This window comes from Lepidochelys olivacea (genome assembly GCF_965140295.1).
Source record: "Lepidochelys olivacea isolate rLepOli2 genome assembly, chromosome: 27".
Lineage (NCBI taxonomy): Eukaryota > Metazoa > Chordata > Testudines > Cheloniidae > Lepidochelys > Lepidochelys olivacea.
The window spans coordinates 16,353,023-16,482,137 of NC_140437.1; the positions used below are offsets into that span (position 1 = coordinate 16,353,023).

The 129,115-nt window shown below is 59.4% G+C and overlaps 4 protein-coding genes across 11 annotated transcripts; 3 read left to right on the forward strand and 1 right to left on the reverse strand.

The window, feature by feature from the left end:
- Nucleotides 1-1,787: 1,787 nt before the first annotated feature.
- Nucleotides 1,788-40,579, forward strand: THRA (thyroid hormone receptor alpha; the record flags this gene model as incomplete). Of its 3 annotated transcripts, XM_084615655.1 has the most annotated exons (10): nucleotides 1,788-1,939; nucleotides 21,872-21,948; nucleotides 29,418-29,676; nucleotides 34,570-34,631; nucleotides 35,906-36,006; nucleotides 36,515-36,662; nucleotides 37,334-37,539; nucleotides 39,000-39,146; nucleotides 39,380-39,638; nucleotides 40,328-40,579. In XM_084615655.1, the coding sequence occupies 8 exons, from the start codon at nucleotides 29,624-29,626 to the stop codon at nucleotides 40,576-40,578; spliced, it is 1,227 nt and encodes a 408-aa protein (XP_084471781.1). In that variant the 3' UTR covers nucleotide 40,579. The 3 variants fall into 3 exon arrangements, with proteins under 3 accessions (XP_084471781.1, XP_084471782.1, XP_084471780.1); XM_084615656.1 differs by lacking the exon at nucleotides 21,872-21,948 and having other exon boundaries at nucleotides 1,792-1,939; XM_084615654.1 differs by lacking the exons at nucleotides 1,788-1,939; nucleotides 21,872-21,948; nucleotides 29,418-29,676 and having other exon boundaries at nucleotides 34,463-34,631.
- Nucleotides 40,580-48,654: 8,075 nt separating this feature from the next.
- On the reverse strand, nucleotides 48,655-60,299 carry NR1D1 (nuclear receptor subfamily 1 group D member 1). Its single transcript, XM_084615653.1, has 8 exons — nucleotides 60,008-60,299; nucleotides 53,554-53,886; nucleotides 53,065-53,153; nucleotides 51,904-52,048; nucleotides 50,725-51,332; nucleotides 50,160-50,345; nucleotides 49,455-49,665; nucleotides 48,655-49,201 (listed from the first exon to the last, which is right to left on the reverse strand). Exons 1-8 carry the CDS (start codon nucleotides 60,036-60,038, stop codon nucleotides 49,002-49,004), a joined length of 1,803 nt encoding a protein of 600 aa, XP_084471779.1. The 5' UTR covers nucleotides 60,039-60,299; the 3' UTR covers nucleotides 48,655-49,001.
- Nucleotides 60,300-80,583: 20,284 nt separating this feature from the next.
- On the forward strand, nucleotides 80,584-93,893 carry MSL1 (MSL complex subunit 1). Its single transcript, XM_084615613.1, has 8 exons — nucleotides 80,584-81,657; nucleotides 85,287-85,510; nucleotides 87,258-87,640; nucleotides 90,511-90,575; nucleotides 91,102-91,169; nucleotides 92,400-92,524; nucleotides 92,672-92,744; nucleotides 93,670-93,893. The coding sequence occupies exons 1-8, from the start codon at nucleotides 80,974-80,976 to the stop codon at nucleotides 93,758-93,760; spliced, it is 1,713 nt and encodes a 570-aa protein (XP_084471739.1). The 5' UTR covers nucleotides 80,584-80,973; the 3' UTR covers nucleotides 93,761-93,893.
- Nucleotides 93,894-97,918: 4,025 nt separating this feature from the next.
- Nucleotides 97,919-119,114, forward strand: CASC3 (CASC3 exon junction complex subunit). 6 transcript variants are annotated; one of them, XR_014709767.1, is made up of 14 exons: nucleotides 97,919-98,157; nucleotides 103,196-103,223; nucleotides 103,602-103,639; nucleotides 105,749-105,907; nucleotides 106,003-106,154; nucleotides 106,694-106,870; nucleotides 107,327-108,024; nucleotides 111,859-111,923; nucleotides 112,191-112,305; nucleotides 113,088-113,186; nucleotides 114,471-114,685; nucleotides 116,170-116,538; nucleotides 117,295-117,428; nucleotides 118,228-119,114. XR_014709767.1 is itself a non-coding variant. In XM_084615675.1 (14 exons), exons 1-13 carry the CDS (start codon nucleotides 97,933-97,935, stop codon nucleotides 116,495-116,497), a joined length of 2,133 nt encoding a protein of 710 aa, XP_084471801.1. In that variant the 5' UTR covers nucleotides 97,919-97,932; the 3' UTR covers nucleotides 116,498-116,538; nucleotides 117,295-119,114. The 6 variants fall into 6 exon arrangements, 2 of the variants coding, with proteins under 2 accessions (XP_084471801.1, XP_084471802.1); XR_014709768.1 differs by having other exon boundaries at nucleotides 118,474-119,114; XM_084615675.1 differs by having other exon boundaries at nucleotides 116,170-116,295; nucleotides 116,462-116,538; nucleotides 117,295-119,114.
- Nucleotides 119,115-129,115: the final 10,001 nt, after the last annotated feature.

Here is a 129,115-nt window from a genome sequence, read left to right on the forward strand (position 1 = left end):
GGAATGCAGGGCATGGAGGGGGGGGTTGGGGGTGCAGGCAATGGGGTGGGGGCGCAGGGAAAGGGGGGCAGGGGAATGGTGGGCAGAGGGGGGTGCAGCGGCTGGCCCGGGGAGGAGGGGCCAGGGGGCACAGGCAATGGGGGGCAGGGGAATGGGGGGCACGGAGGGGGGGCGCAGGGGCTGGCCCGGGGAGGAGGGGCCAGGGGGGCGCAGGCAAAGGGGGGCAGAGGAATGGGGGGCACGGAGGGGGGGCACAGGCACTGGGCCCGAGGAGGAGGGGATGGGGTGCAGGCAATGGGGTGGGGGCACAGGGAATGGGGGGCAGGGGAATGGGGGGCATGGAGGGGGGGCGCAGGGGCTGGCCTGGGGAGGAGGGGCCGGGGGGCGTAGGTAAAGGGGGGCAGAGGAATGGGGGGCACGGAGGAGGGGTGCAGGGGCTGGGCCCGGGGAGGAGGGGATGGGGTGCAGGCAATGGGGTGGGGTCACAGGGAATGGGGGGCAGAGTAATGGGGGGCACGGAGGGGGGGGCGCAGGGGCTGGGCCCGGGGAGGAGGGGATGGGGTAAAGGCAATGGGGTGGGGGCACAGGGAATGGGGGGCAGGGGAATGCAGGGCACGGAGTGGGGGCGCAGGGGCGGGGCCGGGGGCGCAGGCAATGGGGGGCAGGGGAATGCGGGGCACGGAGGGGGGGCGCAGGCGATGGGGGGCAGGGGAACGCGGGGGCGGGGCGGGGCGAGGAGGGGATGGGGTGCAGGCAATGGGGTGGGGGCACAGGGAATGGGGGGCAGGGGAACGCGGGGCACGGAGGGGGGCGCAGGGGCGGGGCCGGGGGGCGCAGGCAAAGGGGGGCAGGGGAATGGGGGGCACAGAGGGGGGGCACAGGGGCTGGCCCGGGGAGGAGGGGCTGGGGGGGTACAGGCAATGGGGGGCAGGGGAATGGGGGGCACAGAGGGGGGCGCAGGGGCTGGCCTGGGGAGGAGGGGCCGGGGGGCACAGGCAATAGGGGGCAGGGGAACACGGGGCACGGAGGGGGGGCGCAGGGGCTGGGCCCGGGGAGGAGGGGATGGGGTGCAGGCAATGGGGTGGGGGCACGGGGAATGGGGGGCAGGGGAACGCGGGGCATGGAGGGGGGCGCAGGGGCGGGGCACGGAGGGGGGCGCAGGCAATGGGGTGGGGGCACAGGGAATGGGGGGCAGGGGAACGTGGGGCACGGGGGGGGCGCAGGCGACGGGGGGCAGGGAATGCGGGGCACGGAGGGGGGGGCGCAGGGGCTGGGCCCGGGGAGCAGGGGATGGGGTGCAGGCAATGGGGTGGGGGCCCGGGGAATGGGGGGCACGGAGGGGGGGCGCAGGGGCGGGGCCCGGGGAGGAGGGGATGGGGTGCAGGCAATGGGGTGGGGGCCCCGGGAATGGGGGGCACGGAGGGGGGGCGCAGGGGCGGGGCCCGGGGAGGAGGGGATGGGGTGCAGGCAATGGGGTGGGGGCCCGGGGAATGGGGGGCACGGAGGGGGGGCGCAGGGGCGGGGCCCGGGGAGGAGGGGATGGGGTGCAGGCAATGGGGTGGGGGCCCGGGGAATGGGGGGCAGGGAACGCGGGGGCGGGGCGGGGCCGGGCCGGGGGGGCCCGGGGCCGGGCGCAGCGAGCCGGGCGGCCGGCAGGGAGCGGCCTTTCGCCGGCGAAGGGGGCTGGGGCCGCGGCAGGAGCCGGCGGGGCGGGGCGGAGCCTGGCCGCGCCGCGCTCCGCAGCCCGCTCCCGGGGACACGCAGCCAGAGCCGCGCTCCCAGCCCCGGATTTACAGACCCGGCCCCGCGCGCGCAGCCACCGGCCCGGGGCCGCCGGGGCCCCCGCAGCCGGGCCGAGCCGAGCCGAGCCGAGCCGCCGCTTCCTGCCGGGAGAGCGGGGCGGAGAGCCGGGGGGCAGGCGAGGAGCAGCCCCGCCGAGGTAAGGCACCGGGGTGCGCTGCGGGGCAGGATCTAGGGGCCGTGCGTGGGGGGCCCGTGCATTGGGGGGGGCCCGCGTGCATTGCATTGCATTGCATTGCACGGGGGTGTCTGTGCATGGGGGCGGGGGTCCGTGCACTGGAGGGATTAAACTGCAGAGTCACAGGGCTGAGCCCCCCCACCCCCCTCCTGCCTTTCCCAGCTGGACAGCGGGGCTCCTCTCCCCTGCTCCGGGGGGGGGGCTACCCGCCCAGCGTGCCCCTTCTGCCTCCCCCCCAGGTGCTGCCCGGTTTCCTGGGTTCTCTGTTGCCCCCCTTCCCTGCTGCCCCGGGCCCTGTCAGTGCCATGGCCCGGGCTGGGGAGGGGGCAATTATCCCCCCCTCCCCCCCCCCGCACACACATGCTTGGGTTTTGTATTTTGCACCGTGTTGTGTTTCCTACTAATTCACCGCCCCCCCCAACCCCCCCAACCCCACCCTACCCCAAAGCCCGGATCCCAGGTTCCTTCCTGACACCCAGCTTTAATCCGCTCTCCCCCCCCCCCCCGCCCACTCCCCAGGCTGGCATTAACCTATATTTTCCTCTCCAGCTAATGGAGAGCCCTGGCCTAGCTGGAGGGGCAAGACAGACAGACACACGCACTGCCAGACAGCGCCAGCCCTTTAAAAGCTCGGTTTGTTTACTGTGGGCATAGCTTGCCCCGCACCGTGCCAGTCTGGGCCTGGCACTCGGGACCCCGGGCCCTGGGGCTGGGTCCCCCAGCCACACAGAGATGCAGCAGGCAAAGTGCCTCTAATCTCCCCTGGAATGATGGCAACGCTGACTCTGCTGACCAGCTGGGCCCAGGAAGGAGTTGTTTGCAGGACAGGAGCTATTGGGGTGGGGGTTAATCCAGTTTGGGGGGGACGGACACCCTCTCTCTCTCTGTGTTTCTGACTTTGAATATCCCCAGCTTTCTACTGCCCGGCAACGGTATTTTTGCTTTTAAAGGGGGTGGGGTGGGGTGCCAGGACCTGTGTGCGAGCGAGCGACTGTTGCAGGGGGGAGGATGTTGGGGGGCTGCTGGAGCAAAGGGGGGGTGAGTTGGGGAGGGGGAGGCAGAGCGGGGAGGAAAATATGGGTAAATATTTTCTTAAAAACCAGGGCCATTTGGCATGTGGCTGGCTGATCACAAGTCAGGGGGGTCCTAGGGGGGCTGCGTGGGTTTCCGTTATGCTGGCACGGCCCTTTTCCGGCAGAGCCAGACGGATTGAACAACTCCTCTTCGGTGGCAGGGAGGGGTAGGAGCGAGCAGTGTTCCCCTTCCCCCCCCCGCCACCCCCCACTTGTGGCCGGGGATCCGTGGGGGAGTGGGGCATACCGCTGGACCCGTGCAGTGGGGTTCCGCTCCCCAGCCCAGGGAGGCTCCAGACGGGCGGCACGGGCGTAGCAGCGACAGTCAGTCGCGGTGTCAGCGGCCAAGTCTGCGGAAAGGAGAGTGACAGCCGTGGCCAGCACGCTCCGGAGGTGGGGGTGAGGTGGGGGCCCAATCCAGCGTGGGGCTGAGTGCTGTGGGGACACACGCAAGGTCAGGCCCTCTGTAGCGTGCCCCCAGCCAGCCCCTGGCCCTGGCCTGCTGGATTGAACATCACCCCGTCGCCCCCCAGAAAACAGGGACCCCGTCAGACTTCAGCCAAGGTCTGCCTGCGCCCAAGCTGGCCTGGCTTCACGCGTTCCGCTCCCGGGGAGCCTGCGGAGGGCGCTCTGCTCAGCCTGGCCCCACCCCCTCTCCAAACTTGGCGAGCGGCGTCAGGAATGCATTTAATTTTTTGCAGCGATTTTGTGGTTGCGGGAGCTGGTTTGGGCTTGGGGGGGGCAGGTGACCTGTGACCCCGGGATGTCCCTTAGGAGTGTGAATGGGCCCGCTCTGGAGAGTGGAAGGAGAACGTACTGGGCAGGGCCGGGTATGGCACCCCGTCTGTCCTCCCTCAAGTCTGGGGTGACTTGCTCAGGATCTCCAGCAGACCGTGCCAGGTGACCCTGGAAGGGGCTAGCAGGGGCAGCGTGGGAGGTCAGGCCGGGGGTCAGAGTCACCTGTGAGCCCACCGAGGGCCAGGTCTGATGCTCTTATCTGGAGTGGCTAGGCAAAGCACCCTGTATGCAGCTGTCTCCGCCTTGCAGTCCCTCCCCCACCATCCCCGGGTCCCTCCTCAGCTTTCTCTGCCTTCCCCTTGTCATTGTCCATTGCCACATACACAATTAATGGCTCTGCTAAAGCTATCAGGAAACCCAGCTGACTGTCCTGTCAGCTGGAGGCCACCTCTGGCGAAGGGGTGGGGGCTTTGTGGAGACTGGGGGGGTCTGGCTTGTTCTGCGGTTATTGGTAGAAGATGACGGGTAGCTGCAGTTGGAGAAGTCATCATAGTAGTTTATAACCTGTTAGTGCCAAAAGACCCCAACAGCGAGCAGGGCCCCGTCGTGCCGGGCGCCGGCCAGACGCAGTAACCGAGATCGGGGCCCCGTTGTGCCGGGCGCTGCCCAGACACACAGTGACCTAGGTCAGGGCCCCGTCGTGCCGGGCACTGCCCAGACACAGTAACCGAGATCGGGGCCCCGTCATGCCGGGCGCTGCCCAGACACACAGTGACCGAGGTCGGGGCCCCGTCATGCCGGGCACTGCCCAGACACACAGTAACCGAGGTCGGGGCCCCGTCGTGCCGGGCGCTGCCCAGACACACAGTGACCGAGGTCGGGGCCCCGTCGTGCCGGGCGCTGCCCAGACACACAGTGACCGAGGTCGGGGCCCCGTCGTGCCGGGCGCTGCCCAGACACACAGTGACCGAGGTCGGGGCCCCGTCGTGCCGGGCGCTGCCCAGACACACAGTGACCGAGGTCGGGGCCCCGTCGTGCCGGGCGCTGCCCAGACACACAGTGACCGAGGTCGGGGCCCCGTCGTGCCGGGCGCTGCCCAGACACACAGTGACCGAGGTCGGGGCCCCGTCGTGCCGGGCACTGCCCAGACACAGTAACCGAGATCGGGGCCCCGTCATGCCGGGCACTGCCCAGACACTCGGTGACCGAGGTCGGGGCCCCGTCGTGCCGGGCGCTGCCCAGACGCAGTAACCGAGATCGGGGCCCCGTCATGCCGGGCGCTGCCCAGACACACAGTGACCGAGGTCGGGGCCCCGTCGTGCCGGGCGCTGCCCAGACACTCGGTGACCGAGGTCGGGGCCCCGTCGTGCCGGGCGCCGGCCAGACGCAGTAACCGAGATCGGGGCCCCGTCATGCCGGGCGCTGCCCAGACACACAGTGACCGAGGTTGGGGCCCCGTCGTGCCGGGCACCGCCCAGACACACAGTGACCGAGATCGGGGCCCCAGACACACAGTGACCGAGGTCGGGGCCCCATTGTGCCGGGCGCCGGCCAGACACACAGTAACCGAGATCGGGGCCCCGTCGTGCCGGGCGCCGCCCAGACACACAGTAACCGAGATCGGGGCCCCAGACACACAGTGACCGAGGTCGGGGCCCCGTCATGCCGGGCGCTGCCCAGACACACAGTGACCGAGGTCGGGGCCCCGTCGTGCCGGGCGCTGCCCAGACACACAGTGACCGAGGTCGGGGCCCCGTCGTGCCGGGCGCTGCCCAGACACTCGGTGACCGAGGTCGGGGCCCCGTCGTGCCGGACGCCGGCCAGACGCAGTAACCGAGATCGGGGCCCCGTCATGCCGGGCGCTGCCCAGACACACAGTGACCGAGGTTGGGGCCCCGTCGTGCCGGGCACCGCCCAGACACACAGTGACCGAGATCGGGGCCCCAGACACACAGTGACCGAGGTCGGGGCCCCATTGTGCCGGGCGCCGGCCAGACACACAGTAACCGAGATCGGGGCCCCGTCGTGCCGGGCACCGCCCAGACACACAGTAACCGAGATCGGGGCCCCAGACACACAGTGACCGAGATCGGGGCCCCGTCGTGCCGGGCGCCGCCCAGACACACAGTGACCGAGATCGGGGCCCCGTCGTGCCGGGCGCCGCCCAGACACACAGTGACCGAGGTCGGGGCCCCGTCGTGCCGGGCACCGCCCAGACACACAGTAACCGAGATCGGGGCCCCGTCGTGCCGGGCACCGCCCAGACACACAGTGACCGAGATCGGGGCCCCAGACGCTCGGTGGCCGAGGTCGGGGCCCCGTCGTGCCGGGCGCCGCCCAGACGCTCGGTGGCCGAGGTCGGGGCCCCGTCGTGCCGGGCGCCGCCCAGACGCTCGGTGGCCGAGGTCGGGGCCCCGTCGTGCCGGGCGCCGCCCAGACGCTCGGTGGCCGAGGTCGGGGCCCCGTCGTGCCGGGCGCTGCCCAGACAGGCCTATCCCCGCAGAATTCATGGGGTGGGAGAAAGCCGGGGTTTTCCCCACTGTACGGGTGGGGAACAGAGGCACCGAGAAATCAAGCTGCCCCCCTGGGGTAGGCGCCCTGGTGCGCATGTGCAAGCTGGGGTTTGCATGAGCACGTTGATGTTACCTAGGAGGGGTGCACATGCAGCTGAGCTCTCTGCTTCCTGGCGGGCACCGTCTCTGCTTGGCTTGTGGCCACACTGCATCAAACGTTCCTGACCCCCGTCCTGCTCCAGGGCCCTGCCACCCTGTCTGCTCCCTGGGCCGAGCGGAGCCGCCAAGGGAGCCCTCGGCCTGTGGGGCTTGTGAGCAGGGGCCTCGCAACAGTGATGGCTGTGGGGCAAACCCTGTGCCGGCTTTTCCGGCTCGCCCGGCATGACCTTTGGCTGCGCCCACTTTGGCTGCGCCAGCCCTCAGAGCTGCCCTCTCCATGGCCTGCGCTCGCTTCCTCCCCCCTCTCCCGCCCCATGGCCTCGGATTGCCCGCACAGGGGCGAGGCAGATGGTAGGAACTGGATGCGAATGGGGAGATCTGAGCTCTCTAAAACAGTTCCCGGGATATTGCACGTGGGTTGAGGGTGGGTCCCTGCCTGGGCGTGATGCATGGGAGGGGTGGGGGGCGGCTGTTGTGTGCCCCTGCCTGAGCACAGGCCCCCCCCGCAGCCTGTCCCAAGGCATCCTGGGCTAGGGGAGAGCTGGGGGAGGGAGGGGGCTTCAGGGATTTCATTTCCTTCCCTGCTGTGGAATTGAGGGCAGGCACACGCCTGTGCCAGCACCTTGTGGAACCAGTTTGCAGGACACCCCCCCCCGCACCTCCCCTCTCCCCAGCTCCTTGAGGTTTTTTAATTTTTCTCCTGGGCCCCAGGGTGTTTCTCAGGGTGAGGAACTCGCTGAGAGCTGGAGGTTTCTTTAATGGTCCCCCCCCCCGCCCCATTCTTGGCAAAAGTCCCTGCAGTAGACAAACGATGTGCATGCGTGCCGCGGCGGACATGGATTCGTGCACACGTGGATCCATGTATATGTCTGCATCCCACCGTGGACTCGGACACAAATCCACGCCCCCCCTGCGTGTGCAAGGGTGAATCCGTGCCCCTGTGCGCACCGGTGCATTCTGGCTCAGGAGCGTGTGCACGGACACAGACCTGCATGTGCATCCCCGCGTGTGGAGTAGGAGCGCACAGGGGTTCGTGGAGAGAGGCATGTGTGTTCCTCCCTGCACACACGCATGGATGAGCAGGCATGTGCGTGCCCATGGTGTGCCCACCGCAGTGGAGCAGGCAAGGAAGAGCTAAGATAGGCAGGGCCGGGTTTGATTTCCCCGGCTCCACACACGCAGCCCCAACCTCTCTGCCCAGTACCCGGGAAGCGGCAGAGGAGGGGGCCTCGCTGGGGGGGATGAAGAATGTAGGAGCACCCCCCCACACCTGGGAACCCCCTCTGGCACCTTGGGTTGGGGGGGGTCAGGGGACAGCCTCAGCTTAGGGCTCACGCTCTGGCGGGAGAGCTGGGGACATCAGCTGCTCTCCCCTCTCCGCTCTGGGCCCCGGGGACTGCACCTCTGAGTGCTCCCGTGCAAGGGGAGGGAGGGCCCTTCCACCCCCATGTCTGCACTAGACACAGGCAGCTGGGAGGAGCGCTTGGAATGTGGGTCGCCACCCTCCTGGGAAGCGCTGACAGTGTGATCCAACAGCAGCCCCAGCGGCCTGGGAGGCAGAGCCGGGACAGGCCCTTGGCCCCGACGCTGGGAAGTTCCTTGGCCTGGCTGGGCTCTGGCTGCAAGGACGCCTGGAATTCAGAACTGGGGACCTGGTGGGGAAGCGGGGCCAGCCCAGCTCTCCCATGGCTTTGTGCCCTCCCCTCCCCCCAGCTGGGCCGTGGGCTGGGGTCTCCAGGAGGCTGGTGGAGCAAGGGTGGAAGGGGAGGGAGCCCTGGCTAGTGGCTGGAGCAGCGAAGGAGTCGTCTGGACCCCTGGGTTCAGGAGTGTCGTGGTTGGGGTGGGGGTTGAGGGGTCAGGACTCCTGGGTTCTATTCCCCGCTCTGGGGAGCGTTTCCTAGCCCAGCGGGGGCCAGGAGCCAGCCTCGGTTGAGACTCTGCCCTGCTCCGTGCCCTGGTGTCTCCACGCGGGGCGGGTGCTGGCCGGCCAGCCCCTCCTGGGGGGCGTCGGGAGCCTGGGTAGCAGCTGTTCCCGGCACTCTGGAAGGAAGGGCAGAGCCTTGTGATGAAGACAGCGCCTTGCACCGGGGCGGACCAGGGCCAAGAACCTGTTGACTCAGCCGCCCTCCCCCTTCGCAAGGCTGTGGCCACAGAGCAGCGTGCAACTGGCACATCGGCAGACGCCTCCTGGCTCCGCCTGCGCCGTGCGACTTCCTGCCAGGGCCCTGCAGCCGGCTGGGTGGGCGAGGTTGCCAGAGCGCAGCCCAGCCCCTGTAGGGGAACTGGCTTCAGGCTGGCTGGCCGGGGTGCAGAGCTGCGTTAGCCGGTGTGCTCGGCTCCCCGGGGTGGGGCGGGGAGCGTTTGAGCGGTGGAACAAACCTCAGCTGAAGCGTAGGCCGGGGGGGGGGAACGGCTCTGGGGCGGCTCCCGGCTCGGCGCAGTGGGGGATCGACCTCCTGGAACCGGGCTCAGCTCGGCACTGCTGACTCAGGCTCACGGGCTGCAGGGCTGGCGACCCCGTTCGGGCTGGAGCCCGGGCTCCGAGACCCAGCCCGGGGGCGCTCTCCGGCCCAAACGTCCACGCTGCTCTTTTCAGCCCCGGAGCACGCACCCGAACTGGCTGCCCCAGCCTCGCTGCCGCAGGGGAGACACCAGCGCTGCTGCTCCCCAGCCCACCCGACCCGGGGACTGAGCCGCAGCGTCTGTCTGCCCCGGCTGCAGTGCAGACACATCCTTCAGGGCATCCTACGGGGGCTGCCCGGACACCACTTGGATGGGCCCAGGGACCAGGCCAGTGACAACAGCCTTCATCCAGGCACCTCGGCGTGCTCTGCGGGTGCAGGACAGGGTCACCAGCCCTGTTTTATAGATGGGGAAACCAAGGCACGGAGAGGTCAGACGCCACAGTGATGGGCGCTATGCGAAGACATAGGATAGCAATTGCTGTGACCTGCCCAAGGTCCCTCAGCAAGGTGGTGGTAGAACTGGGATGGAACCCAGGCGTCCTGACTCCCACCCCAGTCCACCTGCTCTAACCACTCGCCCCCCTGCTCTGACAACGCTAGATATGGGACCCAGGAGTCCTGAGTGCTGGTACCCTGACCTAACCACTGAACTCCTACTTCCCACTTGCTCATCGAGCCAGAATAGGACCCAGGCATCCTGCTGCCCGGTCTCATGCATGGGACGAGACATTTACTGCTGCTGGCGGCTGAGAGTCATTTTCAAGTCTCCCCACCCCGTGACATGGGGCATGGAAGCAGATGCTGGTGATCTGGCCCATGGGCACTTTGCTGCACCCGGGTCCTTGCGCAGCTGGTGAATGGGGGCAGGGCGCAGGCATTAGGGTCGCATATCTGGGAATCTGCAGGAGCCCAGAGGCACCAGCTGGGCAGCGTCTGGGCAAACCCTGCTCCCGGCCCTGGTGGGGGGGCCCTGTGGAGTGGAGTGGGGTGGGGGCTGTTCAGTCTCCCCGGCTCCGTCAGCCCTTCATGCTCCCAGGGCAGAGGACTGACTGTGATGGGGGCAGGGAGAGCTGAGCCCCAGGATGCTCGTTACACGTTGGCTGCTGGGGCTGGGGGAGGCTGGTAGCTCGTGTGACGGGAGTGGCGGGCTCAGAGCAGAGAGCGCTGGTGTGGCGACGCAGCCGCTAGGCCCCGAGCCAGGGCACTGGGCTGAGTGAGCGGTGACCCCCGTGTGCCGCGAGCCCCCTGCCCGCCCCGCCGGCTGGGGGAGGGTTGTGCCCGAGGCGGGTGATGGGCCAGTGGGAGCCGGGGATTCCCCGGGTGAACCACAGTCGGAAGCAGCTGGCAGGAACTCCCAATTTGGGGCCGCGAGGCTGCCTTCCTGCTCAGAAGAGCCCCCCGGCAGCTCCTGTTCTGGGACCCCGTCTGCTGGCATGCCTCCCCCCAGGGCTCTCCCCTGCAACCCCAGCAGCGGCCAGGATGGCATTTGGTTTAACCTTCCGGTGCCGGCCCCTCCTCTCCAGCTGCAGGGGGGAGGGGGACTCCTTGGGCTCCAAGAGCCAGGAGGGCCAGGGCTTGCCCATGGGGCTGGGGGGTGACACCGGCTGCTGTGCCCTGTGTTGGGTGGGGCAGGAGTTTGCGGGCGGGGGATTCCCTGGAGAATCCCAGATGCTGATTGGTTCCCCCAGGGTTCCGACTCGTGCGTCCCCAGCCAATCAAGTGTCTTGGAATCCAGTGAGATCTTGACCGCGCCGGGCTCCCTGGGGAGCTGTCTGCTCGCAAGCCGCATGGGTTTCTTTGCCAAAAGTCTGGCTAGTCTCTGGAGCAGAAGCAATTCTGCCCGTCCCCTAACCCGTCCAGGCCCTGGGGTCGGCACCTCCTGCCTGCCCTCCTCGCCAGGTGTCAGGGAACATTGGCGACTGGCCCAGCTTTGCCTCCCGCCCCCCAGTGCCCCATCAGTTGTGTCCCCGGAGGGCGCTGACCCCTCCTTTCTCTGCCGCGGTCCCTCTCCTGGCCCATATGCTGGGTCACAGGGTGGCCATGTCGCTGGGGCGTTAGCTGGACTCGCTCCCTGGGCGCTGACGTAGGCTACCACATGGTTTTGGCCCCAGCTCTCTCCAGCCCAGGATGCAGGTTTCCGTCTCCTGGGGACGGCCCCGGGCGTTGAGCCCTGCGCCCTGCCCCCAGGGGGAGCTTGGCCATCCGGCCAGGGGATGGTGGTTTCACAGCGATGGTGCAAGAGGGGGCTCCACATCTCTCTCTGGCTGTAGTTGTGAAACAGGAGGGGTTTTCGCACTTTCCCCCAGTCGTGGGTCAGACCATCCTTGGGGGCGTTCAGCATCCTGTGGTGTTTCTCGTAAAGCTGGTGTTTGCTCTGGCCCCCTTGGTCAGAGCTTCCCCTCCTCTCAGTAAAGGCCTCCCGCGCTTCCCCTCTGAGGTTTGTGAAACTTTGCAGCAACCATGGGAGGTGGGGAAACTGAGGCGCAGAGTGCGGATGGTGACACAGCAAGCCGGGGCGGAGCTGGGACTAGCGCCCAGGAGTCCTGTCTCCCAGTTCCCCTCCTCTGACCACTGGACCCCACTCCCCTCTCAAAGCTGCGAATAGAACCCAGAAGTCCTGTGCTTTTAGCCAGAGGCGTCATCCCAGCGAGTCCTGTATGCGGTTTGCTGTCTCTCATCCCAGAAATGGCCGCATCTTGGCGGCACGCTGCTCAGCCTGGGGATCCTTTGGAAAACAAAAGGCGACATGCAAAGCATAAAATGCTAAATCTTCTAATGATCAGTGATTGGATTTAAAACCCCCAACACCTTCTTATGCTGGCTCTGCCAAGCTGCTCAGCGCAGTTCCCTTTGACGCCACACGCCCAACAATGAGCTGTTTATAACTCTTGAAATCAAAGTCCCAGGACAGAAAAAAAAAAGTTTTCTAGAAAAGTTAATTTTCCTGTTTTTCAGGGTGTGGGAGATTGGCTTGTCAGGCAGAATCTCACAAGCTGTAAGGAAGTGGGAGATCTCTGTGCTGTGGGGGGGAAGAGGTGCGCACGTGTGTGTGTGATTTTAATACTGTGTATTTATGTCACCCAGTACATAAACAGGCCCAAATGTTGCATTCATTTGCTACCATGGGCCCTGTTGGCACGTTTTTAGAGTCATCTTTTGCTTTTAATTTTTTTTTGAAGCTGCACAAACACTTTTACACCTGATACTGATTCTCAAGAGGTCGATCTCCCCCAGCACAACCCTCCCCGGCCCTCCAGCCTGGAGCTGACCCCTGCCCTCCCAATGTAGGTCAGCCCTGGCGGGGCGGCAGCAGGGAGGTGTAGGCTGGCGGTCTGTGGGTTCTTTACACGGGAGCGTGCTGGCAGCCGGTTGATTTCACAATTGTTTGTTCTGTTGCCAGGTAGATCCCGGCCTGTCTTTGTGCGGGGAGGGAGTTTGTAGCACTGAGATCGTCACCTCCCATGGAGCAGAGGCCGAGGCCGCGTGCTCTGGCTTAAACTCCTCACCCCGGCGCAGTCAGAGCCTCAGCACCATTGGCACCCCGGCCCCCGTGTGGGGGCGGCTGCGGGCGTCTTCTCCCTGCCATGGGGGTAGGCTGGGTCCCAGGTCTCTCTTATGTCATCCGCATGGCATCCTCCTTCCAAACCTGAGCCACTCCAAACAGCCCAGCTGCTGCCACCGAATGCTTGGGATTCCAGCTGCATTTAGTCATGTTCCGGCTGTCCCCAGCCACCCATCGGTGTGCACACCTCCAGGGACATGCCTACCCTGGCAGAGGCCATGCACACACGCCGGCGTGCACGCCCAGCCAGGGACGGGGCATGCACACACGCATGCTGGTATGCACACTTATGGGATACGCACACCCAGCCAGAGACGGTGTGTGCACGCCCAGCTGGAGAGAGAGCCCACGAGATCCCTGGTGTGCACAGTTAAATTCAGGTGTGCACCCCTGGATGGGTAGATGGCACTTGGACACAGACCTGCTCACAGACACTCCCACACATGTAGCCTCACACACGTGTGCAAATGGCCATGCATTCTGATGCACATGCCGGTGCGTGTACCTATCTGTGCCTTTTAATCCACTCACACATGTACACGAATGCATCTGCACCCACACAAACACTCATTCACACCCCTCCATGTACACACGCTCAGTGACACGCCCATGCCCGCCCTCCCCGATTCTGCCGCTTGCCCGGCCCCTCCCCACCAACTGTTGATGATGTTGGTTAATCAGCTTGCAAAGGTCCCACGAGCTGCGAGCACCTGCCAGGCCTTGGCACGGGCATCCCCCCGCTTAAATCCGCCCTAAGCAGGGATGAACTCTCACGTAGCCCCCGACACTGTTCTGTGCCCCTTGGAGGGCCTGACCCACCGGCGGGGCTCCAAGCCAGGCCTGGGAACGTTGGCCTGGCTGTACCCAATTGGTGCCACGCACTTCAACCTCATTCTCAGATATCCTGCTCCACGGTGCTGGTAGCGAGATGCCAGCCAATGGGAATCCCCCCGAGACTAGCCCCCCACCCACAGGCCAAGTTAGTGCCTCTAAGCTGGGTGCCTCGGGACACCAGCAGAGGGAGTCTCCTTGTCCCCTCGCCCAGGCATCAGGCCCCTAGCACTGCCCTAGGGAGGTGCAGGGATCAAATCCCCCCCCCCCCCCCAGACCCGCTTGGTCCCACCTGACCCAGCGCCCTGCACCACCTCAAATGCCCCATTTCCTGTCTCTGTCCCGCCCCACCGCGTAGCACCCCTTTCCCCGTCACCCTGAGGTCCGTTTGCCCCGGCTGCTCCAGGCCTTGCGTCCTGCCTCCCAGCGGGGCTGGCTGAGCCTGTGTGCAGCCCGCGCTGGGAGCTGTCTGCACGCCTGGCACCTGGCCACATCTGTGGCAGGACAGCTGTGCCAGCCCGTTCCCTGTGCCAGGCTCCCAGGCATGTGTGGGCGGCTCTGCTGGTGCCCCTCAGTCCTGCTTCACAGCCCTCCGAGTTTCTTGCAGGCAGAAACATCCACCCACTCAGTGTCTAGGGCAACATCCCCCTCGGTAACTAGCTCCTGCCCCCAGCCCCTGGGTCCCCCTCCCTGGCTGAGGTTTGGGGTTTTCTCTTGCTGGGTCCTGCAATGCTCTGTGGCTGTGCGACATCCCCAAATCCACTTCCCCGCTGCAGCCACCGGCCTAGCCGGGGTCCCGCTCGGCCCTGGACTTTGCCCACCAGTTGTTTTTCAGCCCCATAAAACCCGCCTCGTTTTGCCCAGCTCAGCAGTAAAATCCCTGCTGGGCTGGGCCAGGGCAGGGAGCTGGGAGGAGGCTCTGGGTTAAGTGATTGGGGACTAGCTGGATGTCAGTGCTATGGGGCCCTCGTGGGAAATGAGTTTGTCGGGTTTCAGCCCCTTCCTCGCGGGGCAGGTGTGGGCAGCAGAAATCCTGCCCCACAGTGGGCACTAGCTGGCAGAGACACCCAGCACTGACTGGGCCACAAAACTGGAGCTCCGCTTGGCGGGGGGCGTGTCGGTCACTGGCATAAGCCTCCCCCCGGTCCCTGCAGAGCCGGTTTCCCGTCGGTGGCAGGAATCCGCACGGGCCCACTTGGCTGCTGGGTGTGAACGTGCCGTTGCACAGATGTGGGGCGGGTGCAGATGCAGGTTCCTGCCCAAGCACAGGAAAGGGGGCCCCTGTGGGGCAGGGAGTGCGGCTCGGAAGCTGTTACAGTCGTTTCCCCGGGCTGCCAGTGGCGCGTGCCCTGTGGGCGCCGGTGGAAAACTAACGACCAGGCCCCGGCGCTGCTCACTGGCCCCGGCGGGTTTGTAGGGTGCTGGTTGGGCTGGTGACAGGTGCTGGAGGTCTGCTGCCGCTGCAGAGCGCTCCCTTCCCCCTCTGGGCAGGCGCCCGCTGGGGGGCACTTCAGCTAATGAAATGTTTTCGGATACGTGCCCGGGAAACCAGGGAGGGCGGCCGGGACAGGCACCTCTGGGGCTGGCTCTTGCCCCGGTCCCCCCCACCCTGGGGTATGTGCGGCGGGGAAAGGGGGGTGTCCCCAACAGCTCTGGGTGCAAGAGAAACATTGCTGCTTTGGTTTTGTGATTTTCCCCCCATTTTCCCCAGCTCTGCCAGGGCCCCTCAATCCCGACCCGCAGCCTCCTGTCAGCCCAGCCCTGGGCTCCCACCCCAGGTCTGCCAGGTCCCCTCAATCCCAACCCGCAGCCTCCTGTCAGCACAGCCCTGGGCTCGCCCCCCAGCTCTGCCAGGGCCCCTCAATCCCGACCCGCAGCCTCCTGTCAGCCCAGCCCTGGGCTCCCCCCCCCCCAGCTCTGCCAGGGCCCCTCAATCCCGACCCGCAGCCTCCTGTCAGCCCAGCCCTGGGCTCCCCCCCAGCTCTGCCAGGGCCCCTCAGTCCTGACCCGCAGCCCCTGACTGAGCCGACTGCCATGCCGTGGCGTTTGCAGGGTGGGCACGGGAGGGTGGGGGGGTCACTGGGCTGAGACTCGGCCAGTTTATTTCATTTATGCTCTAGGCTGAGGTTCAAGTCCCGCTCTCCACAGGTGACCGGTTGGGGGGCCCCCCTTCCCCTGGGCAAGGCAGGAGCGGGCTTGGTGCCCACCGGCTGGCTGGGTCCGTCCAGGCCTGGCCGGGTGTCTGGCTGAGTCACCCTGCGGCGGGAGCCTGGTGCGGAGGGACCGGTTGTCCTTCAGGCAGTGGCAAAGCCATCGCCGTGGGGCAGCCCCTGGTGTCTGTGGGCGATTGCCCCCTCGGCTGGCCACGCCAGGCGTGACGCCCTCTCTGCTTCCCGCCAGAGCCCCCCCTCCCCGGGTCCAAGGCTGCCCTGGGCTGTCCAAGCGCCTGGGGAGCCCTCGTCTGGGCTGGGGGGCTCTCGGTTCGGCCCCAGATTCCTCACACGCGTGTGGCAATGCCCGTGGCCCTGCGGGTGCAGGGCTGGCAGAGGCTCCCGGGCAGAGCTGGGGCTCCCCTTGGGGTACCAGCCAGGGGAATGGGCATCTGAGGCAGTCCCCTCCCCCCGAGTGTATTAGTGGCCTGTCTGGTCCCCTGAGCCCGGGTGCTGGGGAGGGAGTGTCGCCGGGGGGGGAATGGGGGGAGGGAGAGTTGGGGGCTGTGTCAGGATCCTTGGATGGGGGAGGTGCATTTGGGACCCTGTGTTAGGAGGTGGGTATATGGGGGGGGTGTAGGCTGGGGGGCAGGGCGCCCAGCGTGCTGGGAGACGGGCCGGGGGGACAAGCAGCACCCGGGCAGGGCGCCGGCCGTGGGGGTGAACCCCGACTGGCAGAGAACTGCGTGGGGAGGGGATTGACCTGCTGGGGCAGAAGCAGCTTGGGTGGATGAGGGGGGCAGGGGCAGGGCGGGAGGAGCCCCAAGCTGAGCTGCACTAATGGGGCAGCCCACCCGAGCTCCTCCCCCGGCTGCTGGGCTGCAGCGGGTTCTTCCGAGGCCGTTAATTAGCCGTCATTGTTAGCGCAGCTTATCCGGGCTCAGCGCCGGCTTTCGCCCTAAGCCACCTCATTGAGAGCATGACGGAGCCTTTCACACCTGTGCCCCTGCCCAGGTCATGGCCCGAGGGTGGGGCCCGGCCGGCTGCATGGCTCCGCATGGCTGGGTGCCAGTCCATGGCCCTTTGTCGGTGGCACGCCCAGGTGGGGAAACTGAGGCAGAGGAAGGGCAGGTATGCCCAGGGTCATACGGAGAGTCAGCTGGGACTGAGAGCGGGCAAGGGGGCTTGTTCTTTGGGCTGGACTTTCCATGCTCCCTGTTAGCATCACTGGATCTCACCGAATCCACGTGGTGCGACACCCCTCCGCCCCAGCACCAGGGGGGCTGTGGGCAGCGTGGGGAGGGTGGTGTGAGGAGAGGTGGGGTGCAGGAATGGGGGAGGAACTGTGTGTCTGGCCATGAGGGGGGCAGAGCTGGGTGTCTGGATGGTGCAGGGTAGGGGGAGGAAGAGCTGGGTGTCGAGCTGGATGTCTGGCCGGTGTGGGAGTGGGGCGGGAGCTGGGTGCCTGGGGGCAGGAGCTGGGTGTCTGGCCGGTGCTCGGGGGGGTGGGAGCTGGATGTCTGGGGGTGGGAGCTGGGTGTCTGGCTGGTGTGGGGGGAGGCGTGGTGAGAAATGCTGCTGAGTTTTCTCCCCCACGTTCGTTCTGTTCACGCCCTCGGTGCTGGGTTCTGCCCACCGAGCCCTGGCTGGAGCTGGGGTCTCCTGGCTTCCGGCCCCGGCTCTGACCCAGCCTTGGCAGCCGTCTTTGAAATGTCAGAAGTGGCCCCTGCTTATGGGCCCCTGGAGGCATGCAGGGCTCTCACCGAGTGTTGGGGGGCTGGGCCCAGGCGCTGAGCAGCGACTCCAGAGGCTGCGGCTGGTGCTGTGAATGGCTGCAAATCTCAGGCCGTTCCCAGACCTGACTTGGGCCCGTGCGGCGAGGCCGGGCTGCCTCCCGTGGGAGCGTGTCAGGGACATGGCTAGAACGCGCCTTAGACAGGAGAGACCCGCCTGGGCTGGAGAGATCATGTCAGCACACACTAAGCTTTCTAGCGCTGGCGGAACATTCCTGCTCTGTGCCTCGGTTTCCCCGCCTGCATGTTGGGGGCAGGGGCAGCCCAGGGGGCTGTAAGAGTTACAGTCCCCACCTGTAAAGCCGTGATCCCAGCTGAGGAGGGCTGGTCCCATTCGGGTTTGGATGTGGGGGTTTCTCTGCATACCCCTGGGGATCCCAGACCCTGCGTTGTTCCTACCGGCCCCCGGGTCGTTCCAGTACCTGAGCCGTGGGAATTGCAGCGCTGCCAAAATGCAGCCACCTCTGGGGAGCAGCAGTGGCCTGCACAGTGTGGGGCAGGGAATGCTCCCCAGGTAGGACCCCAGAGAGAGACAGGGGCTGGCGCCAGTGGTCTGAGCACAGGCCTGGGAGCCAGGACTCCGGGGTTCCATTGGCAGCCCTGCAGCTGACTCGCAGAGGGTGGGGTGATGGGCTGGGGATTGGGGTGTTGCAACTTGGGGCGATACGGAGCCGGTGGCTGCCAGCCCTGCCCCATCCCCTCCTGCGGGGCACAGGAGCTCGGGGTGGGGGGGTCCCTGTGCGGCTGGGGGTCTCAGCGAGGGGGTAGCGGGAGACTCGCAGCACGAGGGCTGGAGCCGGCCCGTGAAGGCCGCAGATCCTGTGTCCTTGGCTTCCTGCCAGTGCCTATACTTGGAAGTGTTTGCGCGGCTGATCCCCGATGGAACGAACCCTTCGGCGCAGCCCCTCGCCCGGGCTGTATTTACGCTGTAGCGTGTGGGCGCTGCCCGGGGGGGGCACAGCCAAGAGCCGGCCTGGAGCAGGGAGCGGCCCCGGCTGGCTGCCCCGAGAGGGTGGATCCAGCCTGCGGCCTGGGTGGGAGGGAGCTACAGGGGGTGCTGTCCAGGACCCTGTGTGCCCCCCCCCCGCCTGGGGGGGACTGTGTGCCCCAAATACCGGACGCCCAGAGCACACCTTCGCTGGCACAGAGGGGCAGCCCTTGACCCCAAGGATTCATGGAAGGGCAGAGCCAGGGGGAGAACCCCTGAGCCCTGGCTCCCGGCCCCCCCCCCCACGCTACATGGTTGTGGTGTGCAGAGCTGCCAAGCGCCGCGTCTGTGTAAACACGGGGACAGGGAGAGCGAATTGGCACCGTCTGCCTTGCACGTGTGCGTCCCTGCTCACGGGCACCCGCCCTCGGAGCCTCTTCCACGCTGGCCCTGCCCACGCTCCTGCTGTCTGCCCCTCACGCCCATCACGTGCCAGGAGCCGGGCAGCTCCCTGCCCGCGGGCTCAGCGGGCACCCAGCCCCACGCGTTGGATGAGGCCCTGGGCGAGTCCGGGTTGGTGCTGGCGACAGGGAGAGGAGTGAGGAGCGGGCCCAGGCTGTGCCCCCCCCGACAACAGGAGAGCTGAGACGTGGGCGTGGGGAGTGCATGGGGGGAGGCAGAGCAGGTAGGGGGAGGGATCGGCCCGGGCCAGGCTGGGGAAGGGTTAACAGGGGCCCTCTGGCACGGGCTGTTCTGCTCAGTGTCTGTCTGGGCTGGGACGTGCCAGTGACTGACTCAGCCTGATTGAGCAATGCTGGGAGCTGCGGGCTGCTGGGGGGGGGGGCGGGGGCGCCGGCCCCAGGGGCTCCTCCTGGGCAGTGCGGAGAACGCCCAAATAACCCCCAGTTGGAGGTGTTGCACTGGGGGCCCTGAGTGCCATGCCAGCGGAGACCCTGCTGAGAGAGAGGTGGCGGGGAGCAGAAGGGAGCCCTGCGGGGATTCCCCAGGATCAGGGGCGATTTGGCAGGGTTGCAAGGCGGGTGGTGGAAGAGAAAATCTAGCACAATGGTTACGGCAGACGGGATGTGGTTTGGGGAAGGCCCCAGGCCCTGGGAAGCAGGGAAAACCTATGCCCTTGCAGAACCCAGGAGTCCTGGCTCCCAGACAGCCCTGCCGATGCCCCGCAGCCCCGACCTGCCCTGTTCCTGCCCGCCTGGGAGCTGGTCTGGGTGATTCACCCAGCGGCCCACACCCCTTTCCCCTGGGCCAGAGCAGCGTCTCCTGCTCTCCAGGGAGCGGGTAGCTCAGCAGGCTCCCGCGATGCTGCTGGCAGGGGACCCCAGGGGCACCAGGGGCTGGCGGCTTTGGATGCGGGGGCAGGGCTGAGGGCTCAGATTGGGATTGACGTGTTGGCATCTCCCGTGCCCACGGAGGGGGGTCCACGTGGCAGCCCAGGGTATTGGATGGGGAGGGCATTTCTAGCTGGGCATGGACACCCCCCCATACCTGCTTGCGCCCCGAGTTTTGCTGCTGGGTCTCATGGCGGGGTCTGAACCCGCGCGGGCACCGGCCGAGGCATGAGCCAGGCTTTGCTTTACCCAGGAGTCAGACTTAGGGTTAAAATACCGACCTGGGCATCAGGACGCCTGGGTTCTCTTCGTCACCCTCTGTGTGACCCCTGTCCCATAAGGGCGTTTGCCATTGCCCACCTGTGGCTTGGCTCTGCCCTGAAGGTGCCCAGCGACCCCTCTGGGGCAGGGGTGACAGCAGGGGCAGGGGAGCGATGGAGCCTGGGAAGGGCAGGCGGGGGGGTGGGGGTGACAGGATCTCTACACCCCCAATGCAGCCCCTGCCCCCGGGCTCCGTGCCACTTCAGAGAGCTCGGCTTCCCCTGCTGCCGCCATGCAGCCTGCTCTGGGGTGGGGCGCCCGTCGCCATGCCAACGCCAAGGGGGTAGCCCGGGAGGTGGGATGGCAGGGTGGGGTTGAGGGAGGCAGCTGGGAATCTCCCGAGCTGGAAATGGGCCCGGACACCAGGGTTCACGCCCTGCCTCTCGGGGGACGGCCCACGAGATCTGTCAGTGGGGACTGCTGTGGGGATCCCAGCCGAGAGAGCCCCGTGCAGCGGGGTGAGCTCTGAGCCAGAGGGGAGAGCACCCCCCTGGTCCCCTCCCTGCAGCTCTGTACCCCCTGCCCCACCTCCCCTCTCCCAGCAGCCTGGCGCCCCCTGCCGAGCCCCTGCCCCCCTCCCTGCAGCCCGTCACCCCCTGCCCTCCTCCCTGTGGCCTAGGACCCCCTAGTACAGTATCACACTGGGGCTAGCTCTGATTTGGGGGGGCGAGTGCCTCTCCCGGCAGCATGGGGGAGCTCTCTGCCTTTGTCTCGCCAGGTCCATCCCCCGCTGATGCTCCACCTTGGGCTGGTGCTTCCAGAGGAGGGGGGATGCTAAAGCTCAGAAATGGGGCCCAGCTCCCTGCCCCCCGGGCTGGCTCTCCCCAGTGCCCGGCCGGGTGGTGGTTGCCATGTTATAAATCTGCACACGGACTCTCTCCCTTGGCCAAGACAAACTTGACCTACTTTCCCGGCTGTCCTTGCATCGAGGCTGCAGCTTTCAGCAGAGGCCGCTGGTGAGCTGGGCACCATGGCCGGCCTGGCCCCCTGCCCAGAGCCGGGCACCCCCCAGATAGGTTTGTCTGCAGCGGGGCATGCTGGGGCCCCCCTTGGACCGGGTGCCGTGCCAGGGCAGGGCGGGAGATGCCTGAAGCATGCGAGGGCTTTTCCACACCTTGCGCTGGTGGGGGGCGGGCAGGCGCCAGCTTGCAGGCAGGGGGGCAAGGAGCAGGTGCCCGTCAGGGGGGGCTCCCGGCACATGATGGGCACATTGCCCAAAGCTACCGTCACAGCTGGCAGGGCGGGAGGAAGAGCAAAGGAGGCGAGAGAGGCCAAGCCCCACGGGCACCGGTTGCCATTGCACTCACTGATGGCATCCTGTTGCCTGGCAGCCACCTCTTCCTCGTCTCCCCCTGCCCCCCAGCAATGCCCCAGAGCCCAGCGGGGCTCTGCAGGGCGGTTAGCTGGCCATTGGACTCCCAGCTCTTCCCCTGTCGGGGGGAGCTAAGAGATGAGCCCATCGGAGCTCTGGGGAGGACAGCTGGCTCTGCCCAGCAGTAGGCGACGGGTTAAGAGGCTGGTTTTGAGCTGGAGCCTGCAGAGCTGGGGCCCGGGGGTGAAGAGGGAGCCTCAGCAGAGTGTGGGGGTTGGAGCCCAGGTGTTCTGTGCCCAGCGTGGGGGGGCATGGAGCTGAGCATACCAGCTTTAGGCCCCTGCCTCCCCATCCCACCCACAGCGGCTCCTCACCCCCACAGTGGGCGCAGGGCACCTGGGTTCTAGTCCCAGCCCTGCCACCGGCTGGCTGTGCCAGCTGCTTCCCTGCTCTGTGCCTCAGTTTCCCCCTCTGTACCATGGGGATACCCAGCATGCCCAGGGGGTGGGATTGATTAACTGGGCACTGCCTGGCTTTAGCCGGATGGGGACAAGGATGTGAGTCAGCCCTGTCCCTTGGGCGGGTGCTCGGGGGGGCCAGACTGGCCCCTGAACCTCACCACGGCGCCCGGCTCGTGGGAATGGCTCCCCTCACAGCCCTGCTCTGTCGCCTGACCTTGCTGTTGCACCTTCCTTGCAGGAGGGATCCAAGTGGAGGAAGAGGAGGGGCGTGAAGCAGCCTCGCCCTGCCCCCCCACCCTGGTGTCACCTACAACTGTGAGTCACTTTCTGTTACCTTCCCCCAGTTGCCATGTGCGGTTGGCGTCTGCCCCTGGTGGGGCGCCGGGGTGGGGGAGGGAAGGGGGGTGCTGGGCTGGGGAGGGGGGGTGTGCGTCAGGTCTCCCTCTAGTGGCTGGTTTGCATCTAGGATAAATACCTGCTGCTGCCGGCCGCCCACTCATGGAGTCGCCCCTCACGCCCCAGCCCTTTGGGGACGGGGTTCTGTCCCGGGCCGTGCAATGGCTGCACCAGTAACCCCGCGGCTGGTGGTGGCCCTGGGACCGGTGCTTGGCTTTAAAGGGCAACGCGGTGCTGGTGGGAATGTGTTCTGGGGCCTTCTGCCCCCAGGGCCGTGGGGACCTGGTTGCTGCGCAGGGGCCCACGTGTGTGATGAGCGTGGTGGGGGTCTCAGCCCTGTTCCCCTCAGGGAATCCCTCTCCGTGCCTGGCCCCATGCTGGCGTCTGGAACCCAATAGGGTATGGATTATGACCCCACCCCCTATGGGGCAGGATGTGGGGGGTGGGCGGCATGCCCCGTCCCTGCTCTGGGACACGCACGCCCCAGGGCGAGATGCCGACTCGCCTCCGGGAGCCAGATGGCTAGAGGGCAGGGGTGGGGCAGTGGGCCTGGTGCCCCGAGGCGGGCGCTGTGGAAACACTGTGGGCCCGGCTCTCCCTGGGAGCGGAATGTTCCCCGGCGCGCCCCGGCTGCTGGGTGTGGGGCTCCTCCCCCCTCTGAGCACCGGGGGCAATGGAGCCGGGGGGGGGGTCTGAGCTCCCCTTGGGATTGGGGCCTGCCGAGGGCCCACGGGGCTCACGGATGGGGGAGGGGGGGTCCCTCTTGGGCAGGCGGCACTGAGCTCCTAGTGGCGGGGTGGCAAGTGACCGCTCCTGCAGGGAGTAGGGCCCACGGCCCCCATCGCCAGCCCCTCCGTCACCGGCCCGGCTCCCCGGCGGAGGGCAGCGTGTGCCGCACAGGGTGGGGGCTGGCTGGTCTGTCATGCCAGGCTGCGGGGGACTCTCTGTATCACCCCACGGAGCCACGGGCCAGCCCCAGCCCCCCGCGCCAGGTGCCAGGCCCTGCTTACAGAGAGCCTGGGCCCGCCCCGTCCCCAGCAGAAGCCCCTGCACCCGGGTCAGCACCTGGCATTTCACAACCGCTCGGCTGGGTTGCGTCATCTCCCGCACAGCGACAGACACCCCCAGCGCCAGGCCAGGCCCGCTCAGGGCTCGTTTGCTGGGACCTCGGCTCCGGGCTGGGACTGGGGCAGAGCAGCCAGGGAGCGCCGGGGTCTGCAGAGAGCAGCCCCTGCTGCAGGGGCCTGGCACCCCTCAGGGGTCCCACCTTTGGGACGGGGCGATGCTGAGCCAGGCCTGGCCGGTGCTGGGTCCATGGCAGGGCTCTCCCATCCCACCCTGCTAGCCCCCTCCCTGGATGGGACCTGCCCCCTGCTCCAGGGGTTCCAGCCAGGGTCTGTCTGGTGCCGCGCCTGGGAGCGTCTGGGCTGAGGCCCATCAAGCTCGTCTCGCTCAGGCCCCAGCCGGCCTTGAACCCTTGGCCCGAGGGCGGGGATGCTTTGTGCGCGAGGTCACTGGTTCTCCCTGCTGCGTTTCCCCTGGGCTGCATGGAGGGGCCCTTCCCGGCGCCCCAGGCCACGTTTTCAGCTGCTGCAGGCTGGGGGTGGGGGCTTTCCCCAGGGGCCGTGGCAGAGACAGGAGGTCGGGGCGGGGGAGCAGACGTGTCTGACCTGGGATGGGGAGACGGGCCCACGGGCTGAGGCAGCACAGGGGATGGGGCCTGAGGTGGAGGGACTGGGGGCGGGTGTCACCAGGCTGGAGGGGCTGTGGGGGGTGGTTAACCAGGTGGGATGGGCTGGGGCGTGCTGTTGAGGGGCTTCCCATCTCTCCCTGCTCTGCCCCACCCGGTTCCCTATGCTCCGCGGGCTTTTCCTTTCTTTAATTTCTCCTCGGATGATCTGGGTTTCCCCGTTCGTTTCCCGGCTCTGTCTGATCCCACGTGGGGCGGCTCTGCAGGGCCCTTCCGGCTGTGGAGCTGGGCTCTGTGCCCGGGCCAGGCAGGGCATGTGCTGGGGGGGGTGGGGGGCAGCGCCGGGCTGGGAACAGCCTGTGTCCTGTGGTCAGGAGCTGGAAACCCTCCGGCCCAGCCACAGGTGCGGGGATTAGTCGCCCCGGGAGATGCAGCAACAAAGCTGGGCTCTGTGTCAGCTGCTCTGCCAGCCTCCCCTCCTGGGGGGCAGATCAGGGTGGCGGGGATGGCCCACCCCCTCTGCACCCTCCCTCCGGCCCCCCGCTGGCCATAGCAATGGCCTTGAAGCTGCCCCTGAGCCTTCCTGTCCCCTTGCCCATCAGGCCCAGGGCTGCCAGTCCTTTGTGAGTGGTTGTATTGTGCCCAGCCCCTTGGTTGCTGGTGTGAGGATCTGCAGCTCTGACGGCGGGAAGGTTTCCTCTTCACCTCCTGTCCTGCTGCTGTGTGGTGTTGCTAAGTGACGGTTATCTGGCTGCTGTGCTCCACCCCAGAGGTGGCTGCATTTCAGGCCTGGCTGCACGATCCCTGGGCAGCCTGGCTGTGTGCTTGTTGCCTGGCTGCTTTGTCCACCCCAGAGGTAGTCGCATTTGGGCTGAGGGGGGAGCAGTGCCCATGCGGTGGGGAAGTTCTTTGACATGAGAGCGCTCCTGTAGATGGGTGGAGAGCTTAACGATGACCTGCAGTTGGTGCTGGGGGGCAGGGCTCTGCCCTGTGGCCACCCACTTTTCGCCGGGGTTGGGAGGGAAGCTGGGTCAGGCCCCAGACTTTTGCGTGGTGTGGGGACACTGTTCCTTTCTTCTGAGTCATCTTGTGATGCCTGGGAGCGCCAAGGCCTTTGCAAGTCAGAGTCCCATGGGGTGGGGCGGTGGGCGGGGGCAAGAGTGCTCAGTCTGGACCCCGGGAGCCCTGGTGCCCCCCAGCTCAGTGCTGGTACCTTCCAGGGGTGCAGCCCCCACCCCCACAGCTGCTCGGCAGCGACTTCCCCTACAAGGAAGTGAGAGAAGGGAGAAAGGAGAAGTGTGACAAGCACCTCTCACCCCATTCCAAACCCTGCTGTGTCGGACCCGGACTCCTGGGTCCGAGCGAAAGCTGACTCCGTGTGCCCCAGCTGGGCCAGCCCCTGCCTTCTCCCTGGGCGCTGAGCTTGGCAAAGCGGCGGGCTCTGGCCCTGGTGTGTGAGTCCTGCTTTCCCGGACATGGCACGGGTGGAGTTGAGAAGGGAGGCTTCTTAGATGGGCACCCTGGGCACTGGGCTCGCCAGGGCCATGCTGTGCTCTGTACAGAGCGTGCGTTGGCAGCGTGGTCACATGGTTGGAGCTTGCAGTTGGGACTCCGGGTCCTAGCCTCGCTCTGGGAGGGGCCTGGTGTGTTAAAGCAGGTGAGGCTGGAAGTCCGGACTCCTGAGTTTTATTTCTGGCTGTCCCACTGCACTGACTCACCGTGTGAGCTGGGGCACGTCAATGCTGCTCAGTGCCTCAGTTTCCCTATCTGTGCAGTGGGCCGTGAGGCAGGCCAAGGTTGCCAGAAAAGGCCGGGTTTGTTCGTCCCTTCCCAGTGCCCGGCCAGGTCCCAGCCTCCTCCACATATGGCTTATTGGCTGCTGCAGGCTGATGGCAGGGCAGAAGCAGGTGGTGTCCTTGAACTGCCAGTCCCTCCCTACTCTGGCTGGAGCCACGGGGCCACGCTGCCGCTGCTCTCAGCCCTGTCCAGGCTGGGGGAGTCCCAGGGGGCTGGGGGAGTGTCCCGCCGTGCAGTGCCGCAAGAGCAGGGCCAAGCCCTGGCACACGACAGGCTGGTCTCCGGGCAGCCAGGGCAGGGTGGCTTGTGGAGCTGATCCCCTGCCCGTCCCTGCTCTCCTGGCAGGGGTCGGGGGCTTAATGTCATCACACCCACTGCAGTGATCCCTCCGGGGCTCGGCACACCCATGTGCGCTGGCTGTGGGCGGGCACGGGGGTGTGCTGCCAGGCCCACACTCCGCTCTGGGCTCTTGGGCGGCATGGGCTGGCAGGGTGCCGTGGGGCCCCTATTGCTGCAATGACCAGATGCGGTTCTCTCAGCTGGGGGGCAGAGGAGGGGGCTGGCTGAAAGCAGGCATGCCCATTCACACACCTGCTTGTATACTCATGTGTGCACAGACATTGACACACAATCGCTTGTCTGTGCACTCCCCCCCCCCCCAAAAAAATCCACTCCTGTGTTCATTGCCCTTCGCTTGCTGTCATGTCAGTGTCCCAGAGTACAGATGAGGAAACTGAGGCACAGCGAGGGGAAGGGTCTGCCCTGAGGTCACGCACCAGGCCAGTGACAGAGCTGGGATAGCACCCAGGAGTCCTGGCTCCCAGCCCCCCGCCCCCGCTCTAACCACTAGACCTAACTCCCCTCCCAGAGCTGGGAGAGAACCTAGGTGTTGTGGCTCCCAGCCCCCCCCCCCGCTCTAACCACTAGACCTAACTCCCCTCCCAGAGCTGGGAGAGAACCCAGGTGTCCTGGCTCCCAGGTCTGTGCTTTAAGTTGCTTGCTCACTTGCAGCACTGGGGCACTTGCCAGGAGTTTGAGAGCAGGAAGTTTCTGGCTCTGGGGCCCAGCGGGTCCCCGTCCCCAGCCCCCCTTGCTTCTTTCTCTGGCTGGGAAAGCCGCCCCCAGCCCCTCCCCGGCAGTGCCTGGCGTGAGAGCCCTACAGCTGTGGAGATTCACCGCTCTGCTCTGTGCTGGGGCCGAGAGCATGACCGGCCTTGGCTGGCACCCAGGGAATCCCTGTGAGGGTGAGGCCATGTCCTTGGCTCATCCCACCCGCTGGTGCCCTGGGGAGTGCCTGCTGTAGGGATCCGCCTGCCTGCCAGGAGAGGTGCTGGGCCACAGGTGGGCATGGCACTGCCCCGGGCCGGTGCCCTCCCCACTTCCAGGGATAGCCCCCGAGTCTCTGGGAGGGGAGATTCATTTGCATATCCCCCATAAGCCCTTGCAGCACAGTAAGGTGTGGGGAGAGGTTGCTGCCTTGTGCGGGATTTCCCCCTCCTGTCAAAGCTGCGCCTACCATAGCCCTGAGAGGCCGCACAGGCTAGTGGCTAGAGCGGGGGCCTAACAGGACTCCTGGGTTCTGCTCCCGGTTCTGGGAGGCGAGTGCAGGCTCGGGGTTTAGAAAGGTGGGGTGGGCAGAGAGGGGGGTTAGGAGCCAGGATGCCTGGGTTCTAGTACTGCCTCTGCCAGTCCCTGCCCCTCTGTGCCTCAGTTTCCCCCCATTACCTGGGGCTCTGGGTGCTGTGGGAAGAGAGTGGTGCTCTCACCCCCCTTCTTGTCTGTGCCCGTCCTGCTGGCTCCAGTCCGCAGGCCCAGGCCAGGGCAAGTGGGGGGACTCTCTTGTGATTTGCTCACAGGCTCCTCTCTTCCTGCTGAAGGAAGATGAGGCCCTGGGTGTCCCCTGGACACGCACACACACCCCTCAGGAAGCGCAGCCCCTACGTCGTGGTCAGTTCTAGCCTCTCTGCTACGACTGGGCAGCGGGGTGCTGGGCTGGGTCATCAGAGAGGGCAGGACAGGGAACAGGCCAAGGCAGGGCCAGGTGGATGAGCGAGGGGTTGAACAGCCCCGGGGCTGGGAATGGCTCTGGGGCCGTCCGACCCGGATCGGACCCTGTGGCCTGGAGTCTCCGCGTCCCAGCCCTGGAGCTGTCCAGTGTCTCCCCGTCTGCCCCGCGACTGCCTGGTGGGGGAGCCCAAAGGCCGGGCATCTTCAGCCCCACCTCTCCAAATCACTCACGCCCAGGCCTCCCTCGCTTCCCGAAGGCTCCTGCCCCGGGGCCTCCCGCCATGGGTGTAACAGACAAGCTCCAGGGGGAGGGACACCCCCCAGAGGAGGGGGTGAGCCGGAGCTATTCTGGGGGGCCCTGCAGTGCCCGGTGCTTTTGGGGATGGGGGCAGATCAGGGCCGTGTCACACAGGCCAGGAGGCAAAGGTGCTGGAGCTTGTGACTGGTGCATGACCCCCGGACATGTGTGTGACCTGCAGCACTCGGGACAGGCGTGCGCCCCCCCCGGCTCTCGGGACACGTTTCTCCCCTCTCCCCCCCCGGCTCTCGGGACACGTTTCTCCCCTCTCCCCCCCGGCTCTCGGGACACGTGTGCTGGCTCTCGCATGAGGCTGCCCCCTTGCACATGCTTCTCTGCCCAGAGCTGCATTCTGCCAGGCCCAGGTCTGCCCCCTCGTGCGCAGCCTGTTGCACGCTGGCATGCCAGTCCGGACGCTCCACGCATGCTAGTGCAAACTCTTGTGCACACTCCCCACCTGCAAACTCCTGCGCTCAATGGATGTGCCAAGCCACAGCTGTAGGTTATTGCACCCGGCACGTCTCTCCTCCCACCCCTGCGATTCTGTGCCAGCCCCGATGCCTGGCAGGCCCCGTCACTTGCCATCTCAAGTCCCCTCCGCCGAGGCCCTCATGTGGCGGCAGCGGGGCCGTGTGCCCCGGGGCGGCCGCGCCTCTGCTGGGTCCGCCGGGAAGCCGGGAGCGCCAGTCTCTTGTCCTCAGCCGACCCCGGAGGGCGATTGTTCCCACACGTGCCCAGCCGTCACGCACCGGGCGAGACCCCGCTGGGGTCAGCCGAGGACACAGCTTGCCTCCCCCCACCTCCCAGCACTTCCTGCCTCAGGGGGAGGGGGGCCCTGCGGGGACCCCGCTTCTCCGCTGCCCTTTGATGCGTCTGCTTAGCTTGGCCCTGTGCCAGGCTGTCTGCAGAAATCCTTACGTTGGGATGGGGGGAAGGGAGGGCTGGGGGAGGGAGCCGTGGGGGGTTGGGGGGTTGCACCGACTGTGCCCTGTGCCAGGCTGCGGGAGGGCATCCAGCTGCTTGTTAACCTCTGGGTAACCTCAGCTGCTGTCAGCAAGGGGAAAGGCAAGGGGGCGGGCTCCCGGCCAGGGTGGGGGGGAGCCTAGGGCTGGTGAGCCCCTGGGGGGATTTCAGCAGCCCCCTTCCCCGTGTCTGACTTTCCGTCTCGCCTGTACCCCTCCTTTATCTGCCATCAGAGCAGTGTGATAGCCGGGGGCGGGGGTGTTGCCTGGGGGACAGGGATTTGCAGTGGGGCTGATGGGATCCCAGTCACCCCCCCATGGCTCCCGTCCTTTCCAGAGCGGAACCAGGCCCCTTCCCGTCCCCACCCCATGGGGCGCAAGTGCCCCTGAGCCCTCTCGCTGGCCATGGCTGGGGGGGTGGGCATGGAGCCTGTGCTCCCCACTAGAGGGGGCCCTTTCAGGGCAAAGCTGAGCCCCACAATGGGAGGCGGGGAGTGGGGGGGGGCGGTAAGAGCCCTAGCACAGCTTAGTAGCGGGGGTCCTTCCGCCACTTCTGGGCGGGGAGTTAGTCCCTGCCCTCTGCCAAGATTGGGCCCCGTAGCTGCCACTTCAAGCCCGTGTTTGTTTTTTGTAGGGTGTCTCCCACTGGGATCGGCGCCCCTCCCCCCCCGACCCCCGGGGGATGGTCTCCGCCAGTGGGCGCTGAGCCGGGCGCCATGGGGAGCGCGCCATAGACACCCCCCGGCGCCCCGCGTCTGCCGTGGCGGCCGCGGTGCAGAGCACCTGGGGGCGGAGCCCACCTTGGTCTCTCCTGAGCGCTCCTGGATGGAATTGCGGTGAATGGAACAGAAGCCCAGCACCCTGGACTGCCTGTCGGAGCCAGAGGAAACCCGGTAAGAGCTGGGGGGAGCCCCCTGTCGCACCCCCTTCCTGCAACCCCGCTAAGCCCCCTGCACCCCTTCCCAACCCCCCGCCATCCCCTGTCACTCCCCTCTCCATCCAAAGCAGCTGTGACCTGCCCTGGCCTAGGGCAACCTCCCCTAGTGGTCCGGCTTCTAAGGGGATAAGAGCCTACCTCTGGTGCTAGCTGATGGAGTTCTCCCTTCAGCTTGAGCGGCAGAGGCTCGGTGCTGCCGATCTGATGGTCCCAGGTTCTGGCGGCCCAAGGTGGGCGGCTGAGCTGGACTCATCCTGATTCCCACCCCCGACTTTTCATCCCTGTAGATTGGCACTGCCCTCTTCGTTGGGGGATGGGTGGATGAGTTCAACCCTCGGGGGGAGGGGCTGGCATGGCTCAGCATAGAGAAGGGGCTGGCCAGGCCAGGCCGGCTACAGCCTCCTGCCCATGCTGGTCCCTTTGTGGCTCGGGGCTTGCGGGCCCTGGATATCTCTGAATTCAGGGCCGTGTTTGCTCCCACGTGGGGCTCTCTGGGTGAGCCAGCAGCCCCCTCCCCTCCACGCAGAGCCGGGGCAGCAGCGGAGGGAGGGGTATGAGAGACAGGGTCCGCACGAGCGCGTACGCTAGTGCAAATGGGCGTGCCCGCGCGTGATGCAAAGAGCCAGCGTCAGCCGGCCCCGTTTCCTGCGCTGCCCACCCAGGCTGGGCGGGTGAGAGAATGGGTCCATGCTCCAGACTGGCACCGGCTCGGCCCAGCTGGGTTCAGGGCAGCAGCAGGTGTCTCCTTGCCAGCGGCCAGACAGGCGGCCCACACCCCTGCCCTGCATTTGCGCAGCCTCTCGCTCCGGTTTCCTGTCCCCCATGGCCTGGGGTGCAGGTGGCCCTGCCCAGCGCTGGATCAGATGGCTGATGACTTCTGCCTCCTTGAATGCCCCCCCTTGCCCCCAGTCTCTGCTGTCACTCCCTGTCCTAACTGGCCGTGCAGCGTTGCTGCATGTCCCTTGCTGTGATCCACCCCAGAGCCTGCTGCATTTGGGTGGGGGGGAGTGGGGACAATCCCTAGTTGTCAAGTTCTTTGGGGTGGAAACTAGATGGAAACCCACCCGCCTGAAGGCCACGAGTAGGAACCCTCCCCAGGCCCACGGGGTCAGCGGGCAGACGGTGCTGGCTGAGGCGGGGGGGCGGGTTGTGGGACACGCTCTCTGCACATTCTGCAGAGCCGAGCAGGGGCCGGGATTCCTCTCTGTCTCTGGGCTGTGCTTGGGGGGCAGGGGGACCCAAGCAGCTTGTGCCTCCAGGGCTGCAAACAGCCTTTCTGCCAGCCCGGACTCCTCCTGGGTGCAGGACTTGAGCCTTGCAGCGCTCTGCCTCGGGGCTGGCGCAGGACTCCTGGAGCAGAGCCGGGACTGCAGGCTCTTCCCTAAAGACGGAGTCCCCGGAGAACAAACATGCACGCGTGTGTGTGCAAACAGGCACAGACGTGCGAGGCTCGAGGTGTGTGCACAACCACTTGTGCAGATCTCTGTGCACGCATATGCTCTCCCGCACTCTCAGGGTCCCTCACATCCCGGCCTTGGGTCACCAGCCCCTTAACCCTCGCACTGCTGTGGGGGAGCTCTCTGCTCTGAGGGGTGCAGACCGTGACTACCCCCATCCAGCACTCCCTGGAGGCAGGTGCCCTCCTACAGAGGGGGAAACTGAGGCACGGAGGAGGGAGGCAACGTATCCAAGGTCTCCCCGCATATCCCCATCTTTGGCCAAGAGTGGAGCCCAGGGATGTGTGGGCCAGAGATGTGCACCTGTGATTGGCACACCTGGCCACCGGATGGCAGTGTCACTCCACAGGAACCCAGCCCTGGGGCATTTACCTGCCTGAGAATGACTCGGTGGGGCGGAGCCTGCCGCTCCTGCTAGCTGCCCTCTAAGTGCTGGGCCACCCCTGCTGGCGGGGGGCCTTGGGATGGGAGGAGAAGCGTTGGAGGCCCTGGCCCGCTGCGGGGGGCTTCTCAGGGTGGGGGAAGTGGGGGCCGGGCTGACACATGCTCCCTAGCACTGCCCAGCCCTGCAGAGCCACGTGGGGCTGGGGCCGGGGTTCCGCCCCAGCCTCCTCTGGAGGGGTTGGCATGAGCCGCTGGATCAGGTTGCCTGTGATTTACTGCTGCTGTCGGGAGGGATAAAGGGTCCCCGGCCAAGGGAGGCAGGGCAGTGGAGGGACACAACTGACTAGTGGTTTGTGCTGGCTCCCCACAGCTCTCCTGTCTTCTGTCCCCAGCTCTGGGAGGGGAGTGGGGTCTAGTGGTTAGAGCAGGGGGAGAGCCAGGACTCCGGGGTTCTCTGCCCAACTCCAGCCCCACCTTGCCGACGGAGCGGCTTGCCCTCATTTGCCCTGGGAGCAGTCTCCGGGTCAGGCAGGGCACGAGGAAGCCCGTTACCCTGAAGGCTCCTGTCCCCTGATGACCCAGCAGCCCTGATGAGGGCCCCACGCCCTGGCGGTGCCCAGCTGGTAAACAAGCTGTGTGAGCACAGGCAGGGCTGGGGCAGATTCCCCAGGGGAGCACGTGGCTCCCCCCGGCCAGGAGCTGGGCCAAGGCAGGGTCACCCTCTGAGCCCCTGGGCGGCTCCGGGCCTCGGAGCAGGAGAATCCCCCGTTTTGTGGTGCCGCCCCACAGGGTCGGGCCTGGGCTCTGTGCTGCCTGCCTGCCCCCCTTCCGCCGCGCTGCCCTCCCGGCAGGATCGTCCTCCCCTCGCTACAGAGCCGAGACTGGGGGGGCGTCGGCCCCTGGCAGGTGCCAGGGAGTGCGGCGCTCCCAGGAGCAGCCCCAGGGGGGTGGCGGGGCTCCCCGGTCCTCCACGCACAGCCCTGCCGGTGCCCCTCAATCCCGGCCCGCAGCCCCTTGGCCGCGCCAGCCCCATGCCCCTGGCTCGGTGCCAGACCCACACCCAGGAAACCCGGGGCTGATCTTTTCCAGCCGCTCGCACCAATGGAATCGCGCCATGCAAATGACTTGCCGGCCCCTGGCTGCCGATTGGCCGACCTGCCTCTGCCAGCTGGACCAAAAGGACATTTTGTCTTTGAATGTCACTGAGAGTGAAAAACCAGCCGTGGGCCCTGGGGGCCAGCGACCCTCCCCTTCCTGCCCTGCTCCCCCCTCCTGGCCCGTGCCCCCCAGCCTGCCCTGCCCTGTGCCCTCCTGGCCCGTGCCCTCCTGGCCCGTGCCCCGTGGCCTGCCCTGCCATGTGCCCTCCTGCCCCCTGGCCTGCCTGCCCCCCCGCCTGCCTTGTGCCATCCTGCCCTTCCCCCCCGCCTGCCCTGTGCCCTCATGGCCCCTGGCCTGCCCTGCCCCATGCCCTCCTGCCCTGTGCCCTCGGCCTACCCTGTCCCCCCACCTGCCCTGTGCCCTCCTGCCCCATGCCCTCCTGCCCTGTCCCCCCTGGCCTGCCCTGCACCTGCCTGGTTCCCTACGCCCTGTCTCCTTGGCTGCCCTGTGCCCTCCTGCCCCGTGCCCCCCTGGCCTGCCCTGCCCTGTGCCCCCCGGCGTGCCCTGCACTTGCCCAGTCCCCTACACCCTGTCTCCCCGGCTGGCCTGCACCCTTCTGCCCCGTGCCCACCTGCCCTGACCCCCCCACCTGTCCTGCGCCATGCCTGCCAGGCCTTGAAGCAGGGGACCCCTGCCCTGTGCTAATCCAATGGCCCCTCTTGGACCCAGGGAGCTGGAAGAGCCCCAGCAGGCAGGTCCGAGAGGGCAGTGGTTGGTGGAGTCCCTGGCTGCAGCCAGGAGGCGCTGGCCGTTGCCCATTTGTGGTGGTAAATTCCCCCGCCCCTTCCTGGGCTCTGCCCCCCCACACCCATCCAGCTGGGGGCTGTTTCGCTCGTGGCATGTCACGGCACCACCTTGTGGTTTGCTTGGCCAGTTTCCCGTCGCTCTGCTTGGGGTTTCCTGGGGCGTCGCTGCAGCAAACCCCTCCGAGCTCGGCCGTCCTGGGGACGGAAGGGCATGCGAGGCCCCTCTGCAGCCGGCATGCCGCCTCCCCCCCCCCCCAGCGGGCGGATCTGCCCCCCCCGAACTGGGCAAGTTGGGTGCCACTACTGGGGACTAGCTTCCGCGCCCCCTGCCCCCCTCGCCCCCCGATCTCAGTGCCCTGGGGCCTCTGAATCCAACGCTTGGATTCCTGTTTATTGAGACTCTGAGGGCGTGGAAAGTGTGAGACTGCGGGGGGGGGGCGGGATCAGGTTAGAGGCCGGGGCGGGGTGGTGATAGGGTTAGATGGCGGGGTGGTGGGGGGCGGAATGGGGTCCGGGTCAGAGAGAGGAACAGGGTGGGAGTTATAGGGTTGAGGGGGATGGGGTTGGAGTTAGAGGGACTGGGGGCGGGGATAGGGTCTGGTCAGAGGGATGGGACAGGGTGGGAGTTACAGAGCTGGGGGGGATGGGATTGGGGTTAGAGGGACGGGGAGGAATGGGGTCTGGGTCAGAGGGAGGGACGGGGTCGGAGTTACAGGGCTGGGGGGGCATGGGGTTAGGGTTAGAGGGACGGGGGGGGTGGCGTCAGGTTTATAGGGCCAGTGGAGGTCACTCAGTGGGTGGGAGGAGGAGGCCTGGGGCCGGGAAGCTGTGGGGGGGGGCTCAGAGCCTCCCCCTGGCCCTCCCAAGCCCCCTTATCTCCCCTGCTCTCCCAGATAGCAGCCTGTCACCGCCCCTGGCTGGCCCCTTGGCACCTGCAGCCTGAACTGGGGCTGGCCTGTGGGTCTCTGCCCTAGGCCTCGGTTTTCCCAACTGTGCAATGGGGACAGGAGGGGCGACCCGCCTGTCGGGGGGGCTCCCGAGGGGGGGAGGCGCGGGGGGCGTCGCTGCGGCCAGTAACCAGGCCTTGTTCTCGCTCTGCTGCAGGTGGCTGGATGGGAAACGCAAAAGAAAGAGCAGCCAATGTTCGGTGAAGAGCAGCATGTCAGGTACCATGTGTCCCCCCACCCCTGGGCCAGGCCTGTCCCATCCCCCTGCCCCCAGGACAGGCGGCGGGCACCCCAGGGCGTTGTCTTGTGCCCCAGCTTATGGGTCAAGCATGTGGCTGTTTTCTCCTTGGCCTCGTCACTGGGCCCTGCCCCAGGCTGGGGGGCGCCCCAGCCCTGGGCGGGTTAGTGCCCCCTTCACAGGGCACTTGGTGTCCAGGCCAGGAGGGCGCAGGGTCCTGCCCTGTTCGGTGCGCCCCCCACAAAGGAGATCCGTTCCTACAGTGCCCTGGGGAGGGTCTCAGGGTCAGGCCAGGGCGTGGGGGGGGGCCCAGCTCCGAGTCCCAGGGAGGTTGGGCTGGGGCAGGTCAGGGTATCAGCTCCAGCAGGCCGGACAGTGGGGCCCTGCCGGCGGGAGATAAACCCACTGGCTCAGCAAACAACACGACCTCCGTGACGGGGGTGGGGGCCTGTCCCAGGGACAAGGCTGGCAGGGCTTCCTGGCTGGGATGGGAGCAGGGCCGGATGCTTTTAGAGGCGTGGAGGGGGCAGCACAACAGGGGTGTGGAACATGGAGGGGCTGGTGTGGGAGGGGACGGTGTGGGGGGGCATGGGCAGCTTAGGGGGGCTCTGTGCCCATCTGCGTCTGTGTTTCCTGAGTCAAGTTCCTGGGTTGCAGCGTCTGGCATTTTCCGTGCAAGCCCTTGGCTCCTCCCGGCACTGCCAGCCGCACCCGGCGCCACCTGAGCTGCCCCCTCCGCCCGCCCGTGTCCCCGCCTGCCAGAACAAGGCGCCATGGGGGCGTCTCTCTCTGTGTCCCGAGCCCTGGGTCCATGGGCAGCCCCTGCCCGCTTGCTGAGCGCAATGTGCTTTGGCTGTCAGCGCCTCAGCGGCCCGCTGGACACATCTGCGTTGCCTCCGCTCTGTGCCCTGCTCGTCTGCTGCTTGGCACCTGCCCCTGGCCCCGGTTCTCTGTGACACCCTGCCCCACCCGGGTCCTTCCTTGCCCGTGTGCTGCCCAGCCCTGGGCTCTGCGCCCGGGGCCTACAGCATGGAGCAGGACAGTCGCACCTGGTGTCTGGCTGGGTGAACGTGTCCCCCCCCGGGGCTCCAGCCTGCTGGCACAGGGCCTGGGTCCTTGCCACCCCTGGGGCTGTCCCAGGCTGCGGGATTCTTCTGCCACCGCACCCTCTCCCTGCAGGCCGTGGGGCTCCCTCCCTCCCTCCCCACAGCGCTGGCTCCGCAGGGCTGTAACCTCTGGGCTCCCTCCTCCCCAGGGTACATCCCTAGTTACCTGGACAAAGATGAACAATGCGTCGTGTGCGGTGACAAGGCGACTGGCTACCACTACCGCTGCATCACCTGCGAGGGCTGCAAGGTGAGACATGTCCCGGCCACCCCCACACCTGCGGGGCAGCGGGCTCCCCCACCGGCAAGGGAGGCGCCTGGGTGTCTCACGAGCTCAGCAGCATTAGGCTTGGTCTGCATGTGGAGGGGAGACCTCTGGGTGGGTTTCAGTAGGGGGCACCTTCCTATCATTGAGCTCAGTTTCCCAGGCTGCGGGAGGCTCACTGGGGCGCTCTCCCCTCTGGGGCAGGGGAGCTGTGGTAACGTTGGAGGAGGGGGACCCAGGATCCTCCATCGCTTCTGCCTGCTCTAACCTGTCACGTAACTGGGCTGCACCTCAGCGGGGGCTGCACCCCTGTGCCAGGAGAGCCACCCCCACGACACCAGCCTTGCGCCTGTTTAGGACCCTGTGGGGCTGCATGGGGGCTTGTTCCTCTGGGGGCCTCCCCCTGCACCCGCCTTTCCAGGGGCGGGGGTGGATAGGTTCGGGGCTGGCCCAGCCCGGGGGGTCTCACCAGGGCCTGTCCTGCTCCCCGCAGGGCTTTTTCCGACGGACCATCCAGAAGAACCTGCACCCGACCTACTCCTGCAAGTACGATGGCAGCTGCGTCATCGACAAGATCACCCGCAACCAATGCCAGCTCTGCCGCTTCAAGAAGTGCATCGCCGTGGGCATGGCCATGGACTGTAAGGGGGGAGGGGCAGCCCGCGGCTGGCGAGGGAGGGGGGGCAAGGCCAAGGGCGTGGGGGGAGGCAGCGCATGGCCAGGCTCACTCGCCCGGTATTGGAGCAGCTACTGCAGTCCCTGCTACAGGCCTGTCTGGGGGGGGCCGTTTCCCCAGGTCGGGTGCCTGCCAGGGTGGGGGGACCCTGGCCCCGCCTCCATTGCTAGCCCCCGCCTCTTCCAGCCACAAGCCAGCGGGCCGTAGCGGGTACCGTGGCCAGGGGCAGCTGCGAGGGCAGCAAGGGGTTAACTCCGGAGGGGTGGGGTTGCAAGTGTGAGACAGTGACATGTATTTCCCCCCCCCCCCGGTGTGGGGTGTGAGGGGGGGGTGGGGAGGGCGGTGACCACCCTCCATACCCGTGGAGGCAGGTGGGGCAGAGCCCCCAGAAAGGGGCTGCCCCTGTGGGTAGCCCCAGGCCCCTCACTTCGCACTGGTGTCACGTGGAACGTGGCATCGGGATTCCCCGCCCAGGACGCGGGGTGCCCCTTCTGCCCATTGAAAGGCTCCCCCAGTCCTGTGCTGCGGCTCCCTGGCCAATCGCCACGGCCGCTGCCTGGAGCTGAGCTGGGGTTGGATCGGTCAGGCCCCGCCCCCGGCGCTCACGCCCCGCCCCCTCTGCATGCTGCCCCCTAGTGGTGCTGGACGACTCCAAGCGGGTGGCCAAGCGGAAGCTGATCGAGGAGAACCGGGAGCGGCGGCGCAAGGAGGAGATGATCAAGACCCTGCAGCACCGCCCGGAGCCCAGCGCCGAGGAGTGGGAGCTGATCCACGTGGTGACGGAGGCGCATCGCAGCACCAACGCCCAGGGCAGCCACTGGAAACAGAAGCGGAAATTCCTGGTGAGCGCCCGGACCCGGACCCCTCGCCTACGCCCGCCTGTATGCCCGCTCACCCTGGGGGCAAGCCACCACGGGCGAGCCCTGCCCGGGTGCCCCCTCGCAGGCGTGCAAGCCGCAGTCAGGTGCGCGCACGTTCACATGCCCTGGCCTGCTGGGCAATGCCCGCTCGAGCACACGGCCCTCCCCGGTGCCCAGAGCTGCCGCACCACTGCAAGGAGCCGGCAGTTTGCAGGGGACACTTTGATCCCGCCCCTGTGCTCTGGCCTTGGCTGGTGTCTGTGCAGCCCATGTGGGGGACCCGTCCTGCTCCCCTTCCGGTGTGGGAGTGAGGTCCCTTTCCCGTTGGGCTCAGAGCCTAGAGACCATGGTGATGGGCCCATTAGAAATCTGGCAGCACGACACTGTCCTCTCCAAGTGGGCGCTGGATCACAGAACACTAACCTGAGCCCGTCCTCTCCCACTGGCTCTGCGAGGCCGCCTGTGACGCACCCATCCTCCGTCATGGGGGCAGGGCCACCCTCCGGCTCTGTGCCCCGCTCAGCCATTGCTGAGCCCAGGGAGCTCATATGGGCCAGTCGGGATAGAAGGGGAGTCTCAGGATGCAGCCATTGGGAACTGGGCTGAGACTCAGCAAATTCATTTCAGACGTGGGTCACCAAAGCGCTGCCAGATGGGGGCGCCCTCCCAACTCTGCTGACCTAGGCCGGGTCTAGTGGGTTGGGGCCGGGGGCTGGGAGCTAGGACTCCTGGGTTCTCTCCCCAGCCCTGTTGCTGGCTCAACACCCTGGAGAATGAGCCCGGTTCCATTCAGGCTCTGGTGCTGGCTGCGGGGCAATGCCCAGGGGTCTGGCTGGAGCTCAGACGGGGTGGGCAGAGGCTAACCCCAAAACCTGCAGCGCAGGAGAATGATGGGTCCTCCCGGGAGCGAGTGGGAGGAAACCCAGCCCCCCTCCAAAGGGCTCATCCATGCCCTGATCCTGCCTCACCCCCTGGCCCCTGCAGCTGCCAAGGGGTTAATGCCACCTCATGTGGGTGAGTGAAGGGCACAGTTCTGAGTGGGGAGGCCGGGTGTCCCACGGCCCCCCTCCTGTGCCAGCCAGGGTTCGGCTGCTGAGGGGGCTCCCTCTCCTGGCCACAGCCCCTTGGGGCCATGGGAGAGACAAGGCGCGGGGGAGAGGGTGCCAGGACTCCTGGGTTCTCTTCCTGACTCTGTGCCCTGGGCGAATGGCTCCCTCTCTTACCCTGTCCCCCCCCCACCTCTCCCCTAACCTGGCCACAAGGGGCCAAGATGGAGGCTGCTCCCCCCGAGCCTGCCTGGGGCCCAAGAGGACAAGCCCTGAGCCCCTCTCCCAGGGTTGGGGGCAGTGGGGGCTCATGCAGGGAGGAGGCTGGGGAGAAGGGTCCAGGCAGCGCAATGGGCGGGCTGGCTCCCTGACGGGCTGTCCCGGCCTTCCCCACAGCCCGAGGACATCGGCCAGTCGCCCATGGCCTCCATGCCTGATGGGGACAAGGTTGACCTGGAGGCGTTCAGCGAGTTTACAAAAATCATTACCCCAGCCATCACCCGCGTGGTGGACTTTGCCAAAAAACTGCCCATGTTTTCAGAGGTAGGCGGGGGCAGGGGGAGGGTGGTCGGCGGGAGAGGGGAGATGGGTTGGGTGGGGGGCAGAGACTTGAGGAGGGCAGAGAGGGGGTTAAAAGCAGGGGGAGACGGGGAGGGGCAGGGCCTGGGGGAGGAGTCCAAGGGGGGCAGTGGGCGGAGCATGGGGCAGCCGAGGGTCTCTCCCGACCCTGCCCACCCCCCATGTGTCTGACTCCCCCACTCCCCGCCCCGCGGCAGCTGCCTTGCGAGGACCAGATCATCCTGCTGAAGGGCTGCTGCATGGAGATCATGTCGCTGCGGGCGGCCGTGCGCTACGACCCCGAGAGCGAGACGTTGACGCTGAGCGGCGAGATGGCCGTCAAGCGGGAGCAGCTGAAGAACGGCGGGCTGGGCGTGGTGTCCGACGCCATCTTCGACCTGGGCAAGTCGCTCTCCGCCTTCAACCTGGACGACACGGAGGTGGCCCTGCTCCAGGCCGTGCTGCTCATGTCCTCAGGTAAGGGCCAGCGGGGGGCGGCCGCCCCCTCACCCACTGGGCCCTGCTGCTGGGGAGGGATATTCCCATCATGCACCAGGCCACATGGCCGATGCTGCCCATGGGGCTAGGGGGCGGTTCCTTCCTCCCCTTGTGAGCTCAGCTGAGATCTCCATGGCCTGCCCCCGCCCCCCCATCAGCTTCCCTTGCTGGGGTCCCCACGCTGCGGGGATGCACCAGCTCAGCGTCTGTAGGGAGGGTGAAGCTCCCGCTGCTGGTGCCCGCTAAGAGCGCCAGGGGAGAGGCCCAGGGCACAGGAGACAAAGTCCCCGGTGCAGCCAGCGAGCCCAGAGCCGGAGCCGTTGCTCAGGTATCAGAGAGAGCTGGAGACAGAGAGTTTATGGTGGGGCCAGGTGCCTGGCTAGGTGGGGGTAGGGTGGGGTAGATAGCGGGTAGTTGTGGAGATGAACGGATAAAGGAGCATCTATGGGGTGGAGATACAGCGGTAATGATGGGACTGAACAGCCAGATGGGGAGGCGGCTGGGGGGCAGAGGGGAAGAGGTGGGGAGGGAGGGGTGGATAGAGGGGGGCGCGGTGTGGGGGTTGGATGGAGAGGGGCGGATAGCCAGCGGTAGGCACAGAGGGCAGCCGTGGGGCTCGACCCTCGGGCGGAGGCTGCGTGGCCCCCTGACGCCCGTCCCGCCCGCAGACCGCACCGGGCTGTTGCGGGTGGAGAAGATCGAGAAGTGCCAGGAGACCTACCTGCTGGCGTTCGAACACTACATCAACTATCGCAAACACAACATTCCCCACTTCTGGCCCAAGCTGCTGATGAAGGTGACCGACCTGCGCATGATCGGGGCCTGCCACGCCAGCCGCTTCCTGCACATGAAGGTGGAGTGCCCCACCGAGCTGTTCCCACCCCTCTTCCTCGAGGTCTTTGAGGATCAGGAAGTCTAGGGCGGGGGGGGGAGGGGAGGGGGCCAGGGGGCGGGGCCAGGACTCGGGCGAGAGCCCCGCCCCCAGCCCCTCCTGGACACGTTTTACTTGGTTCTTTTTCGTTTTGGTTTGTTTTTCTAAATATTGCGCGTGGGTGTCAACCGGCAGTGCCGCCCCCACCCCCCACCCCCGTGGAGGGGGTGGGACCATGGGGGCGGGGCTGCTGTCGGGGTGGGGGGAGGGGCAAAACTTTTCAAAAACCACACAAAACATGGGCTTGGCTTGGGGGGAGTTGGATTTGGAGTAGCAGGGGAGGATAAGTGGAACCTGGATCTCCTTTCCTCTGAACCCCTCAGTTATGGGGATGTTGGGGGGATGGATACATAGCCCTGATTTCCACCCAACTGCAGGACGAACCCCCCCACACACAGTATTCTCCGTCCCATCACCTCCCTGGCACTGGGCTCAGCTGGCACCTCACGGCTTCCCCCAAATAAACCTCTCTCGTTCCACGGACTTTATGAATTTTGTTTGTTTGCACAGGACAGTCCCAGACGTCAGAGCGTTTGTTTCCTTTATTATTTCCTTAGGTGATTTTGTTTTTGTTCTTTTTAGCATTTATTCCCTCCCTGAGAGGCTAAAATATTAACTAACTGCACTTTGAGAAGAGAAAAGCTATTAAATTATTAGCGGGGAGAACCTGGGCGCAGGGAGAGGGGGTGAGGCTAGGAGGGGGGGGGTGTTCAGGCCATGGAGCCGAGCATGAATGACAAATGCACTTTTTTTTATTAAAAGACAAAACTCCAGCGGGAAATCGCTGGCTAGATTCCCAGGGGTGCCTCGATTTCCCATCGAACTACAGGGCGCGAAGCCAGGGTGCCAGCTGAACCCCATGCCAGGGTTGGACCACCGGAGAATGTCAGCTCCCTGCCACACTGGAGAATCGGGGCTCCGAGGTTGGGCTTTCAGGTCCCTTGCCCTCTTCCCGCCTCCCCCGCAAAAACCCGCCACTTCGGCCCATCTACCTCTTAGGCTGGATGGGGCAGGCAGGTCTGTCCTGACACCTCAATCCCCCCAGCACACCCACCTCTCCCCCAGCGCAAGCGTCTGCCGAGGGCTGTAGTCCTGACACTTTCCCGAAGGCGAGGCAGTCATGGGCAAGGGAGAGGGGCTTCAGCCCGCAGGGGTTGGGGGCTGTGCTGGGGGCGGGAGGGGTGATAAGAGCTGGTCAAAAAAATTGGCTTTAAACAATCTCTCGCAGGACAATTTGGTTTTCCTTTGAGCCATTTTTTTTCATGCAGAGTCTGCTCCCCACGGAAAGTTTTGATGCTTCGTTGAGGGAACAAGCACCAGAAAACTTAGAGCTGAATTCGGACTTGTGCCGCCATACCTCCTGGGAGTTGTGGTTTGAGGGCCTCGAGCTCCCATTCATCTCTATGGGATGGACTCTCTGGTCAGACTCCATCTCCCATGATGCACCATGGCCAGAGGCTCCCATGGGCCCCCCCTGCCCAAGAACAGTCACTGGGGCATCATGGGGGATGGAGTCCAGCCCAAGAAACCAGCCCCTGGAGGAGAATGGGAGCGTGAGGCATCCGACCTACAACTCCCATCAGGCAGCACGGTGCCATTTTGCATGGAAATATTGCAGTTTTCAATATTTTGCCAAAAAGTCATAATTTTCTATGGGGAAGTTTGCCTCTTTTCTGACCAGCTCTGCCTGGATGGCTCCCCCCCTGCCCAGGTCCCTGCCCCTCTAGTGGCCTGTCTGACTCTGATACCCCCAGGGCAGGGAACATCTGCTCATCACCTCCGATAACGTGCCCCCGGGAGAACCCCTTCCTCAGCAAGGGGCCGGGGAGGACCATCCGCTGAGCCCCACCCACGCCGCTCCCCATGGGGCCCATGCTTTTAGTGGGTCGGTGGCCGCCCTTAGCACGCGCTTTCCATGGGACGGCCCCCTCCCCGCCACCGCTCGCACTAACGCCATCAGTCCTCTGCCCTGTGTTGGCCTGCAGCATGTGCTCTCCTGTCCCCCCAGCTAGGCCGTCCCAGCCAGCACTGCCATCCCAGTGCCTAGCTCTCCTCACCACCTCAAAGCCTTGATTCTCCAGGACGCAGGGGCGCGCGGGGGGAGGAGGGATGGGGGAGCCCTGGAAAATGGCACTTATTGGGCACAGGGGCCGGGAGTCCCCCTTTCTAGGCACGTGGGGGAGCTAGGGCCAGGCCAAGCCAGGGCAGTTCAGTTGTACTGGGCCCGGAGTCGCTTTTTGGTTGTCTACGTCCCCGCTTGACATGCTGATCCCTCTCCTGCCACCGCCACCCCACTTCCCCCAACAGCCAGGGCCCCGTGGTCACCAGGATGGGCCCTGCACACTCCCTGCTGTGCCCGGGGATCCCCCTCGCCCACCGTCACCCTTCATGTCCCCAGCCCGAGGCCCACCCGCACTGGGAAAGCACGAGGCGTAGGAGACGCGGCAGGCGTGTTTAGACCCGGCTCAGCCCTGGGGTGCCCCCCCATCTCCGATCCCAGCTCGGCCGGGCCCTGCGCGTTTAACCCGGCATTGGCCGATGCGGCTTCCCCAGCGCAGGCGAGTTCACGGCACCGCCTGTCGGGGACTGCACCCGAGGCACTGGAATAACCCACCCCTGCAGCCTGCCAGCAGCCGTGGGGGGGCGCCGGCACGACCCATCCTTAACGCTGAGCCTCTGCCGCGAGCGCGAGACGCGGCGCTCGTAGCAAGGAGCTGCCTGTCCCTCTGCACTTAGCCAGCCCCGGGGGCTTGGCCCGCCCGGCTCTTCAGTTTCTCCTCCGCTGCTTTTCCCTTTTCTTTCTCTTAAAGCGGGTGGGGTTGGGGGGGAACAGTCACTGAGGAATTTAAACGTCCAGGGGGCAGATCTAAGGCCCAAAGGGCGTCAGACTTTCTGGACTTTTCAATTTCACTCCTTGTGCGGAGAAGCTGCACTCACTTACCCCTGCCTGTAGGGGGCACTTACTGGTAGTCAGCCATGCTTTGGACCCCCCCCCCACGCACCCCCGTTTCCCCAGCTGTCTGTCCGCAAACCCCCGGCCAATGATTTGCGCCTTGTATTTGTATCTATCCATCTATATCAATATCCAGTGGAGGGAGTTCGTTTTTAAGCTGTTCCTTACCCGTTTTAGGGCGTGAATTTTCTTTTTCTTACCTCAGTCGAGAGGCCAACGGGGGTGGGGGGGCGGGGGCTGCTCCATGGCGCGGGGGATCGGCTTATTCTGAATGTACCGTTTAAGGTTCAGGTCTGGGTAAGGAGAGCCACCACAGGCTTAACGCCGCTCCGATTTAAGCTAATATATATATATATATATATATATATATATAATTATATAATTATATATATAAATTTTTTTAATTAAAAAAAATCTTTTTACGGGTTATTTTACAAAAAAAAAACCACACACCTTTTGTTGTTGGTTGGTTGGTTGGTTTGATCTGACGTAAAGCTTGGTGTGCTGGCCAGGGGCCCAGCCACCGCCGTGAACCCGGACGTGGTGGGCCTAGGCCGAGGAGCTGTCCCGTTAGCATTGTGACCAGGGCGCAGGAGCCAGCGGCAGCCATGGAAGGAGTTGATTCTTTGGCGGGGAGAGAGGTTTTTGGAGCCCCCTTTGGTATTAGCCTTGCCTGGTGCAGTATATTCCCAGAGCAACCTGTGTTTGGGAGCGGTGGAGACGCGAGGGCCCGGCACCCACAAAGGGCCCAGGTTTTCAAACAATCTCGGCACCCAGCATTGCAGGCTCCGTGGAAAACCTGGGCCCAGGGGTGGGTGCCGCATGCTTGGAGACGTGGCACATTCTGTACAATATAGGAGGACGTTTCCCCATCAGATATTCTGGCTTTCTGTAATCGGTCCTACCCTGCCCGGGGTGGTGTGAGCTGCAGTATCCCGGCCCGTTACTCAGCGTTGCCAGCTCTCCTCCCACTGGTTGATGCTTTTCGTAAAGCCCCAGCTCCCAGCGTCATGGGGTTAGGGGAAAACTTCAGCTTTCATTTAAAAAAAGAAAAAGATTTTTCTCTGGGGTGGTTGCGGAGAAAAGCTAGAAAGCAGGAAGCGAGTGCAGCTTGGAGGGCAGGGAAAAGGGACCCAAATTGGATGAGTTAATAAAACCGCTCCGGTTTGAACGCTTGGGGCTAGCAATTGGCTTCAGAACCCGGCAGTCTCTTCCCCGCCTGGCAGCACTCCAGCTTGGCACCAAGTGGCTAGTGACGGGCACAGCGTCTTCAGCTGTTCCTGGTCTGTGCTGGAGGAAGGGGGCTAAAAATGGGTCAACTTGGGCCTGGTTCTGATTTCTGCAAACCCTAGGCAAAAGGCTGGTTCTGATCCAAACCCCCGTGTGGGGGGAGGTGGTTCTGATTCTGGGGCCTCTCTATAAACCCGTGGAGATGCGACTGTCCCCCCACCCCATTGTCTGATCACAGGGTTACACATGGTGTGTCCCCCCCCCATCACACCGCCTAGGGCGGGTGCTGCTCCCCAGTCCCTGCCACGCTCTGCAGCCGCTCGCTCCGGGCGGGCTCCAGCATCAGGCAGGTCGGTTCAGAGACAACGGGGCTGCTGAGTTGGGGGTGGGCTGTGACCTCGTCTCTTTGCACTATTGGTGCAAAATGTCTTAAGCTCCTAGGAACACTGTGAAGTCCCCGTCCTGAGGAAACACGCTGCCCTGCTTACCTCCGCTCTGCTGAGCAGCTTGTCTAGGAAATAGGGTTTGGGGCAGGGGCGGGACGGACGTCAGGAAGCTTCAGCCTCCCCTGCCCCCCAGTCCTGCTGGTTGCTTTGGTCTCTGAGGGAGGGGAGGGGGATCTGGGTGTTTGACCAGGTCCCTGGCCACCGGCAGTGCCAGCTGGCAGGACCCTCAGCCAAGCCGGATGCCCAAACACCAATGCGCAGAGCTGGAGGGGCCTGGCTGCCCACAGGTGGCTCTAAATTCGGCCCCCTTGCCCCTCACCCGGTATGAGACCCCCTCAGCTGGCCCCTCCCCCTGCTAGCCTGGCACAGGACTGGGGCACAGTTCTGGCCCGGTTCTGCAGCCTGACCCTGCCGGAGGTGGTGCCGAAGGCCCAGGGGATGGGGGAGCTGTCATCCCCCCTGCTCAGGGAAACGGCACCCAGACCCGGAGGGGGGCAGACGGCAGGGCCTTGACAGGGTCCTGCTCGCGGTGGGGGAAGGGCTGGGCCAGTGGCCTGGTCCCTATTGCAAACCCTGCGGCGGGGGGGGGGGGGGGGGCGCTTGTATTGGTCTGTGTGTGTGTTTGCACGTGGGGTGTGCATGTCTGTGTTTGCACGTGTGCCCTTGCGTCTGTGAGTCTGCGTGTGCGCTGGTCTGTGTACGCGTGTGTGCAAGCATGGGTGCGCGCGCGCCCAGGTCTGGACACGTGTGTCTGACTGATCACCTGCCCAGCGCCATTTCTTCTCTTCTCCTCGCAGCTTTCCCGGGTGCCTGGTCAGCTGCTCCACCCCCTCCACCACTCAGCCACCCGCTGGGGCTTGCTCCCCTTGGCAAAGGCCGTGCCCCTCTGCCTTGGCCAGCCAGAGGGGCACTGCTGGGCTGGCGTCCAGCCAGCCTCACTCTCCTTGGGGGCTTGGGTGTGCGAGGCTTGCGGGTGTGAGCAGGTCTGCGTACGCACTGGGGGGTGCTGCGTGCTGTGGCGTGTGCTACACCTACATATCCCTGCACCCCCCGAGACCCCCAGCCCCGGGGCTCAGCTGGGCCCCCCAGGAGCTATGCAGCACCCAGCATTAGAAGGGAGCGGTGGGGGGACTCCCTTGGAGGACAGGCATCCCCTGCCCTGTCCCTGGCGTGGGGCTCACCCCCCAGAGAGCCCCGCTCTGCCTCCTGCGGGGCCAAGCCCTTTGCCGGCCCTGGAAGGAGGGGAGGTGCTTAGCCCCAGCTTGGGGGTGAGGGAGCCTAGACCCTCCAAGCGGGGTCAGGGAAGCTCCTTGCGGGTGCAGAGAGGAAGATCAGTGACCTTCTCCCAGGCCCCTCCCGGTTATGCCGGCAGTGCTCTGCCCCCATGCATGCCCCCTCAGGAGCTGGGCCCCAGTCCCCCTGGACAGCCAGCCTGGGGTGGGGGGGCTCAGCCTGGGGGAGTACACCAGCTAAAACCACCCCCACCCCAACAACCTCCCTTCTTCCCACCATTGCCAAGGGGCAGGGAGTCTGCAGGAGCCTTCAGACAAATCCATTCCCTGGGGGGGCTTCCAGGCCAACCCCTCCCCCCTGGGCAAGGTGTGACACCCCCCCCCCATTCCTGGGGAGGGGGCCTCAGGCATTCAGGGCTCAAACATGCTGGGGGGAGGTGGTTTGTCTTGTGTAAAGTGCCCCCAGCATTGGGGGGCCACAACTTCACTCCTGGGGGATGGGGGGGTTCAGTGCCAGGCCCCTGTGTGTGTGCACCCCCCCTGGGTGCACACACACCCCCGGGCACACCCCCCCACAGGACACGCGCACATACACCCTCTGCCAATGGGGCCGGGCCTGGCTGGGCCCCCACCCTTGCGTGACACCCCAGGTTTGTGGCTGGGGTCCATGCTGCCTCCTGCTGGCTGTTCCCCCGGGGCGGCTCCGGGTCACGTCTGTTGGTCTCCATTGCAGTTGCATTATCCAGTGTCGCTATCTCCCCTCTGTCTCTGCTCCCAGGGCCACCCCCCCAGCTCAGCCACGCAGTGGGCAGACTGTGGCATGAACACCCCCTGGCCCCCCCTGACTCCCTCCTTGGGACTGAGGGCTGACCCCCAGGGGGGACCCTATTTATGCCAGAGGCAGCCTGTGCCCCCCCCGCCATGTTCCCACATCCTCCCCGTCAGTATTTGGTCACCAAGCACATACCTCCTAGCTTCTGGAGCTGGTACCTCCTCCCCCCCAGCTCTGCAGAGGGGTTGTGGGGGGGGGGAATGGGAGGGGAGCAGCTTCAAATCCAGCCCATCTCTAGAGACCGTGAGCTCGCTTGGCGCTTTTGGGGGGGTGGGGGGTCCTTCCCTGCTGTGTCCAGTCATTGGGGGGGCCTCCCCCACCCATGTACTATGCATTGCGGCTCCCGCCCCGCGGCTGCGGCGGTGTGGAAGGCTAGTGGCAGGAGTTACTGAATGTATGTTTGGGTCTCAGTGCATTGGGGGGAACGGGGGCTGGGGCAGGGAGGGGAGACCACCCTCCTTCCCCTCCCATGTATCCCCCCGTGCCCCACGAGGGAGGGGGCCGGGCGGCAGAGAGCTGCTGCTGTACATGACAATCACAGTGTCTGTGACGTGCGATTTTAAACCCTTTGTGTTTTTGGTCAGGATTTTAAAGAAAGATATTTTTATGGTAATTGTTGCTGGTCTATTTTACTATATATTTATGTAATAAATATATGATGAAAAACAACCAACCCCACCCCCACCGCCCCGCTGGCCTCTGATTTCTGTGTCCAGCCGGGAGGGCAGGGGTGGGCGCCCTATCACCCCAGGAGGCTGCAGAATGGGGGGTGAGCGTTGGGGGGCAGGGCTGTGGGGCACTGCCCCCACCCAGAGGGATACCTGAGCCAAATTGGGGCGGGGGGGGAGGGGATTTCTAGCCTGGTGCTATGGGTCATGGGGGCGCTGCAGCTTGCCTTGGGGGCAGCAGTCACCTGGCAAAACAGGCCTGCACTTCACTTGCCCAGGCTGAAGCTAGAGTCCTCCCCAGCACGTGGCATGAGCTGGGTCCGGGGCTACCGTGAGGCCGGGGGGGGGCATAGGCAGGATAACCTTCCCCTGCAGCCACTCGGCGTGCCCCATGCCCTGAGGGACAGGAATGGTGGCTGGGGCACGCTGCAGCAGCCAGCCACATGCCCTGGGCTGGGGTTCAAGGTGTTGACGCCGACGGCTGGGGCGAGGCCAGTGCCTAGGCTGGAGTTGCTGCTGGGCCCGGCCCCAGAAACTCCCCAGCTCGGCGAGCCACTTCCCAAGGGCTTGCAGCACGTTTGGTGGCGCAGCTGGGAACAGAGCCCAGGAGTCCCAGCTCCCGGCCCACTCTGGCCCCCGGCCCTCCCAGCACTGCAGCTAAAGGCCAGGAGTCGTGGCTCCCGCACACCTATCCCCTTCCCACAGAAAGCAGAACCCAGGCATCCAGCTCCCCCTCCCCCTTCACAGCGAGCAGCAGGCAGGGGTGCCCTCGCCGCCGGACAGGAGCAGGGGCCTGGCTCGCTCACGAAGGGACGGTCCAGGCCATGGCGTTGGTTTCAATATATTATTTCCCGTGTGGCTCAGACAGAGCTGGGCTCCAGCCCTCCACGGGGGGCAGCAGCAACAGAGAACATGACTCCAATATACACAGATCACTATTTACAGGGGTCGGCCGCCCCAGGGGGCTCTGTCCTGGCTGCCTCGTCAGCAGCAAGAGAGTCTGGTGGGTTTCTCTGCGGAGGGTCCCGGGGCGGGAGGGCGGGGGGAGCCCTACTGGGCGTCGATGCGGAAGGACAGCAGCTTCTCTGAATGCATGTTGTTCAGGGTGCGCAGGTCGGGCAGCTTGAGCAGCAGCTTGGTGAAGCGCGAGGTCTCCGTGGGGTGGTTCTTGAGGATCAGCGTGCGCAGGGCGCGGATCAGGGTCTCCTGCAGCTGCTCCACTGACGCCGTGTTCTCCATGCCGGAGCGGTCTGTCCCGCGGGGGGGAAAACGCACCGTGAGCCGGGGAGAGACCACCAGCAGCCCACGGCCCAGCTTCCCCTGCCTCCCCTGACGCACCAGATCTCCCGCCTGGGATCGCAGCCGCCTGGTTCCATTCAGATCTTTGCTTCCAGATTCCCCTCCCCTGCCTGCTCTCCCAGATCCCTGACCCTGGATGCCAGCAGCAGGCAGTGGACGCCCGGGCCCCCTGCCCTGTGGCTCAGCCGGGGGCTCGTGACCCACCTGCCGAGACCAGCACGACGGCGGTGAAGAGACCCAGCTCCTCCTCGGTGAGCTCCAGGGAGCCGAGCTTCTCGCTGAACTCGAACATGGAGCTGAGCAGGTCGCCCATGCCCATCCCCCACAGCTCCCCCAGGCTGTAGGTCGTCCGGCTCATGAACATCACGGTCTGCTCCTTCACGTTGAACAGGGGGGCGAATCTCACCATAAGCACCTGGCACGGGGGAGATGAGAGCGGTGACGGCCTGGCCCACGCGCCCTGCCAGGCACGGGGCTCCCAACAGCCGGGCAGGGCCGCGGACCAGGCACCTGCGATCGGAAGGGGCAGAACCAAGGGCACAGTGGCCATGGAGAACGGACAGCAGGTTCCCCAGCACAGACCCAGCAAGGCGTCGCTGCCCTCCTGGGGTGCCAGAGAGGTGGCCACAGGAATCAACGCCCAGTGGGGCTGCCCCCTCCCCTAAGGAGAGGGACCCATTACAGGAGATTGGTTTGGGGCGGGGGGAGAGATGGAGGGAGCAGCTCTCGCTCAGTAACTGGCTTTGGGGGAGGCCCCAGGGCTCTGGTTTCATGGGCTGCTTTGAAACAGGCGCCCCTGCAGCCCAGCCACTGCTAACGACCGCAGGGCAGTGCCCCCGAGGGGGGCCCTGTGAGCGGAGAGCTGCTGCCGAGGACAGCTGGCAGGAGAAGCGAAGGCCCCAGACCTACCTCGAAGGTGCCGGCTTTAAGAAGGGCCACTTGGTCGTGCTGCGACAGGTCCTTGAAGCCCGGTATGTGCTTGGCAAACTCCACCACCTCCCGGACGGCGGGCGTGAAGCTCAGCGAGAAATCCTCCCAGATCTCCTGGACGGTGTGGCCCCTCCTGCCGTGCGGGTGCGCGTTCATGGGGCATGCCTGGGTGGGGGGGGGGGGGAGCGACCTCAGACGCGGCGCGAGAGGGCCGGTCCCCAGCCCCAGCCAGCCCCATTCCCTGTACCGGGGCCACTGCACCAGATCCCAGTGACTGGGACCCAGCAGGAGCCAATCCCTGCAAAACTCCTCTCCCTCTTTAACAGAGATAAAACCCCGCAACTCTGGGGCCTTAATGCCACATCCCCCTCTGCCCCCCACCAAGGCGGCCTCAGCTCCACACTGCCAGGGACGGGACCGGCTCTGATGTTCTGGCCTCAGAGACCAGACGATTACTAGTGATTAGAGGTTAAAAATACCCTGAGGCATGGGGGGGGGGGGCGCATCCCAGCTGGAAATACCCTCATGGGGCTCTGGCACTCACCAGCAGGATGTCCTTGGTGCCCCTTTCCCATGGGCCTGCCGGGGTCTCTGCATCCTCGGCCAAGGAGGGGTAGCCGGTGGGGCACAGCCTATGGCTGTTCATGTTGTTCTGGGGGCAGGAGCTGGAGTGCCAGGCGGGGAAGCGGGAGGCGTCGGGGTGGGGCAGGTTGTTGTTGTCATGGCGATAGAGGCTGTTGCCCTGGTAGCCGTTGGCACAGCGGCGGTTCTCCCAGTTGCGGGCGTTGTCGTCGCAGGGCCGCGGCAAGGGCAGCGCCGTGCCCAGCTTGTCGTGGGCGTAGATGAAGATCTCCTTGTGCGCCTTGGTCACCTGCGAGATGACGTCGTCCATGGCCTCCGTGGGGCTGGGGGAGCGGGGGGGCGTCAGCTGCTGGGGGAACTGAGAGAAGCAGGGCTGCTGCTGCAGTGGGGAGGCGGGGAGCTGGGGCTGATGGCACGGCAGTGGGTTGGCAGGCTGGGGGTGCCCCAGCGGGGAGCCCTCCGGTGGGCACTGCCCGCTCAGCTGGTTGTTGGCCATGTTGTTCATGGCACTCTGCATCTCCGCCAGCATCCGCTGCTTCTCACGCTTGGGGATGCGCCCGAAGCGCACGGCTGCGGAAACGGGGGGGATGGAGATTAGCATACGGGGGGGGGCCCAGACACCAGCAGATGCCCCCCACCCTCCGCAGCTGCGCTGAGCGACCCAGGCACCTCCAGACCACCATGCACCCCACGGCAGCAGACAGGGGCAGAGCAAGCTGATCTCCCCTCCCCAATCCACTCCCCCTCATAGCCACTGGCACACGCCCTGGCCTAGCGGCAGCATCTCAGAGAGCCAGGAGCTCCCAACCCAGCTGCGGAACCATCCCAACCCAGTGTCCGTGGGGCCAGCCACACGCCCAGTAAAACAGGGGAATCAACAATGACCTCCCAGCTGACAGCGCGGGCCCTTTGGAGCAGGGGTTTCATGGACGTGCAGCACCTGGCGCAACGGGACCCCGATCCCTGACCGCAGCCTCTCAGCACCACGAATAAAGGGGTGTGGAAGATGTGTTATTTGAACAGTGCGTAGAAGCCAGACACTGCTCGGGGCATGCCATTATGGAAGGGGGAGGGGAGGGCACCACAGTGCCGGGGGGAGCCTGCCCTGCCTCCTCCCCCACCACGCCAGGCGGGAACTCACCGTCCCGGGACATGCCGACTGACAGACATTTCTTGAAGCGGCACTGCTGGCACCGGTTCCGGTTGATCCGGATGATGGAGCAGTTCTCATTTTTCAGGCACTTTTTGTACTGGATGTTTTGCTGAATGCTGCGTCGGAAGAAACCCTGAGACAGACAGAGAGAGAGACAGGGTGAGACACGGGGAGGCAGAGCCAGGCAATCTCAAACAGCGAGGAAGGCGGACGATAGAAAACACTGTGGGATGCAAGGCCCTGACCCCGTGATGGAGCTCTGCCCCGTGGGCTGGCCACACGCTCCTCCACGCTGACCTGCCACTGGCATTTGTCTTTGAGAAATTGTTTGCAGCCAGCAGAAATGACAAAGCTCGAGGGAAAAAAATCCAGACAATTGTTTCCTTCAGCTGAAGCTACCTTCAATGCCAGGTTTACTATAAACAAGCCAAGTGCTGTCCGGTCGCCAGAGCCCTGCCTAGAATTCCCAAGGAGCCGCCATTTCCATCCCACACCCCCGATCATTGTCCTGACCCAGGAACAATGATCGTTCGGGACCGAGCGTTGGCATGCTCCAGCGGTGAACGTTTCTGGTCAGTCACAGCTGTTGGCGAGTTACGCAGGAGCCAACGACAGGATCGTTCTCCCCCAACAGTGCCGAAAACCACCAATGTTCTGGGAGAAAGCAAGCGCCTGACGCTAAACATCCAACACGGGCTGTTTTCTGGGCCCCACCGAGGACAGGGGGCGGGAAGAAGAAGATGAAGCCAAGTTTGAAGGGAGGCGACAGAAGTTAGAGGATAAAAATAACCAAAATAAATCCCTTGAAAGCTCAGTGCCTGGACATTTTCACAAGTGGCTCGTGACTTTAAGGCATCTCCAGTTGGACTCCCAAAGAGGCCAGACAATATTGTGAAACTCTGGCCACTGCAGGGCCCCCGCAATCATTAGCCACTTGGGAATAGTTAGGCCTTGTCTGGAGAGGTGTGACATTGCCAGCCATGCCCAAGTCCCTTGGCTGGCTGGAGGGGCAGACGGGGGGGTAATACATTAACAAGGTGCTAGGACACTGGTCCCACCTCCCTCCCCAGATTGAGCCACCTGGGCTGGATCAGCAGGAGCCCCCTGTCGCCACAGCTCCCCCTGCCCTGCCCTGTCCCGCCCCCTTACCTTGCAGCCCTCGCAGGCATGGACCCCATAGTGGAAGCCTGAGGCGACATCTCCACACACTTTGCAAAGCAGAACCATCCCGTTCAGCTCTGGGAGGGGAAAGAGACACGCAGGTGAGAGGCTGCAGCGCCCAGCCCCGCTCAGGAGCCAGCCCCTGGGGGCGGCCAGGCCGTCTCCCTTCCTGCGTGGCGGGCCGCTGTCCCGGCGCAGGTCTAGCTGCTGTGCCCACCACTGCTCAGACGGGGGCGCTCTCAGGGGCACGGCATCCCCAGCAGGTATGTGGCCTGCCATGCTGGGGAGGGCAGGGGGTCCAGAGAGCACCCACCTGCAAGGACAGACTGATCGAGGGGAAACAGCCAGGGATAGAGGGCACCACAGGTACCCCAGTGCCCACCCACAGCTACCCCCGGGCCCCTCCACAGCCACCACTCCCAGCCCTTCCCAGGGGGTCTCCCCACACCCTGTGCCCACCCCACCTCCAGCACTCACTGGTGATGTTGCTGGTGGTCTTGCTGGGAGAGACGCGCCTCCCGTCGTCCATGGCGACCTGCAGGCCCCCGGGGGAGGTCCCGGAGGAGCTGTACGAGGAGGAGGAAGAGGAGGACGAGGAGGAAGGGGAGCCATCCTCCCGCGAGCCCTGCAGCCCAGCGCCGTAGGGCCGCGAGTCGTGGGTCAGGGAGCCGGTGGGCGAGGGCGGGAAGTAGGAGGGGAAGGCCTGCGAGCCGGACTGGAAGCTGCCGTTGGAGCTGTCGCTGCACAGGGAGACGGGGCTGGTGCGGCTGGGCGAGGAGCCGCTGGAGCCGATGTAGCTGATCACGCCGCCTGGGGAGACAGAGCGAGAGGCTGAGACCAGGGCTGCGCCGCCCCCTCGAGGTGAGTGCTGGGGGGGCCTCCCCAGACGAGATGGCTCAGGGCGGGGGTGAGAGGAATGAGACACGGGGCCTTTCCCATCAAGGGGGCACCAGCTTCAATCCAGCCCAGCTGTGAGCAAAAGCTGCCCCGCCTGACAGCTGTTCGGTGGCCCATGTGTGAAATGAGTTGGGCAGGTCTCTGGGACAGGCAATCACAGCACAGCGAGGGGAGGGCGAGGCGAGATTTCTACGCCCCTGACTGTGCCACCCCTGCTCTGGACCTGCCTCCCCCCCCGGGGGGCCAGTCCCCAGCAATAACACCCCTCCTGTCTCACACACAGACCCCTGTGGAGATAGTCAGGCATGGGGAGGCCAAGGGAGCGAGTCAATAGCAGATAAAGCCCAGCTGGCCTCGCCCTCCTGCCTAGTGACCCGGCACCAGACAGCCTGGGGCCAGCCCTGCCTCCCAGGAGACTGGGGATTTCGCCCCGGGGTGGCTGAGACTGGCCCTGATGGCGCTTGGGTGAAGGGCACGGTGGGGGGGACTGGAATCCAGTAGCACCCTGACAGAGAGCAGCTGGACTGCTGCTGGGCACATCTGTTCCCCTGCAGGGCTCTCCCTGGCCACAACTCTACTGAGCCTTGGCCAGTCTAGTGTTAACCCCCCCGCCCCCAGGGTGCACCCTGGATCCCCCCCCCCGTCTCTGTGCGAGGGAAGCCCCTGCCCACAGGTTCAGCCTGCCAGGTCCCTTAGCTGCAGCTCCCCTCTCTGCACTGCGGAGGCTGCAGTCGCGCACAGGTAGAAAGACGCAGCATTGCAGCAAGCAGGCCAAGGACAGGCAGGGCAGCAGCGCGGGTGGGGGGAGCAGCCAGGGGAGACGGGGAGCACCGGAAATGCAGCCCCTCCCCTCAGGGATTACGCTCTTCCTAAGCCTCAGTCAATGACACACCTAGAGAAACAGCACTTGACGTCTGGGCTAGTGGGTGCATGCAGGGGGCTGTACGGGGGGGGATGTCTGAGTGCAGGAGGGGGTACGTGGGGCATGCATACATGCGGGGCTGTATATGCATGGAGTATGTACATGTGTGTGTCCATCTGTCCATTCACGCCCCCAGCCCCACCTCCTCTCCTACACATCCCCCCACCCCTGAAGATCTGGCTACCCTTTCCGGGCCCTTCCAGGCAGCCAGGTTTGCAGGCACCACCGGTGATTTGCAATTACACACGTCTGCCATTGCTTCCTCCTCGCCTTTCTCCCTCACTTCTTTCCTCTTGGAGCTTTGAAATGCTCCAGCTGCTGCTGACCTACATCTGCAGGCTGGGGAGGTAGGCTCAGCTGGGCCCCCAGGCACACAAGGGAAGGGTTTGAAGCACTGGGGCAGGCATGCGGCCAAGGGACCAGATCTTGGGCACCGGGAGCTCGGCCAAGGGGGCCTTGGGAGGCAGGGATGGGAGCAGGTGTCACAGCCAGCAGCAGTGGGGGAAAGGGGGAGGCAACCGGGGGAACTGGGGAAAACCCAAACCGCTTAAGAGGAAAAACAACAATGATGAGGCAGCGGGACTCCATGCCCAGCGCCTGCCAAGCCCTAAATACTATGGAGACCAGGAAGCCTCCTGCAAAAACACGATCATCCTTGCGAAACAGACCACAAACAAGCAGGGAGGATCACGTGTGCGATCTGCTTCTGCACCAGGTCTCATCCCTGTTCGTCACTATTCCCTCCAGCCCAACAACTGCTGCTCCTGACCCCAGGAAAGCAGCCAAGGCCCAGGTCTGGATCACTAAACTCTTCTCTCATCCACCCGGGAAGGCTTCCGAGCCACCTGCATACACGGCATCTGCATGAGAGAGGCTAATGCCAGGGGTTAAGTCACTAAACGCTCACTGGGGAAACGTTTACTTAGCTGCTGTTAAAAGGCTGGCAGCCCGAGGTAAGGCCAGCGGGTTTTAAAGCCAGCAGGCTGGATCTGCCCCTCAGCTGGTGTCAGTGGGTATGAAAGTCAAGGTATGCCAATCTGCACCCAGCCCAACCCTAGGGAGAAAACTGACTCCTGCCAGGTGCTGAGGAGATAATGCAGCCAGGCCCCCTCCCTACAACACAAGGGGGAAAGAGTCCTGTTCCCTGCTGCACCCACACACACACCTCTGCACCTTGCTGCTTCTTGGTACGTAGGAACAGAAGGAGAAATTGGATCAAGGGAGAGATCATATCTCCTGCCAGGATTTTTCCAATGGGAACAGAGCTACCAAGAGCTATAAACAGAGAACGCGGGAGGAAAACCAGAGCCCCCTGTCAACTGCATTGAGACCCCTCAGCACTGGTTCCTCCTTCAACACCAGCAAGGTGGAAAATCAATTGGCTTTTTTTTAAATGAGGCGTAATTGGGAAGGCTTTGAATTCAGTCAGGGAGCAGGGCGGGGTGGGGAATCCCGGCTGAGCTAGAGGGTGCTGTGTGTATGTAGGGACAAGCAGTGTCTGCTACGCCAGCCGCCAATCCCTCCCCTCGCTCCAATCATTCTCAAGCTGCAGCGTCAGCTTTGCTGCATTTGTTTCCTTGTCTTTAAATAGCACAGATTGGGAAACAGAGCTCTGGAAGTAGGTCACAAAACCCCAACCGCTTCGCTCACCACGCCCAAAAGCCAGCTCTCCCCAGGCTGCCTCCAGCCTTGGGAAGGGCTCTGCAGATGAGACTGGTACCTGTCCAAGGGGGCTTGTGGGAGGCACATGGGGCATGTGAGAGCGGTGAGCCCTGAAATCTCACTGCCCACCCAGGCTGCAGGACTGCTGAGGACACCAGCCTCCTGCAGAGGAGTCAGGAGCGCCTCGACATGTGGCCAGCGCTGTTCTCACGCACGCTGTCCGACAGGGCCATGTGTCCCTCCCCCCGCAGAGCACAGCTGGTACACACACCCGCAGCGGGTAATGCTGGGCAGTGAGCCCCCAGTCAGACAGTCATCATCTGGGGTGACAAAGTCACCATGGCAACCGCTTTGCCGTCCAACTTTTATTCAGCCCTGTGTTTGTGGGGCAAAACTCCCTCCCGGAGACCCGTTTGGGGGCAGCACATGGAGCCAGGCTATAGGGCAGAGAGTAAGGAGCATGCAGGGCTCATGATCCTAGCCTAGGACTTCAGAGACCCAGGTTCAATTCCCTGTTCTCCCAGACTCATGTGTAACCTTGGGCAAGTCCCTTAACCTCTCTGTGCCAGAGCCCATCCCTACGCTAGGGAAAATAGCCCTGACCTGCCCCCCCAGCGGACCTACATCTAAGAGTGTGAGGCTAGTGATGGGAGCCAGATAAGAGAGGGGGATGTGTGGGGGACAGACAGACAGACCCCCATGAGGAGTCAGCACCCCATGAGATGGGAGAGGCACAGCCCTGAGAGAGCAACCAGGGCTCTAGGGCAGGTCATGGGCCTTGGGGTAGCCCTAAGGTGGCAGGGGGGACCTGTGGATTGGCTGGGTCAGACCAATGGCCCATCTACCCCAGCGTCCTGTCCACCAACAGCGGCCAACGCCATGTGCTTCAGAGGGAATGAACATAACAGGCAATCATCAAGTGATCCATCCCGTGGTGTCCAGTCCCAGCTTCTGGCAGTCAGAGGAACACCCACAGCCTGGGGTTGCGTCCCTGACGACCCCAACTAATAACCATTGACGGACCTGTCCCCCTGGGAACTTATCTAGTTCTTATTTCAAGCCTGTCATACCTTTGGCCTTCACAACATCCCAAGGACTCAGCAGGGGGTCGGCTCAGCCTGGGGGGGCAGGGACTAGGCCAGGGGTCCTGCTGGGGGGTGGGCTCAGCCTGGGAGGGCAGGGACTAGGCCAGGGGTCCTGCTGGGGGGGGGGGGGCTCAGCCTGGGAGGGCAGGGACTAGGCCAGGGGTCCTGCTGGGGGGGGGGGGGGGGCTCAGCCTGGGAGGGCAGGGACTAGGCCAGGGGTCCTGCTGGGGGGGGGGGGGGCTCAGCCTGGGAGGGCAGGGACTAGGCCAGGGGTCCTGCTGGGGGGGGGGGGGCTCAGCCTGGGAGGGCAGGGACTAGGCCAGGGGTCCTGCTGGGGGGGGGGGGGGCTCAGCCTGGGAGGGCAGGGACTAGGCCAGGGGTCCTGCTGGGGGGGGGGGGGGCTCAGCCTGGGAGGGCAGGGACTAGGCCAGGGGTCCTGCTGGGGGGGGGGGGGGCTCAGCCTGGGAGGGCAGGGACTAGGCCTTGCTGGGGGGGCGGGGCTCAGCCTGGGGGGGCAGGGGCTAGGCCTTGCTGGGGGGGGGGCGGGGCTCAGCCTAGAGGGGCAGGGGCTAGGCCAGGGGTCCTGCTTGGGGGGGGGCTCAGCCTGGGGGGGCAGGGGCTAGGCCAGGGGTCCTGCTTGGGGGGGGGGCTCAGCCTGGGGGGGCAGGGGCTAGGCCAGGGGTCCTGCTTGGGGGGGGGGCTCAGCCTGGGGGGGCAGGGGCTAGGCCAGGGGTCCTGCTTGGGGGGGGGGCTCAGCCTGGGGGGGCAGGGGCTAGGCCTTGCTGGGGGGGCGGGGCTCAGCCTAGGGGGGCAGGGGCTAGGCCAGGGGTCCTGCTTGGGGGGGGGGGCTCAGCCTGGGGGGGCAGGGGCTAGGCCAGGGGTCCGGGGGGGGGCTCAGCCTGGGGGGCTGGGGGGACACGTGCTAGGCTGGGGGGGGGGTCCTGCTGGGGGGGGCTCAGCCCGCCGGAGGTCCCGACTCCCAGGCTCTCCGCGGCTCTGTCAGCCTCACGTCCCCGCTCCACGTGTCCTGGCCGCACGTGGCTACTCCGCCCCCAGGCCCTGCCCATCACGCGTTGCTCCGCCCCCGCCGCGCTATTGGCCGCCGCTCGTTGCCCCGGCGATGGCGTCACCGCCCCGCGCGGCTGCTTCCTTTTACTTTGAAAAGGGCGGGGAGACGAAGCGCCAGGCTTCCTGGTGTGACGTCACGGGAGCCCACGGGGCGGGGCCTGCGGGGGAGGCGATCAATGGGAGGGGGCGGGGCGGGGAAGGGAGGAAAACAAAGTCCGCACGTGGCAGTGCCAGGGAGGGGGACACGTGAGGCAGGGGGAGCCCCGGGGGGAGGGGCCGGGGGGGGCTGCAGCCTTGGGAGGGGTGACAAGGGAGCGCCGGGGGGGCCGCAGCCCTGGGAGGGGGGGCCGCAGCCCTGGGAGGGGGGGCCGCAGCCCTGGGAGGGGGGGCCGCAGCCCTGGGAGGGGGGGCCGCAGCCCTGGGAGGGGGGGCCGCAGCCCTGGGAGGGGGGGCCGCAGCCCTGGGAGGGGGGGGCCAGGATGCCACCCCAGGGAAAAGTGGGGACCAACTCAGCCCCCTGCACTGGGGTCAAGGGAGCTGGCTGAGGCAAGGAAGCCAGCAGCGGCCACCTGACTCCTTCCGAAGTGGGGGCGATGGGTGACCCCACTGACCCCCCCCCCCGTCCAGCCAGCACCCACCGGGCCGGAGCCGGGCATGGGGGCGGGGGGGGTCACCCCTAACACCAGAGCAGCGAGGAAGCCGGAGCTGCTCCCTGCTCGGATTAACCCTGGTCCCAGGCCGGGGGGCGCTGCGCTGCTGCCCGTGGCCGGGGTCCCAGGGAGCGAGCCGGGGGGCGCTGCCTCCTGCCCCCGTCCCCATCCAATACACGCCGACGGTAGCTTGGGAACCCGAACCCCCTCCTGCTCCTCACCCAGCGGGGGCCCGGGGCCCCCTCCCAGTCCGCTAGCCCCAGAGAGCTCAGACCGAGCCCCTCCCACTCCCCCACAAGAGCCGCCCCGGGGAGCGTGGGAACCCCCGCAGCCGCGTGCACCCAGCTCCCGCACCGCCGGGGGACCCCAGAGCGTCCCGGGGTGGGCAGACCGGGTCTCCACCCCCAACAGCCCGCACAAGCGGGGGGGGGCTCTGAGCACCGGCTAGGAAGGAGCAGAGACGGGGGGGGGGGAGCGGTGCCCTCGCACCCTGCAGGCAGAAGGAACCAGTGGGGCTGGCCGGGGCGCCCACACGCTGCACCGGGGGGGGGGCGCATCATCACCCCCACTTCGGAGGGGCCGCGCCGGGCTCGGGGCGGGGGGGCAGCGGGGAGACGGGGAACAAGCCGATCTGAAGGGCAAATCACCTGTGTTGTTGTTGGGGTCCAGAGCTGCCATCCTTGGGGGCGCGCGGGCACCCAAGCCCGGCTCAGAAACTCCCTTCCCGGGAGCAAGGGACGCGCCGGGGCCGGGGCTTCGCCCCGCTGCAGAGCTGGGCACCGGCAGGACAGGAGCTCGGCGCGCCGCTGCCTCTCCCGGCGCCGCGCTGCTCCCGCTCTGCCCGGGCTCCGGCGCCAGCCCCTTTGCCTGGGACCCGCCGCAGCTGCGCAGTCCCCGGCACGCGGCTCCGGAGCATCCACCATGTGATTCCCGGGGAGCGCCTCGTGCCCCAGTGACACACTTTCGGCGAGCGGGCGGGCGGGCGCGCGCAGCAGCAGGCGGCCGGGGCGCGCGCCCAGCCCGGTGGCTGGCGGGACTTGTAGTTCCCGGGGCCCTGCGGCGTGCGGGAGCCCGTGCGGCGGGAGCAGGTGGGATTCCTGGGGAGCCACTCCGCTGCCTGCGGCGTCAAAGCGTGAGGGCTCAGACGTGGCGTGCACGCAGCCCCCCCCCCAGCTCACCCGTCCAAATAGCCCCCCCCCGACTCGGGTAGTTTAGGGGGCACCCCGACCCCCCCCCCCACTGTGTTGCTGAATGCGCAGTGACCAGCCAAAGGAGATCGAGCCTCAACTTGCAATTGACCAGCCTGCTCTGGTGGGATGCAAAAGAAAAGGGGACCGGTTGCTCGGGAGGTTTTCAAAGGAGGGACGCACCCACGCACACACTCCGCCGCCCCAGTTTTGCACTGTCCCCAGGGCTGCCTGTACCCTGCGGCGGGCGGCGGTGCCCGGTAGCAAGGCCAGGCCAGCCCCGCTGCAGTGCAGATTTAGGTCAGGTAGCGTTAACAGTTATCCCTTGGGTTCTCTGGCACATTTCGACAGGCCAGTCGTTGGGAAATAAGGGCTCGCACCTGCAGAACAAGTTGTTCATTGCCCAGGTGGTGAAAGGGATAATAATCGTCATTGATACCGTCTTTGAAGTCAGTAACCAGCAGTTCTCTGATTTGTGCCTTCTGTCGGTTCCAGAGAGGGCAGGACTCTCTGGTCTCCCTGAGTGCCAGCACTCCCCCCACCCCTGCCCCCAGCCCTCCTGCCGTTCCCTATCCTGGGTGGAATTTCACAGTTCTCCCACGCTTAGACCAGGCCACAGTGCCCTGGCAATCAACCCAGGTCCAGCTACGTTCAGCATTCACAGTTCTTCTCTTTGGAAGTCTGGGCCCAGTGCCGAACGTGGTGACCAGACAGCTCCGTAAACGTTTTGTAGTAAGGACAAAAGGGGATTTTAAAGCATCAGACAATCTAGCGGTGTGTCTAACAGCTCAGCGTCCCTGAGGGTGACCTAGGCAGACCTAACTTCTTTGGTCACCCCAGTGGCTGCCTGTGTCCCAGCCGGGGTCCTCTTCTAAACAACTCTCCCCTTCCCTTGAGAGACAGATCCTTTTAATCCTCCCACAGCTCTTCTGTTCTTAGACTTCTGGCCCAAACCAGTCCTGCTGGCCAGAGAGCCAGAATGCTCAAAGCTACTAGCTCCAGCATTGTCCCTTAAGAGTCTTAAGTACCTGATGAGAGCTGGCTTCTCTTGAGCCATTCTTTTTCCTGCCTGCCTGTTTTCCCAGGTAGCCCTGTTGATGTAATCCAGTATAGACACACAGTAAACACCCCAATAACTAGGTCATAGTATTCATCACATATTGCAGAGCCATTCCAAATCAGCAGAGCCAGAGCAAGATCTTTTTCATGGACTTCCAAGCAGGCATATCATGTGCAACCAGCAACGTGTCAACAGCCAAAACAAAGACAAATTACCCCATGACACCAGCAAAGATCCTTCTTTAAAACCAGTCATTACAGGAAGGGCAGGGACTTCAAGGAACTCTTTCTAAACTCAACATCACCTGTGCTTGCCTGCCGGGAAAGCTGCCAAGGCTGTTGACAGGAGACACGTTTCCCAGGCCGGTGTGTGAGATGTGCTTCTTGGGCATAGCAAAACTGTCTCATGGCGCCTACCTTGGGACTTCCTCCAGGAGTTAGTTGCTTCTCTCGCTTCAATCTGTAGGGTGTGTCACACTGAGGAAGAGCTTAGAGCAATGTATGGGCTGAAAGCTAAAGGCCCCTGCTCTGGCATCCCTTGGGGCAGGTAGGCCTGCCACCCACATAGCCCCTGGTCTGAAATCCGCCTCACTCAGCCAGAGACCCCAAAGCAAACCAATGCCAGTAAAAGTGGTCGGAAAATGCTGCTATTTTCCATTAAGAAATGTACAAGAAAATACACACTCGAGGGAGGAGATTTTTTGACTTTTTGGGGGCAGAAACTTTTCTGCTTTTTTGATGAAAACCTGGAAAATTTTGAAAGAAACAAAACTTGCGAGGGAAAAAAAAAATGTTGTTTTAAAGGCTCGATTTGATCAGAAACTTTTTTTTGAATGAGAAATTTTAACCAGTTCTTAAAACATCACTAGATCCATATAAACACGGTCAGTTCCATCCCCTTGCCCTGCCGCTGCTCTGTCTGAGGCCAAGATGTTTTGATGGCATTCTGGCCAACCAGGGGTGGGTCTGAGGAACCCCTGAAGCACGATCCCAGAACCCGTTGATAGCCAAGGTCACTGGCAGATTTCCCTGCTCTGCAATCCCACCTTCACTGAGCCATTCAGAATAACTAGCAGGATTTATATGGAATTTCTCCACCAATCCTTGTCATGGGCTTATCTGTGTCTGGCACCAATGTGGCAGGTTCCTCCTGACCGCAGATGGAAATCCTAAACCCTGATCCACTTCCCATGTTATCGTTTATTTAATTATGACTCACAAACATATAGCCACATTGAAGCTTGAGCAATGTGAGGTTGCTTTGATGCTGGGAGGAAAGGATCCTAAATACCCAACGCTGTTTGTATCTCCCCGCTTGCCGACTGGCTGGTTTTCTTTACCTATTGAGGCTCAGAGCCTACCGGAAAACAGCCCTGCCTGCCTGTTGAACGGGCGCTTTGCCATCGGTTTCAGTGCCCTGACAGGTTCAGGCAAAGGGGTGAAGAGGTCGTGTGCTCATCCGGCCTGGGATCGGGGAGGCCACTGCCTAATTCTGTGTAAACCACTCCTTCCCTGAGTCACCTTGAACCTGTCAGCTGACCCCTCTTTGCCTCGTCTAGCCCGGGCGGGGCTTGCCGGGGTGAACTTCAGATCCTGTCTGCCTCCAGCAAGGGGGACTGAAAAGTGACCAGGGCCTTCGTGCATCAACCCTGCCTGGTGCACCGTCACTTGCCTGGATTCCCAGCCCAGAAGGGACTGTCTGGCCGGAGCCCAGTTTCAGGCATGCACAGCTGCCCTTCACGCTGTCTCTGCAGACGCCTGGGATTCTCCCTGCCTGCCAGGGAGCTCCCTTCCCCTCCACACCCATGTTCTAGGGCCGCTAGAATCAGTCCTGACCTAAGCTAGTCATTTTCAACACAGAAAACACAGCCACCCACAACCACTGCAGCAACCCCTTGCACTGGGAAGCGGCACCTCGAACATGACCTTGGCAGCCGGGAGCAGGATTGCAGAGCGTGGGACCGGCCCTGCAGCCCTCCCACCTCCAACTTGCCCTGTGTCCTCAGTGGCTGATCTGGGGAGAGTCTGTATCCCTGGGAGCACCCCTGGGGCTTAACAAAAACCGCAAACCAAGTTGCTTCACATTGGGCTGCTAGATAGAAACAGTCTCTGATTGTTGGGGACATGGAGCGGCTGCAGGGCCCCTGAGCTGTGTGAATGCTCAGCACCTGTGCCCTGCATAGCTTGTGGCAGCTAGGGTTATTAAGGGGCCACATTCCTTCCAAGAGAGTTACACCAGGGATGGATCTGGCCTGAAATAGCCTGGCCAGGGATAGGAAGAATCTTTGAGTCTAACTTCCCACCGTGAGGTTCTCGTGCCTTCCTCTGAAACACCCGGCGCTGGCCCCTGCCTGAGACAGGCCACTGTCAGGGGCGCTGGGGTCTGATCCAGTGTAGCAGCCCCTAGGTTCCGGATCCTCAGCTGGTGTCAATTGACCCAGTGCCGCTGAAGTCAGAGATCACCACCAGGATCTGGCCACAGGATGCTAAAGCTGATGGCAAGGGAGAGGTTATCGGCTTTTCCTGCGTCTGCTAAGCCTGTTCACCCTTCCCTGTCCCAAGCTGACCAAAGACAAAGTTTATGTAGGACCTTCACAAAACCAGTGCTGTGCCCTCGAGCACCCCCCACCGGTTCTGCAGGAAATGTAAGGAGTGACTGGAATGCTCCCAGGGGCTGTGCGTTTGCGGGGGTGGAGCTACATGCTGCTCGGAGGCAGAGAGATCTGTTTATGAGACTTTGCATTTTACAACTGATTCCAACACCTCATTTCAAACATTCCTTTTCGTTATCTGGTGATAAGAACGGCAATGGACAGGTGCGTTCTGCTGCCCTGATTTGTCAGACGGCAGGAACACATTCTGCTCCCATGCACCATGTTACTGACCAGTGATAGTTTGCATTTCCATGGCAACTTTCATCCAGGGATCCGCAAGCGCTTTGCAATTTGGGGCAGGGACTGGCTTTGCAATCCGCAAGCGCTTTGCGGCTCTTTGGGGCAGGGACTGGCTTTTTTGCTCTGTGTTTGTACAGCGCCTGGCACACTGGGGTCTTGGTCCACACCTGGAACACCACGGCCGCTACTACGTGAATAAATAATACCTATTTCTAAACCAGCTGCTTCTCTGCCCTGGTCTGAGTCCCAGGATCTCCAGCCAGGGTCCCTTATGCTGACCAAGGCCAAATTGTAGCCCCACCCATCTACCTTGGATTAGCGAAATACTGGCCCCAAGTCAACGGGAGTGTTTCTGTTGGCTCCGGAGAGCACTGGCTCCAGCCCTCCGGGGACTCAGAGCTATTCTAAAGCAGTGGGATAGCAACATGGATCCTAAGCCAGGCCCTGCGCTGGAGGCAGTCCAGTGGGGGACGCCCTGGGAACGCGGTGTCAGGCCCCGGGCTACCTCCTGCTCCCCACCGTCGCTGCTGCGTGTCCCCGAGAGACTTGAATACAGATTCCTGCGTCAATGTAAGATATTGTCAGAGGTGCACACAGCAACTAGCTCACTGGGGCCCGATCCCTCACTGGACCTCCGGGCCCTACTGCTGAACAAATAATATCTAAATATTCCTAATCATGCCGTGCGCCCCTGTGGAGCTGGAGACAGTTGCCCGTATACTGGATGACTGCAGCCTGTCCCCTGGAGAGCTGAACTATGCTTCTCCCGTAGGGAGCTGAATGTAGCTTCCTGCCCAGGGCACACAATCCCCTGACTGGTGCCACCAGGAAATCCTTTTATCCTGGACTTGTCCCTTCACACTCCAGACCTCCCAAGAAAAACAGGCTAAGCTCAGATCCACTGCTGCCCTCTAGCCCTCTGTGGGAGGAGACTGTCACAGCCGGGCTGTGCTGCTGGGAATCACAAGGACACAGCTGTGCAGCTTAAAAACAGACCCCAAAAGGCCTTTTGCATTTGGGGATGAAGGGGAGACACTGGGCAGTAAATCTCCTCTGGGGTTGAGGAGACAAGTCTCCGTGCCCTGTGGGTCCCAGCTCCTGGCTGTGCCCAGCTGCTATGCCACGTGACTTGGCACATCACACACTCCCAGTTCGCACCTGTGTGCGTAAGGGGTTATTTTTACTTCCAGGCTGGCCACGGCCAGATTCTTTATCTTATTAAAACTTGTTCCAGGAAAGGGCTTTTTACATGAGGCTGCAGCTCCAGAAGGCAAGCGGAGTCTGTATAGAGTCAATACTGCATGGCATTAAGCACAGTGATCTGTGTTACATCCCCTGGTGGGGTCTCACTCTGCAAACACCCGTCACCGGAGTAACCCCACCGGGCGGCTTGGAGGAAAGGCTATGAGTGCTCCCCGAATCTGCATCGAAGGACCTCGAATCAGCTCGTGTGAGCAGTCCCATTGGATTCAAGGGCTTTACTCCTGAGAGAAAGGCTGGCTCACATGAGTAAGGCCACGCAGAGCACTAGAGGGGGAACACAGATTCTATTGCCAGGTCTACCACTGGCCTTTGGGTCATTGCCTTGCCCTGCCTCAGTTTTCCCCGCTGGGGATCATGCTACTGACCTCTCTTGTACAGCGCTTTGAGGCCAAGGGATAAAAAGTGCTCCCGCAGAGCCCGGGGTGATTGCTCCTCGTCATAAGGGTTCCTTAGGTCAGCCCCACCCCCTGGGGAACAGGCCAAATCAAGCGCGCAGTGGGAGCTCTCTGACACCATTGCACATCGAGTGTTTAATACGAGGATTAGCTAATCCCCCCCCCCCCCCACAAACACACTTCTTCAGAGCCTGCAGCTTCCAATGAGAGGCTTTGTGACAAGCCAATTCCACCGCCCCCAAGTGAATAACCCACCCTCATAGAATCATAGAATCATAGAATATCAGGGCTGGAAGGGACCCCAGAAGGTCATCCAGTCCAACCCCCTGCTCAAAGCAGGACCAATTCCCAGTTAAATCATCCCAGCCAGGGCTTTGTCAAGCCTGACCTTAAAAACCTCTAAGGAAGGAGATTCTACCACCTCCCTAGGTAACGCATTCCAGTGTTTCACCACCCTCTTAGTGAAAAAGTTTTTCCTAATATCCAACAATAGGGTTCCTAATAACCCTAACAAACAATGACGCGTAACATGTGTCATCAGCAGGTCAGGCGCAGCCATTAGCCCAAAGGAAACTGAGGCACAGAGACGGGACAGGCCCGAGACCACCAGGAAAGCCACTGGCATAGGTGGGGGGTATAGAATGCAGGACTCTCAGCTGCCCGGCTGCAGCCAGCCCATATAATACGTGTCAGACATGGAGGGTGCATGTGACGGCAACAAATTATCTGCTGGGGACAAACCACTTTGATTGAAGGAACGGGACGTTCGAGAGTCACATTTTGTTCCCTAACGATTCTCCTTTCTGGGCCCCTCTGCAGCAAAGACACACACATAAGGGCCAAGCTCCTCAGCTGGAGGAAATCCAGATAGCTCTCCTGACACCAGCTGAGCCGCGCTGATTTGCACCACCTCAGGATTTGGCCCCAGGCCCTGACGAAAGTCCTGTTACGCCACTGTTTGACGGGACCTCTGGGTTACTGCCAGTCCTGGTGGTTTCTGCCCCAGCGAGGTTAAGGAAGGAAAAGGAGTGGGGGCATTCAGACCTGCAAGTCAACATCAGTTCAATTCTACCTTAAATGGTCCGTGTTTTTCCTTCTGACTATTCCTCCTTAAAACCTGGGGGCTGAGGGCTTCTGTGAAAGGGCAGGGCTGGAGGAGGCAGAAACACAGCCCACTTGGAGCCAGGGGAGAGTTTTTCTTCAACAAACATTGTCTTTCAGTGCAAACTGAATTCGCAGCCCTACTCAGCTGTTAGCCAGAGCTCAGGCCCCTCCGCCTGATGACCCAAAAGCTGCAAGGGTTTCGAGCTGGGATCTCATCGCAGCAAAGGAGCACCAGGCAGTAACCTTTGCTGGGAGTTCCCTGAAAGGTGCTTTTCAAGGTATCAATACACTGGCGGGGAAAATCAGCAAATGCTCCCTGGTCTTGACACGCATCAGGTCAATTTCTCCTGTCCGAGACCGTGACCCTCCCCTCCAGCCAGTGAGCGAGGTCTCGGCGCGTGGCAAGGAAGAGGAAATCCAGCCTCCTCCAAGGGCCTGGCGAGGCTGCCAGGCCAAGAACCGATCGCCCCTGGAGGTTTTGCCAGGCAAATTCCAGCTTCACAGCACAAAGTCATCTGACGGGCTTCGAGGCCAGCTCAGCTCCAGGACCAACCCCTCCCCTCCCCAAGAGAAAGGAGTAAATAAAAACCAGGCAACCAGGGAATTGTCCCCCAAGACACAAAGGCACCATGCCGAGGGGGTTGCACAAAACAGAAGCTGCTTTAATTGAAACCAACACTGCAAAAAAAGAGCGGGAGGAAGGGGGGTGACCTGGGGTCTGTCATGCTGAGTGCAATTATGCAGCCGGCTGGGGACAGCCCCCTGTGCAGCACCTCGGCCTGGAGCAGGCTGCCGTGGCCCCCTGCTCGCCGATCACCCCATGGGTGGTGCAGCAGGGAGCTGAGCCAGCACACAGGTGGTTGTAACACCCCGACTCTGCAGCCACCCAGCCTCCTGCCGCGGTGCAAGTCACGCACCGGTGAAGAGCCCCCTCCCGCTCCGTGCACTGGGCCCCACGCAGGCTCCCGGCCGCGGCCCGAGCTTGAGGCCATCCCTTGTGACACAGGCCTGGGAAGCGCTGGCCATGCAGGGAGCCGCCCGGGCTGCCCTGGCACAAACAGGCACTGGGAGCAGGGTAACCTGGAGTCACTTTTGGGACTGCAGAAGGCAAAGGGCACTGACCCCTCCCCAGAGGCCAGGGGGATGCACGAGCCGGGGCGGTCGCTTGTGCATTGCCCCCCTTTGAAACGATCCTGTCTAGGGCCTCTCTGGGATTTGCACAACAATTAGGAGGGGTCCCCCTCTGGCGTAAATGCACTTGTTTGCACGGGGCCCTGACCTAGCTGCAGTGACCACATAGTGTATGAATGCCTTGGGACCATGTCTACACTCTGGGTGCTCCAGCCCCTACTGCAGGCTGTCCAGGCGTCCTTGTAGGATCTCCCTTGCAGCCCGTGCAAGGCTTTCCCTTTCCTCCTTCCCAAGGACGCGGGGACCCGCCCCGCTTTGGTGCAGTCTAACGCCTGCGGAGGTGGCGGGTGAGAGCTTTCCAGCAGCCTCCCCCTTGCTCTGCATTGCAGGAGCTGCCAGGCGGAGGGAATATAGGCTGGACTCCTGTTACTGGCTGTTCCTCCTAACCCACTGCCTGCCTTGGGAGACAGCCCACATTCCTGCCTGCCGGATGCAGCAGCCTCAGAGCAGCGTCACCAGAAATTCTGGCAAACTAGAGCCCGGCTCTTGCAAAGCCTCAATTCCCGGGGTTCCCGGTGGCGTTCCAGGGAAGGGGGCTAGCCCTGGCTCAGACTCAAGCGTGTGGGTCGGTCTTTGCAGGATCAGGGCCCAGGTCGTTCCCCATCCACGCTGCTCCCAAGGCATGTCGCAGTCCCCCCATTTCGAAAGCAGATCACGGAGGAAACAGCTTCTGCATTTGGGTCTCCTGCTAGATTGCAAAAGGGTCGGGCTGGTGGTTTGGGGAACTGCTCAGATATAGCTGCACCGTGCAAGTCCCAGTGGAAACGTCCTGCACAGGGGTAAAAACCACTGGCCCTGGGGTAAAGCCCATGTTTGTAAGTGTTTGAACAAGGGGCTGGCGCTGGGGTCCTCGCTCCGGTGCAGAGAAATCCAGGGCCTGCTTCGCCGCTGGCTTGCACAAACATTTGACATGTATGGAAAGGAACCTTATGTGGCTTCGGAGTGTACAAAAATGTGGAAAAGCTTTTATCGGTGCGGGCACGGTCGGTGCCCTTGCACTCTGCTTGTCACTGTTCCCGCATGGACAAACTCCTGGCAGGCTTTGGGGGGGAGGGGAGCCTGAGCCACTGTGGGCTGGCGGGCGGGGGTGTAGTTTATAAAATCCTGTCCTCAGGTTTTTGTGTCAGTTTTTGGGCTTTTCTCTGTAGTTTTGTGGTTTCTAGATGTGGCTCAGATCCATGCTCAGGACGCTCTCGGGAGCTTTGGTGGATTCCTGAAAGCCCCCAGCTCCTGGAGTCATGGGCACAGGGACGAACGGCAGCAGCCCTGCCAGCCTACGTTTCCAGCCCCTGGGCTTGCAGCAGCGAGTGAGAGACACGGCCCTGAGCCCGGAAGGCGAGTGCGCGGAATGCCCCCACGGACGATTTCTGGTCTCAGGGTTCTGGGGGCTCGACTCAGGATTTCTGAACCCTTGGGGTGGGCAATGCTGCCCCGGGGTTACACTGATCCCTGCTGGAGGCCCCTTCTCACCCTTCCGCCAGGCTGCCCCTGGGCCTGCACGCTGCCCTGCCTCCCTATACATCCTTCATTCCCTCTTGACTTGCCCTGATGCCAGCTGATAACGGCTGGGTGGGGGAAGGACTTTGCCTGTTTATCCTCTTTATCTGGCCTGCACCTTCCCTCCCCCAGCCTTCCCGATTGATTGTCACCTGCTTTAATTCGATTGCAAACCCGTGGGGCAGAGACGGGGTCTCTTGTTCTCTGTTAGTACAAGGGGCCTGGATGGGGCGGGAGCTCGGACCAGAATAGACCATGCTGAAAGACTTCATTTGGCACCTGGAGCCCCGACTCTACAGTGATGGCCAGAACCCCACATGCCCCCGACCTACTGAGCGCTTTGGGAAACCTCCCACGGCACCCAGGGTGTTACCCTGGGGATGGATTTGGGCCCAACTTTCTCCCCCGCTGTCCGACTAACGCACTGGATGTGTTGGGTCCCTGAGGGTGATTGACAGATGCCGCTCTCCTCCTGGGAACCCCTGTGTGCGCTTCAGGATTGGGCCCCGCTGGCCGAAACAGACGCCCAGGGCCGCGCCCGCGGGCACCGGGGAGGGACCGAGCTCCCTGCACGTTCCCATCAGGATGGGGCTTGTTGTTGTTTGTTCCTTTTCGCTCCTAAGGCCGAGGGATCTGGGCAAACCCGGAGCAGCGGCCGTGCTGGCACGGAGGCCGGGCATGTGCTCCTGGGAGTTGGCTCTGCTCCTCTGACCCAGCCTAGGGCTTGTGTTTTCCTCGCCAGCCCACGTGAGCCCAGGCGCTACCCTCCCCTTCTCCTCCTGGTGTTTTCAGCCGCTCCCTCTGAGCGCTGTTTGTGGCGCCTGCATCACGTGGCCCAGGCATGTGAGGGCTGCTCCATTTTTAGCCACAACAACTTCCCTGCTAAACATCCCTGCTGCAGAGACATGTGCAGGGCTGGGAGAGGAGGCCAGGCACGTGGGCCTGCAGGAGCTGGGTGCTGGGTGTGCTCGCTGGCCGCCCGCAGGAAACTCCTCTCGCCGAGCAAAACACGCGGGCGCTGGTCCCTGCGGAGCAGGGCAGCCCTGTCAATAAGGCTCGGCTCAGTGCAGCCTCTTGGAGACAGTTTGCTGCAATGGAGATTTCAGCTCCGGGCTGCCAGGCGCAGAGGGAAGCGGGGAGGGGGAATTTGGCTCGGGAAGCTCTCTGCTGCAGAGGGATTGCAGTCCAGCCAAGCTGGGAGCTTTCCTTCCGCAGCGCAGTGCAAACACGGCTGCTGAGACAGGCAAAGGCTGGGGGCTGCCACCTTTTGGGGGAACAGCACGCAGGGCAGGTTAGCTGCTGTGATCGTTGGTGTCATGATCCCATGGACTGCCCAGGGCCCCCCAACCAGATCAAAGCAGTTCTGTGAGACGACAGCACATCCTCCTTTCAATAGGAATTCATTATTTCTTTGTGCTGGGAAATGCATCGAGATCCTTCTGCCCAGCGTGAGACAGCTCCTGCCCCCGAAAGCTAATAACTTAGACAGTCAGACCCAGCCAGGAAGACTGACTCATGAGCACTTTGCTAATACCTGGGCATAGTATCCATCCATCTGCCCCCCCACTCCCAGACACATCGACCGATAGATTCAGAGATTCCCAGGCCCTACAGATGGGACCGCTGTGGTCCCTGAGTCTGACCTCCGGGGTCGCCAGGCCAGAGACCTGCCCCAAAGCAACTCCCAGGGCAGATCTTCTAGAAAAACTTCCCGTCTGGATTCCCAAATTGCCGGGAATGGAGAAACCAGCACGAGCTCAGGCAACGGTTCCGCTTGCTCTGTCTTTTCAAAGGCTCGGCACCCACCCTCCGGGCCGGGATCCCCCAAATGCTCAGTTCAGTGGGCGCATGTTGAGTGCCCATCACCTTAGCATCCAGGCTCCAGATACCGACTTCAGTCTCGCCTGTGGGGACTTTCCTCTCCTCTGTTGTTCGGTTCTGCTGCTCTTGCTCTGATCCTTTCATTCCTTCCTCCAGGCCTTGGAACGAAGCGAATGTCATGCGGGCGAAGGGGCCAGGCAGGGGGTCCCCCTGGAGCGTCTGTGTGCCCAGAACAGGGATGGCGCAGCTACGGCAGGACCGGCAGCTCCTGTAGCCTGCTCCTGCCATCCCTAGGGGGACCCCACTCGAGCCGAGGACAACTGAGTCCGTTTGGCCCAGAGGTCAGTGCACCGAGCCTGAACACCCTCACTTCCCGCGAGCTGTGAAACAGCCAGCTTTGAACCAGTGACCTAGAAGGGACATGCAGCTCAGTCCCATGACAGTCCGGCATGCATCACGACATGAAGCAATGAGGGACAGTGCAGTCCTCTCCCCTTACCACTAGGCCTGACTCCTTCCCTGGGCAGGGTGTAGAACCCAGGAGTTCTGGCTCCCCGGCCCGGGCGCTGACCACTACCACACACTGTACAGCCATCGCAGCAGCCCCTCCGTGGCTGGAGCTAAGCGCCACCGGCATCCCACTCAGCTGTCGGCCCACGGAGCGATGGGCTGATTTTTCACCCAAGCTGCCGGTCTGCCCCACGGCTCCTCCCTGCGCCGCTGGCCCCAGCCCTGCTGCTCTGTGCCTGAGGGAGGGTCACCGCACACTGGCATGCCCCCGGGCAGAGCTCAGCAGAGGACACAATGAGAGAGGCAGCACCCTGCTGGCACTAGGCAGCCTGGCACAGGAGAGACCCGCCCGAGGTTGCAGTGACCCCTCCCAGGTGACCCACTGGACTGCACATGGGTTTCACTGGCAGACCCCTGAGGGTGAGGGGGATTAATTATCCCAGCCATTCCCCCATCTGCCCACATGCCTGTTGTAACAGGCTCGGTCCATTGGCACAGCTGGAAATTTACCAGCCCAGGTGACTCCCAGAGATCTGAGCTGCGGGCACAGGCCGGGCAAAGGCAGCCAAGGATCAGCACCATCCTCACACTGGTGCTGCCCAGTTGAGATGCCCCCGGCCACCCCTGCGAGGGAGCGTTGGGACCAGAGGCTGAGTGGGACATGGGTGGGGCAGAGCCTGGGGGGTTCACGCGACAGATCGGGGCAGAGCACCGCGGCAGCTGGACCCTCGCTCTGGGCTGTGCACATGCGCAGGTTGCCGGGGCTGGAGGGCGCCTCCCACTGGCTGCTGCTCTCCAGTGCCATGAGGGTCTCACCGGGAAGCCCCCCAGGGTCCGAGGGCACCTCGGACACAAGTTTAACCTGCTGCCAGCCAGGCTAAAGGGATCCTTGTGGGGATCCCAGCTCGGCAGGGCAATGTGCTTCCCCACCAGCGTCCCGCCGTGTCGGGGCCGGTTCCTGCACCCCTTGCCCTGACCCTGCACCGGGTGCCAAACCTGGCGCCTGTGGGTCAGTGTCTTCCCCAGGGGTAAAGGAGCCCACGGGGGAAGATCAGGGCCCCTGGAGACAGCTGAATGCAGCCAGCTCTTCCCACACCACCGGCCTGCCCCATCCTGGCTGCTGCTGAGCTTTGGAGCCACCGAGCGGCCAAATATCGAAACTGCCGCTGTAGCAGGAGCCTTTATCAGCAGCCGCAGAGAGCAGGCTGGGGATGGGGCCTGCTGATGGCTCCAGCAGCATCTGGGGTGTCTGGGCTGCGAACGTCTCTGAGCCCCCTGCAAGGGGGCCTTGGGCCCCTCTCCCTCCAGCAGCCTGGCTCTCCCCAGCCCTCACTCCGCCGCTGGCTCCCTGGGCCAGCCATGGTGCTGCAGGGATCCCGCCAGAGCACAGACCCGTCCCACAGCAATGGGAGGGGGGCCCCGTCCCGCGGGTTAATCCCCTTCTCTGAGGCGGTAGCGAGGACGACAGGAGAATCCCTCTGGCATCCTGGCTGTGTCTGCCCCGGGGGGGGTCAGTCGACCTATCTACAGCGCTCGGGCCATGAAATGTGTCACAGCCCTGGGCGACGTAGCTGAGTCGATCTCATTGTTAAGTGTGGACCAGGCCTGTGTGTCTTTGGGTGAGTCACTTGGCCTCTCTGTGCCTCAGTTTCCCCCCGCCTGGCAGAACTGATGACCCTGCTGAGAGGGTGGGAGGCTGCATTTGGGAACGTTCCCAAAGTACACAGAGCCCCTGTGATGGGAGGTGCTGGGGGACGGCTGCAGTTGGGACATGCTGAATGCCTGCGGCTCCCAGGGACTAGAAAGGTGGGCTTGGGCCAAAGCCCTGGACTGGGACCCAGGGAGCCTGCCGGCCCATCGCCCTGCACCTCATCCTGTCATCCACGGCCCTGCAGATTGACCTGGCAGCATCTCACAGCCCTTTGCTCTGGTGCAGGGCGTTGGGGAACCAGCCGGGCCAAGAGGCCTGGGTGCAGTTCCTGGCTCTCCCTGACCCTGCCTGATCACTGGGCAAGTCGGGACTTCTCTAGCCCAGCCCCAAAATGGCAAGAATGATCCTTCCTTTGTCCCAACCTACTTGGGCTGTGAGCTCTCGCTGCAGCACCCAGCACAACGGGGCTTCAATGTCAGTAGCTGCCGAGAATCAGGTCCTTTTACTTAACTGCCCAGAACATCTCCAGAGATTATTGGGCTGTTGTTCCCAGGCATGTCCCAGGTTTGCCTGCCAAGAACTTCCAGTGGCTTATTCCATGGAAACCCCCTGGCTGTTAGGCAGGCGGCACTGGTGGATGGGATTTACCTGCAGTAAGAGAGGCCAGTGGGAACTAATTAGCAGATTAATAGCTGTGTAAGGCTGACGGGCCCATTCTGATCAGCTCATCTGACCTCCTGCATAGCCCGCGCCATCAACTTTCCCCCAGGATCACTGCAGCAAGCCCATCTCTTGTTTGGGCTGGACCATGACTGCAGTCTCGAATCAATGACTCCAGGAGCTGGAAACCCCACCATGTCCCTGGCCGATTCATTCCCCTTGCTATTAAAAATGGGCACCTCATTTCTGATCTTGCTTTAGCTGCCAGCCGCAGGAAGTCTGGCGGCCTTGGTCTGCTCCATGAGAGAGTCCTTCCCTCTATGAACTCTCTTTCCTGGGTCGCTTCTTACACAGCGCGCTCAGGTCACTCCTGAACCTTCTCTTGCATAAACCGAATAGCCTGAGCAACTGGCTTTGTTACTGTTATGATCGGACCAAATTCTCTGCTGGCATAGCTGTTGACTTCAGTGGGTTACACAAGCAGGGAATTTCACCCGTTATTACTGGGGTCGATGCCTATGTAGCGTTGTTAACACCCACCTCCCATGAGATTGGGTGGCTCCTTTTCCCGTTGAGCTGCTCGTTCAGCTCCCCACGAGGGGAGGCAGGGTGTGGGTGTTCAGTGCCCTGCGTGAAATGAGTTTGGCAGGCCTCAGCGGGGTTCCCAGTGGGGTAGGCCTCCCTGGCCCTATTCATTCAGCAGAGGGGCCAAGAGTTGAGGCTGAACTTTTCTCCAATCCCTGGGGGCGCAGGGTCTCTCCAGGTCAAGGTTGGGGGTGAGCAATGCCTGACTTATTCCTGTCTTGGCTTTAAGCTGACTAGTCCTCTGGCTGCAGGGAGTCAAGTAACCGCGTGGCTCAAGGGAGCACCACCCCTGTGCCTGGAGCGTGAGTCCTGCTCTTTGAGGGAGAAACTATTTGGGGTTTGTACAGCACCTAGCACACTGGGGTCCTGATCCACGAGGGGAGCTGCTGAGCACTAGGGTAATACAATGACAGTCATACTAAGACTCTCAGCCTGTGTTCTGTTGGGGGGAGGCTGCCCCCCGTCATGTACAATAATCAACAGGAGCATTATCAGGCCAAATTCTGCTTTCTCCTTACACCAGGGAACGTCCATATCAGGCTGGGGAGGGGGCCATGACTCTGGGTTTCCCTGCTGTAAATGGGCATCGTGGGGGCCCAGCCGAGCTGTGCACGGAAGTTCTGTTCTGTGGGTTAGGGAAGATGCCGTTTGGCACAGACAGTTCAGTTTGGTGCCTGGCTGCGGGCCCATGCCAGGGCGGCAGGACTGGGGGTGGGGGCAGAGCAAGAGATCAGTGGCCTCTGCAGCTCTCTTTCCCCCAGGGCAGGCACTGTCTTCGCTTGTTACATAACCCATCCATGGCTAATTAAGAAGCTCTGTCTGAGACGCTTGGGAGAAAATCCAGCGAGGCTCTTTTGACGCCTGTTGGTTTGAATGTTTTGGGATTTTTTTTTCTTTCTCCTCCCTGAGTTTCTTGCGTCACCCCCGAAGGAGGGGGCTGGAGCAGGCAGCCGCCCCCATGGCCCCGCAGGGCACTGCCGGCTTGGGGAGCCCTGACACAGGCCTGGAAAGACAAAACAAAGTCACGAGGTGCCGCCCAGCGGACACTGCTGGGAGGGGCCTGTGGGATCAGGGCAGACAGGCTCAGGGCTGCTTTTGATCTCAGTTACACTGGAGTAAATCTGGAGGGTTTTTACTTTATGTTTGGACAGAGGTACATAGGCTACATGGCCATAATAGAGCAGGATCTGGCCCTTCCGCTGGAAAGCAGGGGCGGCTGCTTTGTTGTAGTCAGGTCAGTAGCTGAGGGCGGCTGGAAGGGGCTGGACAGGTGGCCCTGGAGATTAACTGTCTGTGTGTTTCCAGGGCAGGGACGGGTCTCGATACTTAGATGGTGCTTTTAGGGGCACAGTTGCTCTCTGCCTCTTGCCCCCGGTGGGTTAGATGACTATGTAATGTAATTGTAGAGATGTGAGGAAACTGAGGCACAGAGCAGGGCAGTGACTTCACAGTGAGTCAGACGCGGAGCTGGATACGGCACCCAGGAGCCCTGACTCCTGGCCCTATGCTCGGGCTGGATCTCTTGCTAGCTGGAGCAATTGATTCAGAGAGGCTGTGGCTTTTTTATACATTTGCTGTAAATCTGGTATTTTTTGTGCCCTGATCACAGTTGTTTAATAGCGAAAGAGACACTTTCCCCTCTTCCCCTGGGTCCCAGGCCAGCACCAAACTACAGCCCATTTTTTAGTCCATGGCAATCTGCCCTTTGGAGATTGTCCCGCTGCCCTGTCTGCAGGCCCAACGGTGGGAAATCGACACTGAGGGCCAGATTCTGTGAGGTGCTGAGTACTTGGAACTCCCATCGACTTCAGCTCCCTCCCACCAGCGGTCAGGAGTTGGCCCAAGTGCTTTGGGCCGCTTTGCACTCCTCTTGTCAGCCTTTGCCTTCTCTCTTTAAAATGTGTTTTATTTTGGTTTTTTTGCAGCAGGAGGGAAACCACTGCAGGAAATGAGGCAAAAACAACACAGACACACCCCCCACTTCCCCCCGGGGCCAACAGGACGGTGCAATTGACTAGGCTTTCCCGTGCAGCCTGGTACTTTCAGGATTAGAGCAGAGAGTGGCGCAGCAGATACCTTGCAAGGCCCAAGCTCGCAGGCAGGCAAACACCCCAAGCTTGCAGATTCAGCACCGGGCGCTGATCCAGCCAGTCTGCCATGCTGGATAAGGTCCCTAGTCCAGAAGCTCAGACGGCTCCATGGCAGTTGGGGGTGGCAGTTTGAACTGGGAGCTGGGCGGCTGGAAGGAGATAGCTGGGGCTGGTGGTTTGAACTGGAAAATGACCAGTGGGAGGGAAAGGGGGGAAAGGCTGAGGAGAATGCAGTGGAAGCAGTGAGGGGAAGGCTGGGGCCAGGCAGGGGCAGGACCAGGTAGCAGGCGTGTGAGGGAAAAGCAGTAAGATAAAGAAACTGGGACGAACCAGGGGGAAAAAAAATCAACCAAACAATGGCAGAGAGAGGAATGCGGGGGACAAATCCACACAGACCCCCATAGTGGGGCCAATGCTCCCCCATGCTGCAGGGGAGGGGGGTTGAGCTGCCACCTGGTGACAGTATAAAATGAAACCAGGAATTTTTCTCCTTTAGTGAACCCTGATCTGGCCCACTCTGCTGACACAAAGGCCCCGTTAAAGTCAACGGGACCATTGGAGGGAATGGAGACCACTCCTGGGATATGGGATTGGACCCTGGGGCAGTCGTTATTTCTGGTGAGGGGTGAACACTGAGGTATCGATTGCTGGTGCTCTGGGGTCTCTAGTTACTGAAGCAATACATGTAAACTCAGGGGACTGGAGTGCTTTGCATTGCCACCCTTTAGGCCAATTAGGAGTCCCTCTGATGGAGTCCTGAAGGAGGCCCCAGAAGCCATAAGGAAGCCTGTGTGAAGCCCCATAGGTATCAGTGCAGAGACCATGCAAGATCGGGGCCTTTGAGTCTCCCTGGTTTTCCGTCCTACCCCTTTATGCCCCTATGTATGCCATAGTTGGGCCCTGCCCCCACGTTACCTGATGGCAGCCCAGAGGGCACCAGGAACCTAGACGTGTGACAATTTTGCAATTATATAAAACCCCCCACAAACCTAACACACATCATGAGGTGCTTTGCAAATGTGATCTAATGACATGGAATGACAGCCCAGCCTGGGAGGAACAGGCCCCAGCAGAAGATACGTTTGTTATCATTGTGTATTTGGGGTTTTTTGTCATCGTCTCGCTGAACACATTCCAGACACACAACCCTTTACTTCAGCTTTTGAGTGTCTCACGTTTTTTATATTGTGCATTTTCTGGTACTAGAGTGGTTGGCGATGGCTATGGTATGCTACGTGTAGTGCAGTGGGAAAGCACCTTATAAACAATTATGATTAAAATATTTTGGAGGTTCCTTATTCCTATATCACTCGGTAGAGTACATTGTACTGGCTCAGGATCGTTTCATTGCATGTTATTTATTCCTACATGGGACCACTATGAATTTAGACTAAACTCTGATAAAGAAGCCATTGTGTCTTCATCCTGACCAGCAACCATCCCTTCTACGACAGGACAGCAAGAAGCCTGATCGCACGACCAGAACGAAATGCAGCGCATGAGCTCTGCCCCCTCCAACCAGGGGCTATGCCCAGAGCACCCAGGAAATCAGACCTCACCGCCTGGCCTCTCTATCCGCCCCCAAAGAACGGGGCCGTAGCCTTGCCCAGGACAAGCTCACCCCAAGTAGGGCACTGCCCTGCCCTTTCCTCCCACAGCCTACCCCTTGGCTCCTTTAGCCCCTGCCCTCCCCCACTTACACCCATTGCCCCTTGGCTTCCTTTCCTTGCCCCCCCGTCTCCCCCCTTTTCCTTCCTCCTCTCATTTACCCCCACTCCTCAACTTCTACCCCTTCCCTTCTTCCCCCTTCCCCACTCTGCCATGTACCCCTCCCGCTGTACTCCCTGCCCCCTCCCTATGTACCGCTCCCCTCTTTACCCCCTCCTCTCCCCATGAACCCTTCCCTCCCCTCCCATGTACCACCTGCTATCTCCCCTCTTATGTACCCCCTACCCCTCTCTGCCCCATCCTCTCCCCATGTACCCCCTGCCCCTCCCCATATACCCCTACCCCTCTCTGCCCCATCCTCTCCCCATGTACCCCCTGCCCCTCCCCATATACCCCTCCCCTCTCTGCCCCCTCCCATGTACCCCGTGCCCTCTCCCCATGTACCCTTCTCCCCTCTTCTCCCATCTCATGTACCCCTCCCCTCTCTGCCCCCTCCTCTGCCCATGTACCCCATCCCTCCCCATATACCCCTCCCCTCTCTGCCCCCTCCCATGTACCCCTCCCCCTCTTTCCCCTCCCATGTACCCTGTGCCCCCTCCTCCATGTACCCCTCCCATGTACCCCCTCCCCCATGTACCCCTCCCCTCTCTGCCTCCTCCTCTCCCCATATACCCCCCTGCCCCTCCCCACGTACCCCTTCCCTCTCTCCCCCCTCCCATGTACCCCTCTCCCCCCATCCCAGGTACCCCTCCCCTCTCTGCCTCCTCCTCTCCCCATATACCCCCCTCCCCGCGTACCCCTTCCCTCTCTCCCCCCTCCCCCAGATACCCCTCCCCGCCCCACGTACCCCTTCCCTCTCTCCCCCCTCCCATGTACCCCCCCGCCCCAGGCGCATGCGCCGGGCGCGGAGCAGGGGGAGGCTGGTTTAAAGGCACCGAGGAGCAGCGGGGCCCGAGCGGCGGCGGCGGCACCGAGCGAGCCGGGGGCGGGAGGCGGCGAAGGCGGGGCCGGGAGCGGGGGCCCGGCGGAGGAGCGAGGCCGCGGCCGCCCAGCGCGTCCCCCCCCCCCCCCGCCCCGCAACCGCGGCCCCGCGCGCCGCCCCGAGCCGGAGGGAAAATGGAGGCGCTCGGCGGCCGCTGAGAGACGGAGCCGCCGCCGGCCCGGCCGAGAGAGGGGCCGCCCCGTCCCGCCGGCAGGGGGAGCCAGCCCGGGGGGGCGTCAGGGGGGGTCCAGGGAGCCGGCCCGGGGGGGCCCGGGGAACCGGTCGGGGGGGGCGTCGGGGGGGGCCCGGGGAGCGAGCCCGGGAGGGGGCGTCAGGGGGGGCCCGGGGAGCCGGTCGGGGGGGTGTCAGGGGGGAGCCGCCCCGGGGGGGGGGCGGGATCTAGCTGCGTCCTAGAAAGCGGCCCCGGGACACCTAATATCCACCCCCTAGCAGGGGACCCGGGATCCGGCCCCTCCCGGCGGGGGGCACCGGGGGGGGGAGGGGAGAACCGGGATCCGGCCCCTCCCGGCGGGGGGCACCGGGGGGGGGAGGGGAGAACCGGGATCCGGCCCCTCCCGGCGGGGGGCACCGGGGGGGGAGAGGGGAGAACCGGGATCCGGCCCCTCCCGGCGGGGGGCACCGGGGGGGGAGAGGGGAGAACCGGGATCCGGCCCCTCCCGGCGGGGGACCCGGGATCGGGCACCGGGGGAGGGGAGAACCGGGATCCGGCCCCTCCCGGCGGGGGGGGGGCGGCGGCACCCACCCGGGCCCGGCCACCCGCAGTCTCCGCCCCGGCAGCAGGGGGCGCCCCCGCCCGGCCGAGGCTCCGTCCGCCCGCCCGCCCCTCCCCGGGGGAGCCCCTGGCCGGGGCCTGCGCCCGGGGGCGGGGATGAGCCCGCCGGAGGCCGCCCGCTAGCCCGGCTGCCCCGCCGCATGGAGCGCGCCGCCCGCCCGGCCCCGCGCTCCTGCTCTCCGCCGGCCCATGGCGCCGGGCGGTAGCGGCCGGGGCCTCGTCCCGCAGCTGGCCCGGGCCCGGAGCGGCGCGGAGGCCGCACCATGACCATGAGATCCACCGTCTTCAAGGCGGCCGCGGCCACGGCGCTGAACGCGGACAGGCTGGACTACGAGAGGCCGGGGCTGGCGCTGGAGCCGGGCCCGGAGGAGGAGCCGGGCGGGGAGGCCGCCCCGCTGCCCCGCCAGCCGCCCCGCAAGCCCAAGGAGCCGCCCCCGCTGGGGGGACACAAGGGCCGCGGCGGCGGGGGCGGAGGCGGCGGCGGGGGCGGGCCGGCGGCGGCGGCCGGGGCGCCCGGGCAGCAGGAGGAGAGCTGGGGCGGCCTGGTGCCCCTGCCCTGCCCCCCGGCCAGCAGCAAGCAGGCCGGCGTGGGGGATGCCAGCAGCAGGCCCAAGTACCAGGCGGTGCTGCCCGGACACACCGCCTCCCAGGTGGCGGCGAAGGACAAGGGCTGCCCGGCCGCGGCCAGCGCCCCGGCCCCGGCCCCGCCGGCCTCGGCCACGGCGGAGCCGGGCCAGCCGCCTCCCGCGGCGGCCGCCGCGGCCTCGGAGAGCAAGTGGAAGAGCGGCGTGCGGAAGAGCCCCATGGGGGCCGGCGGGGGTTCCTCCAACCAGGCGGCCTGCCTCAAGCAGATCCTCCTGCTCCAGCTGGACCTGATCGAGCAGCAGCAGCAGCAGCTGCAGGCCAAGGAGAAGGAGATCGAGGAGCTCAAGGCCGAGAGGGACACGGTACGTGAGGGGTTAATGGGAAAGGGGCGCGGACCCGGCGACAAGGGGTTAGTGGGGGGGGGACACGGCGCCCGAGGGGTTAATGGGAAGAGGAGCCCCGTAACGAAGGGGTTAATAGGCAAAGCAGCCTGCAGGAGACAAGGGGTTAATGGGGGGGGCGGGGCTGCTGGCACACGGCGCCCCAGGGGTTAATGGGAAGAGGAGCCCCGTAACGAAGGGGTTAATAGGCAAAGCAGCCTGCAGGAGACAAGGGGTTAATGGGGGGGGTGGGGCTGCTGGCACACGGCGCCCCAGGGGTTAATGGGAAGAGGAGCCCCGTAACGAAGGGGTTAATAGGCAAAGCAGCCTGCAGGAGACAAGGGGTTAATGGGGGGTGGGGCTGCTGGCACACGGCGCCCCAGGGGTTAATGGGAAGAGGAGCCCCGTAACGAAGGGGTTAATAGGCAAAGCAGCCTGCAGGAGACAAGGGGTTAATGGGGGGGAGGGGCTGCTGGCACACGGTGCCCCAGGGGTTAATGGGAAGAGGAGCCCCGTAACGAAGGGGTTAATAGGCAAAGCAGCCTGCAGGAGACAAGGGGTTAATGGGGGGTGGGGCTGCTGACACACGGCGCCCCAGGGGTTAATGGGCAAGAGGGGCGTTGCAACCAAAGGGTTAACGGGCAGCGGGACAGGGCGAGGGCACTAAAGGGGGCTAGTAACTGTCAATGAGTGGGGGAGGGGCAGGGCAGCCCAAGGGTTAAAGGGCTGGGGTCCGGTTGCCATGGGGCTGAGATTAGAAAAGGCCAGGGAGAGGAACGGGTTAATTTAAAGGAGCCCATCAGGGATTATGGTCGGGTTAAGGCTGGAGCGATATAGTTTGTGAAGGGTTAAATTAAAGGGGCCCAGTATGGGGCTCCTACATATGCTTGGCATGGAGGTAGGGCTGCAGCGAGCCATCTGGGTGGCGGGGCAGGAGAGCACAGCGGGCCCTTTAACTGCCGCTGTTGTAATTACTACAAATGGATAACAAACGCCCCCCTTCCCAGAGCAAATTCTTTCCCTCCTCTTTGCTCCTCTCCAGGGAGCCTCCCACTCCCCACCCCCTTGTGCTATAATGAGACCAGCCTCAGTTCCTCCTCCTCCTCCTCCTTTAAATGTTTCACACGTACTGTGGCAATGTACAGAAACCTGGCCAGGGTCCAGACTAGGATACTGCTGACCCGCTTTGCTGATAGGAGAATGGAAGCCTGGCCCACTTGCAGAGCTGTACTAATGCAGGGTTTGCTCCTTAGTCAAATGCAGGGCTGAGGGGGAAGGCTAATTGTAAAGCAGTGGTGCCCCCTCTCCCCCCCTCCCAAAATAGCATGGAGATATTCATGGGGCACAGGGGATTAGATTTGGAAAGACCCACTGGATCAGAACCAAATGAATATTTGTTAGCGTTTCCCCTGCAAGCAGGAGTTATTTAAAACTATCCGATTTGGTGCAGATTTCTCAGTGCAGACCCATAAATAGTCCTCTGCTCCCTTAAAACGTCACAAAGTCGATTGGTCTCACTATCCTGTCCATAATCTGCAAGCCTGCAGCAACTTAAAAATACATTTCTTCCCCTTCCTATAATTGTCCCCCTACAGAAAGGGTATTCTAGTTTTGTTTTTTTGCAAAAATCTTCAAAGGGCTGCATATCCAATGGGTAGGGTGACCAGACGTCCCGATTTTATAGGGACAGTCCCGATTTTGGGGTCTTTTTCTTATATAGGCTCCTATTACCCCCCACCCCCGTCCTGATTTTTCACACTTGCTGTCTGGTCACCCGTTGAGTGAGTGAGGGGTTATTTTCCTTGCTTTCCAAAGGAATGGCATGAGCCAGCGGGCAGTATTTTACTGGCGTATGCTGACTGCAAGGTGGGATAGGATCTGAGGTGCAAGGAGGCACTGTCAAAACATCTCCTGGTGTTGGTCTGAGTAAAGTTAACCAACATGGAGGTAGCAGCTGCTGTATTGCAGTCAAAGGGTGTGATGGGAGTTTTGACACGTGGGATTCTCTGAGAGTTTAAAAAAAATTAAGGAAACAGAACACACAAGCCATGTGTGATAAGCCTGTGAGTCAAACAGAGATACAAGCACATCTGAGTTAATTCTCTCTGGCTCTCTAGTCCCTCCTGCTGTCTGTAGATGCATAATCAATTCCAGAGGCTATGTCCCCTACCTGCAGTACCTAGGCAAAGCAGGGGGTAAATTAAGGACACTACTGAATTTCTTTTCTCTCTTGTAATGAAGCTGAGGAAAACTGGAAGGGGGGAAAGCTAAAAATTCATTTTCTTGGTGCATTGTGTCCATATGATTCAATTCTGTGGAACGGTGTGAAGGTTAAAGGTGGCATGCGCTCATGCTCTCTCTCGCACGCTCATGTGCACACACGTGCACGCGCACACAGAGAGCATGATTTGGGACTGCAGGACCCACTGAAAGAGGCGCACAAGCCACACTGAAAGTCATTGGGGCTTGTGTGTCTCTCACTTAACATGTGCTTTTCAAAAGCACCTGGAGGAAGAGATGGATCTATGGAATGCATTGCATACACAATTACAGATCTGTCTGAATTATAAAACACTACTGCATTTTAATCAGAGGCTTTGGTAAGCCTCTTTTCTTTTCTTTCTAATCTATTTTAAATTGATATTCTTCGGACCTAATTACAAATTACCTGGCCTAGTTGAATGTAGGGGTGATGTGCAAAGTTCGAGAGCACCCAAAACTGCACCATATCTGTCAGTTGGAACGATTTGTAAACATTTGTTCCCTTCTTGGATCTTCAAATGGTGTTGGTTGGGGAACAAGGGGAAGCAATAAATCAAATTACAAGTGAATATTTTATTGAGTTTTGAATGCAAAAATGTGGTGGTTTTGGAGCTGAGATGTCCGGACTTCTTGTGGGTAAACAGAACGGGTAAAAATTTCAAAAGTGCCTAAGCCCCATTGAAAATCAATAGGATTGAGGCTCTAGATTTACTTAGGTGCTTCTGAAAATTTGACCCCTAAACACTTTCTTATTTGTAAAGGTATCTCTTATTACAACCCTGTTTCTTTTGCCCTTTTCCCCATGTGGGCTGTCCCCTGATTTCTTCCCTCTGTAGCTTTGGGAGGGGAGTTGAATTATGTAAGCCAAATTGCGCTGTGCCTTAGCGAGTCTGAAATATTAAATCTGAGGCTGTAATTTTCACTCTAAAGTGAGAGGTGCGGCCTCAGGATTTTCAGCTTTATAATGGGGATCAGAAATTTGTCTTTCTAATTCATCTGATCACTCCACAGCCATATTCACAGTTCTAGAGGTGAAATTCATACTGGTCATCTTCCTTGAAACCTGCGTTGGGAAAACCGTGGGGGTATAACCTGAAACAAGTGACAATACTGAAATAAAGTCTTCTTCCTTTCTGTGATGTCTTGTTCTATGTAAAATTTGGAGAAAGATTTTAATTATAGCTCAGAGGTGGTGGACAGCAAGGCACAAATACCAGAACAGGTGTGGTGTGAGGCAAATAAGTTAGGGTGTCTTTGTTTTTTTAAAATCAAACTGGAATTGGTGTAATTCTTCTCTGATGAAAGCATGCCGGCTAAAGCGTAAGTGTTGGCCTTGGTTCTTCTTTCAGCTCCTAGCTCGGATTGAGCGCATGGAAAGGAGGATGCAGCTGGTGAAGAAGGATAATGAGAGAGAGAAACACAGGATTTTTCAAGGGTATGAAACCGAAGAGAAGGCTGAATCAGAAGCATCTGAGAAACTACAGATTGAATGCCAGCAGGATCTCTTGGACACATCCCAGCCCCTGCCTCCAAAACACTTCTCATATGGAAGAAATGGAAAGGGACATAAAAGGTACAGGACCACTTCACGACCTTATTCTTCATAAGGGCTTGCCACACAGCAGTGGGGCCTGTGTGTGTATATACGCATCTGCTGTCCGTCACATCGCTTGTATAAAAGATCATTGTAGCTTTAATGCTATTTCTCCAACACTAACTCATGTCAGCTTTTCATTTAACTGTTTGACTGGCAGATACCAAAAAGCCTGACAAATAGGACACTGGCTTGTTGAGTGACCTTGGGCAAGTTGTGTCCCTGCTCTGTGCCTCAGTTTCCCCATCTGTAAAATGGGGATAATGATCCCAACCTCCTTTCTAAAGTGCTGTAAGATCTACTGCTGAAAAGCGCTAGAGAAGAGCTAGGTGTTCGCATACGTGTTCCAATACCAAGCAGCAAGTACCATCCATATTAGATGCAGAACAAAGAATATGCCTGGATTTTGTAAGTCAGGGATAACTTAGGATAGCCCACTTGTGGATTTGCTCCTTTGAGTTATCTGAGTAATGTTAGCTTGAAATAAAAGGCATTCTTCCATCCAGAGGATATGACAGGGAGTGAGTTTGCCTCCTTTACCAAGTGGGTTAGCCCATTTTTTGTCCAAGAGGTTTGTAACTTTGCGTGGCAATGTTTTTTTGGGCCACTCATTGCTCCCAAGTTCACATTTATGTCCCCAAATACCCTTCTCTTTTTTTTTAAGAGGACACTGGTACCTTGAAAATCGGATTTTTCTCTCTCTCAAACTTACCTACCGCCAAGTAATTTTTCTTGTTCTCCCCTCCCCCAACTTGTTAACTTGTGCATTTGACAGTTTAACTCTGTTCTTAATGGTCTGTTTCATTTGTCTCATGCACTAATATGAGTACATTCTAGTCTAGTATATGTACGTTTTTAGACTGACTCAGGTAAGGAGGGGAAACTGAGGCACAGAGGTGACGTGACTTGCCCAATGTTGTGCAGCATTTCAGTGGCAGAGCCTGGAATAGAATCCAGGTCTCCCGGCTCTCAGTTCAGTGTCTTAGCCGCCAGACCATGCTGTCTCTCATCACTCAGGCATTGATCGTGGGGAGCTCGCAAGCATGCTCTTCCCCAGGCCCTGCGAGAGGGTGTTTGCTATAACAGCAAAGCTGAAACTAATGAGGGAGCAGGCAGGTGTGTATGGGAAGGGGGAGGAGGCGTGTGTTTGACGTTGATCTTGAGGGGTCCACCCAAAAGGCCCTTCTGATTATCAGGGGAATAGGGAAAAGCCCGCTCGTTTCTTTTTAAGACCAACTTTTTTTTTTTTTTTTTAAAGCATGCTGTCTCAAAAAATAGATCAGCGACCTTCTCATCAGTTGGGAGTGTCCCTTTAATCCATGTCTGGCACTGTGCAGGTAGCAGTCACTTTGCAGCTCTTTCCAGTCATCCATGGCTCTGGAAGCTGGATTGCTGTATTGCAACACACTCTGTCAGGGGCTACCCGTGGAAGGTTACAGCTCCTGTCGTACCAGAGTGAAAGTAGTAGTCTCAGGGAGCTCAATGCACCAGTCTCCTGGAAATAAAACTCCTCAGCCTTCGGTTGCCTCTCTCGCAAACTTTGCTGCCCGATCTCTGCAAAGGGACATACATTTAGACTATACCAATGTAAATCTATGATTATGGGACAACTAGCATTAGCTTTCTGGCATGCACAGTAAAAAATACAGATGCTGGGAAAATGAGTAGCCTGCTCTTGCAATAGGCTAGCTGAATAGGCTGTTAAACTCTCTCCCTTCTTTAACAGGAAGTCAGCGTTTGGAAGTGCAGAGAGGAAAACTCCAGTTAAAAAGCTGGTGGCCGAATTTTCAAAAGTCAAGAATAAAACTCTGAAATACTCTCCAGTGAAAGAGGAGCCAAGTAGCTCTTTATCCGAAACTGTTTGCAGACGTGAACTGAGGAGTCAAGAGACTCCAGAAAAAGCCAGATCGCTAGTGGACGCTCCCTTAAAACCATCCACCCCATTGAAAAGTCCCAGTGCCCACCCCAGGGATAAAAGTTTCCCCAGCGAGACAGAAGATCTGCCGTACCTTTCAACCACCGAAATGTACTTGTGTCGTTGGCATCAACCTCCCCCGTCACCGTTGCCGTTACGAGAGCCCTCTCCAAAGAAGGAGGAGACTGTAGCAAGTAAGCGAACAAAAACTTGCTTGTAGCTGCATAATGGTCAGTCTGACACGGGTGCTTGCCACCTGAAGTGTTACCCTTCTACTGGACAGATGCTCGGCAAACGTGAAAATAGGTGGAATTACCACAAAGCAGTGCTCTGTCATTCCCTGATTGTGGGAGGTGTCTGCTAGTAACAAACTAGCAGCTGTGGAAGGAGCTTTAAAGCCACAGTTGGGTTTCTGTAAGCCCGAGAGTGGCTCTGTCTGTGTTTTGCATAGTGCTTACGTGATCCTATGAAGGCAGAGTGTATCTCGGGATGTAGATTGTCCCTGGTTTTGTTTTCACTTAAAAAAAACAAACACTTTTCAGCTCTGAGATCTTTAATGTGACCATTATGTAAAGGGGCCTTCACTCTAGCCTTGTCTGCGCTGGGATTTCTTCCTAAAAAGCGTCCCCCATTACTGCCACGTGTTCACTCCAGAGGTGAAAGCAACAGCAGGAATGGTGGTGGGCACAAGGCACTGGTAGCTGCTGGCATCTTAATCACCATGTTTTCTAGGCCTGCTCTGAGCAGCGCTGACCAATGCAATGGCAACAAAAGCCAGCAGCTGTAAGAGCCCTGTCTACACTAGGGCTCACGGTAGGCTGCTTTTAGGAGGAATGGCTAGTGCAAGCCACACCTCTGACTGCAAGGTGAACTCCCTTCTTTGCCCTCACGGGCACGCACCAGGCCATGCTGTCACAGTCGACACATCGAATTGCTGCCTCATGATGGCTGGGCGGGCAGAAGGAATCTTTTGGTGACCCACACGATCCCTGGTACAGAAACCAGTCAGGGGTGTCAAAGTGAACCCCCTGCTCGCTGATCGCCCTTCCTTTAGTTTCCAGCCATCTTCTGCAGCTGCACAGAAGCATTCTGCCTGCTGCTCAGCAAAGTGAACTAAGATCCCACAATCCCAGCCTGCTTTGCTCTTGGCAGGCAGTATACATCCAGCTCTCTTCAGAGCCGTTGTCTAGAGGAGGTCCAGGAGCGGTGAGGTCTGCTGCCCAGCGAGGTGTGTGGACAGGCGATGCTTGTGAGCAGGCAGCTGCTCTTATCCCATGACTTGGGGGAGAGGGGTGTTTTCTGATGTATTTTACCTTGACCCTGCCACCCCCAACTCCTCTCTGCCTTCCCATCACTTCAAAAGTCAAATCCTGTCTCCTCAGTAACGTCTCGGGAACCTGTCTCTTGCCTTTTGGAGGGTAAGGTGGCCTGCGGCCAGACCAGACATTCGCACAAGCTGGATTCCAGAGCTGTTGGCACTGGCAGTAGCTGTTGGTCAAGTGTGCCAAACTTGTGTGGCATCTCCCCTCTCTGTCCTGAAACAAGAAATAACCCGACACCAGCTAGGGTGAAGTGACCTTGAGGGTCTGATTTCAGTGCACAGAAGTCAGGAAGCACGAGTTGACCATCCATGCTTTGAACTCGCCCTGTGCTGAGGCAGGCCCGGGGACTGACGTGCACTGACCTACAAGGCAGAGATGATTTGAACAAAGCCAGTTCACGGGCTGCCTTTTAAGCCTCTTTGTTTACATGGCAACTTCCATGCCCATTTCTGTGGAATTGGGAAGCACCTTGCTGTTCATTGCTGAGAAATTGTGTCTTGGTCTTGCAGTGGTGGTGGTGATTTTCACGGAATCATGCCGCTTGTGAAAATCAGGACAATGGAGCAGTGAGGGGATTTGTAAGGAGAAGGGATTAATGTGAGGCCTACGTTTTTCCCATGTTCTCCTGCCTCTAAATCTTGTTGAGTGTCTAACAGCTAAAACCTGGGTTAGCTTTGTGGAAATACTTCATGATCCCAGGGTTGAGATCTGTTTTGAAAGCTCTCCTGGCAAAGCGTCCAAGATTGGGGGTGTCTTGGGAGAGGGCTAGTTCCTTATTCTGCATCAGGGATGGAATGGGTCATGGCATAAATACTCTTCAGGCAAATGAGCTGAAAATCCACTTTCCCCATTTTCTTTCTTACCTGCCAAGTTCTGAGTCCAGGTTCCCTAGCAACAACAAGCTGCTTTGATGATAAAGTAACCCTGATCTGTAGAGAGAAGGGAGTCTCCACGAACAATGGCCCTTAAAGGGTAAGCAGCAATATTTAGAGCAGCCTCTCAGTTTGCACGTGCACCTGGTTTCAAACTTGGATGCGGAAAACACAAACCCTAATAAATGTGCATGCATGACACACAAGGCCGGGTTGAGGCCAGCTGAACATCTAGCCCCAATTCTTGCCTTCTCTCTAAACACAGCACCTCTCTGATCCTTTTAAACAGCGACCGCTTTAAAACAAGCACTGTTCTATTGATGGGTTTTGTCCCCACACAGATTTATGGTGTGTGAGGTTAGCATGTAAAAGAGGAACAGATCTGGCACTAAATTAGGTTTGAAACTCTCCAGTTTAAGCATGTGTGGTATACCAAACTGATCCCTTCTTTTTAATCCAATTGTTTGGTTTCTCTTAAAGGTAAACTCTCTTCCCAGTTCCTGGATCACTGGGGATGTGACATGTTGTGGTCAGAGTAGCTACGTAAATCAAGCTTGCAAATGATGAGTACATATATTACAGGCTAAGATCTAATTAAACATTTCCTTGAGTTCAGGAAGCAGAGTTTCCATTTTCAGCAGTTTGACTGATGGTGAGTTGCTCCTTTTGAACAGAAGCATCTGTGCAGAACAGAGGGCCGTGTTTTTAGTGGCTTCAGCAGGGAACTGGAAATCAGGATTCCTGGGTTCTGTTCCCAGCTCTGGGAGAGTAATGTGGTAACTGGATGAAATTCTGTGCCCTGTGTTATATATTAGGTCTCTTCTGGCCTGTGAAAACACTGACCCATGTTAACTCTGTTTCCTTCCACAGTTCCTTCTTGGAGGGACCATGCTGTGGAGCCCCTCAGAGACTCAAACCCTTCAGATCTCTTGGAGGTACATAATCAATTATTGGTTTTGGTGAAGGAGACCAAAGAGAATAAATCGCTGTGGGCCTGCATGTGTACAACTTGTAGATGTAACAATACCCATTTTACCATTGAGCCAGTGGTCTGTTTTAAAGCTTGAACTTGTGTCTGTGGGGTCGTTAGTATGGTTTGATCAATAGGGAAATGCTAGTTTTCCTGTCTGGGGCAGGAATCTCATACCTTTTCATGAGCAGTCCTCCTTGATGAGCTGATATTAAATAATGGTAAAACCTTGGAAACTCTTGACTGTTATTAAACTGTTCGAGTAAATAATTGCTGTAGTTTTACAACTGGGTGTGGCCGCTGAGAGGTGACTCACCGCAGAACCTGGATTTGGATTTGTACCTTCCTGTGGATGTTTGTGTTGTGTTTGTGGTACAGTCACTCTGCAGCCCTTCCCTCCATTGCAGGGAAAGTGGATTGCAGTGGGTGAATGAACAAGCACATGCCTGTTGTGGGGGAGGAGAGGCTAACATCTGCTCTTATCTTCCCAGAATCTAGATGACAGTGTATTTGCCAAAAGGCACGCGAAGCTGGAGCTGGATGAGAAGAGAAGAAAAAGGTAAGGGCAAAGATTCTCCCACCCTGAATATTGCAGTAACGGCTTTTGCGGTCTCTGGCACTCCAGGGCCGCTCTAAAAATGAGTTGGACTCAGACGTGCACCCACAAGTGAAGAGGAAGGATGCCATGTATCAGAAGTTTGTGGAGCAGGAGCTTTTTGTTCTAGTTCTTAGTGTGTTTCTCTTATTTTAAACTCCCCTCCTCTGTTCAGTTAGTGCAGGGTTCAGGGAAAAGCCCAAGAGTGATCTGGGGTCTGGCAAACATGCCGAATAATGAGAGACTCGTAGAATTTGATCTATTTAGCTTATCAAAGAGATGGTTGAGAGATGAGACTTGAACATGGTCTTCAGGTACCTCCACACCCTCTCTCATCTCAGAGGGGTCTTTAGCCTAGCAGGCAGTGGTTGGAATTGGAAGTTAAAAACAAAATTCAAACTGGGAATGAGCTGCAGGATTTTCAGAGGGGGTAACTGAACCATCAGAGCAGCTTTCCGGGTGATAGCTCTAGCTGACGAAAGCTCATGCTCAAATAAATTGGTTAGTCTCTAAGGTGCCACAAGTCCTCCTTTTCTTTTTGCGAATACAGACTGACACGGCTGTTACTCTGAAACCTTTCCAGGTGATGTTATTCTCCAACACTTGGAGTCTTTAGTCAAGACGGGGTGTCTTTTTCAAAGATACTCTTGTGGAACCATGAATTATTGAGCTTAATGCAGGAACTGCTGGGGGAAATATTCTGGCCTGTCTGGCTAGATGATCAGAATGGTCCCTCCTGGCCTTTCCATCTATGAACTCTGTGTTTGTAATGACAGTCATAAGCCATGGGGGGTCATAGATATTAGGGGTGGATGAGACCCAGTAGGTCATCTAGTGCATTCCCCTGGCCAGTAGATTGATTCTTCCCTGTGTTGTACTCAGAAGCCAGCTTGGCCATCTCCTGTTCGTGCACCAGCATCTGTGTCCGCAGGAAAGTGCATGGATCTGAGAACAGAAAAAACATCTGGGAGGAGAAGCCCTTTCACGCTACTTGGTGTGCGTGTGTTCTCTGTTATCTCAGCCCTAGAATAATGATGGTGGCTGCAGATGGAGCAGATACCTAGTCACGAGGCCTCATCAGTGGATGTTAGGGAAGTGCTCTACGGCCATCCATCCAAGGAGCTCAAAGTACCACCAAGTATAGTTTATTGAATAAGGATTTTTAACTGCTGGGGCTTGTTTTACGTTTTCCAGGTGGGATATTCAGAGGATCAGGGAACAAAGAATTCTACAGCGACTGCAGCTCAGAATGTATAAAAAGAAAGGAATCCAGGAATCTGAGCCTGAAGTTACCTCATTTTTCCCTGAGCCAGATGATGGTGAGTTCCTTATCAGACAGGTTTGGGGGGGACGAGGGTGGGGAGCACTTGCTCTAAATCAGTGGGTCTGTAGCTGTAACCTAGCCATGCATACAAATAAGCCATGCAGCTGAGTAACATTCTTCCATTGTGTTTTTCTCCTGATAGTTGAAAGCTTGCTGATTACCCCCTACTTGCCTGTTGTAGCATTTGGCCGACCATTACCAAAACTAACCCCACAGTAAGTATTTCTCGCTTGTAAATTTCCAACAGGGCTCCTCTAAAGTGAATCCAGCAAGGAAGCTGGACCATGCTTTTGGAAGTGGCATTCAGTAGAACACACGCAGCCACCATGCTAGTCTCTAAACAGCCCTGAAACGGTCATTCAGGCTGGGCAGTAGCTCAGTGTTCCTGCCTGGATGTGTACTCAGCTCAGGTGAAGTGGGACCCAGTGGCTAAACGTTTGCAGGCAGCGTGCTGCCAGTCCTTGAGTACTGTGCTGTGTGTGGCCAGCTCAGCACAGAACTCGCCCCAGAGGCTGGCCTAGTACAGCATTGAATGTGGACGATGCTGTTAATTCTCAGCTACCCAGACAGAGGATAGAAGCGTGCGCTGGAGGAGAGGGGCCGGAAGGAAGTCTTGTAGACACAGTTGCTGATTCCCAGGCCCTTTCTTCCAAGACTGCTCCCACCCCACTCTGATGCTTTAGAATCTACAGTGCAGAATCAAACACCATATGAGAGCAGGACGCCCATCGCGGGCCTACAATGCTTCCACTTCGGTCGTCGGGGCTCGTGTGCTCCGCATTCAACGTGCAGAAGGCTAGTCCTGTACAGATTTACACCCTCATCTGATGGGGAAGGCAGTGTGCCCTGGAGGGTAGAGCATTGGACAAGGACTTGGAAAACCTAGGTCTCGTCCTAGCTCTTCCAATGGCTGGGTGACCTTGGGCAAATCACTGCACTTCTCTAGGCTTCCTTTTGTAAAGTGCTTTGAAACTGACTGATGCAAAGATTATAATAAATAAACTCTAATTATGATTAATTATCCAATATAGTTTGGGGGTTGCGGGCAGTAATTCAGCCACAGCATCTCATTCAAAACAACCTCCTGTTCTGAACTGGGTGTTTTCATCATGGATCAAGGCCTTTTTCTCTTTGTGACAGGAACTTTGAGCTGCCGTGGCTGGACGAACGAAGCCGCTGTCGGCTGGAGATGCAGAAGAAGCAGACGCCTCACCGAACGTGCAGAAAGTAGCTGCCCGGGCAGCGTTGCGATGGACTTAGCACGCCATTGGCAATGGCTGGCAAGGAACTATTTGTTTTTCAGTCCCGTGAATCTTTACCCTCGTGGATATTCTCATTCACTGATGTTTTTCTCCATGCCTCTGTATTTTTTCCCATCCTTCTGGTTTTCACAAAAACTCTTTACCTGGCTGATTAACTGTGGTTTATTTATTTCTTTCCCCTCCCGCTTTCCTTAGCAGCAAGTTTTCAAGCTTTATGCTGGAACAACAGGGCTGGAAGCTCAGACACCTTTTGCTCTCTGCCTAAGCTTCATTAGCTGCTGTGGCCACTACAGTTCATAAGAGGCCTTGTGAAGGTTGGGAAGCCTAAAAACAGGCCTGCCTTGTGACCTGTCCCACCTGCAGGTCCCCGTCGGTGATGCCTGTGTGTTGGCTCAGCGTGTGGTGCTCGTCACCTCTCTGAAGCTGATGTTTATTTTCTTAGAAAGACATTCAGCAGCGAGAACTTGCAGATGGGACCAGCAGGCAGAGTTAGGCCAAGCTTGTCACACTGTCACTTTGAAACTCTGTGGTGAAAAGAACCCACCTAAGAGGAGTGTAGATTTGGCTGCAAATTCCTCTTGCCTGACAGATCAGGCTTCCAATAGGGTGCCTGTGATGTGCTAGATAGGTCTTTTATAATAAATGGGTGAAAACTAACTTCATGAATGCCCACTTCCCCTGAGAGAGGCTGGCAGATGGTTCTGAATGTGCCGTGTCTCACTGAGTGCGGCTGGTTGAGCCCTGCGTCCCATTGTCGCCACAAGACGCACCCGGTTAGTTACCTGCGTCAGAAATGGGTTAGCTGCGCATATTCTGTAGCGAGACTGCCCTTGCTCGAATCCCAGGGTGAAAGTGCTTCTGCAGATGAGACTGTTTGCCAGCAGCTATGTCATGTTCTAGACTGAATGGGTATCTGGGGGGGAGGGTTTTTTAAACATTTTTGTTTGTGAAAACAGAATTCGAGACGCACAATTGTGGTTCATTTTTATTTAAATGTTTAAGGACAGCACTGGCTGGCAATTCATGTATCTTGTAAACCGCTTGGATTGGCTAGAGGAAATTAGAATGGTGCCTACGCTTTAGCTCTAGTAATTCGCTTCCTTTATGAAATGAGCCTTCGTTGCTGTCCTACACTAATGCGTGATGCCAAACGCTCTGGTATAGGTGTAACTAGTGCTGAAGTCTTGAGCTGAGTGTTTTTTTGTTTTTGTTTCTTTAATTTGGACGACACATTCTCAGTCGCCTTTCAGGCTTTACAGCAGACTGGAGTCAAAGCAGGAATGTTTGGTCTCTAAAGAGAGAACACCTGTTACTCTTGTGCACAATGCTTGCCTGTCTGATTGCTCCTCAGTTATTGTCCTACCGCTGACAGGTGTGTGGTTGCGGGGAGGAGCTAACTTCATTTCTGAAGATGTTAGCGGGCCAGGGAAGAAATGATCCCCTCTGGTTGTTCCTTTTGAGTTCATAGTGTTGTCTAAGGCCAGCAATCTTCTCTCCTTGCTTTGGTTCAAACGGCTATAAATAGTAATGCACAAATACAAAATGTGGTTTTTTTGTTTGTTTTTTTTCTTTTCCCCAAGAGCTGGGGTGTATTCTTATGCAAGTTGGAAGAGAGGCTGGTTCTTGCGACACGGCAGTGGGTTATGCTAGGGTTCCTACAGTAATGGTGTTTGGAAGAGGGTCTGAAACCCACCTAAAAGGGGGAAATCTCTTGAAGCATGGGCCCTGGTACCACATAGCCTGTATAATTAGGGCTAGGCACTGTATTTTTTTTTTTTTTTAAATAAGGCTGTTCTTGGGTGTCCTGCTTTCGCATGATAGCGTGTGTCCTTTAATGGATTTCTGTGCAATTAGGAGCCAAAATGTTAAATGGGCAAATATTAGCTTGAGCCTTGTTTCTTTTCTTGATGTTGTCTCTTTCAGGTCTGCATCAAGCAGGTTTTGCATTCTGGTTATACCCTGCATTAGTGGCTTTTCAGGGGTCAGAATACTTTTGAGTCCCAGTGACAGCCAGCTCTGAGAGGTATCTGCTGGCAGCTGCTTGACCTCAGACTTAAGGTCCCACTGGCCATAGCTCCCAGTGCAAAGCCGGTTTTTAAACACTTCTTCATGCTGCCATCCAGACAGGCAGCCAGGTTTTATAAATGATCCTCTTTAATAGACATCTATCCAGCAGTCATCAGCTACAGATGGGGGTGGGGGAGGGGGCAGGGAGTACGCTGGTGGGGAAGTACAAAGTAAAATTTTCAGTGAGTGTTAATGTGGAAAAATAGTCTTATTTCTCCCAGTATGGGCTCCAACACTGTGAAATCCAATCTGCAATGGAAGGCCCTGCAATTCCCTATTAGAACTGTTCTTTGGTTTCAAAACCTTGCTTTCTTTAACCAAGTTTAAGCTAGTGTAAAAAATAAAATCTTAAAAAAAAAAAAAAAATTAAAAGCTTGTCTGTATTCTTCAGCCTTGTTTTATGGCCATTTGACACATAGTTGTCTGTAATGCATACTTTTGATACCATTTCTAATGTGTAAAATCGGTCGTCTTGTAAATATCTTATAAAAAAAAGTTCAGTTGTAAATAAAAACTATTGTGGCTGTTAATTTTTTGAATTTCTGCTTCAGTTTGTTAGAATTAACAGTGTTAATGGGGAGTATTAAACAATTCTGCCTGTATGGTTAAAAATTTAAACAAATCAAATTTTTTTACAATAAAATAGAAAAAAAAAATCTACATTTTGTGGTTACATTTGTCTCAAACCCTTTATACATGTCTTGTTTGGAAACATTCTCACACCCAATTAAAAACGCAGCCTGCCTCTCTTGCATGCTTCGTGTCTCCTATGGAAATGATGTTACCAGTTTTAGAAATGTCGGCGGGTGCTGCTGTAGCTGGCTTAGAACTAGGCAGATTGGAAGAACTGTCTATCCTTGATGCCTTGTCTTTCTCTCTTTTGGTAGTGGTAGAAACTACATTAAGGATCTTTCATCTGACAGGTTGAAGTCCTAACCAGTTAGCCCTCAATTCCATAGCCAAATCTGTGGGACCCACTGTTCAAATGTATGGAAAAAAACTTAAAAATGTTTCCAGAGACTGTTTGTATTCTGACTCCAATTTGCTCTGAAAGACATCCGCCAGAACCTGCTTTGGCTCTTTAAAAACTGCCCCTTGGTCTGGGTCAGTGCGTGGTGAGTGCTGAATGGCCTGTTGCCAAATGCTAGTTTAATAAATTCTGTAGGGAACAGTCATTCTGCTTGCTCCCAGTTTAATTTTTTGTTCTCTTTACAAATCTTTAAGCAAGTGGGCGGATGAAAAGGCAAAGACAGTGGCTGCTGTTCATAGATAACAGCTGAGCACGGGGTGTACCTCAAGTGCTGGAATACCAAATGCTGGAAGAGAGAGATGAACCTATTGTGGAATATGTGGAGAACCACCTCACGTTACATAGGGTGAACAAGTGTGTTAGGTAGATAATGACGCAGGGCATGTGTGGTCAACGTGCCTCTGTTGTCTGCTTCCAGTGAAGGCAAGTGCCACGCTTTATCATGGGTGGTGCCAGTCACTTCACCTCCCGGTGTCTCCATTTCTTTCTGTGTACAACGTGGATGACTAATTCCCTACTACCCCCTACTTAGTCCCAAAGGCCCAGCTACTCAAGGACAGTTGGGAGTCCAGCTCCCTCTCATGTCAGTCAGCACCTAAATGCTTTTGAACTCCTACTGCAATCAATGGGCATTTAGGCTCCTACCTACCTCGGAGGAATGGGGCCAAAGTTACCAGAAAAGCGCCCAGTATGGGGGGAGCCCGCAGTGGGGCTCTTTGCACTGCACTGGGGTCTGCGGAGGGAAGGGGCTGCGATCTGCCCCAAGCAGGGCAATGATGTCATGCCAGCATGACGTCATCGTGCGGGCACACCATGACGTCATAGCCCCGCCCTCCCAGGCGGGGATGGGACCGCCCCACGCTCGGTGACTCCCTGAGGGCGGGGCAGGTAGCCCGGCTCTCTTGCAAAGCATTCTGGGAGCAGTGGAGCAGGCTGCCCGGAAATAGAATTTTGACACGGGTGCCCCCGCGGTGCATCCTGGGAGCTGTAGTCCGCTCGCCGTCCCGTCGGTCCCTGCGCGCTCCCCACCCCCAACCCTCCAAGATGGCGGACAGGCGGCGGCAGCGGGCCTCCCAGGACAGCGAGGACGAGTCCGACTCGGCCGCCTCCGACAGCGTCGACTCACCGGCCGGCGCGGCCCGCTCCGGCTCCCCCGCCTCGCCCCCGAGACCGGCCCGCAGCGCCGCCGGGACCCTGCCGGCCGGGGGCCGGGGCCGCGGGGCCGAGAGCGCGGCCGGGGCCGCCAAGAGCCCGCAGGAGTCCGAGTGTGTGAGTGAGGGGGCCGGGGGGGCGCGGCCGGGGGGGCGGGGCCTGGGGCGGGGCCCGGTGAGCGTCCCGGGGGGGGGGCTGGGGCGGTTCCATGGGGGGGGGGGCCCGGTGAGCGTCCCGGGGGGGGGGGAGCTGGGGCGGTTCCATGGGGGGGGGCCCGGTGAGCGTCCCGGGGGGGGGGAGCTGGGGCGGTTCCATGGGGGGGGGCCCGGTGAGCGTCCCGGGGGGGGGGGGCTGGGGCGGTTCCATGGGGGGGGGGCCCGGTGAGCGTCCCGGGGGGGGGCCCGGGGCGGTTCCATGGGGGGGGCCCGGGGCGGTTCCATGGGGGGGGGCCCGGTGAGCGTCCCGGGGGGGGGCTGGGGCGGTTCCATGGGGGGGGCCCGGTGAGCGTCCCGGGGGGGGGCTGGGGCGGTTCCATGGGGGGCGGGGCCCGGTGAGCGTCCCGGGGGGGGGCTGGGGCGGTTCCATGGGGGGGGGGCCCGGTGAGCGTCCCGGGGGGGGGCTGGGGCGGTTCTATGGGGGGGGGCCCGGTGAGCGTCCCGGGGGGGGGCTGGGGCGGTTCCATGGGGGGGGGCCCGGTGAGCGTCCCGGGGGGGGGCTGGGGCGGTTCCATGGGGGGGGGCCCGGTGAGCGTCCCGGGGGGGGGCTGGGGCGGTTCCATGGGGGGGGGCCCGGTGAGCGTCCCGGGGGGGGGCTGGGGCGGTTCCATGGGGGGGGGCCCGGTGAGCGTCCCGGGGGGGGGCTGGGGCGGTTCCATGGGGGGGGGCCCGGTGAGCGTCCCGGGGGGGGGCTGGGGCGGTTCCATGGGGGGGGCCCGGTGAGCGTCCCGGGGGGGGGCTGGGGCGGTTCCGTGGGGGGGGGCCCGGTGAGCGTCCCGGGGGGGGGGCTGGGGCGGTTCCATGGGGGGGGCCCGGTGAGCGTCCCGGGGGGGGGCTGGGGCGGTTCCGTGGGGGGGGGGCCGGTGAGCGTCCTGGGGGGGAGGGGCTGGGGCGGTTCCGTGGGGGGGGCGGTGAGTGTCCCTTGGGGGAGGGGCTGGGACCTTTCCGGGGTGGTCCCCGAGAATGTGATCGGGGCTGGGGCAGGCCATTGGGCTCAAAATGAGCCGGGGCTGCCTGGAGGGGACTGGCCCTGTTCAGCATCTGGGGGGGGGTGGGGTCTGAGTGGCTGCGGGGTGCTTGTCACCTCCGTGGATTGTGAGCTTGGGCCCCCAGAGAGGAAGGGGGCTGGGCGGTGTGGGCTTGTTTCCCCATTGCCAGGGTGTCGCCCATCCGGGCTGGGGACAGGTCTCTTCCCTTGGTGTGTTGAGGCTTGGGTGGGGGGGAGCCAGTGTCCTCTCCCGCTTTGTTCGGGGGCAGGCTGGGACTTGCTTGTGGAACAAATGCGGCTGACTGAGCCCCACGGGGCAGGTCCGTAAGGGGAGCAAGCATGTGGTGTGAGCGGGTAGCCTGCCTCCTGGCCCTTTTTGTAAAACCGAAGGCAGTTCAAGGGAAGGATGCTAAATACCACCTGGGGCATTTGTAACCTAAACATAACACCAGCATGGCTTGACCCTGAAAGAGAAACTCTTGGTGCTGAAGTGAAATGCTTTGCCGTGGAGCTCAGCAAGGACGGGTAGATGTCTTTACATTCTGTTGTTTCTGATCATCCGAGATGGTGGTAGTACTGTGAGGAAGACAGCTTTGTTTTTAAAGTGATACTGAACTTGACAGTATCCTTGTCAAATGGGTGTGTTTTTAATAACTTCCACTTTCAATTTAAAGTAATCATTCGCAACAAGAAATGTGTAAATAGGCAACAAGTTTATGGGCCCAGCATCCTAAAAATCTTGCTAAATTTCCCTCATTCAGAATAGTAGGGCTGAAGTATTTAGAGAGGAATTGATTAGAAACCCTGGATTCCATCTCCTAACCCTTCCCCTTATCAAACTGATCTTTGCTGCACAGTAAGATTTAACTTTGTTAGTCTGTGTTCAAAGATCTTATTTGCAACACACACCCCTGCTGTCCTTCCTTCATGCACATGCTACAGAAATTACTTAAACCCTTGATCCAAACAGGCAAGGTAACAATTAAGGGGCAGAATAGTAGACAGTTCTTTCACATCCTCCTTTCACATCCTCCTACATTAGAGTAGGGCTGGAACCACTATTGGATTGACTTGAAAAATTATGTATCAGTAATCCTTTTTCATTCCAGGACCACGTCTTTCCTCATCTCTTTCCACTGTAGCAGTAAAGATTGTACAGACACTGTTGCTCAGGTGACTTAGTTCAGGTGGTCTGGGACTGGACTTTTAGATTAATAACTCCATCTGTTGGTCCACAATCCTTTCTCATGAAATTTTACAACTAGTTAGCAAAGCTTAACGTGATTATCAAGACTGACAGGTCAGCTGATAAGTGTATTGTTTGACCCCAAATAAGACTTCAGAGAAATGTAAAACAAACGGGACTCTTGAAATGGATTCAGTCAGGTAAAATGGTGTTGAGTGAAATTGTGTTAAAATTTAATCTTGTGTTTTCGTAGCTTGTCAGCCATATGGATACCACTGTGTTTACAACTTTCAGTGACTGTATACATCTCAGCTGAAAACACTCTTTCTGCCTTGGCTGTATGCCTTTGGTGGACTTAACAATTCTCTCTCTGGTTTTATGTTTCTGACATGCTTACGGAATTTCTTGTTTGCGTTTGTCATTGTCTTTTCCTCATCAGGAGGCCAGTAGTATAACTCTTAGGGGTTGTATTTGTTCTGTCTTCCTCTTTTTCAGTAGATTTTTGTGAACTCTTTTAGGATATTGCTCTGCCCACCTGTCCAATCTAATTGTTCTTCCTATGCAGTTTATAGACCGGTATTATAGTATCTTGTCATTCCATCAGACCTATTATGCCACTTTCCTATTCTGTTTTCGGGCATGTTCATTGTTCACCTGTTTTTGCTTTTAGGCTTCTCATTAATATATAGACAGTTTATTTTTGATCATGAGCCTATTTTATTAAATTCCTTGGTCTGATACTCTGTTACTTTTCTGGAATTTACCTCTGTGATCTGATCTCCTCTTCCAGTTCAGTCTTAATTTCCGCCCTATTCTTTACTGGATACAGTGTAACATTTATATTTCTGACCTCTTTAGCAGTCGTGTGTCTGAGCTGAGTGCTCCTCAGCCCATGTAGGCTGGGGGAAAGCCACTAATTTAAATAATCCCCCAGTAACCTTCTGAGCCAGCAGTCTGGTTCCAGTTTTATTAAGGGAGCCCATGATTTCTGTGTAGGCTGCCTCTTCCTCAAAAGATCCATAGTGATTAAAGGTTTCAGAGTAGCAGCTGTGTTAGTCTGTATTCGCAAAAAGAAAAGGAGTACTTGTGGCACCTTAGAGACTAACCAATTTATTTGAGCATAAGCTTTCGTGAGCTACAGCTCACTTCATCGGATGCTGTAGCTCACGAAAGCTTATGCTCAAATAAATTGGTTAGTCTCTAAGGTGCCACAAGTACTCCTTTTCTTTTTGCGAACACAGACTAACATGGCTGTTACTCTGAAATGGGTGTTATGTTACACACTGTAACCACAGTGATCGCTTAAGGTGAGCTATTACCGGTGGGGGGTGGGTGGGTGGAACCTTTTATCCTGATAATCAAGGTGGGCCATTTCCAGCAGTTGACAAGAACTTTGGAGGAACAGTGGGGGGTGCGGGGGGGGGATAAACAAGGGGAAATAGTTTTACTTTGTGTAATGACCCATCTACTCCCAGTCTTTATTCAAGCCTAAATTAATTGTATCCAGTTTGCAAATTATTTCCAATTCAGCAGTTTCTCGTTGGAGTCTGTTTTTGAAGTTTTTTTTTTTTTTTTTGAAGAATTGCAACTTTTAGGTCTGTAATCAAGTGACCAAAGAGACTGGTTTTTGAATTCTTGATGTCTCATTTGTGTCCATTTATTCTTTTACGTAGAGACTGTCCAGTTTGGCCAATGTACATGGCAGAGGGGCATTGCTGGCACATGATGGCATCTATCACATTGGTGGATATGCAGGTGAACGAGCCTCTGATAGCGTGGCTGATGTGTTTAGGCCCTATGATGGTGTCCCCTGAATAGATATGTGGACGAAGTTGGCAACGGGCTTTGTTGCAACCTATCCTGAAGGATGACCCATCACTCTCACAGATCTTGGGAGACAGGCCATTCCTTGCTAACAGACAGCCCCCAAACCTGAAGCAAATACTCACCAGCAACCACACAACAAAACCACTAACCCAGGAACCTATCCTTGCAACAAAGCCCGTTGCCAACTTCGTCCACATATCTATTCAGGGGACACCATCATAGGGCCTAATCACATCAGCCACGCTATCAGAGGCTCGTTCACCTGCACATCTACCAATGTGATAGATGCCATCATGTGCCAGCAATGCCCCTCTGCCATGTACATTGGTCAAACTGGACAGTCTCTACGTAAAAGAATAAATGGACACAAATCAGACATCAAGAATTCAAAAACCAGTCGGAGAACACTTCTCTCTTTGGTCACTCGATTACAGACCTAAAAGTTGCAATTCTTCAACAAAAAAACTTCAAAAACAGACTCCAACGAGAGACTGCTGAATTGGAATTAATTTGCAAACTGGACACCATTAATTTAGGCTTGAATAAAGACTGGGAGTGGATGGGTCATTACATAAAGTAAAACTATTTCCCCTTGTTTGTTCCCCCCGCACCCCTACTGTTCCTCAGACGTTCTTGTCAACTGCTAGAAATGGCCCACCTTGATTATCACTACAAAAGGTTCCCACCCCCCCCCACTCTCCTGCTGGTAATAGCTCACCTTAAGTGATCACTCTCCTTACAGAGTGTATAACACCCATTTTTTCATGTTGTGTGTATATAAATCTCCTCACTGTATTTTCCACTGAATGCATCCGATGAAGTGAGCTGTAGCTCACGAAAGCTTATGCTCAAATAAATTTGTTAGTCTCTAAGGTGCAACAAGTCCTCCTTTTCTTCTTAGTAATATGTGTGTGTGTGTGTGTCTCTCTCTCTCAATAGGAAAGTGAAGATGGCATCGAAGGAGATGGTGAGTAATAAGTATCTTTGGTCTGTCCTGCTGGGAGGGAGAAGTGAGATGCCTATTCTGAGGCCACTTTGAAAGGCCAGTTGTCTGTCTGCTTCCCCTGCTACAGTCTGAGTGCCTGTTCTGTTTGTTTCCTCTGAAGCATCTAGTGCTGGGCTAGATGGAGCATTGGTCCAGCATTGGTTATGCTGTTCAGCTGGGAGATTGAGGGCCAGTTTAATATTAATGCTTAGCATGTCTGTGGTTTGAATGCTTTGTGTGTCTGTATACTGGACTGTTGATGAGTTATGCCCTAAGTGTTACAATTCAAAACTAATTCATGTTTGGAGAAAACACCATTATTGCAGCATTTATGCCAAACTTCCCTTTTCTCTTCTCTAGCTGTTCTCTCGGATTATGAAAGTGCAGAAGACTCCGAGGTGAGTGTATTCTTTATATTGACACCTCGAATAGTCTTCAGAGCTTCTTTTTCGTGCATCATCTTAGCACAGAAACCAGCTCATATGCCTTGCTGAGTCCTACTGACCCTGGCTGGAGACTTTCCCTTTGTCTCAAGAAATGGGATGACAGGCAAGGCTTTGCATCCAGCCTGTGTGGTACTTGGGGCTGGCTGTGTTGCATAAATTGTCAAAGTTATAAATGGAAAATCCCACTGAGTGATATCAAGTCTGTCCCTCTGGCCAGTGCCAGAGTATATTATCTTAGTAGAGGATACCAAGGGCAATGGTGGTCAGCACTGGCCATTTTTAAATCCAGGTGGGGTGTTTTTCTAAGTGCTCTGCTCTAGGAATTATTTGGGGGTGGGTCTCTGACCTTTGCTAATCAAGCGTTCAGGTCCCAATGGTCCCTTCTGGCCCTGGAATCTGTGAATCTAGCGTTTTGTCTAGTCTGCCTTAAACTGACTGGGTCTCTGGTCCAAGAGCTGCCCTGCCAACAAACAGTACTAGTAGACTTAAAATTGAGGCCTGGCTCCTCTGTGAAAGCAAATGGTACAGATCAGGGGACAGACTTTAAAACGGCAGCAGGAGGTAAAGGAAAGGGGATTAGAGCTCTTGCTATATCTTGATTAGCTGTAACTCAGACATAAATATTGAACTTGAAAAGCTTATTCTTTGGCTGAAAGAGTAATACTGAGGCTGAGCTGTGTCCAGTAATGTGGCCTGACCATTCACTTCTCACAAAAGAGAACACTTCTTGTCAGTAATTCCCTCTGTTTGTGTCACTGAGGACAGCCGGTTTGTTCAGTAAGGCAGCCATGACAGCAAACTGGCCTAGTGCCCCGTGGACGGTTTGTGTATGACAGTAGGACTAGGAGGTTGAAGGATGTTTTGGGAAGTTTGCTAGTGGCCATGACCACCTGCCAGCTGTTCTAGGGTCAAAACACTTCTCCCCTGAGGTGTATGGGGTGCTGCATAGCTCAGTGAAACTTTCTGGGGAAAAAGAGCTCTCAAAACAATCAGTGGGGGGGCAGAGAAAGGGGCGGGAGGAAGCTTGCTTAAAAGTATATAGCTGGGCACGCCATTGCTTCAGTGTATCATTCCCTGCAGTGAATGCACGGGGGCTGCTGCAGGCTCCAAAGCCAGGTAAGGATGTGTTGGGGGAAGTGGGCTCTGAAATCATGAGTTCTTCCCCTCTCTCCGTAGTGTGCCCTTTCCGACTTGCTCAGGATAATACTTTCTCTACAGAGGCCTATGTTCAAACTGCAGCTAAATCTCTGGAAAATACAGATAATGGGGCTCTAGGGACCCAATAACCATAGCTCCAGAGCAACTGAACTAACCCCCCCCTACACTCCATGACTTTAATGTACTGGCCCTGCTATGTGAGTTAAGTACAGCTGTCTTCTCCCGCTGTACCTAAATATAATGCAAAATCTGTGTTTCCAAACGTAAATAAAAGGAGCAGCAATTCACATGTGAACACACAGCATTGAAAAGGAAACTAGAGCAGTCGTCGTGTTAATCGTGCAAATACTATTTTTAGTGTGGATTCCAGTCAGAGCAAGGCTTGCAGTCTCCCGGAGGGTGAAACGAGGTCAGACTCTTGCTAGCAGAGTGCTTGGAGTCAGCCAACCATGCAGTTCCAGGGAGTTCAGAAACCCAGCAGTGGCTGGGTCCAGTACTTCAGTGGGGGAAAGGAGAGCTGGTCCATGTGAGCAGCAGAGCCTGATGGCATGAGCCGCCCCCCCCCGCCCCCTTGGTAGTGTCTCTCACGGTGCTGTACAAATGGCTCTGTGGTGTAGAGATCAGAGGCTCTGGTTGCGCTGTGATTTTTCTTCAACATTTACTCTGAATTCTTCTAGACTGTTGGTGGCCTGGGATTGCTCTGTGGTATTTGTGGAGAAAGGAATCAGTCTGGTCTTCCCTTCCTCTGTGTTAAACGGTTGGCCCTCTTTAGCACTGGAAGGAGGTACTGGATAGGGGGCTGGCTGGAGCTGTGGAGATCTAGGCACATAGTCTATAACTCACTGGGGAATCTGCTGCTAACATCACGTCATCTTGTCTCAGCAACTGGATGTTTGTTTTCAGGCTGAGGAAGGGGAGTACAGTGAGGAGGAAAGCTCAAAGGTGGAGCTGAAGCAGGAGAGTAACAATGCCAGTGAATCCACAGGAAAAGCAGAGAAAGGGGAAGAGAAACCTGACCCGAAAGGTGCTGTGACTGGCGAGAGACAAAGCGGGGATGGGCAGGTAGATATCTAATGTGTGCTGTGGGATCCCTGGGGTTGAGGCTGGCTGTACATAGAAGGGCTGCTGCAGTGTAATGAGTTCTCTGATTTTGATAGGAGAGCACTGAACCAGCTGAGAATAAAGTTGGGAAAAAGGTCCCCAAGCACTTGGATGATGATGAGGATCGGAAGAACCCTGCTTACATACCCCGCAAAGGGCTCTTCTTTGAACATGATCTCCGAGGACAGGCCCAGGAGGAGGAAGTCAGGTAGGTAAAACTCATGAAACTTTCCTGGCTAAAGAGAGGTTGAGTCCTGAGCCAGCACCTAAAACGTCACCGCTCTTGGCTTCCATGTTAAATACTTGGCAGACTGGGAGATTTTTGAAGACTTGTGAGAAGTGGCCATGTGGTGGCCCAGTTGTCCAGTGGTAGTGTTCTGCCAGGCCTGGCTTTGCTTCCACATGCTCCTAAGGCAGCAGGAACTGGTAATGCTACCAAAGCCCGCACTGAGCCTCCTGCTGCTGAACTGTGGCCCTTTTGCTGATGTAAAGGAGTGCTAGTGGCTGGTTCCCAAGGAAATCCTGTCTACCTCCCCAAGCTGGCAGGGCAGAGACTCTCTGAGTCCTGAAAGTCTGCAAATGGAGTTGGAGAAGGGGAGGTGTTCCACAGTCTCCCATGCACACCCCTTCCGAGAAATAAGCAGCCTTTGTTTGCATTCTGTACTGTCTGGAACGTCCATGCCCATTCCACCCACATATCCTTGGCTTTGCAAAGACCTGTTGGGTCTCTCCATATCCCTGCTCCAGGCCGAAGGGTCGCCAGCGAAAGCTATGGAAAGACGAGGGCCGCTGGGAACATGACAAATTCCGGGAAGATGAGCAAGCCCCCAAAAGCAGGCAGGAGCTGATTGCGCTCTACGGCTATGACATCAGGTCGGCTCACAATCCCGACGACATCAAGCCGAGGAGGATGCGCAAACCACGGTGAGTTGCCAAAGCCTTAGGGAGTCCAATCAGAAGGCCCCTCATGTACTGGGGAGAAAGATCAGCCTTCTTGCAGCCACCGAGATGTTAAGCATCAAACTGGGAAGGACTTGAAGGTGGGGGTTGAGCAAAGAACTAATGGGTGCATGATGTTCTGCTGTATTCGCGTCAGATTGAGACTCAGGTTCCTGGCCTATCCGGGCGTCTGGGTGCTGCTTCTCAGGGAGAGGAATGCCTTGGAATTGTGGGGATTCTGGTATTACTAAGGAGCAGAAGCTTCAGGCTCTGGGGGAAGCCAGCTCGAGGATGGGCAGGTAGAATAGGTTGCCTTGGTGTATTGTCTTTGGGAAAGGATCTTAAGGGGTAATTGCAGCCCTGGTGCTCATAAATACCTCCCAGTGGTCCAACTCAGGGGTTTGTTTCTGATCCTTTGCGTTTCCTCCCCCACCCCTTAAGGTTTGGGAGCCCTCCGCAGCGAGAGCCAAACTGGGCCAACGAGAGGCAAAACAAGCCGCCAAGACACCAGGACTCTGATAGTGCTCCGCTGCCGACACGAACCTTCATCAGCCGGCACTCCGCAGGCATGGGTAGGATGCCCCCAGCCAGAAACGTTCCGAGGGTGGGTGGTTACAAAGAGAACCGTCCAAGCTACCGAGCTGTGGAAGCAAACAGCCAGCACCTCTCTCGAACAGGTGAGCAGGCTAAGCATGAGAGCAGTTACCGGGCGAGGCGTGTTGAACAAGCCCCGGAGAGAGACCCCTCTCCTGAAGCAGAGAGTGTGCATGTTCACAGCAGTCCTGCCAAGAAGGAAGAGATCATTTTGGAAAGCCAGACCCCAAGTACAGACTCTGTACAGCCGCCACCAGATAGACCCATCGAAAAGAAATCCTATTCCCGGGCCAGGAGGACCAGGAATAAAGCTGGCGATGCAGGAAAGCTGGCAGATGAAGTTCCGCCTCCAGAGGGATCGACACCTGTGCCTCCGAAACCAGTGCAGGTCGTGACGCCCCCTCCGCCTGCAAAGGCCGGTAGTTGGGAGACACCAGTAGAATCCAGCATGGATGGACTCGAGCAAGACATGACTCAGTTGAATCTAACCGAGCAGTCCTGGACCCAAGGACAGCCTCCGTTCATACCGCCTCGGGAACTTCGGGGTAAGTGCCATGGGCCATTGGGTTTTCATTGGCTTTCTCCACTGAGTGCAGCACAGCTGCTGTGGCTATAATGGTCTGACAGTTAATCGGAGCTTGAGGAATAGGTTAATTGTCTACGCGTAAGTGCCAGAGCACCTAGCTTGCTGGAATTGCAGGCTTTGATCTCAGGGGTAGGTACGTTGAGTTCCATGTGATTTACTCTTGGTTGGAGTAGAACGCTTTAAATCAGATCCTCTCTGCTTTCCATGGATAAGGGTCCCAAGGCCCTTTGCAGAGGAATAAGAATTTACATTGTTGTATTTGACAAGCATTCCCCAACACTCCTTGCTGTTAGGCGGGTTGCTGGCTCGCCTCAATCTCAAAAGCTGCATGTCACTGGTGCCTGTCTGCAGACATCAGTTGGTTTGCTGCTGATACTAAGTTCCTTAGTTTAATAACAGAAGGATTGTGAAACTGCACATAGACTGAAAGACAGACTGGACAGCATGATGCGGGGAGGATTAATGCACGTAAACACATGTAAACTTCTTGTAGGAGCTGAAGGGCTCTAAATGTGGAGCATCTTTTGAGAGGAACTAGGGAAAGACTTATGGGTCCTTTAGGATATCTGCCCAGTAAAAAGCAGCTGTTATCAATGGGATGGTTGAGTGGATTAAGCAAACAACGTGTGGAATGTTGAACAATAATGACACTCTCCTTGGGAGTACTATGTTCTGGTATTAGGTGCCTCCCCGTAGATAGGAGTAGAGATTGATATGGTCCCAAAAAAGTGTTTAGAGAGAGCTGGCGAAGACTCCTGTAATGACAAGAGATTCCCAACCCTCCAGAAAGAGGGGTTATTTAACCTGGAATTCATAGAAAATAAGTGGAGTAATTTGAGGTTGGGGAGAGTATGATAAGAACTAATCATTCCCTCTCTTGCCATGTCTCATGTTGTGAGAACAAGGGGATACTCGATGGAACCGAAGGGCGGTACGTCTGGGACAAACAGAAGGAATTTTCCTCCTGTTGTGTACAACGTTCCGTAATTAGCTACGTGTAGCCTGGTACCGCAAACTAAATGGACCAATGGTCTGATTGGGAATGGGAAATCCTCTGTTCTTGGGCACTGAGCTTGGGTGCTAGGCAGTTTCTCCTGCTGCCTGGAGTGGAATCTGGCAGGATTGAAGCAAGGGCACTCATGGCTTGGCTACCCAGGAAAGTCAGACCAATGTAAGCTAAGGTGGGACTTTAAATTGGATACAGTCAAACCTGCATAAGTCATTCTGTGGACACTCTTATGCTGATGAAGGGTGGCCTTTTTTGGGGGAAGGGCTTTAAGCTAAACCAGAAAAATCCATTTGCACTGGAATAAGTGTCCAGTGTCCATATGAGGTTTTATCGCAGTATAATTGTACCAGTACAACTGGTAATATTCCTACCACATGATCAATGAGACTTGTGTGTATCTGGATAATTCCCTTCTTTTTAAGGCCACTTTAGTTCTGAATAAAGAGCATCCACACCAAGGTTTAATGTGGTTTAACTACTCCACTTTCATTCACACCTTGAATTCGGATTAACTTTCCTGAGCATCCGCTTGTAGCAAGCCTTTCCTGCCGCCTCCCATCTCCTGGAGGCGATGGCAGGAGTTAGTTTTTAGGAGGAATTTGGGTAGGTGAACAGGTTTTGGGAGGCATTCCACACACAAACATATATATATTAACAGTGTAACCGGTACCTGTGCATGCCTGATAATTGCCTTGCTCACTCGCACTGTGTTGGAAGTAGCTCTGATCAGTTTCTGACTGTCACAGGGTGACCGGCCCCAGAAAATGAAGCAGATCCAGCTGCCCTATGCCAGACTAGTTGCTCCCAGTTTGGCCAGTTAAGATTTCAGGACAGCATAAGGGGCTATGAAGGATCTGGGAGAATCTGAGAGGGAGCCCCCAAGTAATTCGGGGCACACTGGTTCAGTCAGGAAAAGCAGCCGGTGAGAATGGGCAGAGCCTGGGGGATTGGAGGTAATAGTAGGGGCCAGAGCCAGGCAGGGCTGAAGGCAGGAAGAGCAGCAGAGAGAGTTGCCTATGAATGTCTAAGCCAGAGACCTGAAGCTGGGGGCTGACAGCAGAGGGGCCAGGGGCGTGAGGGATGCTCCCTTGGCGAGGCTGATCTCCAGCAGAGAGGCAGTGGGGGTTCCTGCTGGGAGGAGCAGGTTTGTACTCCAGCTAAGGTGGCTGTCCTGGCAGAGGGACAGAGGAGGACTGACACAGAGTCCGGGGGTGGTGGAAGATGCTGGAATGTGTTGTGGAATGGCCGAGAGGATGTGATTTTTAAGGACTGCTTGCAGTGGGGGTGATAAATGGATTATTAGAACTCGGGATTTGCACAATTTACACTCTGGTTTTCATAATAAAACGGCTCCAAGGAAGGGCATTATTGAAGCAAGAGAGGCTGAAGTTGGAGTCCTTGGGTTGCCTGACAGGGGAAACTGAGGCAGACGTACTTGTGGCGTGGCCTGCCACATGAGGGCACTTGGGGTGGGGGTGGGGGGTTAAACCTATGACACGGAGATTGAGATTTTACATGTAGTCAGAGTTCAAGGCCAGAAGGGACCTCCCAGTCTTCTAGTCTGACCTCCTGTCACAGGCCACCCACACCACCGCAGCCGCAGGCTAACCCCAGCCAGCGAGAATGAGATCGAAGTATCCCAGCCCTCAGGAGACTAGATTATTTTGTGCCATAGACAGAGAATAGGGGGACTGAGGTCCCTGCAGTGGCTGGGAAATGAGACACCCCCAGATAATCCTGGCAAGTGACCTGCACGCTGCAGAGGAAGGTGAAAATCCCCCTGTCACTGCCCATCTGACCTGGGGGAAATTCCTTCCCAACGCCACACATGGCGATCAGTTAGAGCATGGGAGCAAGAACCAGCCAACCAAGTGCCTGAGAGAGAATGTTCGGTGCCACTTCTGGTTCAGTGCCATCTCTGAGCCCTGGCCCACCCCGGCCAGTGCCCATCTCCAGAACAAACTCCAAATACATTCCCTTCCTTGACCCCTGTGTGTGGCCGGCTGGATCCCTGAAGCATGAGCTTTTGGGAACATGAGATGTAAAGAGGAAGTGAGCCCCATGGCTGCTGAGCCCTGCCCCCCCACCATCACAAGCAACCCTGTCATCCCATCACACTCCTAAATTTGTCCAGCTGTCCCCACAACTCCTGTTGTGGTGTGTGACCTGCTGCTGCTTGAATTTGAAAACGGATGATTAGAAACCCATGATAAGGGCTGTCTTGCTTAGTGAGTTTCAACTGGAGCTATAGGGTTCCACAAAGATGCTTGTTTATGATCTAGACACAATCCTGGCCCCAGACTCTCCCAATAGGGTGAGAGCTTTCATCTGAGAGTAGGAGTTGAAGCCAAGATGTGTTTAGGAAGAAGCTAGCAGACTTGGTCTGTGTTTCTTGTATAATTTATCTAGGATATTCCATTTCAGGATTCTCCTCTTCATATATACTTTGTACAGCCACAGAGCCAATCGCGCAATGGTAAAATAATTGTAGAGTCCCTTTGTACTCGGTACTGAAATGTATAAAACCTTAACTTCTCTAAAACCTGCTGTAGTTTTAAGGACGTTATCATCGTCAAAGCTCCTTATGATATATACATTTTCACTGAAGTTTGCAAGGCATATGTTGTTGTTCTTACTGCAGTAACTCCTCTAAAACAGTGACATTTTCTGTACTGCGTTTGATGTAAGTGGGCAGATGACTTCTAGCAATGCCTCTGATGCATAAGATCACTTACTATTGAAGACGAGTGTAAGACTTAGTAACCAGTGTGTCTCTTTTCCTAGGTATTCCTAATCATATGCACATGGGAGCTGGACCACCACCTCCGTTTAACAGGATGGAGGAAATGGTAAAGCTGGGAATCTTGTATGGAGTGTAACTTTTCTTTTTAGTAATTTTAAGTCAACGTGTTGATTTGATTCTGTGCTTTAATGGTTTGAACCTGGCTGCGGCACACCAGCATTTCTCCTTTCCTTGTGTAGACGCGTTTACCATTTTGTTTTTTTAAGCTGAATGTAGATTTCCAGGTAGGTTGGGTGGGTAATGCTGGATAGAGCAGTGACAAATTCCTCTTTGTAACTCTCTGTGGCTGACAGAAGCCTTTGAACTCTTTCAGGGAGTACAGGGGGGCCGTGCAAAACGTTACTCATCCCAGCGTCAGCGGCCACCAGTTCCAGAGCCTGCTCCCCCCATGCACATCAGCATCATGGAAGGGCACTATTATGATCCACGTGAGTGACCTCTGCAGCTCCAGTTCCTCTTCACTCAGTTCTTTAGCACACTCAGAAATGAGCTTTCAGTGAGGGGGATGGGTGGGGTTCCCGGCTACTTAAGAAGCTGCTCCATCAGTGGGAAGGGATATGTGGTGTTTTCGTACAGACATAAAACCAAGTTAATTATTGGGAGCTTTTCATGAGTACTTGAAGAGATCCTTCCTCTTAAATGGGACATGGTCAACTAATTATAGATCCAATATAGAGATGGTTACAATTTCGAAGCTTAATATGAAATGATTTCCTGAAATCTTTCTTAAACATCCATGACAAGAGTTTTCTGGATTTAATCTCTGCCCTAGTTTGTAAAGCACCTACCGCCATTACCTTCATCATTGTGTGGTCGTCTGCAGCTTTGGAAACTCAGCCGTTGTTCTAGATCATGAGAAGTGGAAATTGAAACATGGTAGAAATCATTTCATTGACATTTTATGAGGGAAAGATTGGGGAGTAAATGAGATGCTGAAAATCAGTCTAGAAGTTCAAAGCATTAAAGGAGGAAGCTACGCAAGTGGTGTGTGTTCCATTACAGATAGGAGATAGCTGGGAGCGCTCCCTCTGTTGGGATCCTGTTGGGCATGTGATCCCATTACTGGATGGCATACGCAGTTGGCAGCGTTTCTAATACAACAGCTCTCAAATGCTGTGGCTCTCTTTGACTTCTGTAATCAACGTGACTCTCATTACAGCAGAATAAGCTAAATAACGTTTGTTTCCTCGCAAACTGTTTTCTCTTGCAGTGCAATTCCAGGGACCAATCTACACACACAGCGAGAATCCTGCCCCGTTGCCACCCCAGGGTATGATTGTACAGCCAGAAATGCACCTCCCACATCCAGGTGAGCCACCGTCTCTCACCTCCCTGCCCTCACCAGCAAACTTGCTAACCTTGCATTTGGGGAAGGTCCTGTCTGAGCATAGGCCTGGAAATCAAGAACTCCTGAGCTGTAATCCAGCTCTGATGTAGACTCCCTCTGGCCTGGGCCCAGGCATTTAACTTCTGTTTCCCCATCTGTAAAATGAGGCATATTCACCTACCAGCTCATGGCTAAACTAGTGGGCATCTGCATTGCATTTTGAAAATGGAAAGCGCAATGTGAACGTTGCTGATCTGTTTAAGTCTAAAATCAAAGGCCCTTCAATTTCATAGCCATTTACGGTAGCATCTCTGAATATTGAGATGAAGGTTGACAAAGGTGTGTATCCATTTCTTAAGCATTAGATCATAGAGTATCAGGGTTGGAAGGGACCTTGAGGTCATCTAGTCCAACCCCCCTGCTCAAAGCAGGACCAATCCCCAATTTTTGCCCCGATCCCTAAATGGCCCCCTCAAGGATTGAACTCACAACCTTGGGTTTAGCAGGCCAATGCTCAAACCACTGAGCTATCTCTCCCCCATGCTCTCTCCCATGGTGCTGCTATGAATAAGTGATGTGATCTTTGTTAAATGTCATATATGTCCATGTAAATATGTTTTGTTAACTGCTGCATCTCCTTTGCTTATGGCCCGTGCAGGTCCAAGACCTCTTGAGGGTGTCTTGGAAACTTCTGGGTAGAACATTGCTGGTTTTGTGCAGAATAGTTGGCTAAGTCTCATCCCCGTTTTAACGGAAAGCTTGAAGCAGCCCATCCCCTTCCTCCTTCTGGATGGGAAATGCTTTGCTGCTTCTCTGACCCAGCAGCAATTAGATGTGAAGGATCCCAGAAATCAGGGAGACAGCAGGTCTCTTCGACTTGCCCAAAGGCTAATGCAGGATTGTTTCCCCCATAGTAAGTAACTTACTGGTACACTGTCCAGTCCGTTTTAATATGATCCATATGTTAGGAGACTCACCACTTTCTTGGGAAACTGGAGGCTGCTGTCAGCATTCTGCTATTTGTGTGTGAACTTTCCTGTCTTTAAACAGTGCAGGAGTTAGTCTGTCATGATCGCGAGCCAAGCAGTCTTTCACAAAGTGCTCTTGTTCTATAAGCGCCCTCCTTATTAAGATAGCGAAGGTCAGAGCAAGGCTAACCCAGAGATGCTAATTCACTTTGGCAACCAAACAATCCCAGCCTTCTCCGAGGATGCGTTGGTTTCAGAGGTGACATTCCATATGGATTTATTTTGTTTCACTTCCTAGGTTTACATCCACACCAGACACCAGCACCTTTGGCTAACCCTGGCTTATATCCTCCACCAGTCTCCATGCCTCCTGGGCAACCGCCCCCACAGCAGCTGCTCGCACCCACCTATTTCTCCCCTCCCGGAGTCATGAATTTTGGGAATCCCAGTTACCCCTATCCCCCAGGAGCACTCCCACCACCACCACCTCCCCATCTGTATCCCAGCTCACAGGTAAGCTGGCTACAGCATGCTTCGGTTGTCTTAAGCAGCAGTTTTTTAAGCATGGAGCTATGGAATCCTATCCCGGTTGGGTCCATATGTTGTAAGGCCTTTGAGACAGCCTGGAGTAGCAGCTGCTCTCCCTGCCATGTGGGGTTGCTCCCTAGAGGAGGCAACACACTAGGTTATTAAAGCAGACTTTAAGACTAAATCTTAGTAAAGAGCATGAATGAGGAAAACATCTTGCTTCCTACTCATTTTGGGGAACAGAAGGAGCCTGATCTGACCTCCCTGGTTCACCCACACTGGGACCGCATTTGAATTTTAGTTGTAAACTCCCTGATGGCATGTGGTGGTTGTATCATTTGGGTCAAGAATTTAAATTCTCTACCAGGGCAAGAGAACCAGGAAATTGAAGCTGCCTAGAAGTGCATTAACTAGATGGGTCTGTTCATGGTCCAAGCTAAGCCAGGCACAGAGAATTACAGGATTCTCTTTTAGAGCCTACTTCCTTTTGCTTGTAAACCAAGACAGCAGGCTGGACACGGTCTGGTGTTTGTGATCTCAGCAATGTGGTAGCCCAGAGGCCACTTTTGGGCCAGGAAAAACCTCTGTGACATCACAGTTCCAAAGGTTTGGGAAAGGTTCTTGTGTGAATTGCTGGAAGCCAGATGGGGGCTCTCTCTTAACTGCCAGGCCTGTACGTCCACTGGCTCAAGTCCTGTAGCCATATAGTGTTTGTCTCGAGGTCTTGACTTTCTGGGGGCGTGTGAGCTTTTCCAGGGCATCCTGCTAATGATGGGAGTTGTGGCAGGTCAGAACCTCCTATCGCTGCGGCTGTCTTGCAAATGGCACACGGGTGACACTCAGTGGCAAGACAAAAGAGGTGCAGTTTCTTAACCTGCCTAAACAGTTTTGACCTTTCCCTTCTCTGCTGGCCTAGCTGAAAAGAGAAAGTTTGAGCTGGAGTAAGTACAGGACCCCAGGGCTCCTGGACATGGTCTGGGTATGATGGGGAACTATCAGCTACCTTGAGCACAGACCAGTTGTTGTTTTAAAGTGGAAACATGATATGACCTGTGGAAAAACCATGCAGGGCATAATGACCCCATCTGACCTTACCATCTAAGAATCCAACCAGCTTCGCTGTAGGCTGACCCAGTCAGACAACTAACCCTGGCAGCAAGGCCTCTGCCAGTGACCCTGGACTGCCTGGGCAAGCTGCCTGGAGTGGAATGTGCTCCTCTAGCTCACTCCTTTTTCAGGTGTTTGCAGACAAAGCTTGGCACCTGCATTTCGCAGCGCACCGTGAACCCTAACCAGCTGCGCTCCCAGGGCAGCTCTGCTCCCTTCTGGCTTTAGAGGATGCTGTTTTTAAAGCTGTTTTACCCTCTAAAGAAAGCCAGGCCGAAGCCTGCGGACGCCTGGGCAGCTGCACCCCGCGTCCTGTCCCATGTCAGGAAGAACTGACCCTTTCTGTTCTTTGGGAGATGCAGGCCCAGGCCCAGGTGTATGGAGGGGTCACCTACTACAACACTGTCCAGCAGCAAGTACAGCCGAAACCTTCTCCTCCACGAAGAACATCCCAGCCCGTGACTATCAAGCCGCCGCCGCCTCCCGAGGTACTGACCCCTCTGCCGTGCGCTGCTGTGGGAGACCCTGTGGGAGCCGTTTTCCCAGTGGCCTGCGATGTCTCTCTCTCCCCCCCTCCCTCTCCCCCCTCAAGAAATGTGTTGTTTTCAAGAAAATCTTCAACTGTCTAACCTTTTGACGTGTCCCAAACTCCAGCTTCTCGTTGCAGGTTGTAAGCAGGGCTCCAGTTAATTTGAGTTTCTAAATACTTTAAATCTAAACCCACGTACAAAGTAAGTCCCAAGTTGACTCTTGGTTTCCTTTTTGTTTAGAGAAAAAGATACTTAAAATCCAGTTCTCACTTAGGAAATTGTGATTTCTTGAGAAAAATAAATGCTGACCCCTTGACCGTGTAGAGGCTTAAGGGGCAGGTTTAAAGTCTGTACAGAGACGATGAGAATCAGTTCTCTGCTGAGTACCATTTACCCTCTCCAGCACTACGCACTTGTGTGTGTTTTGGTGTCCTTGTAAATGTCGTCCAGTGCACAGTAAGAGTTTATTGAGCCTCAGTCACAGCGTGTGCAGAACCACGGGGTTGCTTTCTGTGCGTCAGGAGAAGAGGCAGAGGCCTGGGATCGATTCCTGGCTCTGCCACAACTCACTATGTGACCTTGGGCCTTAGTTTCTCCCATCCATAAAATGGGAAGAATGTGCACCTTTGTTCAGTGCTTTGAGATCCTCTGATAACAGGTGCTTCCGAGATGCCTGGCTTTAACCAGTAACAGTGAGGAAATCTCGGGTCCCATCTCCTCACTGGCCTATTTAACGTAACCACTGTGCAGACAGAGTTTGCCTTGAAGCGAGATCCTGGAGGTTGAATCTGGTGGCGCAGCTGAGACAAAGGGCGGTGGGAGGACGATGGCTGCTTTCTAGTGCCCTGGTGTGGGGAACATTTGACCCACCTAGGTGATAGAAGTGACCCTGTGCTGAGAGCTTGTGAATGGTGTGGAGAGCGTGCTAACCTTGTGGCTTGCATCCTCCCCCTCTAGGACAGCACAAGTGAAAAATCGAAGGAAAGGAGCAATACGTAGGGACACCCACCTCAGAAGTTCCAGCCCCGGAATCGGCACGGCCAGCAAGCAGGAAGCTCTGACTCAAGAGACGTCCCCTTCGCCGTGCTTAGGTGAGGCCAGCGGGCCCCCACCTGCAGCCCCCTGCCGCATCAGTATTGTGCCCAGGGCCGGGCACTCTTCCCTCTTAGGTGTTTAGTGGGGCTCTCCTGCAAACCGCCTCTCTCCCCGCTGCCCCCATTCATTGGGTCATGGAGGGCGTTGAAATACTGAACACAAGGGTCGCTCCTTAGTTACAAGTTCTTGTGATTCCCCTTCCCCTGTTATTAAATGTTTGGCCTTTTCCCATCGTAGCATATTGAATGAAGCTGGCTTGGTTCTGTCCTGGTTTTTTGTTTTAAAAACGAACTGGCCCTTTCTGTTAAGCTGGCTATAGGAATCTCTGTTGGTCAGATAGCCAGGAATGTAACCACCTCCCCAAGGAAATATCTGATGTTACTTTGTTTCTTCAACTCTGAAATTAGCAAGTTTATTTCTGCCATTGTTTAAGCTTAGATGTCTGGGAAAGGGCCGCTGAGTGTTAGCAGTCTGACAGGAACACGCTGGCCGTTGTCACCACTTAATTTAGAAGCTCCTCCTCTTTCTTTCTGGAGCGAGCCCTGCTGGTAACTGTGTTGTGGGAAGTTTCTGTTGTCCAAGTGTGTGCAAACTCTCAACCTGAAACAGACTGGAAGCAGCATGCGCCGAGGCAGGGCAAAGTCCAGTCTCGGCTGCCCCACCAGTGCACGCTTCATCCAGCAAAGGCAGAGTTCCTGCTGCCTTGGGACTCTCCACTAAATGGGACCCAAAGAGGAGCATGCAGCTTTCCAGGCATGCCCTTGGTTTTCTGAAGAGCTGTCCTCTTGCTTGCAGGCTGCTTTTCCTTCAGCCTTGTTCTTGGGCAAACCGGCTCGGCAGGATAATCCTGTGTACAATTTGTACCCAGCACTTGGGTGTTGCTTCTGTGTAAGTGGAAGGTGATGCAACCAGCCTTAACAGATCCACTTCCAAGGACGGGGGCTGCTCGGTCTGATCCCCAAGGAGGAACACTGGCTGTGCACATACCATAAATCGGTTCCTCTCCCATTAGCTCTGAAATAGCCTTGATCCCTGTTTTAGGAGTCCGAAGCCTGGCCCTGCAGCACTGTGGTTGATGGAGCAGCCTGGCTTGCCCATGCTGCAGCGATCTGCGGTCGCGTCTCTGCAGCATAGATCCTGCAGGGACCGCTGCACCACTCCCAGCTACACTCAAGCTTGGCTTTGGCCTCTCAGCTGTTTGCAAATTGCGTTAGGGGAACTTGGCACAAAGGTTGCTATTCAGCCCTGGACACGTTGGGGCAGCGCGCATCTGAGTCGTTCAGCGAGTTACTATAAAGCAAGCGGTGTCTTGGCCTGTGAATTCCCAGCCACGGGGAGAGGGAGGAAGAGCCCCCACCTGCCTGTTTCGGGTTGAGAGCGTTTCACGCAGATGTGGCTTTCGAATGGAAGTACTTTTTTGTTGGTGTTTGTAATTTAACAACCTTTTGTACTTAGTTGAAATTAACTCTAATGGCATTTTAAAACAAATCCTTTACATTTTAAATGTAAACTGTTTCTCTGCCTTACGGCTGAAATGTATCATTTAACATATCGGTCGCGGGACTGATGTTCTAGTCCTAACAACACTGTGATGGCTTTTTTGTTCCTGTTCTTTTGGAGTGCGCACTTGTAACCAACATTGTAATGACTTGGTGGAGATGACAATACATCTTAGAAAGTAACTGGTGCTCTGGGTCTGTCTTTCGTGCTGCAGGGTGGTCTCAGCAATAGCTTGCCACGAGACCTGGTATTGAGCTGTCGTCTGGAAGGGCGGATGTCCCCTCTGCCATACAACTTCAGAAATGCTTGGAAAACAAGGGTATTAGAACCACCCTAATTTCCACCTCCCCAAGCTTCTAGCACTGTTGGAAAACCAAATCCCTTTCTTACCACTTGGTGAAGCTCCCCACATGTTCCTCTCCGTGCTGACTAAGTGCCATTTTTAATCATGCAGTCACTGCCCTCTCCCTCCCGAAGTTGAGCCCTCGTGCCCTCAGCTCCCTGCGTGAACGATCAGCAGAACAAAGTGTAGCTTCGTGCCGTGGTTTGTATGTTACATCCAGGGGGCTACAAAACAAGACTGTTCAGAGTGTGGTGGAACTGCGGCCGCCTAGGTGGCGCTGAGCACGCACTTGCATAGCGCTCGGCAGGAGTGTAACGACCCTGCATCCAGCGCCGTGCTTCCGCAGAGCATTGCAGGGCTGTCTGCGTCTGGCACGCCAGTGGGGCTGGGCTTCCGCTGGTGTCTGGGATAGGTTGTGAAAGAATCCGTACCATGGAGGCAGCTTACCCTGGGCTGTTCGGCTGGGCCCACGTGAGAGGCACTGAGGTTCCCTTTGGGCTCAGCGTAGGAGGAGTCGGTGAGATGCTGGAGGTGGGCAGAGCTGAGAGAGGCAGATGGGGTGGGCAGCTTTTAAACCTCTTTGTGGAATATATTAATGGGTCTGGTGCAGAGGTTCCCAAACGCTGCTCTGTGGGGAGCAACTGGGTCACATGGCATGGGCTCTCCTTTTCCACGGCGGCGATTGCTGTAGCTCTAGTGGAACAATCTGCAGTCCGGGGTGGGCTGGCGCAGGGCAGGTGTCCCTAACTCGCCCCTTGAGCAAGACACTTAACCTCTGTCAACCCTCAAGGGCAATGGCCTGTGTTAAACATGAGTTGAGAACCCTTCTGTGTGTGCTAGCAGCTGGCCAACAGAGGGCAGCAGGGGCAAGCAGAGAATTTTGTAGCCCTTTCAAGGAGAACTTAAGAACGGCCACGCTGGGTCAGACCAAGAGTCTCTCTACCCCAGCATCTTGTCTTCAGGTGTCGTCTTTAATCTCTCCTATGGAAGCTGTTCCAGACCCCTGATCATTTTTGTTGCCCTTCTCTGCACCTTTTCCGATTCTAATATCTCTTTTTTGAGATGGGACAACCAGAACTGCCTGCAGTGTTCAGAATGTGGGCGTACCATGGATATATATAGTGGCATTCTGATGTTTTCGGTCTTATTGATCCCTTTCCTAATGGTTCCTAACGTTCAGTTCACTTTTTTGACTGCCACTGTACACTGAGCAGATGTTTTCAGGGAACGGTCCATGGCAACTCCCAAGATCTTTCTTGAGCGGTAACTACTAATTTAGACCCCATTGTTTTGTATATGTAGTTGGGGTTACTTTTTCCAACATCCATGGTTAAGAAAGAGGGAATTCAAACTGCAAGGAAGGGCTACTCAAATGATCAGGGGAATGGAGAACCTACCATACGAATCTGCCCGTTTTCTCCCCCAGTTTAGTGAGATCCTTTGGTAGCTCTTCGCAGCCAGCTTTGGACTTAGCGACCATGAGTCATTTTGTATCATCTGCAGATTTTGCCACCTCACTGTTCACCTGCTTTCCCAAATCATTAATGAATGTGTTGACCAGCACAGGCCCCACTACAGCTCCTTGGAGGACCCCTGATTATTACTGCATTTTCTGCCTTTGTCGCCTCTCTCATCTCCCTGAGCATTTCACAGTCCCTGGCACCATCCTGATCTGATGGTCGGTAGGATATTCCTTCTGCTCCACTCTTTTGATTCAAGCCTGGAATCTCTAGCCATCGAGCTCCTATGGTGTAGTTAGATTCATTAAAGGTTTTTCCCTTATTTGACTGGATGTTTTCTCTCACGTATGGTGCCGCTCCCCCACACCATGACCTACTCTGTCATTCCTGCTTATTTTATACCCTGGTATTACCACATCCACCAGGTTACCACTCTGTCTGTTACAGCCATACCCTCATTTAATGCCCCGCGCTCTAGTTCACCCCTCGTAGTCGCTGGATTTCTAGGACTTGTACATGTTGCCAATATTCTGTTGCTTGCCCTCCTGTGTGGGATGCTAACTGGAACGCTACAATGGTCTGTTCTTCACTGACTCCTGCCTGCTCTTACCAGCTGCTTTCCAGGTCTCTGTTCCGATTTGCAGCTGATGAGAAACGGTTCCCTGGCCGGTCAGTGCCCCTGCGTGGCTATTCAGCTGCCTCCTGGACATGGTCGCTGAAGCGCCGCCAGGAGCTATTTTAGTTCTTACCTACAACTTGCTTTCATGAAAGATTTGTTTCCTTGGCGGGTAAAATCCATGGGCCCAGCTGCATGGGAGGAACTTGTGGGTGTGCCCGACAGACCAGAGCGGCTGCTGTGGCCAATGCAGATGCCACCGTCGATGGTAGCCAAACCACTTACACTGCCCGGCTTGTTGGAAGGCTGCTGCTGGTAGCCAGCTGCTGAGGCAGTTGGAGGTCCTTGCAAAGCAAGTGAGGAGCTGGGTGCTGGCAATGAGTGCTGATCTCTGCACCCTGGCACTGCGTCACGGGTGCAGGGTGCAGCCAGCCTGGGATGTGAGGTTCCCTGTCCTTCGCCCGCCTTCGGAAGGGCCCGTGTTGAAATGCTGCCCAAGGCAGCGATGAGCAGACCGGGAGCCGTGCTGCAGAGCGCCAGTAAACTTGCCGGGTGGCCCGGCCGCTGGAACGAGGGCTTGGCACGCACCCTGGGAGCCGGGAGGGTGCAGAGCAGGCAGGCCGCCCCTCCCAGGAGCATTCTGGGCAGGCCTTGCCCTTTCAGAGGAGCTGAGGGGGTCTTCGCTGCAGGTGTAGAATGAACCCGGGACTCCTTACACTCTAACCACTAGCCTCCATGCCCCTCCCACAGCAAGAGCTACAAACTCTCCGTTCATTTCCTGCCCCCTCTGCTAAGCCAGGCCTAGCCAGCCCAGCCCTTTGCTACGGCCCGTCTCACCTGCACCCCAGCTGCAAGGAAGGGACGGTGACCCAAGACAGACCAGTCGGGCTGGGCCAAGGCTTGCTGGGGCGCTGCAGAGGAGAGCAGGGACACCAGCACCTGTTCTCGGATCACACTGAAACCTTTGCATTTTGTTCCTCTAGCACCTGTGGTCCAAAGCTTTCCTGGCACTGACGCTCGCGAGCCAGCTGGGGCGAGGGGACGTGACTTGCCCAGGAGTCCTGGCCACTCGACCCTGCTGCTCACGGGGCTGGGATCTTGCTTCGGCTTGTGGGGCCGACAGCTGGTAAACCGGGTGAAACTGCCCCTTCGCTGTAGGCAGCTGGGTGTGAGTGGGCCGAGCTGCTTACTGGCTGTGACCTCCCGGCTGGGGCCAGTCCCACGCAGCAGAGCCCTGCTGCGTGCACAAGTGGCTCCGAGCTCGATACTGCAGAGGGCGATGTGGGAAACCCCCTGGAGCGCGGCTCTTTGAGGATTCAGCCAGCAGCTTCCCCTGGGGACTGCTGCGCCTCCCCGAGTGAAACTGGTTTTGCAGGGCACCTCTGTGAGGGGCATCAGGGTAGCAGCTAGGGGTCTTGGGTGAGGCTGCACAGGCAGACCCTTCCCCAGAGAGCTTACAGCCTAAATATGTGAGGGGCAAGAGGGGAAACTGAGGCAGAGAGCGGTGAAGGTCAGTGGCAAAGCTGGAATTGGACTGGATGGGGAGTGGGGTTTGGTGGTCAGAGCAGGACTCAACTCTCCTGGGTTCTGTCTTCCCAGCTTTGGGAGAGGGGTATGAGGAGGGGGTTAGAAAGTGAAGCCTCCTGGTTTGTGATCCGTTTCTGCCATGGACTTGCTGTGTGACTGTACGGTGCCCCCTGCCTCAGTCTCCCCATCTCTTCAGCAAGTTGTTGATAGATTGTCAGTGCTCTGCAGCAGGGCCATCTTTCTGTCCTGGATTTCTACAGCGCCTGGTGTGGGGCTCATGACTGGGGCTCCTAGGTGCTATCATAACAGACATAAATAATGTACACTGCCTGCCATGGCGGGGGGTCCTGGGCTGTGACTGGGGATCCTAGCTCCGGCTTGAAGCCCGGGGAGGAGCTGTATTTTTTCTACACAGGCTGATCTTGTTCTCTGAAACGGGAGGGTAAAATTCCCTTTTCACTCCCAGCACTGCGGCGTGAAAACCAGTTAAAATTTCTCGCTCAAACAGAACATTTCCCTGTCTTGAATGCTTGTAATTTTCCCTCCCCCGCACGGTCTGTTGTGAACGGTGCCACGGAAGCTTCACACTCCTCTCCCCGCCGCCGGCTGCTTTTCATTGCTTGAGAGAATTGAACGTTTCATGCCCGGTTTGGGGGGCAGATCCTGTTCCTGGCTCGGTAGGAGACTTAGCAGCAGCCAATAAATCCATTTGCAAAAGCCCCGATCCCAGCAATGCTTTGTCAGAGCAGGTGTGTTTCCTGTGAGAGAGGGGTATGGGGGGCAGGGCGGGGCTCCTGGCTTTGGGTCCCAGCTCTGTGCCCATATCCCCTCCCTCTGTCTTGGCTGCTCAGGTGGACAAGGACTCTGTCCCCTCGCGAGACGCCCGCGCAGTGGGGCTGGAATATCGGGTGCGCTCGTTCCCTGGGACAGTTATGGGAGCTGAACAGGGTGGGTCTCTGCCCTGCTCCTAGGGGGCAGGTGCCTCCATCAAAGTCCTGGGCCTAGAGCTCCTGGGTCCTCCCCAGCAGCTGCTGGCACCGGCCTGTGCCCTCTGTGCCCACTCTCTGTCCCCCCAGGTGCTTGGGGCCCAGCCTGCACCCTCCCCTCTGAACACGAAGCCGGGCACTGTCTCAGCTGCACCCGGCTGGCAGCTCTTCTCCAACTCCCCGGCACCATCTGCGTGGCAGGCAGCTCTCGGCTCCCATCTGCGGCTCAGCTGGTACGTGCTGTCGCCCTGCTCCTTCTTGCAGCGGTGTGCAGAGCCGGGGGGTATGGGGGGGGGCTCTGCTGGTCCCGGGGGGGGAGGAGGGGGGAAGGGCTAGGGTTAAATGCAGCTGAGTCCCTGGGGGAGGGGCTGGCACAGGCTGCCAGGCCTCAGCAGTGCCACTTGCAGAGGAGTGGGGCTGAGATCAGCTCCCCTGGGTCATGCTGGGCTGAGACCTTCTACCCCACAGCCGGTAGGAGGGAGGGGACCTGCTAGCCTCAGCCCGCCTGTCGGCCCCAGCCCTGGCTCAGGCCTGCTGGTAGCTGGGTCACACTGAGGCCCCAGAGACCTGGGCAAAGGTCCAGCCAGTCACCCCAGCTAGCAGGGAAGTGGGGAGCCCCTACCCTGGGCTCAGGAAGCTCCGCCTGAAGAGTGCGGTCACAGCCCCCTACCCCCTGCAGGGGGGTACAGAGAGAAGGGAAGAGTTGGTGAGCCAGGGTGTGGAAGGTTTTGGGGGCAGAGGGTTATGGGGGGGATGGTGTTGGGGGCAGGGGATTTTGGGGTCATGAGGTTAGAGGGGGGTTGGGGCAGAAGTGGGGGGGCATGGGGGGGTCTCTCTGAGGTAGTGCAGCTAGAAGCTGGACCCAGGAGCAGAAGATCACGCGCACCCCTGGCTCCAGCTGGGGCCAGGAGCCAGGTCCCTCCTGCAGGCGTTGTGGGGAAGGGGCAGGGGGGCGTCAGGCCCGGCACTGGGGGGCTCCGTCTGGCATTGACGGGGAAGGAGCTTTGCTATGGCTCCTTTTCCCCAGAGGATGTTACCAAGCAACCGGCTTAACATGGCAACACACAGCGCCTGCCGGGAGGAGCTGATGAGATCCCCCGGGCTCCCTCTCTTTCCCCCCCCCCCGGCAGTCCCAGTCCGGCCGGCTTTCGGTGCCGGGCAGCGGGGCCCGGTCACTGGAGCACGGGCGAGGGATGGTCCCTGCGTCCTCCCCGCTGCCCGTGAGTCTTGCTCCGCGGCGCAGCACGTGACAGGGTTGTGGAACTCCCTGCCACTGGCTGGAGTCAGATGCTGTGCTAGGTTCAGAGGGCGGCATGGCCGGGGGGGGGCGACAGATATTTGGGCCCGTTTGTTACCTCAGACCTGCTGGCACCGACATCCCCCTGGCCCCTCACCAGGCTGGGTCCCCCTTTCTGAGCCCCCCCCTGACTGGGGGCGAGGGGGCAGTTTGGGGGTGCTGCAAGGGAGGGGGCACCCTGGCTGGCTGTATCATGTCTCCCCCAGCAGGTGATTGACACAGCGAGTAAATGCTCCCCCCCTGCTGCGGCCTTCACTGCCAGTTGCCCAGGGGTGAACCCTCTGCCAGCCCCGCAGGGCTCCCTAGGCCCCAGGCGGCTCCGGCTTTGGTTGATTTCCCAAAATACACCTGAGCCCCATCTCCTCTGTCGGCTGCGCTGCTCCGGCCTGGCTGGGCGGCCCTGCTTCTGGGGTGTCCGTTTGGCCGGTGCCTGGAGCTGGGGAGCGGCGCAGCGTGGCCAACTCCTATGGTTTTGTCGTGAGTCTCAGGATAATCATTGCTTTCCTTAAAGCCCCAGCTCCTGGAGTCAAGTGGGTCTGTGCCGATCTCAGCCTTCCTTCTGACAGAGCCAGTAAGTCCCCAGCCCTCCTGGCTGTGGAAAAAGCTGCACATGGGGACCCCAGAGCACCCTAAAAGCTCAACAAGCAGAAGGCAAATAAAGAGCCCCCCAAAGCTGTTACTTTTACATCGTTTCCTGAGTTCAAAGCCCCTCGCATGATTTGCAGGGAGCCTGACTCGTGATGTGTGGCACTGCAGGGCTGTGCCTGGCGGCTGGGTCAGGCTCTGCCCCAAATGGCTGGTCCCAACCCCCACCCCATTATCCCATAGGGGCTGAGATCTGGCTGCTGTCTGCGCTCCCACTTTGCAAGGGGGATTTTGGCGCAGGAGAGCTACGGGCAGGGGTAGCGGGCCGGGCTGGGAGCGCGGCCCAGGTAAGGGGAGCCCTGCACCGGCAGGGCCCACCATGTCCTGGGTGGTGTCTGCCCCCAGCCAGACCGGCGGCTGCTTAGAGGCCTCTGGGAATCCGCCCCGAGTGCCCGGGGTCAGCGGAGGGCCCTACCCCAGGCCAGGCCGGGATTCAGCGGCTGAGCCAGGAGTCAGAGCCAGGAGTCCAGCTCCCCAGGCTTGAAGCCTGGGCCAGACGTCCGTGAGCCCCAGAGCCGGCACCCCCCTTCTCAGGCGCGGGTTGTGCCGGGTAATTGCAGGCTGGGCCCGTGCCCCCTCCCCCAGGCGGGGCAGCTTCCTGCCCATCTGGGCTCGGGGGGAGGCCCGTGGGGCGCTGCCAGCAAAGTGCCGGTGTCCGTGGGGCACAAAGGTCTTGCCACAGGCCAGCGTTGTGGTTCTGAGCGCGGCTCCAGCCCTGCGGCCAGGGCTGCTGGGACCCTGGCCCTCGCGTGGCCCCCGAGAGCCGCATGGGCTCCCACAGGAGGGTCTGCGTTAATCGTAATTAACGTGCCTCGGTCCAGCCCTGCAGGGGGTGGGGGAGGTGACCCGCTGGCCTGGACCAGGGGCTGGGCCGGGGCTCCCTGGGGCAGGGGCCCAAGCTGGCCCCTTTGCCAAGCGGCTACAGTGCTGATGCCAGCTGGGTGCCCTGGGGCAGGACCCCGCTTGGCCAGATCCTGGAGCTGAGCTGAGCAGAGGGCAGCTCCTGGAGCTGCCTGGTCTCCTCGGGGAGCTGGGCAGCACTAATGGGATTAGTCGGTGTGGCCGAGCGGGCGCGGCTGGAAGGCTCAGCAGGAAGGAGAAGGCTGGCGGGGCGGGGCCGGGGAGCAGGGGGGTCAGGAGCTGCTGGGGCCTGTGTCTATCCTGGAGGAGCAGGACAGGGCGGGCACACACAATCTCACATACGATCCATCTAGCTGCTGCTTCCCTGCCCTGGTGGGCTCGGGGGTGGGGTGGGGTCTCTCTCTGGCCCACTTGGGCCATGAAGGCTGCTGCAGAGGGGACACTGTGGTGTGGAGGCCTGTTCACCTGGCCCAGCCCCTCACCCTGGCCTCAGGGCTGTCGCGGCCTAAGGTGGGGCCCTTTTGCAGTCAAGGGCCTGGCCGCACGTCCCTGGCCCTGCGCGGTGACTCCTCTGGGGCAGGAATTGGTCCCCCAGTGGCGTGAGCCCCACAGGCCGAAGGACCCCACGCAGGAGCCAACGCCTGGGTTTTAATGTTATTTTGCGGGTGAGGGGCTTTGGGCTGCCCGAGCTGTGGGGGGATGGCTCCGGACCAGGCGACCCCCGGGGCTGGGGGAAGCAGGGGGGTGCATTGGTCCCCGGGGGCTGATCGGTGCAAACTGGACCCTGGTTGTAAATGTTACCCCTAGCCCAGCCCAGCCCAGCCCAGCCCCTCTGCCTCTGCCCGAGAGACCCAGAGAGCCTGGATCCCAGGTGCCCGCAGGGCCGGGGAGCTTTGGTGTCAGAGCCTGTCACTGGGCCCCGGCTGAGTGCCACTGGCAAGGGACTGAAACAGCCGGTCGGCTGGTGTCCCCAAGGGCCCCCTCCAGGGCTGGGGGCAGCTGCCACCTGGGCAATGTGTGAGCCAACAGCGGCTATTTAACCCCCCCCGCCCGCCCTCCCCAGTCTCTGGGAAGTGGGTTCGGAGGGTCGAGTGGGCTCCTGGGCCCCACCCTTCCAGGGGTGTCTGGGTCCTAGATTGAGGCACAAATCCCAGCTGGTGGGGCTGGTCCACTAACAGCTGTGCGGGCGAAATCCACCACAAGGGTCAGAACGACTGACAGCCGTGGGTCAGCTGAGCATCGGGCTGGGCTAGCAGGGGCTGCGGGTCGGGAGTGAGGGGCACCGGCAGAGCTGGGGGGGAGCCCAGGGCCTGCAGGTCAGGAGTGAGGGGCACCGGCAGAGCTCGGGGTGGTGGAGGGAGCCCAGGGGCTGTGGGTCGGGAGTGAGGGGCACCGGCAGAGCTGGGGGTGGTGGGGGGAGCCCAGGGGCTGCGGGTCAGGAGTGAGGGGCACTGGCAGATCTGGGGGTGGTGGGGGGAGCCCAGGGGCTGCGGGTCAGGAGTGAGGGGCACCGGCAGATCTGGGGGTGGTGGGGAGAGCCCAGGGGCTGCGGGTCGGGAGTGAGGGGCACCGGCAGAGCTGGGGTGGTGGGGGGAGCCCAGGGGCTGCGGGTCGGGAGTGAGGGGCACCGGCAGGGGCTTGCACACTCTAGTTCCCAAGAATTGCTATTGGCCCCCCCTTCCATGACTGTTACAAACTCAGGCGTTTCCATGACAATGGCTGTAAGCAGGGCCCCTCCCCCTTTTCATGCCACTTCCAATCTCGATCCCCTCTGGGCCCAGAGGCCTGGGCGGCTCCTTGCCCATCTCATGGGGGCTGCTGACAGCTGGGGGCGCCTGGCTCAGGGCTGGGGGAGGATGAGTGGGAAGGACCCCGGCAGGGAGATGGCTGGGCTGGGGGCCCCCCAGCCGGGCAGAGCCCGATCCCCATGGGGGGCATCAGGACATGTGTCCCTGCTGGCAGCCGGCATCATCCGGAGCCCCATGTCTAGCCCCAGCGAGGCCCTGGAGAGAGGGAGACGGGGGGAAGGCCCCATCGCTCATCGGCAAGGTCCCTTGTTTTTGATCCACAATTACCGGCCTCCCACACAAAACGGCGCTCGGCTTCCTGCTCCAAGCGACGGGCCCAGCCCTGCTGCCTGTCCCGGCTCGCCTGGCCTGACATTCCTGTTCCCCTTCGCCTCGCCTGGCTTCCTCCCGCTGGCAGGGAACCGTCCGTCGGCCGGGGCTCCCCAGTGCCCGGGCAAGGCAGCCAGGCAGAGGAGGCAGAACGCTGCCCGGGCCTGCTCGGAGACGTTCTGGGCCATTCTCCAGCCGCCGCAGGAGGAGGGGAAGCTCAGTCATGGCAGCTGAACTCCAGTCCCATGTGGCAGGGAAGGGTGTTCGGGGTGGGGGTGGGAATCGCATTGATCCTGCTCCCCAGGCCATCGGTGGGGGCTGGGCCACACGC

What these genes read in the sequence shown, in the direction of transcription:
- NR1D1 (XM_084615653.1), bottom strand. Translation starts at nt 60,038, where the DNA reads ATGGCAGCTCTGGACCCCAACAACAACACAG. An exon ending in GGACCCCAACAACAACACAG is followed by an intron (nt 53,887 to 60,007) that starts GTGATTTGCCCT and finishes CTGTCTCCCCAG; the next exon opens with GCGGCGTGATCAGCTACATC. An exon ending in TTAAAGCCGGCACCTTCGAG is followed by an intron (nt 49,666 to 50,159) that starts GTAGGTCTGGGG and finishes CCCCCGTGCCAG; the next exon opens with GTGCTTATGGTGAGATTCGC.
- MSL1 (XM_084615613.1), top strand. Translation starts at nt 80,974, where the DNA reads ATGACCATGAGATCCACCGTCTTCAAGGCGGCCGCGGCCACGGCGCTG. An exon ending in TTTCCCTGAGCCAGATGATG is followed by an intron (nt 92,525 to 92,671) that starts GTGAGTTCCTTA and finishes TTCTCCTGATAG; the next exon opens with TTGAAAGCTTGCTGATTACC. An exon ending in TTACCAAAACTAACCCCACA is followed by an intron (nt 92,745 to 93,669) that starts GTAAGTATTTCT and finishes TCTTTGTGACAG; the next exon opens with GAACTTTGAGCTGCCGTGGC.
- CASC3 (XM_084615675.1), top strand. Translation starts at nt 97,933, where the DNA reads ATGGCGGACAGGCGGCGGCAGCGGGCCTCCCAGGACAGCGAGGACGAG. An exon ending in AGGAGGATGCGCAAACCACG is followed by an intron (nt 106,871 to 107,326) that starts GTGAGTTGCCAA and finishes CCACCCCTTAAG; the next exon opens with GTTTGGGAGCCCTCCGCAGC. An exon ending in AGGGCACTATTATGATCCAC is followed by an intron (nt 112,306 to 113,087) that starts GTGAGTGACCTC and finishes TTTCTCTTGCAG; the next exon opens with TGCAATTCCAGGGACCAATC.